At 39.3% G+C, this 144,179-nt stretch overlaps 3 protein-coding genes and 1 pseudogene across 5 annotated transcripts; 3 read left to right on the forward strand and 1 right to left on the reverse strand.

The window, feature by feature from the left end:
* Positions 1-1,037: 1,037 nt before the first annotated feature.
* LOC106483207 (uncharacterized) lies at positions 1,038-19,401 on the reverse strand (annotated as a pseudogene).
* A 256-nt stretch (positions 19,402-19,657) lies between these two features.
* CNEP1R1 (CTD nuclear envelope phosphatase 1 regulatory subunit 1) lies at positions 19,658-26,922 on the forward strand. The gene is made up of 6 exons (XM_067302565.1): positions 19,658-19,749; positions 21,575-21,646; positions 24,176-24,249; positions 25,025-25,134; positions 25,258-25,312; positions 25,600-26,922. Exons 1-6 carry the CDS (start codon positions 19,725-19,727, stop codon positions 25,639-25,641), a joined length of 378 nt encoding a protein of 125 aa, XP_067158666.1. The 5' UTR covers positions 19,658-19,724; the 3' UTR covers positions 25,642-26,922.
* Positions 26,923-27,573: 651 nt separating this feature from the next.
* HEATR3 (HEAT repeat containing 3) lies at positions 27,574-52,371 on the forward strand. Of its 2 annotated transcripts, none has more exons than XM_067302566.1 (15): positions 27,574-27,717; positions 28,886-29,058; positions 29,847-29,934; positions 31,026-31,138; positions 32,964-33,073; positions 33,846-33,986; positions 34,804-35,087; positions 35,769-35,859; positions 38,968-39,125; positions 40,173-40,255; positions 40,515-40,651; positions 43,156-43,244; positions 44,061-44,204; positions 44,305-44,481; positions 45,440-52,371. In XM_067302566.1, exons 1-15 carry the CDS (start codon positions 27,574-27,576, stop codon positions 45,557-45,559), a joined length of 2,052 nt encoding a protein of 683 aa, XP_067158667.1. In that variant the 3' UTR covers positions 45,560-52,371. The 2 variants fall into 2 exon arrangements, with proteins under 2 accessions (XP_067158667.1, XP_013796530.2); XM_013941076.2 differs by lacking the exon at positions 27,574-27,717 and adding an exon at positions 28,429-28,451 and having other exon boundaries at positions 45,440-46,656.
* Positions 52,372-53,373: 1,002 nt separating this feature from the next.
* On the forward strand, positions 53,374-98,935 carry TENT4B (terminal nucleotidyltransferase 4B). Of its 2 annotated transcripts, XM_067302568.1 has the most exons (12): positions 53,374-54,053; positions 76,178-76,301; positions 82,040-82,086; positions 85,041-85,161; positions 86,180-86,287; positions 89,583-89,711; positions 90,524-90,737; positions 91,567-91,693; positions 91,780-91,883; positions 93,773-93,960; positions 94,533-94,697; positions 96,044-98,935. In XM_067302568.1, the coding sequence occupies exons 1-12, from the start codon at positions 53,500-53,502 to the stop codon at positions 96,221-96,223; spliced, it is 2,061 nt and encodes a 686-aa protein (XP_067158669.1). In that variant the 5' UTR covers positions 53,374-53,499; the 3' UTR covers positions 96,224-98,935. The 2 variants fall into 2 exon arrangements, with proteins under 2 accessions (XP_067158669.1, XP_067158670.1); XM_067302569.1 differs by lacking the exon at positions 94,533-94,697.
* Positions 98,936-144,179: the final 45,244 nt, after the last annotated feature.

Raw genomic sequence — 144,179 nt, forward strand, 5'->3', positions numbered from 1 at the left:
AAAATCAAATCAATGTCAACATCACTTGCTTGTTCCTCTAAGCTCTGGCTTTCTACTGAGTACAGGCTCGAGTGCTGATTAATTTCCCAAAACCTCAAAGTTTTCCCCCAAATGTGTCCCTAACTACCTCAAAGTCCCTTCCCTCCTCTCCCTCCCTTTATGACCACTGCAGCTCACAAAACCTTTGTTCTAACAGCACAGCCAAACTGTTCTAATACCAAAAAGCTCACAAGTAGAGAAAACACCTCTGACAGGTGCTATAGCTAGATTACCAGCACCCATGATCTGCAAGAGAGTCACCATAGTTCCAATCCCTTTCTAAATTAGGGGAGAGAATTGTTTTCAGTGTTTCAATTTTCCTTTTTTTTCATGCATCTACACAAACAAATGCAAAGCACCACAGAAAGGATAGCTAGCCTTCCTACAGGCTGGAAGGTATTTCCCTCTGAAGACTTGTAACTCTGCAAATGGCGCACATGAATACTTATCCAGAGTCATTAAGTACTTCATTTATAGGGGTTGTGATCTACCTTTTTGAATCCGCTATCAGTGCATTATAGGGATCCAGAAAATGAAGTCTTTTTATCCTGAAGGGTTTACAATCAGAACAAATGTTGATGTAAGGAAAACAACAATTTATTTCCAGTTTTGCCTTCATTTAAGTTTGTCCAGCTGTCTTAAAAATCAGGCCTTCTCTTTCTGCTACAATAAAAAATACTTAAATCAGGATATATGCCTTATTTTTATTTTACTTCTATAGCAATATAGTCATCCCTTTTCTACTTATAAATTGTAAATGTTCCAATTAAAAATTACATAATTGTGTATTTCAGTGTAACATTTCATTCTGCTTGGATGACTACAGTATCAGCTGCATAGACATATGTGGTAAATATGCTAGTTATTCAGGAATAAAAGCTACAGAAACCCCCTGAACTTAGATATTTTATAAACTAGTACCTAATTATTTCAATATAGAGTAAAAGTACCACTGCTTTCACCTTTAATTGAAAATAAGTTTTCTAGCTAGAACAGATGTATGGTTATCAGAATGGTTTTAACTAGAAATTTACAGTTACTTATCCAAATAGCTACAAGAGCTTTGTCACACTCTCCCCATGTTGGCAAAAGGCCAGGGTTTCTCTCCAAGCAGTGGCTGTTTTACAGGTTGATGTGGGAAATATCCTAGAAGTCCAGGTCTTTTAGCAGGTGCTACTAGAAGAGGCAGAGGTTTACCCTTTGCACCTGAGTCCTGCTTGGAAAGAATTTGTTTTTAAAACTAACAGTAACATCTACTTTTACTTACACAGGACACTCCTAATCAGAACTAACTAAAAACACCAGACTTAAGAAATGGCAGTTACCCAGCTGAAGCATATAGAAACCAGCATTGCAGACAAAGCAATTTGTCTATGCACATGAACAGTTTCAAATGCCTTAGCCATCATCAGTCATAGTGTCCTATTTTAAAGATGTACCATCACTGAGCTACAAGTATAACCTTGCTGTAAGTATCTGACAACACACAGCACACTGGCATGCTGCGTTACTAATCTTAGCATGAGCATACTGCAAAGTATAATTCTCCCCGATATTAATGTTAACCTGTACAGATAAGTTAGAAAACAAAATGATGAATGAAGTACAATTGGTATAGAAAGTTAAAACCAGATTCTATTTCTGTGCAATAGTTCACAGCAAACGTACCTGATGACATCTGAAGTAGGTTCTAAGACAGAATTTAATCTACGACCATAATGTAGGTCACTAGTTTTGATTCACTTTATGCCTAATATTCATTCCATTGATTCAGACTCAGCATTAACATCAATGGTTGTCAAACTGTATATGGCTTTTTTACCCCATCATCTAATAAAATAATTCAATGAAGCCGATTTCTCAGTATTTTTTGCCGATTTACCTATTTATTTCAATCATGAAAGCAGTATTTAATTTACAACAAAGCACCATGCCTTAATCCTATGCATCTAATATTCATGTTTAAAACCTGAACCTCCCTCACTGTTTCTGCTGCCCTTTTGGTTTCCAATGAGCTTCAGTAACTCAAAAGAATTGTAACCAACTTGGTAACTAAAAAAGAAAGCTTTGGGAAATGGGAAAGTTCACAATGGGTGAGGAAAAAAAGCCTTTCTAAAATAGCCAGGTGTTCACCTCAACCCATATCAACTTCAAACAGACGCAAGGACAGTAAGTGAATCCAATTTCAGACTAAGGACATGAAAGATCCTATAAGCTTTATATCCTTACACTTTCATAATGTTAGAATGGATTCATTTTTAGATAAAGAATAGCATACTCCCCTACTCCTATCCTTTCACATAAAGTTTGCTCTGAGAAGAATATGGCTGAGTTCCAGTCTTAACTATTATTTGATCACCTCTAAGTATTTGCAAGTTCAGATTTTTCTATGTTCCACCTCTCTACTTGATTGTAATTCACGTAGTAGCTATCATGTTTTGTTCCATTTTGATCACTTGCCACAGTGCATTAAGTCAGTCAAAAACTGACATAATGAATTAGTTTGAAACACAAAGCTGATATGGGGAAGTTAATTCTCTGATGACCGGGGGTCAGAAGATCCCAACAGCCTGTCACCCAACAACACAGCTTTAACCTGAGGACAGTTGACTGGCCTAGAAGACCTTTCCTGCTTGGTGTTGGAAGTAGAGGTTTACTTGAGGTATGGATGGCTGTGCTTGAACTTGGCCTCACATTTGCTTGATACATTGTGTCATCAACTTCAGCTGAAGGATCAGTTTGTTCACCAAGGCCTAGGTTAAAAGAACAAAAGAGGGAAGCAATTCTTAAGAATTCATTGTTAAGACAGTGCACAAGCAGTAACTTAAAAGAATCTCATTATCCCCTTAACATGAGGAGATTCAAGAAGTTTCCACAGAGGTACTCCTATGACCAAAATGGCGCAGATCTTCCAAGTCTATAATTTATGAGAGCAACTGGGGTCATTTTTCTTTAAAAGATGTTCTGCTGAATTTTAAACTTTGTGAATAAAAAGCATATAAGCCATTCAATTACTGAACTCTTAAACCAAGAGTCCCGTTCTGCTTAAGGTTCTGCTGGATGTCACTAGAATATATTCACATGCATACAATGTTATTAAAACTTAAATACAGTCTTAGCAGACAATTAGCAAATATTAACTTGCAGCTGTGACTTGAGAGGGCAGTTGACCATTGGGGGCTTGGGTATGTGTCTTTACGATGTGTCCATTTCTGTGAAGAATATGTACATCCTACTTCAGGATAAAAGTACATGCTCATTAGTATATACATTGGCATTTTGATCTCTACTGCCCATCATTTATTTACAGACTATTTACTAGGAATGTACCCAAATTTGTTTATATCAGATTTAAAAGGCATTTAAAGCTGTTTCAGGGAAAAACATGGATACCTTCAATCACATCTTTCCTGGTCTTCATGTAGTCATTCGAGTTCAACTCTTTCCAATACAAGTATTTTCCCTAACTTAACAGAAAGGTGTCTAATGCTCAGAGGCACATCATAACTCCCAGAGCTCCTGTGCTAGGTAGTCATCCACCAGATCAGCTGCCTTGTGTGAAGTCTCAGTATGCTCCTGTTGCTCACACTCAGCAAATATTTTCCCAAATGCTTTAACTACCAGAGGCAGTGGATCCTCCCTGGGCACGCTATGATGTACTATAGAGAAGAGATAGCTGGCTTTATCAGGCTTGTGTTTTCATCTACTTCACACATTTACAAAAAGATAGAAAAATATAGCTGTTAAGTCTGTGTATAAAAATTGAATGAGATTTTTAAAGCCTTCAGTTCAGTGTTAATATAGTCCTCCTGTAATTTGCAGAGGTGAGTTTGATTTAGTTTAGCTATATGCAACTTCATGTGAAACACAAATTAAAAGTTACAATTTCTCCCTCCTCCTCAGTCAATACATTACAGGTCATTCATGATCTTAGGCTAATTTTGAGATAAAGATTCCCAGATCCACACAGACTTCCATAAATACCTAACTGAAATAAGAATAATATTTGGATAATTTTTTTCTAAAATTCAAAATATTTTTACCTGAGTGGAGAACAGGGCAGTTTTACATTCAAAAGAAAGTATCTTTTTACTATTGTGTTCCTGATATGTGAAAAGATGTGAAATCTAAATTTAAAATAAAAAGTTTTAAAAGAAATAAAGCCAAAAAGTCTAAGACATTTTATTTTGATCCATCCACACAAATGCAATGCAAGAAAGTGGATTTTTAAAATAAATTTTAATTTATATACAATTTCCTACCATTACTTTCTCCATCTGAGAGCTTTTGTTGGCTGTACTTCATGCCATTTAGGAAGAAGCAATCTAAGACAGTGTTTAATCACTCCACGTATTATGAATTAGAAATTCAGTGAACTATTTCAAAGCTGTCTCATCTTAACTCAGTCAAATTTTGTTACCAAGTGCAATGACTCAGTGCTTAATATTTTAATGGATTCAAAGATATTTAAAATGCAGTTTTGAATGGAGACCATCTTAAGTGACATTTCTAAATGAAGCTAAACTTACCTTTGATAGATTCATGAAACATGATTGCAGTGCAAGAGGAAAGTGCTACATTTGATGTTGCAACAAGAATAGAAGATGGATAGCCACCATTTTCAACTTCTTGGAGTGCATGTACAACCCAACTCCAACATAAGGTGTATCATTTCCATCACAAGGCCATGATCTTCCAAATGATGGCCTATGACTAGAGCATATTGCCTTAAAGAAAAAAAGAGGCTGTTATTTACAAGTAAAAATCTGTGTCACTGTTTGTTGTTGTTGTGCTGTCATCACTGCCTTGTATGCGCTGGAAGTCACAAGCATTAAGTCCAGTTATGTGAGGTATAAAGAACCCAAAAAGTAGCATGTTGCTTATATCAGCTACACTTTCTAGAATACAAGGAAATAACAGATCTGTTTTAAGCCACACTGAGAAAAATTTTTTTTAAGTATTTGTCAAAGTATAGTAGGAAACTGCCATTGATGTTTGATCATGTTTTAGGGGTAGATTTGTGAATAGAATATACTAGTTATTGAAATTTATGTTAACATTGGATTCTATTTCATCATCCTAGTATACTGGAAAACATCCAATGGAAAAGAATTTAGCCTTTGTATTATGAACTGTTACATTGGAATTAGTGTAATTTTGTTAGAGTAGATAGTTTTTGAAAAAAATGCAAAGACAGAAAGGGCAACAAAAATTAAGAGTAACAATCCATGTGGTCTGAGTATAGATGCTAAACAATTAAGAGTTTTACTGACACCTTGATTACAGTCATCTTTTAGAATTGGAAGATAGGGTTTCTTACTGACAGCAATATGGAGAGGCACAAACTCCACAAGCTTCACCAACAAAGCAGCTAATGGCAATGCTGAAACTATTAATACAGTAGAGTTGAGGCAAAAGTATTGCATATTTTTTCCACATTGTATTTAGCATGTTTTTTTTTAACAGTTCAAAGTGTTTAAATTGCACATAAAAGCAACATATTTGAGGTTAAAGCAAGTGAAATAGAAATTGATATGCCAACTTTATTCTTGTTTTAAAACATTAGAAGTCTATTTACAACCTGCTCTGATAAACGCACATTATCATTACACTTCAGGTGAATTAGCCAACCCAGCTGCAGCAACTGTAGTTTTTCCGTCAGGACTTCAACTCTCCTACTGAATAAACATTTCATAGAGCACTAGCTCATGATACTGGCAGAGAATTTCCAACTCATATTTGAAGAGACCACCTACCACTATGCTTCTGCACCACTCCACGAACAAGAGATGGACACCCTCTTGTGTTTTCCCAACTCTATTTGGGTATCAGACAGGGGTATGTCAGATGGAGGTCAGGGAGGAGGAGGGGCATCAAATACTTTATTTACAGATCCAGGATCCAACACACAAGAATGACTGCCTCAGCACAACTTTAGTAAACTGTTGATTCTGTTATCAGAAGATATGTGAATGCAAAATATATGGCCTGTGTTGCCTACATGTTTCAAATGGGTTAAATACACAGGAATGTAACATCAGTAACAAACTTGGTATGGAATACAAGGCAGAAAATACTTTCCTGGGGGGAAGAGAAATGAAAGTTAGAATATCAAAGAAACAGTGAATTTTAAGGAAATACCAAAGCTAGAGTAAGACTTCCAGTCCTCTAAATAGCCCTCTCAGGAAAACAAACAACTTTGTACATTGAAGTGGTTAAGATCTCCATAGTCAAGCTGACCCATCTCATCCCCAGCAGACAGACATCTATACAATGAAAACTAGCTCTTCCAAGACTTAAAAGAGGAGAAAAGAGAGCAATCTTGGCATTTTCCTCCACTTCCTTATCTTACTTTGTTAGGAATTTATTTCTTGAAGTTTCAGTCCTTTATTTTCCTAGAAAACTTTATTTCCTTAGAAAAGTCATAGTAATAGTTTGAAATAGGAATTAAAAAGTAGTATGATGCAGCCCTTCAAATATTTCAGTTGAGAAATAAGGAAAAATAAGTCACTCGTGATATAAATTTCTCTAGTTTAACAGAATGTTAAACTAAAAAAATCATTTTCCAAAGAATTCTGCTAGTTTTGCTTCAAGTACGAACTAAGAACTACAGACTAGAGAAAATACATAAAATTCTGTGCATTTGAGAGTCCTTTTTACATAGCAAACTTCTTTTTGCCTCTCTTGGCCACAGTGAAAGAAATCTTTTCAAATCGGAAAGGTATCTGATATACATCACAAATTGCAAAGATGACAGGCAAAAATAGTATCTGAAGTTGCATTTAATATGTCTAAATTAAGAGACCACAAAACCTAACCAAATGCTGCAAAGCAGCCTCTAAAACAAAAGAAATTACAATCAGGTTAGACCAAAATCTGAAATAATGATCAGACTTAATTCCTGAGTCACTAACATTTTAAAAAAAAACCCTAGAGGTGCCCTCATGGACCTCACACTCAAAAGACCTGGGAGATGCCTAAGTTTTATAACTAGCTAGAACAATATCGAGGAGAGTCAGAAACATTAAATAGGTGTAATTTTCAAACACTACACACATCTTCAAGATCAGACCTTTCTGAATTGGGTAACGCTTACCTGTATAATAAAATTAGCTGAAAGATCTTAATAGAAATGTACAGTTGCTCCTTGCTGATGGCAACAATGACAGAGTCTATATCATATTCTTTTCACATCTGTTGGTAAAACTGCAGGTATTGCTTCTCTCTGCGATCATCCCTGGTGTGGCCATCACCTGCAACCAAGTAAAAAATCAATTAAGCAGCAGCACTGATTGCAAAGCTATATTAGAACATCAGCATGTCTCCACTACTTTGTCATTCAAAAATACTGTCAAAAACATGATCAAAATAGCTCGCTGAAGCAAGGGGTTTTTCCTTTCTTTTTTTGAGTAAATGTTATAGACATGCAAGAAGGCATAAGAAAAAGGTTTAAACTCAGTTGCAGATCTCAGAGTTAATCCATTGAGAACGGCACCATTCATCTATTCCACCTCACACAGGATTATTTGTCCCATTTGTCCTCAACTTATTTCCAATATGATGCTGAGACCTGAATCTCATTCCAAGGGAAGGTAGTAAGGGACTTGGAGGGAAAAAAAACAGATTGCTTTTTTGCTATAACCAGAAAGTAGGGGCTGAACTGAAGCTCAGCTGTGTTACAGAATACCTTTCCTAAATATATTTTGAGAGCCTTGTTGAAAATAAACCCACACTGGACATGCAAAGTAGGAGTCACATAAAATAAACTCACTTGCCTTTTTCCAGCCTATAGCTGGCTACCAAATTTCTTACACCTGCAAAAGATGTCCTGTGAGGAAGAACTGCAGGTATGTTCTGTGTTCCCTACATAACTCAAGAGATTTTTGCAGGCATGCACTCATTCTTCTCTCTTAGGTGAGGAGCTGAATATCATACATTCACACCAGTAATCCTCAAACACAAACCACCTGCAAGCCCCTAGTTCCTGGTCACACACTGGATCTCAGGGCCCCACACTGAATACATGGAGGCTCCCAAGTCAGAGCCCTGAGAAGCAAGCCCTGTGGGCACAGCCAGCTGCACTGTCTCAGCACTGGATGAGCTACCAAGTTTCACATCAGGAAAGCCCTGCCTCCCGACATACTTTCAGGGTTAAGACTTTGCCCTATCCCTTACGCCCATCCTCCTCCACATTTTTTTTCCCTTTTTAAAAAAGTTACAACAACACTCACTTCCTCACTAAGTTCCTCAATTCCAACCCCAAATTTAACCAGTAACTCAGACTAAGTTTTCCAAAAAGGCCAACAGCAGCAGACAGGAAAACCTTCTAGTGAGCAACTCCACCAGATCTTGAAAAATACCACCACTGCACTATCAGAGATGTTCTACAGTATCTATGGATTTAGACCTTCTAAATGCCTTTCAAAGGCAAAGCCTATGAAGCCCCATCACATCCCGTACCTTGCAGCAAAATGCAATGAGTGATAACTGCAGTGGTTAGTCACAACTAAACTATGCTAACAGGTAGTATTGACATCATTTAATGTCATCTTCAAGGGCTAGTCAGAACTTTAGGCAGGCATACTTTTACTGAAGTTCAGATTAAATCCTTAAAACTCTGAACAGAAATTTAAAGTAAAAATCAAGGTAGTACAGTGTGCCAAGAGTATACACAATTCTCAGGTCCAGGCACTGGCAGACCCTGATCCATTTTCTTACAGCTACCTGCTGCTAAGTCTTTAAATTTATCTGTCAGCATTTGAGCACCCTTGACTATGCTCTTATTCATCCCAGGAATATGTTTAGCAATAATACAGATTTTATACCACAGTACAAAGGCCCTCACACCAACATCATAATTAAGTGATCTGTAGCAGCAGCAATTAATACAAACCACTGTCAGACTGACTTCAAAAGCTCATTATTTTGACTGATCTTTGTCACAAACAGTTACTTTCACAAGAAGGTATAAAACCATCACACTCCCCATCTGAATCAATGAACGACCTCTCAACAAACTGTCCATCTAGCTAAAGGTTCTACCAGAAGGTCTCTTCTACATATGTTAATACATGTACCTTTAGCTTCCTCTGAAATTGTTCAGGAACTCAAACCCTTACACTTCTTTTACAGAAATCACCTGAAGCCACAGCTTACAGCTGAGCATGAAGTGTCCATGCTGAAGCCATGACTTAGAATAAGCAGCCACAATGACCATCAGCAGGTTAGCACTGCTGCAGAGTACCCATCCTGGCTGCCTGATGCTCTTTTCCTGACAGAAACGATAATTTGTAGGATGTCAAGCAATAGCAACATTTGCGTAAAATTTGATCCTCAAGTCAGTATGGAAAAGGTGCCCTGTGTTTTTCATTCTGCTAGCAGTAATCCAAACATTGCCTGGTGCACTGGAAAAGATAAAATTAAGTAAATTTTTCAGAAATTTGCTTTGGTGCAAGGCGGTATTAATACAGAACATTTACTGCCTATTGCAAATCCATGTTTTCATCTTCTATTCATTTCAATATTTTGCCAAATTTTTCAAGTACTGAATATGGATATACAGCATTTCATTAACATGACCTTGTCAAAACTAAGTTGTCCTTCAAAATAAAATTTTAGGATGTTAAAACACCAGGAAAAACATATTGTCACATTTGATAAACATTTCTCAGAAACTGATACTGGTTCACCATCTTCCTAGGAGTATTAAAGGAAGAATAAAGCATAATTCCAGGTCTGACTTTCACTCACTTTCCCAAGCAAACAGGCAGTTAATAGAGCAATAGCCCTTTTGTACCTTCTTGGGAAAAACTCAGATTTAGTATGGGTAAATCCATAAATATCCTACAATTCAGTCAGCAATTATTCCTCACACGGATCTTCCCACATGCTACAACATTCTCACCATTCATTGACTTGTCCTAGATTTCATGGGGATTATGACTTCTTCTTTAGATGGTTACAGGAAACCCTTTCATAAATATTCACATCTACCTTGTAGGCAACTACCTATGCATTTTTGCCATTGAGTTCTGCTGGAGATTAACTTTTTCCCTTACATTCTGATAGTTTTTCCATCATCTGTCCCCTTCCACTGGACAGATTTTCCCCATACAGCTGGTGCAAATATGGGTTTCTCATTGGCACTGAAAACCCTTCTCCCACAGGAATCTATAGCAGCATGAATTCTTAAAGTATCTACCTTTCCTGAAGACCCAGCATAACCACCTGTGAGAAACATCTACCTCACCTTCTGAGCAATCAATAAACCCCTGGTGATATGCAGCAATGCTGCAGAAGAAATGCAGACCAGGTCATTTTCACCTGATCCCAATATAGCCTGTAATGCAAGTTCCTCAGTAATGGGTTCCTACCATACTCACATTTTGCAAGTTTGCTGGATTGCATCCACATATTTGGGCATAATTCAGATATTCCCAAGTGCATTACTACACCTGGATATACCTACCCATTTTCCCAGGTCCAGGGGACACTTGGGACATGGAACTCTTTGCCCTAGTGGCCATGACAGCCTTTACGGGGTTATTATTTTTCTGGCCTGATTTAAAGCTAACACCAGAAAAACTCTAGGCCCTGAAGGGATATTATGAATTTCTGCATCTGTCAACTAGAGACAAAATTGTATGCTAGCAGGAAGCAACAGGAACTAGCTATAATTCTTAAATTTTAGGGAATACTGACATCTCATAGTAATCTTCATTCCCTGTTGAATATTCATACTGCTGCCCAAATATCTCTTCAAAATTAAGGAAAAACAGGTTTTGAATGCACCAAATAAAGATAGCAGGCTAGTTCATACAAAATATTATTTCTTCCATGCTTATGTGGAGATTAAAATAAGTCACAATACCAATTTTCAAAACACTTAAGTGTAAGTCAGAGAATGCTGCTAATCTAGTATTTTCTATTACAAGGACTTTCTGCAACAGTTCAGTTTTGGTGGTGAAACTGATAGAGAACACTGTTTTCTGTATGTTCTGACTCTAGACTCAAGTTAAAAGAGCATAAACCTGAGAAAACTCAGAAGGAGGAGTCTGAAGAGTGCCTAACCTTGGGAGTGTATTAATAGGTACTTTCATCAGGAATGCAGGAAAGAGAGGTAACATCTATTATTAGGCTAAAGGTTGTGCATTACTACCCAAAATACAGTTGGGGCGAAAGCTGAGAGGAATTAGGCATTCTTCCAAGCACTCAAGTCCATATGACCAGAGGAAGGCTTAAGGGAGATTAAGAACCACAGCCATGTGTAGCTGTGACACACCACAGCCTGTCCAGCTGCACTTCGCACCCAGCACAGCAGGTATCAATGCTTTTGGGCTACAATACACAGGGGCAGCTGCCAACTGGGGAAGGAGATGGGCACAGACCAATCAGGAATGATTAGGCAAATTGGAACAGCCTCACTACTTCTCACAAGGTTGGCCTACCAAGAGTGAGAAGATGACACTTCTATATCCAATAGGTGAGAAAAATTTAGCTTTCAGTCTTATTCTCCACATTGTTAATACTGTTTGCTTTTCCTGCAAGTCTCTATTACATAATATCTTTGTCATAAATCTAAGAGATCATTCTAAATGAAGTAACATCCTTCTAAACTCATAGCTTTCAATCTGAAAGTCAAGAGAACATAGCTTTGTCACTAGTTCTTCAATATCATATGAGGAAAGTCAACTGAAGTACTAATGCACCTCTAAAAACAAAGAAAGAGTAGATTAAAACATCTTCCCTGTTAGTTTTCTGGAAACGGAATATGAAAGCATGGGAAAGCTTGAGGAATAAGAAGAGGCTGAAAAGGCTTTACTTGGGGACAAAATGGGAAGAACTAGAAATGGGGAAAGTCAAATACACATCATGATTCAAGACTGAACAAGAATTCTATCATAGGAGTACAAAAAACATGAACGAACAAGAACTTGCTGCTTTTTATAAACCCTTCCATACTCAACACCAATACTCCTGTCCTAAGTACCTCAGAGTACATGCAAACCTCACTCACATCTTTTCCGGAAAAAGACCAGAGGAAGATGAATTAGCTTAACAGATAACTGAAATTAAAAAAAGGTTTAATATCTCAAGCCAAAAGTTATCACCAAATTCTATGTGGCAGAACATCTCAAGCTACAATTCTACAAAGAGAAACTGAATATTCTGCTGCATTAAGACACACAAATTATATATTTCTACAATAACTATGTATTACACAGAGATGGTCCTGTGAATTTTGTTCAGATGTTCAACAAAAGATTTTCTTTTCTATTGAGGATGCTGCTATTTGATAAAGCTGGTCTTCCAGGACAAGCCTTAAAAGGTTTTCTATTGGGCTAATACAAAAAAGAAAAAAAATGTTTTGATCAGAATAACTTTAATGGCCAAAACAAGTCCTGAATATGGATATCCTTACCAAAAAATACTGTAGCTCTTTGGATAAATAACACTTCTCAGGGAAAAATGAGATGAAAGGAAGAAAAAAGGACAGTTTCTTGATAAGATTTTAGGTTTCCAAAATCTTTGTAGAAAGGAATATATAGTATATAATCATTACCCTCCTATCATTAAATGAAAGTTAGAATAATCTTCAAGCTTGGAATGAAGTTACTACAATAAACAAACTGATTTATAAAAATACAGGATTAATGAGTTTAAGATGACTAAATTTTTAATAGCTTTAAGTGTTAACCCAGAATCTCTGAAGTAACATGTTACCTCAAGAGGGAGGGATTGTGTAGAGGAAAATGAGCAGGAGAAGGCTGGAAATGCAAGGAAACCAAGAAACAAGTGACCCATCCAAATTATCTCTGATAGCAGATGCTGCTAACAGATGCTCTCACATTATGCTCAAAGTACAGCTGTGAGAACCAGAAATAGATACCAAAGATGCTAAGCCCCAAAAGATATGTCCCTTGTACCTCAAAAAGATATACCTGAGATATCATTCTACGATGACAAAGTATGTTTCTTCCAATAAATTCTGCATTACAAAGCAATCCAAATGTACTCTAAGCATTTTTGCTTAGGCAGTTAATTTTAAGGCTTCACAGGTGTTGTCAGAAAACAGTATCAGGATTACTAACAGATGGACTAGTCCCAAGAATTTATTCAAGTCATAATGATAGCATGATGATAGTTACTTTGTCTTGTCTCATTTACCTGAACTAGTTTCCAATTAATGGTATGGTACAGAGCAGAGTAAAAGCTACTTGGAAAAAAAAAAAGAAACTACAAGCACTTTGAATGGCACAAGAAGTGTTCATTATAATCAATAAAGGAATTACAATCAACTTAAATATCTCATAGGTCAATTCTCATTGCTCTTAGAATTCCTCTTTCCTGATGTAGGTTCAACATTTACATGCCACGAATTACCAAAGCTCGAAGAAAAACAGCTTCAAATATTTGTATCTGTTCAGAAATAAAACTAATAGTTAAAGCAAGATGAGAGCAGCAGGAGATCTGCACATTAACAAACTCTTGGAAGTATAAATAGCCTACTGGAAAGTACAACTTTCTGATGCACCGCACTCCATTTTTCAAAGTAGCATCTAACTTCTTGGGTCTCATGAATTTAAGGTTCTGCCATCTGCAAGAGTACAGTTATAGTAAGGAAGAGAGCATCCATGTCACTCTAACCTTCTCCCAGACTCCAGTCTTCTGATTTAATGATATATGTTAGTGCTGATACCTCTTATAGTCTTTACCAATAGTGAGAAAATCAGCATTGAGGTTCTCAGCCTTTCAATGCAGCTGACAAGCCTAAATACCAGTGGAAGTGATTCTGTTCGTTTTTGCATTGCTACTAGGCAAAACTGTAATGAACTGGGCTTATAAAGGCAAAGAGAATATCACGCAACCTTCAGTGGGGTCATCAAAGCAATAACTTCTAATAACTTTTTATTTTTAAGTTTTAATTCTGCAAAGTAACGATGGTTAGGACTCCATGCTGTAGAAGGCTTCCTGAATAAATCATTGCAAGCTCTTAAGCTGGAATAATTTGATCATGAATTTTGATCTTCCTTGTAGTCTTTATATAGAAAGACTTTTTTAAAGACATTCACTTTTTCATGATGAAACTTGAAAAAAATGAGAGCAAATGACTACAAATCGTATTTTCATAACTAACATCCATGGGAAAAACTAGAAACTAACTGTCTCGAAACATTTTAATGTAGTTTACATTACCTTTTGTTGACAACAGGTTTTTGAACTTGGCACCTGGTAACCTTGACCCATGACGACATTTTAATTTCTAGGAAAACAAAACAGCATTGATTTTTCTTCCCAAATTGGGAAAACATTCTTAAAACACCTCTAGAATGCTAAAACTCAAGAGAGCTAGGTGCTTGAAAATGGGGTTTTAAAATGGGATTCAGCACAACCTACACATTAACCAAGTTCCCTAAGCCAAGCAACTGAAACACTGAAGACATTTCTTAAGTCCTACATCTCTTGGATTCTTAACTCTTTGCAACAAGAGTTAAAATGGAATCCATAGCCCAGACCCTTTATCCTGGAGGTAAGCACTCAAGTTATTTTTTTCAAAAATAAAGCAATCACTCTTTCAGGACCCTGTATTTCTAGTGCTTGTTGCAAAGCCAGTATAAGTTTTCTAAATCTCAGGCTATTTCATCATTTTTCAAACTGCTTGGCAACACAACATTGTCAAAAGCTGCCACAGGAGAAAACTCTCAAGTTGAAATGGTCACATCTGTAGCAAGTAATGAACCTTGACCAGGAGAGGGCAGGGTACAAAGAGCATGTTTTAATACTTGAGAGCATCCTGACTCACTGGTTTAAAAAGTATCCCAAAACAAAGCCAGGATCTGCTGCATAAATTCACCAGGTCCAAAAGAATGAATGCACATCAGCTTGCACATACTAGCATGCAGGCTGCCAGAATAACTTCTGAATTTACTAAAGACTTAATAGCAGAGATAACACAGAGGATATCTTCCCCCATGCACACACACACGCATATTTTGTTATTACCACCTAAGACTTAATCCTGGTCTCAAAGAGCTTGTTTGGACTTCTTCTTTCAAGTGCTCTTTCAGAAGGTCTTAGCACATAGATTACACTCAGCCCATGCTCCACGAAAGGAGGGATCATACCCACAGCCAGTCCCAGACAGTACTGCAGCTTTCAGTGACTGCTTCTAGAAGCCAGCAGCACAGAACTCTCACTGGAGTTTCTTACTTGCACCTTAAAGGTAACAGGAGACTTTCAGTGAATTGAGGTGTCTGCTATTCAGACAGTTCTCAATCCACCTCACTGTCCACTCATCCAACCCACACTTCCTGAGCTTACCTCTGAGGATGTTTTGACACCATCTCCCATAACACCCTCAGGAAGTGTGGGTTGGATGAGTGAACAGTGTGGTGGATTGAGAACTGGCTGAAAGGCAGAGCTCAGAGGGTTGTGCTCTTGGAGCACAGTTGGAGGCCTGTAGCCAGCGGTGTCCCCCAGGGGTCAGTACTGGGTCCAGTCTTGTTCAACTTCTTCATCAGTGACCTGGATGAAGGGACAGAGTGCACCCTCATCAGTTTGTTGATGATACAAAACTGGGAGGAGTGGCCGATACACCAGAGGGCTGTGCTGCCATTCAGAGAGACCTGGACAGGCTGGAGAGGCGGGCAGAGAGGAACCTCATGAAGTTCAACAAAGGCAAGTGCAGGGTCCTGCACCTGGGGAGGAATAACCCCAGGCACCAGGACAGGTTGGGGGTTGACCTGCTGGAAAGCAGCTCTGCCGAGAAGGACCTGGGAGTGCTGGTGGACACCAAGTTAAGCATGAGGCAGCAATGTGCCCTTGTGGCCAAGAAGGCCAATGGTATCCTGGGCTGCATTAGGAAGAGTGTTGCCAGCAGGTCGAGGGAGGTGATTCTCCCCCTCTACTCAGCCCTGCTGAGGCCACATCTGGAGTACTGCGTCCAGTTCTGGGCTCCCCAGTACAAGAGGGATGTGGCACTACTGGAGCAAGTCCAGCGAAGGGCTACAAAGATGATTAGGGGCCTGGAGCATCTCTCACATGAGGAAAGGCTGAGAGAGCTGGGCCTGTTTAGCTTGGAGAAGAGAAGGCTGAGAGGAGATCTTATCAATGTGTACAAGTATCTGAAGGGAGGGTGTCGAGAGGATGGGACCAGACTCTTTTCAGTGGTGCCCAGCAACAGGACACAAGGCAATGGGCACAAACTGAAACACAGACAATTCCATCTGAACATGAGGAAAAACTTTTTCACTGTGAGGGTGACAGAGCACTGGAACAGGTTGCCCCGAGAGGTGGTGGAGTCTCCTTCTCTGGAGATATTCAAAAGCCGCCTGGATGCAATCCTGTGCAATGTGCTCTAGGTGACCCTGCTTGAGCAGGGGGGTTGGACTAGATGATCTCCTGAGGTCCCTTCCAACCTCAACCACTCTGTGATTCTGTGAACAAGCTCTCAGCCCAGTTACCAATTCCAATTCTTATTACCTCAGTAAGCTAAGTAAATTAACCCAGACTAAGACTCCCAAACCAAAACAACCTGCAAGCATGTAAATTGCATCTTGCTTCTAGTATCTCTTGCTTCTCTTGTCTCTTCTGTCAGGTGGTTTAGTAAAGCTGTCTAGATTTCTCTAGATACAACAATGAATCTTCATTTTCTGAACTAGCAGAAGTTATACAAAGCTAAGTAACTTCATATTACATTGCACATGTAACAGAAAACTAACATGATTGGAAAATGAAGCTGAGTCACAGTGACCAGGAATGACAAATTTGCCATGAGAACCAAACCTACATTTCTCTACTTGCAGCAATGTCATCTAGTCAGAGAGTGCTAGAAAAGGAACGCTCTTTACCTTTCTTTCTGACACTGTTCCATATTGCAGTAAAGACTTAAAGATTGATATGGGCAAAGGGACTAACTTGTTGAATTCCAGGATTTGGGCAATCTTCTCTGAGCACTGCTTTCGCTGCTCCAAGGACTGCTTATGTACCTTCCTAGAAACAACCACTGTATGAAATTCATAAGCAGTCTTCAAAGGGAACACAAGGGAACTCTTTCCTGTGTAAAATGCAGTGCTGCACCTGCTCCACATACATTACTTACAATAAGCAGAGTCAATTATAATCACAGACTGAGTGAAGGCAGTCTTGAGCTTTTACACGCTTACAGTAGACTGTTAGACTTTTCCTCTCGAATCTGTGGAAAACACCAACATGATTAATTCAATAGCAGATAATTCATTCTTTATAATAAAGTAATGATATTTCTCCAGTGGAATTCTTACCATATTCTGTCTGTCCTCTATTTCAGAATGCCCCCAATAACTTCAAAAGAACTGCGCTACAGATAAAGCAGCCAATCCTACTGCTCTGCCTATTCACATAAAAGTTATTATAGGCAGAACAGATGGGAGTTGCATAATGCCAGTTATCACTACAGAATGCACCACAGAGAAGCATTTGCATGCACAAGGATGGCATGCATTATTCCTTCTTCTCATGCACTCAATACCAGTTGCCATTAGGCATTCAGGAAGGAGATGAAAAGCAAGGCTGGAGATTTGGCACCTTCCATAGGGAACAAAAACTCAGTTTATCTGTAGCACAAACCCTGTGCAAACCAACCACAAAAACAGCCTACACACTACAGCCTGACCTCATCAGCCTTCAGCCACAATCAGCTCACTCCCCTGAACTAACCACTCAAAACCCTTAACCCATCAGCACCTCCCTGGCACTGAGGCCAGCTCAGCTGTCAAGGGTGGGGACATGAGTGCCAGCCTGTCATCCCATCCCCATCCCTCCCCCCAGCCAGGAATCCCAGCCTGTCATCCCCCCCCCACCCCAGCAAGGTACCAGGGCCACACCTGCAGCACCAGGGCTGCCCTCCTTCCCCTGTTGCACATCTTGTGAGGGCAAGCAGCACTACCTGGAAAAACACATTCCCTGCTTCAGGTTTCAATAAAGTGCAATGCTTTCAAATAAAGTTTAAAAAAAACCAAAAACCCCAGAACCCATGAAAGTAAACAGGTATTACATAAGCATAACAAGTTCACTAAACACAGCTTGTTTGTATGAAACTGACCTAGTTTTATTTGACAGCCTATTTTCCAGGCAAAAGAAATACTGTGCCTAGATCTCAGTAAAACATCCGGTATCTGTTGTTCGATGGAAGTCATCAGTTAACAATGACCAGGCCCAGTAGGACACAGTAAGTGTAAGCATAGTGAGTAGGGAGTGAAGGAGATGGCACAGGGACCCTGGAAGCAGTGGAAGGGGTGTCCAGAGGGCTCCCCCAGGGGAGGGAGCTGCCACCCCTCCACACACCACCTTCCACATGCTCTATACTCATCTAACAGCATACATCCTTCAAGAGTGTACAGAGCTCCCCTTTGATGGCCACAAAATATTAATCCAGCCTCCAATATTAGTGAGCTAAAGACAGTAAAACACAGATTTTTTTTCTGGTCCCAGGACCTCTCACAGATGAATTTACTTTGTAACAGAGAAAACTTTTGTTTAGAGAAAAGTAACACAGTTGTTACCTTTGTATCTTAGTTCCCATAGGAGGTGTCTAGGGTTCGTGACTGCTGACCTTTGTATTTTAAAAGGAACACTTATAAGGTACAAAAAATCCTTACTCGCCCCCAACATTTAAACATTGTTTTTGGTTACTTGCTCTTGTGGATGTAAACATCCTTCAGATATTAAACACTTCCAAAGACCAACTGAAATAAGTAAGATTTAGTTCAGGCACCCTACACAACATGGTAGAGGACACATCTAAATACTTCCTTTACTCTGTCACCAGCAAAAAAAAAATATTCCAAATTAGTAATATGACTTTCTGCCAGCAGATGGAGACAAAAATCATCCTTCTGGAGAGAAAACTTGCCAGCTTTTGGCAACACATTCTTAATAGTAACGAAAGACACCAATGAAGTTTTTGTTTTATTTTTTAAGTATCTGCAGGAGCCAATTTTTTTTACAGCATATAGCAAATACGCGTCAAGGTCCCTGCAATACACTGCACGCAAGTCCAAAACCTGGTTTTGCCATTTCTCAGAAGCCCTGTTCCAAGGTCGTTATTTTTAACCCTGAAAGCAGAGGGCTGAAACCAGCTCACAGTGCCCAGCACCGGGCCAAAGCTCCCCGCAGGAGCGGACCTGGGGGGGGGTAACGCTGCCTCAGGGGCTGCCTCGCTCTTCGCTTCAGCGCGGGGCCCAGAGCGGCGGCGCCCGCACGGCCCCGGGAGGGACCGGAGCCTCCAGGACGGTCGCCGCCGCCGCCGCTACCCGAGCTGCCCGTCTCGCTGCCCCGCCCGCAGCCTCCCCCCTCAGAGCGCCTTCGCCCGGAGCCGCCGCCCGCCGCACCACAAACCGCGGCGGAGCGCGCTGCCGGTCCGGCCCGGTGACGCGCCACAGCTTCGCTCCAGGAGCTCCTCTCTCCGCCGCGGCCGCCTTCTAATGGTGGCCCGCCCGCCCCGCTCCGCCCCTTTCCCCGCCTCAACCAATGAGAGCTGCGCTTGCTGGGGAGGGGCGTGGCGATGGGCGGGCTGCCCAGTGGGGCGCGGCGTTGTTGCGGGGGGGCGGCGCGCGCGCGGCCGCGGGGCGGGCCCGGCTCGGTGGAGGGCTGCTGTGCGGGCGGGCGGGCAGCGCTCGGTGCCTCCCCGTCTCCCCGTGCCCGCCATGAACTCGCTGGAGCAGGCCGAGGGTGAGTGGGGCCGCTGGGGGCACCGGGCCGCCGGGGGACGAGGCGGCCCGTGAGGCCTCGGCTCCGCCCCTCCCCTCCCCTCGCGCCGGGCCCCGGCGCCGCGCGGCCTGGCGCCCGCGGGGCTGCCCTGCGCCCCGGGAAGGCGCCCGGCAGCGCGGGGGCTCGGCTCGGGCTCGGCTCGGGCTTGGGCTCCGCGGCAGGGTGCGGGGCCCCACGGGGCTGCGGTGGCAGAGGAGCCCGCGGGGACTGAAGCGCCTCGGCGTCGCGGCGCTCTCGCAGCGGGCGCTGGGGCCGCCGGTCGCGGCTCCCGGCCGGGCGGTGCAGCAGCCCAGCGCCGCCCGGGCTGCCGCGGGCCGGGCCTCGGGGGGCTCTCGCAGCAGGGGCGTCCGCCGGGAGGTTACGGCGAGCGGGAAAGCTTCCTGGTTTCCGAAAGCTGGGGTTTCCTTGTTCTGCCTGCTTGAACGCTGTCCGAGCTGTGCTTACCCTTGCCGGGGGAGAGCGCTCTCAGCGCGGCGCGGGTGCCTGCGGGCCCTGCGTCCCCGCCTTCTGGCTCGTATCGCCCTCTGAGCGGTTCTTCGCGTGGCGCCTCGCGTCCCCCTCTCGCTTCAGGGGCCGGTCGTAGGGGGCTGTGCTGGTCGGGGAACAGCCGGTTGCCTGTAGTTGCTGGCAGCGGCTTAGTTTCCCCAGGACTGGCCCTAACTACTGCGCTGCTGACAGCAATTAAAGGTAGTTAGCTGTTTTGTGGCTAATGTCAAGATGCTGTAATTTCCCCCCGTGAATTCCCCTGCAAACCCGTTAGGAATAAAGTTACAATGTGAAAAACTGCCTCAGTAATCGTCGTAATGGGTATATTTCTTCTAATCCTCTTCTCTAATTGATTTGTGAAGGTAGTTTAAATAATTCAGCAATAGTTATGAGTTGAAAGAAAACATTTCCAAGACTGATGGTAACTGAAGGACTTTATTTGAAAGCCTATATGTTTATGCCAATAAAAGCTTAACTCCAGGTAGAATTTTAGCTTCCACCAGAATATTGTCAAATATTGACCTCATTAAGCAGAAGTTTAGATCTAATGAAGGCAAAGCAGCTCCTTGTAGACAAATGTGTGGTTGGCTATTATTTTAAATGAATTAGGACTATGAATTTGAAATGCCATTCAGCATTAACAGCAATTTAAATGGGAAGATCTTAAGAAACGATACCAATAGGAAAAAAAGCCCTATATAGAGATTTATTTGAAGGGGGGCAGGGGGAAAAGTGGAAGATCTTTGGCCTAATGTCTGCTGCGTGGTGATTTTTTAAATTTATTTTTAATAGCATATGGCATACCAGGTTTCTGGTAAATGGCAAAGTCATCAAGGCCACGCTGCTCAAAATAATCCCCTGAACAGCTAGCAAATGTGAAACTCATTCACCAATATGTAAATAATAGAACTTTAATAGCTTCCTGATATACATAATACTCAAAAGTATGACATGTTTCCCTTTGTGGAGGGATTATTTAAGCTATTCTAAATCTATGTCTAGGTATTATTAAAGAACAATTGATGTATACAATATTCTGATTCCGTCACTATATATTTTTTTTCTCCCATAAGTGGGAATGTTTCTTGTATTTAGTGCAACTTCATCATTACTCTCTAGCTAGATTTGTGTGAAGCTGCTCTGACTTTACTTAATGTCATTTGAATGATCAATGAGTTGGCTTTCTCTGCCTGGTTGGGATGGGTGTGCATAAGGGAGCAAATAAATTCCTTGCAACTTTTTCACTTAAGTTTGGCTAATATATGAAGATCTAATCATGCTTGATGTACATTCTCCTCAGATCTCAAAGCTTTTGAAAGAAGACTTACTGAATATATTGCATGTTTGCAACCAGCTACAGGACGTTGGAGAAGTAAGTTTAATGTTCTAAGGGATAAATAGGATTGTCTCTTTGATAAGCTCTTTACATTTATCAGTGTGTGTCTTTGATTTATGTTTGCCCCAACAAAAATCTGTGCTTAAAATCTTCTTACAATTTCTTTGGCATGTGCGCAGGCACATACATACTGCAAGAAGCTTCTAATGTGTTAAATTAGAGCTAAAATAAAATAGGCTAGTATACAATGCAAAGGCAGGACGACAAGAGTTTTTAATACTTGCCCAGTTATTGTTCAGAAGCAATGTAGTAGGTCCCAATGAGCATTCCCACCACTGGCTACATATAAATTTGACAGATCAAAAAGCTTGCAAAAAATTAAAGGAGTTAGTTTATGTCTCATGGTTTAAAAAATGCCTTGTATAATTGTCCTTGCAGATATGTTGTTTAAAATTAATATTCTAGCCAGAGTTTGAAAAGTGAGGTTGAAATTCAATGCATTTGAAGGCTGAAGTATTTTGGAAATGATTGAGACAATAATTTATTTTTTCTGAAAGGCTCAGGCTGCCCAGCCAGTCACAACAGTTGCTTAAATGAGGTAGAATGGGGTTAGGTAGACCTTGTAAAAGTGCAGGTGAAAAAAAAATTCTGCAGCGGGCCTTGAAGCAGGGAGAAGAAAGGGTAGAATATATCCTCATCTCAATTCTAATAGAAAAGTTTAAAAAGGAGGGGAATAAAACAACCAAAAAAGCCCCCAAGAAATAGTGCCAACAGTCTTTGGGATCTGTAGTCCATGGTGGACAGAGACAGCTTTTTTGTCCTAAGATTCTGCTGAAATTTCTATATTCAAAGAACTCAAAATTGTTTTAGCATACATAATATAGCATTTTTTTCCTGAGAGGCCAAGAGGTTCATTTTAAATTAAGCGAGACTCAAGGAATGACTATACTGTAAAAAAAAAAAAAAAATCTTGTTTCAGAGCAACTTTGAGGCAAGCAGATATTTGTAAAGGCACAACTTATGTGGTACCTGCTTTAGGGATGCATTTGGCTTCCAAAATTGCTAGCTCCTATGTCAGATAATCTATTAGAAGAAAAGTACTGGAAATGTACAAGTTAGAAATGTTCAAGTATACAGGTTGTATCTGCAAATTGTTATACAAGTATACAATATTACAAGTATTGAAATAACTAGTTTGCATAACTGGTATTAAGCCCACTAGTTTACATAACTAACTGCTTGCTTTGGTAGTTTTGTAATTCGCATACGAGAGGGGCTTTTTACTTTAATTATAATGAGAGTGTTTAACTTGATGCTAAATTTTCTTCCTGTTACCCTGGAAGTTATCCACTAGTTAGAGAGAAAAAGTCCTATTCTTTGGGCAGACCTTTTCCAACTTTCTCTTGAAAATATAACTTCTGTTAATTCCTTGTAGTTTACTTTGAATGATTCTTAGATTGTTCAGGTTTTGGGGGTTTTTTTTGTTTGTTTGTTTTTAACTTTGTAGCATCAATAAGGAATATACAACTAAAAATGCTAAATTATAGCAGTCTTACAAACCTGAATGTAATATTTCACAAGTATCAGATTTTCAGGCTCTTTCCTATGATCCTAAAGGCCAATAAATCTGGGATTTGGCTTTCCTTTCCCCCCCCCCCCCATTTTTCCCTAGTAAAACACTTTATTTGTATTCAAAACTTCAGGCTTTGTGGAAAACACTAAGAACTGCCAAACTTCCAATGGAAGATGCAAAGCTTTATAGGTATTTGAGCTTTCTCTACTTTTATATTTTTTTCTGAATTTTTTTTTTTTTCGTTTTCTTCTTTGCATTCTCCCCCACCTTAAATCTCTCAAGATCAGTCTGATATTTTATGTTACTCTACTTTATATCTATCATTTTTCATTTATAGTGAACTGATTATTCTTCCCAAGCCATTCTGGATGTGTAGAGGTTTTTGTTAGTCTTTATGTGCTAATAACAACATACCTTATAACTCCTGTTTAAATTTTGTTTCTTTCTCTCTGCTTTCCTTGCTAATAAGTGTGTTGATGGACAAAGCATAAAAGAATGTAGATGTTCAACTTAAATTGTTGATGTAATTCTTCAGGCTTTTCTTATATAGAACAGCTAGCAGGACAGGAGCTTTAGTTCCACTCTGAAATTTAATGGCTCTGCATTTTTGTAGCCCAGAATATATGATCTCAAAAGTCACACTGAACAAGAACATTTGGTGCAATTCTTATTCCAGTCTTCCAACTTGTATATTTTTTACTAGCTGTGTTATCTTAGAAACTTTCATTTCTTTGAAGCATCAGGATGTTTTTACTTGACATAACTTACTTTTTGGTACCTAATTGTCCTGTCCAGGAAACTTGTACAGAATTTTTAATATTTCGAACAGTAAAATTTTCTTTGCCTGTTTTCATTTCTACCTTCCAAGTAGAGGTTGTTCCTCCTTCAGAAGTGGGCAAAGAAGTAAACACTTAAAGTTTCTAATGAAGCATAAATGCTTTTTGCTGTGAGTGAGTTATGCTGCTTATGACTCTCATTCTTTTCTTTATCAGTGATTCTGATAGTGGTATCAGTCTGCACAGCAACTGGTGCTTGGAACTGGTTAATAGATCCTGAGACACAAAAGGTAAAGATCATGCTGATCCTGAATGTAATCTGTTTCATAAATTGATGTTGCAGTAGAATTATACTAATCTGTACAATAAGTCAGGTGCTGTAATCAAGTGTTACAGTATCTTGAAGATTGCAAGACTAAAGATGAGTTTTGTACCTGGGCACTTAACATGGCAGGAATAGAGCCATGTAGATACTACCGCAAGTGTAATCAAAACCATGAGGCAGCAGCAGTTGTCCTGATTTCTGGGGCAAATTCATAGGACAACAGCACTGTAGAACAACTCTTAGATAGCTTATAAAGGTCTCTCTCATATGAAATGATTGTGAATAATAAAGACTAAATTAAGAATGACACAGGCAAACTAATTGCATAGACCACTCTGCAGTCTTTTTTTTTTTTTCCCCTAGGAGCCTCAATTTTATCTACAAAGTCACCCAAAGCAGTCATTGTCAAATTGATAAACTTTAGGCAGAAAACCTTTAGGTTTTGGTAGTTAAACAATATTAGTTAAACAATATTTCATTTAATTGTCTGTTTTAATTAAAACATTCCCTGAAAGTGGGAGAATGTTTTCAGTTAAGTTCTCAAGCTCTCTGGAACTGTTATGGAATACGTATTGGGACACCGCCTGGCAAAATGCTACTACTAGACTGTGTCTCTAAGGAATTGTTCACAAGTACACAGAAATGGTTAAGAGCAATATGCTTTGAATTAAGTGACTAGACACCAACTTTCTATATGTTTTAGAAAGTACATCCTAGGACTAATCTGACTTCTTTCCTAGGTGTCATTTTTCACATCACTTTGGAACCATCCATTTTTCACAATTAGCTGTATTACCCTAATAGGCTTGTTCTTTGCTGGAATACATAAAAGAGTGGTGGCGCCATCAATGTATCCTTCGATCGTCTTTGTCAGGTTAAGTGTTGTAGTTACTGCTGATATTGAAGCCTATGTTAATGTTGCTTTTTCTGTTTTGACTTAAAGTAGCTGTTTTCCTTGACACAAGCCACACAGTATAGCAGCCCGATGTCGAACTGTTTTGGCAGAATATAATATGTCCTGTGATGATGTAAGTGTTAGCAGCTCATTGCCTAAACTTTTTTTTTTAAAAAAGATGCAAATAAATTAAAAAATGCACAAGTCTTTTTAGTGAACAGTGTGTGTGTATATATGTGTGTGTGTATGGATGCATGCACGCACGTCTTAAGAAAAAAAGTGTGTGTGTAACTGGAATATAGAATACTCCGTATTATTCCATGTGTCATTTTAAGCTTAGCTTATAGTGTTGAACTTGAAGCATTATTGTTAGACTAAATTTTCAGGGTCTAAACTTTATTTTCTTTTTCTGTTTTGCAGACTGGAAAACTAATTCTGAAACCTAGGCCTCATGTTCAATAAGGACCATCTTCCTTCAGTTTTTTCCACTGCCATGGAAACCAAAAATGACCTTTTTTTCAAGGTAGTATGACAGCAAAAACCAAACAGGACTGGTTGTCATTGCCTAGGAGCAGAAGTCTTATACAGTTGACAGTGAAAGTGTGCAATATTACTTTCTTGAATATTTCTCCAAATTCTTTGTTATCATATTATCAGTGCTCTTGCTACTTCTGATTACCTCTTTTTTCAGTATTAGTGTCACTTTTTTACTTCAGCTAGAACAAAACATACAGGTGAAGTATGTTAATTGGTTATGAACTTGAAGATCAAACCTCATTTGTGTTACGTGTCTTTGTAAACTATTGTAAATAGCAGATCGATGCCAATGTTCAGAGGAAAAAAAAAAGTAATATTTGCTGTATGGATTTTTGTTGTTGTTGTTCTCATGAACAGTATTGAAAGGAACACTTACCATTCCCATGACTTTTTGTTAGCACACTTACTCATTACAGCTGTCCTTGTTTCCTGGTCACTATTTTTGGCTAAAAGGCTTGCAGAAAGACTGCCTGTCTGCCCGTGCTGGAGAAAACTGGTCTTATTGTTTAAGAACTTTGCAAATTGATCGAGGATCACATTTGTCAAACTGTACATATAGTGCACTAGCCACTTTCCTTGTGGTCATACGTAGCTCATTGTTTGATCTGGTTCACGACACTGCTGTTTTAATCAGATTTTAATGTTTTAAAAATTGTCTTAAATATGCTTGCATCTTTCTGATTGTAAGATTGTACTGTATCTTAATTCCCCAGGATATTGAGTGGATTTTTATGCTGTGATAGTCTGAATATGAAACTAGTATTGGAAATGTTTAACTTCAGATACAAATTATTTGGTGAAGTAAATACAAAGTGCCACAAACTAACAAAATTTGTTATTTCAAGTGTTAAAAACAAGGTGTGCATGTTATATGCATAAAGTGTAACTTCTTGGTTAGCACTGTAAATAGTTTTAAGAGTTTAAGTGTTCAAGGTGCCTTTTTAATCGTTTTAAACTCCTTTAATTGACTAAGACTGCAAAGCTGTTGCAAGTTCAGTAACCCATAACTACAAGCAAGACTGCCTCTTAAAGGGAGCCTATTGACTTAACCAATATTCCTTTTTTGTTTTTTTTTAAAGTCAGTTGAGACATTAAAAACCGTCTTCTATAATCTTTCCAGTAATTCTTTCTCCTGCCCTTCCATTATTTTTAACTGCTGTATATTTTGTAGGTAAATGTGTATAAATAAATTCGTCATACAAACAATGTTATCTTCTTCCGAACTGTGCAAAGAGGGATCTGAAAGGAACAGGGAAGAGGGCCGAAGCGGCCCGGGGCCGCCGGCAGCGCGGCGCGCAGGCGGGCTGGTCTCTCCTTTGCAGCGGCGCTTGCAACGCAGGATCGCGCTACCGGAGAAGGCCCTCGAGCGCCCCGCCGTACAGGGCTGCCCGCCCCGGGGGCGCGGGACCCTCCCGGGCAGCAGCTACCGAGCTCCGGCTCGGGGAAACGTCCAGATGGAGCCTTCGCGCTGAAGCCGCTGCGGAGCGGGAGCCGGGGCGGAGGCTGGAGGCGGCGCGGCCGGGGCCGGGGTGGAGGCTCGGGCCGGGGCGGAGGCTGGAGGCGGCGCGGCCGGGGCCGGGGTGGAGGCTGGAAGCGGCGCGGCCGGGGCGGAGGCTGGAGGCGGCGCGGCCGGGGCCGGGGCGGAGGCTGGAAGCGGCGCGGCCGGGGCCGGGGCGGAGGCTGGAGGCGGCGCGGCCGGGGCCGGGGCGGAGGCTGGAGGCGGCGCGGCCGGGGCCGGGGCCGAGGCTCGGGCCGGGGCCGGGGCCGGGCGGAGGCTGGAGGCGGCGCGGCGCCTGCGCGGGCGGCCACGTGTGTGCGCCGGCGCCGAGGGGCGGCGGCGGCGGCGGCGGGGCGGCGATGGGGAAGAGCCGGGCGCGGCGGTTCCGCCGGGCGCCCTTCTGCCCCGGCGGCGGCGGCAGCGAGGCCCCCGCGGGCGGCGGGCGGCGGCGCGGCGCCGAGGGCGGCCCCGGGGACGAGCCGGCTGCGGAGCTGCTGGAGAAGGTGAGTGCGGGGCGGCGCGGCCTGGCGGCCCCGGGCTGCCCGGTGCGGGCGCGGGGGCAGGGGCAGGGGCAGGGGCAGGGGCAGGGGCAGGGGCAGAGGCAGAGGCAGAGCATCGCCGGGCCGGGCCGGGCCGGGGGCACCGCGGTTTCGGTGCGCCTCGTGTGGGCGCTTGCCGGCGGGGAGCAGGAGGGAAAAGGAGCGCGGAAGCCCCGCGAGAGAAGCTGCTGAGAGCAGATACCGCGCTGAAAGGCTGCGCTCGGCCGCCCGCTCGCCGTGCTCCGCTGGCCTGGCCTTGAGCGTCGCTGGCCAAAGAGGCGTGTGTTACATCGGTGTCAGAGGTAAAAATCTCTGTTTTCCTTAATTAAGCCCTGTTTGTTCACTTAACTGAACTGATTGAACGAGTCACTGCTTCGTTATTTTCGCAGACTAACTTTTCAAAGCCAAAAAGTAAGTATAGAAATACATGCATGCAGGAGTGGGGATGTACTGAGACTTCTCTGTCTGTTTTCAGTGGGGTGGGAGCTGATTTACCGCTCCTTCCCACTCCGTTCTGCAGATATGTGCCTTCTCCGTTACCTTTCCTCAATAAAGGAAATTCCATAACCTTCAGTTCTGCTATTTTATTATTTTTATGGTTAGCAATTCTAATATCAAACCTAAATTTCTTTGTTGCAGTGCAAGCCAGCGTTGTGTTGTGGACATAGAGACCATTTGCTCCTTGGCGTCTTATGCAGGTGTATTTGTGGTGAAGACTATTATGTCTTTGCCTTTTTTTGATTCTTCAGACTTTCTTTAACAGTATCGTTTCTTGTGTCCATCATGTTCGTTTGATAGTATTTTTCCCCACTCGTGTGCATTTTCTTCTTTTTAGCATGGTCATCAAAACTAGAAATGAGGTCTTGCTAGTGTCAAATCTGTGTCTAAACAATGGTTCTCTTGTTAAACAGCCAGAATAAGATTCATCCAGTCATGTAGTTAACACACATAACCCGGGTGAGAAATTAAAATATTTATGGAAGTTAGAATCTCTTGATTCTATTTAGAAGTGAAAAAACAGGAGCTACAATGCTGTGGTCTGCAAATCAAAAGGCAGATTTTTTTTTTTCCGCTCAGTAAAACCTTCCAGCTTCATTTTTCCCCCAAATCTACCGTGCTTGTGTCTCTGCAGCTACAGCATCCAAGTGCTGAAGTGAGAGAGTACGCCTGTGCCAGTATTTCCAAACTGTTGCAGCAGAAGCATGTAATCCCAGCCTTTTTGCAGAGAGATGTTGTCCGCTGTTTGGGGCCTATGCTGCTGGATCACAGTTTAGCTGTTCGTGAGACAGCTGCAGGGGCTCTCCGGTAAGCAGTTATTAATATTCAGAGTTAGAACGAGGTACTCTGGGCCTGGTAAATAAGAGCGTGGGTTTCTACTGTTCATGAACTGGAATGTCAATCTCTTGCTTCGTCTCTGTTATGATTAAGCATGCATGAATCCCCGTATTGAGATCCACAAAAGAGCGGCCTTTCTTGCTCCAGCAGGGTGCCGCGAGGCTTTCGTAGCAGGAACAGGCTTTGGGTTAGTTACTATCATTTTACCTGCTTGCAGTGGAATGAATTGTTTTCTGTCCTTAAGTTAGGAAAAACCCTGTTGTATGAAGCAATACAGACCATCTGAATGCTGTTGGTATAGTATTTTTTGTCCTGATAACATTGCAGGAGCAGTGGATTAGTTAGAAAATGCAAATAGCTAGCTTTTTGAGAAAACTTGTAAATATTTGACAGCATTGTTTTGAGTTGCCATTCTGAGTTCAGACCAACAACTTGCATTACATGTGCAAAAATATGTTACCATTTGCTTCAGAAATAGAGCTAGTTTGTGATGTATCTTATACTCGTTGAGTAATTAACTGACAGAAGTCATATTTTAGTTCAAATAAGTGGGTAAGTGAAATCTGTTTTGTTTTTTAACACCAAACTTATTTTTTGTTAGAAAGGTAGAAGACTAAAGTTACTGATTAAGCAGATACATTTCATTTTAAAATGGATCATAACCTTAAGAGAAAAAATATTAAATGCTTTTTTTTTTTTTTTTTGGAAACATTCCTAGAAGGTATTGTATCTGATCCAAAGTGTTTGATCTTTCCCAGAAATCTCAGTGCTTGTGGAGGATTTGAAGTCTGTGATGACATGGTGACAAAAGACATCATGACACCCCTTGTCGCACTTCTGAAAGAGGTGTGTTTGTTTTTATTCTGATTTTAAAATTGATCTAGTCATTGAATTATCCTTGTCTCAAAAATAGTTCCATTTTTGTAGCTATTTTCAAGATAAGATCTTTAAAAGAGCCTTGTGGTAGATTTAATAGTGTTTCTTTACCTTTAGGAATGTAAATACCATACATTTTGAATACCAGCCAGGTGGATTCATAGAATACATCTTATCATTATATCATTAGAATTTGCTAAGTAAACTTACACTGCTACAACTCTTACTGTGCAACTTCTTGAAAGATAGTACAGAAATAATTCTAGAGATTTCAAGCAAACACTTGTTTCTGCTTCCTGGCCCACTAATATGGGTCCATGATGATGTTTGCTGCCTAGAATGATTTTTGCATAGATGGTCTGGAGACTTTTAGTCTTGAATATTAGTCAAGACAAGCCTATTCTGTCAGTCAGTATTCAGAGCCAACATTTATGTTGCATCATTTTTCTGCTGAGTTTTTTTAGTAAACAGTGTTGTCTAAATCAGTGCTTTCATTTACAGCTGGGTAGTTACTGCTATTGTAATAATCTGTATTGAATTTTTTCTTTGGTCCAGGTGTTGCAGTGCAGTTTAGGGGTTGCACTGATTTTTGTCTCCTTGCTCTTCATATGAGCAGCCTTGAGCAATACCATCATTGTCTCTATGTTTCTTCCCCATTACAAAATACAGGTAGTAGCATTATTGTGAAGCGTAGCAAGATACATAGCTGAATTAGTTTATGTGGTTAGAACTATTGAAAATTACATAAAAACTGTACTAACAAGAAGCAGCATTTCAGGTTCTAAACTTGCTAAGTATTTGTTTAGCAAAAAAAATGCTTCGGAAGACTATCAAATGCAAAGCAAGTACTGTAAGAGAGTCTGTTTCTACCAGGGAGAGAAATCAATGATTCAATTCCATTATGGCCCAGTTTTCATAGAGAATAGGAAAATAGTCAGGTTTGCTGCTACTAAACACTTGATGAGAGATCTCTAAATTTTCTCTGCTTTGAAAGTTTTAGGTTTTTGTTCTTTCTTTTGGCTTGTTTGTTTCCCAACCCCAGTTTTCTTATTTGATTGTAGTGTAGCGCTGCACTAGACGCTAATCAGCTCTCTCCAAAGAAATGCAGAGAAATGAACAAAAATTACGTTGAAGACATAGCCAATGAGGCTATTAACTTGCTGTGGAATGTGTGGTAAGTTCCGTGTTAACATTGCCCTCTTAGAAGAGCTAAATCAGATTGCTCCTGAAAACGTTTTACATGATAATTGAGGCAGAAGGGAAATAGCTCTCCTTGCAGGGGAAGATTATTCAGTTGCTGATTCTCACTTCTGGTCATGTTGCTCCTACTTGTGCTTTGCATAATAAATGGCGAGTCCTCATCTGATCTGAAATATGTTTATCTTCTGTTATAGATTGCTTTGTAAGTGAAGGATTTTAGAAGTGCACAAAGTTGGTCATTTGTTTAAGGAGTGTGACAATTTTATTTCCATCGATTGTTCACCCTAAATTCTGATACTGTTTTCTGAAAGTGTTCTGTCAAAGTCTCTTTGAAGACACTTGTACAGTTTGGGTTCTGTGGTCTTGCATGCAGTTCCTGTAGATCCTTATTGTAATATGGGAGATGGAAAAAATTAATTTCCTATCAGTGGACTCCATTGCCCTGGGAATATGAGGAGTTCTTCACTTCTTCCTCCCTGTGCAGGTCTTCCCAAAGTTTAAATTAAGTGTTTGGACTAACTAACCTTTAGTGACTCAGGCACTGATACAAATCTACTCAATTATGTGACAAAGAATGCGAATGGTTCCATGAGTAATTTGCATTAGAAACATTGGGCAAACAAAGAGAAATAGCAACACTATTAATACAGATATAGCTATGAACATTGAAGCAATGCAAACTTGTGCTAAAAGTTCTCCTTGAACTTTGTTTTCTTGCTGTTGATTTTGATTCAGTATTTTAGCAGCTCCATGTTGTTACACACTTCAGTCCGCATAGAGTTTGTCTTGTACTATACAGTACTTCAGAGGAACTGCCTGTATGTCTGCCTATATGGAATGGCTGCTGGCTTGAGGCCTTATTTCTAAATCTGTTTTTTTCATGACTGAAATCTAGAACAGTACAGAAACTGCTTTCTCGGCACCTTATGCAGAATATATGACCCCTGGTTGTAACTCTGACTCGACTATCCATTTTAGTGTTCATTTCTTTATTGCTTTTGCAGACGTAAGTGCTTTGGAACAGGACCATGTTCTTTAAGTGTGCTATAAATCACTTCTGTATTTTGAACTCTGTGGCAATGATAGTGAACCACTGGCATCATTGCTAAGTTTGGCACTGATAAAACTTGGGCTGGCATTGATGCTGAGCCATAATATTTTAAAAAATAAATTCTTGAGGAGCCACGTAGCTAGTTAGGTCCCATGCTTTGAGTTTGTCTTGTATTAATGTTCTAGCATAAAAATGGAAATAGCTGTAAAAATTTGAAGAAATACAAGTCCAGCTAGTTAGCCGATTACATGGTGCATTTTTGTATTGCTTCAGCATGCATTTCTGAATGTCAGGTAGCAATCAGTTTTCTAGAGTAAATGAGTACTTAGATGTGAGAGGCAACAGCCCGTTCTCTGTTATCAGTGGGTTTGTGGATGAAGGCTTCAGCTGGTGCAGAAAGCCCCAGTCTGGCTTGCAGCTGGAAGCTGTACTGCCTTTTACGCTCGTGCTGGTCTGTCTGTTTGCATGAGACTGTGTTTAGGCTAATAAACTCCAGAACAAAGTGTGAAGAAGTAGCTAACAGAAGCCAGCTTTGCTCAAAGGTATCCAGGGTATTCCAACCGCTCCCCACTTTATGAAGAGTTCACCATAACCTCAGTAATGAAGGATAGCTCTGGGACTAATGTGTAATTCTTAGACGGGTTTTTAAAATACAAATGCTAGAAATGCTGAGTACATGTTACTTAAAATTTTATTACAGTAAGTTTTTCCCTGGAAATGTATTTTATTAATCTTTTTTATGTGATAGTGAATGCAACAATACAGCAGTATCCATATTCAATAAAGAAGGGTGTCTGGAGGCTGTATTACATTATATGAAGAAATTTTCCACAAATGTGGATCTGGCTATTTCAGTAGGTAAGTGGTAAAAAGAGAAGATAAGGATCTAAAGATTTTTTTTTTCTTTATTATATGAATGTAACATTGATGTCACATTCATTGAATGATGCACCTGCCTTAGTGTTATTTAAAGTTCACACTGAATATAAAATTTTAAATTGCTTTTCTGAACAGTAGATCATTCAGAAGTTGACATCTGTTTTGCTTGTTTTCAGCCCAAAGGGGAATGGCATGTTTGGTGGTTACATGGGAGGAAAAGTTTTGTGGAAAGAAAGTGTGTTGAGGGAGGCTGTTCTTCTGTTTTGTTTTCTGTTTTTTGTAATGAAGAGTTTCTCTTGTAGAGCAAAGGACATAATTAACTTGAAAAAAAAACCCAATGAAACATCTCCTTTCACTTTGAACATATTTTTATCAGTATTATCGCTACTATAGTCTTACAATGGTCTTACTGTTGTATGTACTTGCCACATTTTTTGCTGTTTTTCCTAGTCAGTATCCAGTGGAGAAACTGATTTTTGAGAAGCTGAAATGAATATGGCTAGTCCCATGTCTGGCATGATACTGTCCTCACCTGTTTTACATACAGTCCTGCCAGAGGACGTCTTTTAATGTACAACATGATTTGTGAAGGCCTGTGTCATATCATTACAATATGGTATTGTATCAAGCTGTTTTTTCCTGTGTTTGTGTTTCATTACCCCAGCTTTCAGGAAGATAATGCTTTCTCATTAGGAGAGTGAAAGCTACTGTTGGGTTTGTTAATTAATTATTCTTTTTTTATTTGCTACAGCAAACTGCTTACAGGCAGTGACAGAGGATAATCCCGAACTTCTTTCTTCATTCAATTCCTCTGCACAGCAAGTACTGGAAACTGTTATGTTGTGTCCAGAGAGCACAATGAAGCATATCCTGTTGAGAACACTGATAGCAGGTACAGCATCTGAAGAGATCTGTTTGTTTTGTGATGGATGGCACTGGTGGCAAGGGAGGGAGCAGAAGGCTTAACCTCTCTATCATCTTAACTCTGCTATCATCTCAACATCTAATCGTGATGATATCCTAACGCTGGCTATAAGCAAAGCCTGGACGGATTGTTCATAAGGTTATTTTTGCCTCTTGAGATTTTTGTTTTCCTCTGTTTCGGAGTGAAATATACCCCAAATATCTGAAACTAGTTTTAAAACTGTCTCAAATACTTGATTCTGAAGTCAATACCTGTTTAACGTGATTTTTTTTTTTTAATGTTCATTTGGTTTTCACCAGTAAAATGAGTCAGTAATAAATAGTGTAGGAATTGTCTTGATCTTACCAAGCGTAGGCTTATTACCTCAAGCTCTCTACCTAGCATTCCTCTTTCTACCTCAGATGATCGGCCAGGCTGATTTTTGGTTCTGGAGTATAAGAAATCTGTTTAATTTTGAGAATCCTTAAAAAGTGGTTATCTCATAGGGGTTTGTTATCTGAGGTAAAAAGCATCATCAAGATTGCCCCATATAAATATTCTGTGTATGCTTACATGCTGAAATTGAGCTTAAGGTCTGGCCACAACAGACAGATTAGCATGTGAAGTTCTGAACAGAAAAAAAAAAATGCAAGCCTATAAAGAAAAGACTTGATGATTTGTACTGAAATATAAGCACTGCGTATTTTAACTAGTGGAGGCTGTGTCCTTAGAAAATAAATGGCTATTACAGAGCTGTGAATTGAGTATTTTAATAATTTTCATATTTCAACTGTCTCATGTTTAGGCACTATGTGGAATATCAAGGACACCATTCCACCAGGCAGCCTGGCAAGCATGGTTAATGCAGTCTTGAAGGTTTTCTCAGAATCATTAGAAGTAGATGCTGGTGAAACAATTATTCGTATGAATGAAGCTGAAAAAAACAGGTTAAAACTTGCTGCAGAGGCAGAAACTGAGGAAAATATGAGTGATGTTATAGACAACTGTGTTTTGAGTGAAGACGATGAAATGGAAGAAATACCAAAAGGAAAAGTCAGAAGAGAAAATGACATTTCAGACCTACTTCCAGTAAGTATAGCTGACTGGCTCTCAGAGAGCTTGGTGCATCTGACTTGTTCTTAACTGAGTGTTAGCCAGAATAACTAACTAATAATGTTACTGATCTTATTCTCACAAGTGGCTTGACTGTTTTAGCTAAAACTTCAAAGCTGAACGTGGAGAATTTTGTTACAAATGGTTGAAATGTCAAGTGGCACAATACAGATGATAAGAAAATGTGCTTTTCTTGTATTCCTCTAGTGGAAAGTTTAGGCCTGACACTTACGTATAGCTAGCACAGGAAGTTCCTGATCGCTGCCTAAGGTAAATGAGACGTCTAATGGTTGTAAGTGTTAAGTCATGTGTAGAAACTGCAGAGAGCTTAACAAATGCATATTGCATGCATGGGGGGAAAAAAGAACCAGAAATAAGTGTAGGACTTTACATTTTGTTAATTCCTTTGCATTATGACCTGCGTTAGTGCAGGTAGGATTTTTAAATGTAAAATTTGTTCACTGGTACAGTTGAAGCATCAAATAGAAGTAAAGATGACAGGTTAATGCCTCTTGTGAAAAAATAAATTGGCTTGGGGTGGGATGGTGTTTCCTAGTGGCTGGGTTGTATTTTTCACTGACAGCCTAGCTACTTTAAAGTGCTCTGAAATGTTGTTTTCCAAAATTAAATTTGGTTCGTCTTTTTTTCTTTTTTTAGTCTGATAAGTGGGAGCTGAAAGAAGTGACAGCCTTACTGATGGCTCAGCAGACTGCTCTGGAAGTCATCGTTAACATGTGCTGCAGCGAAGGTCTGTAGGAATCTCTTATTGCTAGTGTTGTGCGGTCTTTTGTTTCTGGAATAGGTCATGTTTAGTTGGCTATTTGGTGATCTTAACCTTTGAGGGTGAATGCATGTAGATTTGTGGTCCCTAATGCCCTCATCTGATTGAGAATCACAATAATAATGACTATTACTAATTTAAGTATATATTTTTTCCTCATTTAAATAATTTATATTACTTAAGTATATTTTTCTGATACAACAAAACCTGTATGAATTAGAGTAAGGTTTTCCTCTAATGTGCCCGTGTTTAACAGACAAAAAAAAAAAAAAACTTGTGCAGAATAGAAATTTCGTAAAACATACTGTAACCATTTTTTTGTTAGGGAGTTAGAGCACAGTCTGACAGTTAATCTGATACAATATGACTGTGAATTCTGTTGCAGGACTGGGGCATCAGTTTTTTTGAAGCAGAGTTTGCTTTTCTTGTTTGGGATTTAGTTTTGATACTACAAGTGTTGCAAAAGGAGGAGGAGAGACAGCTTTACATGCAACTCTTGACAGCAGTACAGATTTGGGTTGTTCAGAGTTCCACCTTTATGAGCTCTCCTGGAGGAAAAAGAAAAGCTGTTGCTCTGGCAGGAGGTTAGGAAAAAGATATTCTGTATCTTCTATGAACTCTGATATTCAGTTTTCTTAGCTTTTCTCCAAATCATCAGGAAAATAAATAAATGATTTTCAAACTCTGCTTAAAAAAAAAAACAAAAAAAACTGGAAATTGTAATTACTAATACAGTTCCTAAGCCTGATAAAAAACGTAATTGTGTAGGAGATAACTTTGTAAGTAGATCTTTCAGTTTCTAATAAAAAACTCAGTAATACCCAGATATTCCCAATGGTGATTTTTTTTCTTTTACAGCGCAAGGAAATTCTGCACCTAGTATATGAAGCTCCTTTCATAACTGCATTTCTCATCTAATGAGCTGTAATTCATAAGCTCTCCCCTTTAATTGGAAAATCTCTTGTGGATAAGCTGCATATTCTGCCATTCACTCAATGTAATGTAAGGTTGATTGTGTTGTATTTCACTACAGTACTTTACCCATTCATGGGCAGACAGAAATCTAGTCTGTAGGAATTAAGAGGAATCCAGAGGCAGCTGTTCATTTAATTTTTGAGTCGTGTGAGGACTAAAATAGCTTTAGCCATTATGCTGAGTTCATGGAAACACTCAGCTTGCCACAGAACTAAGGGAAATAACTAGACTTGCAAGTGAGATGTTTTACTGAATCTTGGCTGGCATTTGGGAGGAGAAGCAGGGAGCTCGCCCCATTAACGGTGACACAGGAAGGAAGTCGGGAGACTCCAGCATTGCTGTCCAATTTGTAGGCCATGGGTGACCAGCACTAGTTAAGATGGGTTTACCACTGGAAAAGCTTCTGTATCTCCATCTGATATGGAATAAATCTGGTCTTAGGTATGGGCTAATGTTCTAGAGTCCGGTTTTTGCTCTGCCCCGTGTCTTCTCACTCACTGCAAACTGTGATTTAGCTGCTGTTTTCTTTGTTGTTGCTGAATTGCATGTTTAGCTAATGTCATTTTTATTTAATTTTCAAAGAAGAATTTTTTTCTTTGCTTTGTAAAGATGCAAATGGAATTTTTTTTAGAAGAGGCAAGAGATTGAATGAAGGGGAGGGGGGGAGGATCTGCTTTTTTCATTCTTATTGCCAGAATGGAGCAGGGCGTTGGGTGGCAGTGCATAAAACAGAATGGTTTTCTCTTGCAAAGGCTATTAACACCAATGTATTACAGTTGTAGAATTAACTGGATATTACCATAAGCAAAAAAAAGTTGCCCATGTGATCAAGCAACCACAGCTTAATGAATTAATGTGCATCAGATAAACAGCCTTTAAATATATTCTTCACCTTTAAATATATTCTTAAGCTACTGCACTGTGCATTCATTTATACCTCTGTTGTTATATTTTAAGTGAATGTATTTTACCTTGCTTTTGCCACAGAAAAAGTGTGTGGCTATTGCAGTACAGCTACTATAGTAACTGGATCACGTATGATTGTATGTTGGCAGACAAAATTACGTGGGGGTGGATCTAATTTTTTTTTCGTCACAGTAGTTAGATAGCCTGACCTATTTATGCAGGCAGAACTTTCATCTGTCAATGAAGAGAATCATTCCAACATGTAGACTTAGGACTTGTGTACACACCAATTTTGTACCAGTTAAAATGTAACCAGGTTTAAAACAACTTTAGATAAATCAGTGTAAACCCTGTGGACATAGATATATCAGCTTAAATATATATGACCAACTTAGCTTGTGCTTGTCAGGCCAAGTCAGCCTTAAGCCATGGGCAGATATTCACTCTGCAGTAGCTGTGCCAGTTGATAATATTACCTCAACCTTCCTCCAGATTTTAGAGTATTGCACTTACAGATCTGCTAGCAGAGTAAATTGTGTAAATGTTCCTTAACCTAGTTTAATTTGCATAGAGTGTGTTACCTGAAATGGTGAACAAAGATGATTTGGATGGCTCTGGCTACCTTTGCCTGTCGTACTGTCCTTCTCCCTGGCCTTGCTGCGTGGACAGTAACATCTCCATCCTCTCCAGTTAATGCCAGAAGATGACATCTGTCTGTGGCCTCAGTATTGCGAGAGAAAACAGTTGCCTTAAACTGTTTACAGTAGTTAGGAAAAACAAGTTAAGTTAAACTGGTATATTTGAATACCTGAATCCACCTGTGAAAAGTAAACTGGTACCATTCAAGTTTAAATCTTAGTAAATGTTTCACGAAGTGTTTCTGTTATACCTTTTGGATATCTTTAAGCAAAGCGTAGTTAATATCAGCAAGTGAAATGTCTGTGTGTGGAGAATATCCCTCATAAGAATACTTGTTCCCTGAGTGAATGTAAAATAAGTATTGTAATAAAAAAGTTTAAACAAAAATGATACGATATTTATAACTGTGGCTTGATGGCACTTGCTTTTGTGTGGACTTCATGGAGCAGTAGACCATAAAGACTTAAACCAAGAGTTGGTGCCTTGTATAAATCAGATGTGGGGTACCTATTGCATGAGTGCTCTTATATTTAATAGTCTATATTCTGTTCTCAGATCCCTCTGATGATGAATGGGAGGAACTCTCCAGCAGTGATGAAAGCGATTTGTTTATGGAAAATTCATACAATGAGGGCAGTGGGCTGCTAATGTCACCTCTATGCCTCTCTGATGAGGTTAACTCAGCGTTTCTGAACTACCTCATTCCAAAGAAGGTACTGTCTTTTATCATCTGTTGGAACTAAAATATAATCTTTCCTTTGTGCCTGATTTGTATCCTAGGCTAGGCAAACAAATTATCCCAATCCAGCTGGAAAGATCTTCTTAAAATCACTTTAGCTTGCTCTTTTTTTTCTTCTTTTTTTTGTCCTCGAGATGCAGTGCAATCACATGACTTGATTTGACCTAAATAACTTCTTCATATAAGTTGGAATAGAAGGTTTTTACGTTTCAGAAACCTGATGCATTTTTTTATTTATTTGGCTTTTTTAAAACTATAAAGGTTATTTCTTGATTTGGACATGAAAAGGGTTACATGCAAAAAGAAAGGGAGCATTGAGTAGAAGAATAGCTGCCAAATTTCTGTGCTAGCTAAGTGAGGTCGAGGTAATGTATGTGAGCGACACTAGTCAGTATTGGAAAGTGCGTGTTCCTCTTTTTCCCTGTTCTGTGCGTAATACGTGAAGTACAACATTTGACCCTGGCAAGAACTCAAATTCTTCTTGTTTCAGAATTGTTTTGTTCATTCTTACTTGGGGTTGTAAAGGTAAAATTCCTCATTTGAACTAGTTATTACACTGGTTCAGCAGTGTGACAGAATTCTGAACAAAAATGTCAAGATGTGAGATGAATAACATTCAGGGGTCTTTGTATTTACTAACAAGCGATGCAAGTTTTCTCGCAAGGTCTTTGGGCTGTGCAGCTATCTGAGCATTCTGTAGCAGAATATCTAAGAAGATCTAAAAAAAAAAAGAACAGGAGAGACTTAGAAAATTGCCTTCTGTACGGTTGGATACTTAAAATATACTATGCTAAACTCAGTCTATAATTGCATCATATATGAGTAATTGAGGAAGTTTCTGGCATTTTCAGCAGGTGAGACTTCTGCTACCTAGAGAACTTTGAAGAAAATCATATTTGAAATATGTAGTTTGAGGTACCTGTTTGACATTAAACTAAAATTTCTAACTTTTCCCCTGTGCACTTCAAAAACAACCAAAAAACCCAAACTTTGTTGCTAAACCTTTTTTTTTCCCCCCTAGATTCTTGAAAAAACTGCTTTTCCGAACAGTGTTGCTCTAGACATCTGTATGCACAATCCATCTTGGAAACCATTAATTAAAAAGTAGGCATTTTGTTGTCTCTCTTACTATTTTTCATGTATATTCAGTTGTTACAGAACTCTTAGAAGGATTGTCCATCTTTGGGTTGCTTTAAGATTTGGATAATGCAGATCTGATATGTGATTTGCAATAGGGAGATACAAATATTTGTGTAAACTGCACAGTGGATCACAGTCTTACTTAATTCAAGATCCTTGTCTGAATGTCAGCATTCATTTATGAAGAGATCTGCTAAGTGCGTTGCTTGTTTGTTTGTTTCAGGCTGAACACAGTGCAGTGTAGAGCTTTGACATGTCTTCACAGCATTTTATTAGTGTCAGATGTGGATTGTCTCGGAGGAGCTTCAGCACTTCAGTCACTTGCACAGCATCTCTCACAGCTAGTCTTTTCTAGAGCGGGTAAGCCGTTTAGTAAAGAGGGCTTGCTGGCCTATATCATATAGATATAAGATGGCCAAGCATATTATTAAGTGGTTTTAATGCCATTTTATTAATTTTATACCCTTGGTCTTCAAAACAAGGGTCCTGAATGCTGGAAACATGCTGACAAAACAGTGTATCCTGATGTAATCTGTTTATCCAGATTGCGTCCTGAGCAAGCATGCTCCTCATGAGAGGATATGCTTTACATCTATGTGTGCAAACGGAAAGCTAATGGATGAACCCTGCCTTGCTGTGAGACCAGAACTGTTTTGCTTGATATCATATTTGTGATAATAGCTGTTTTTCACCAATCAACGATTTTATCATGAAGAAGACGAGACATTTTCCTTTCAAATGTGCCGACTAACCTAAACAGCCACCTGAAATGAAGGGTATCCAGCAGTCTTTTATATCACTTTTTTCCCAGAATCTTAGGAAATTATCAAAAATGGTTGTTGTAAAAATCTCCAGAATGTGCATACTTATTACAGTGGGAAAGATAGCAGCCTTTGTGTCTCCAGAACATGCATTATACATGTGGTCGTATAGCTTTATTGAAAATATAATAAGAAAGTGTGCAAAATTCTTGAGACTAAATATCAAAGCTGCTTATCAGACTTCCTGCTGTGATGTTGATCTGACTTGAATGCAGAAGGCAATAAATTGGATAATTTCGTTTTTCTAAAAATGACAATGTTCTGGAATATCAAACATATCCTGGTGGATGCTGTAATGCATCCTCTGTAATTCCTCCAAGACACATTACGTCACAGAAATATCATGATGGCTTCCCCATAGATCTGCTAGTATCAATACTAATGAATGGTCCAGTACAGATAGGCAGTAGTTAGTTTTGCCAGCTACCTCCTGTCATCTCATACATCAGATTAGTGTCATTCCAATAATACCATTGGACCGTTTACCCTGTGATCTGTGTGTTACTGACATTAGAGAAGCTGATGTTGGTACTTAAAAAAAATGTAAGCAGCTGATTTTAGATTGATGATCTGGTTCCCTAATGGGCTGCTTCATCTAAAACTATTCTAATAATGTGTTTTGTTTTAAGATCAGTTATATGGCATGACTCTACAAAAAATCCACAGATATTCCTACAGGCTGGAAAAGTCTGCTGATTCTCAAAACTGACAAAAAAATCTTTTTCATAAGACAGATCTGTTGAAATCTAGTATATGCATTACTTTTTCATTTCCAGTCTCTTAGAAGCTTGAGAAGTGGGGATTTCTTCCATTCTTTTGAGTGTCTTCATTTGTAGCCACAAGTGTGGTGTGTATAGTTCTTACTCACTGTAGTATAGTTCAACATGGTATTAATAGATGCTCGAAAATGCATCTGCCTGCAAAACGCACTCTTTTCTCCGAAAGTCATATTAAAAGCATGTGATCTATCTATGGAAACGTTATGACTAAGAAAGCGTATTTCATGAGAGCATAGTGCTTGAAGAACTAAAATGCAGGAAATGAAAATAAATATGAAGACATATGTGAGAAAGTGTATGTAAAATATTTGCCTGTCTCATGCTTGAAGAACAGGACTACAAGGGCCTACATGTTATACTTAGCAATAGTCAGAAAGTTCTTAGATGAAACTTGAGAAGTGGCCAACTGAAGAGAGAGGGTAATAATAAATTAGTTTAATGGCTCATGTCCATTTTTGTTAATACTTTATATATATTTTTTAATAGTTAAATGCTATCTAACAGAAACTGCCAGATATAGCAGAGAAGATACCAACATGTGGTTAGAAGGAATTCTGTGGTTTATAGGGTCAAAAAGAGGCATAAAGACCTAGTTGCTTAAATGGGAAGGAAGGAGATGTGCATTAAATTGTCAAGAGCTTCTGCTTCTGGAATAGTCCAGAAAATAAGAACACACTAGAGGAAAAAGTTTTAAGAAATCTAGAGTATGTATCAAAGATGATAGCTGGTACTGATGAATAGTAATTTGTTGCTAAACGAGAATAATGCAGTGTTTGAACTGTACATTTCTGAAGGTTATTGAACCATAGGAAAATATGTTCTTTACGTGAACTGGAAACAGTCCAGTGCTCGGGGAGTCTCAAAAAGCCTGCTTGCAAGACATAGGAAGGGAGTTAAGTACCCAGTTAGCTACTGTAGTTTTCTTAGTTACAGTATTGTGGCCAACATGTGATACTCGGTTTTTAAGCTTCTCTTCTGTGATAGTTTGTACCATATGTTAGGTCACATAAGTGTCTTAACCAGGGATGTGTCTGAAATTGAGGACCATAAATAACTGCGATCTAAGCTCCAGGTGCAATAAATACTGAATTCAAAATAATCACTATGGTTACAACTTAAAGACCAGTGTCTGAAAATCTAGCTTTTCCTGTTTGTGGTAGTACCTGGAGGAACAATTAAGGGATTAAGGCATTCCTATTTTTTTGCTTCTTATATCGTTCATCTTCCTGTTTAACTTTTGGCTTTGGTTTCAATTTTTTGACAGAATTCCCTAAAGACACAGAATTCCTGGAAGCCATAACTAGTGCTTTGAGGGCTCTCTTACAAACAATGGCATCAAAGAGCATCTCCCAGGTAAAAGGTTTCAAACTCATGTTCTGGTAGATTCAAATTCATGTCAGATTATGCTGGAAAGCTTTTGAAACAAAACTGTTTAAATGAAGTGCTAAACTCCTGTAACTGTAAACACTGAAAGTACAGATTTAACAGCGTTCAACCTCCGTGTTTTTCATGGATCTGCTAGGAACAGTTTATTTTATATATAGCCTTCAGAATGTGTAAACAAGTGAAAGGTATTTTGAAAGCAAAATAGCAATCCGCACCATGTAGCATCTTTGAGATGGGTATAATGACAAGGTTTTTTGTTTGTTTGTTTTTTTACTAAATTAGCATCCAAAAATGTGGATTCTTTATCTGCTGATGACATGCAGTTGAAGCTGGTTGTCTTTCTAGAATCTTTGTCAGACATAAATTAGTGAGCTAAATATAAGAGTGAAGCGTAATAGTTCGTTATACAAGATGTAATAATAGATGGTTTGCTGGTCCTTTCTGGCTTTAAACTGTGAAAATGAATTTCTGTATTGTATGTTGTAATGAGCTGGAAATAGCTATTGAGCTAGGTAAATTTGTGAAAACACCTTTGGGCTTGAAACTTTTTCCCTTTGGCTTTGTGACAGCCTTGATTATGTTCTGGAGGAAATAGTTTAAGAAGTTGAAAGGGAGAGTTTAACTGTTCTCTTGCTCATTAGATTTTCAGGATTCATGGTTTTTGTATTGCTTCTCTGTTACAAGTTTGCCTGTTTTTTCTGTAGAAGCAAATGATCCAAATGTCTTACTTGGAAGCTTCCCTGGAAGTGTAAATATAGATGTGTTTTCTTCCTTACTAAACAGTGTATGACTCCTGAGCAGCTAATCGCTTTATGTGAAGCTGGAATTCACAGCAGCAATTCCAGTGTTAGAGTCAACGTAGTTAGCATCCTTGGAATTTCTGGCAGTGTCCTGGCAAAAGCAGAAGATACAGCTGAAACACTAAAGGTGAAAAAGCAAACTTTTCATTTCAAGCCTGAAGCTGCTTTGGTACTTTTTTCAATTTTTTTAAACACTGATGAAAATCAATTTTTCTTTTTTATTTCAGATGATTGGAAAATTTCTTCTTGAGGTTGCTATGAAAGAGTCTTCTCTTGTAGTAGCAGGGGAAGCCTTGGATGCACTTTTTGATGTGTTTGCAGATGGTAAAGAAGCAGAAAAGGCAGCAGTACAGATTAAGTTGCTCCCAGCACTGAAAGAATTTCAACCAGTATTCAAAATGAGGGTAGGCATCAAATGCAGCCAGCTCAGGGTCTCAATACACAATGTGGGTTAAGTTTTGAGATCTGGGCTGCTAAAAGAGATAATTAAGCAGGAATATATTCATCTATAAAATGGTGAAAGCATTGAAGTTCCTGCTATTCTGCTTTAGAGGAAAGCAAATACACTTACTTTGCAGTTTGTGTAACCATTAAGGTTACAGTGTAACATCTGCATTACACCATCAGCATTATTGATGTCCAAATCACAGTGTTTTTCTGAAACCATTGCAAAGTGAATCCTTTAGATGTCTCTGGAGGAGGACCAAGTACAGCTAATTTGGAGGGAAAGGGAAAGGAAGAAGTCCCTTCTGAAGTTACATCGACATCGTTTGGTTTTAGCTTGCTGTAGTTGTGGCTGGGCATTTTTGTTCTGTTGCTGGTTAATTAAAATAGATCACGTATTCTGTATTTTCAAGAGTTACACAACAAAACTTCTAAGCTGTAATTTTAAATGTCTTTGACTTAAAGAACAACCTTTATTGCACTGTTTCTTTAGTCAGATGAAGCCTGTAGACTGACTTTCATAGTCTTAAAGTCAAGCACTGTGCATTTCAAATACATAACGAACAGTGCTACAGTTGTTTAATTCATTAGATATGCAAGGTCTTTTATTAAAATAGATACAGAAAATAAGTGTATGTTTCAAATTTATGACTGAAGTAGGATGCCAGTGGTATTATGGCCAGATATAGGCAGTAATGATGTATTATAGTAAAATGCTGTATTATAGTAAAATGCCTTGTGGAATGTATTGCTAATCTTTGATCTGTATATATGCATATGAACATGTTATTTTGGAGTTCTCAAGAGGGATGAGTATCATGGCTTGCTAGAGGACATATACACAATTGTTATAAACTTAGATGACCTAACAGAAAAAAACTTCTATATTAGTAAAGTATATATGTTTTGGTTTTACAGATGCGAAAAGAAGGCAAAGGAGAATATAGTGCAGATCAGCTCTGTGTTCTTGACAATGTGAAGATGAATTTGAGAAGATTCATTGCATATCAGGAGACACTAGTGAAAAACCCAACTTGAAACATCAAGGAGCTTTAAATTAAGGTTTCCTTTACTGAATAATGTTTTCCAAAAATATAACCATTTTGGCTTCTAAAATTTGTTGAGCAAAGCAGTTTTGCTTTCATGTTAATATATATATATTTTTTTACATTCAGTATTTTTATACTTCTGGGTTGATGCAATATGAAAGTAGCGTCAGCATAAAAAAGAATAGCATTACTTTGAGATTAAATGTTAGCAGTGATAAGAATGTGCTCTTGCAGTCCTGAGATCTGTAAATAGCACTACTGTCAATGTTTAGAAATCCTCGTGTATCCTGGCAGAAAATTATCATTGCATGAAAAATTAATTTAAGGAATGTCCTCAGTTATGTGCCAGATTAAGAAAAAGCAAAAAAAAAACAAAACAAAAAAACCACCCCACCAACCCTCTGAGATATTTTCAGGGAATTCATCAGTGGCAGAATGCTTATATTTGCTATTTGTTCTTACCTATTTCTAGAATTGCACAGGCACTTATGGCAAGTTTCCCGAGAGAAGTGTATGACAAGTATGTAGATTACTGTCAGCACTTGGATCTATTGCTACTTGAGGTTTATCAAAGAGAAAACTGTCTCAGATTCATTTATGACAAATTCAGTAGGGTAGGCTTTTACTGTGGAAATCAGTTTAAGAGGATCCTACTCTTAAACATAGTTCTGTTTTTACTGTATTTTGATTGGTATTTCAGAAAATCAAGTCCGCTAATTTACCTTCTTCCTTGTAATTCTACATTAGGATAAGTATGAATTCAGGGAAGTAGTAAACCTAATAAAGAAAGATATTTTTTATGCTGAGTTATTATCTAAAATACTTTTATAATTGCTTAAAGTGTCTTTTCAATATTTATGATAGACACTTTTAAAGTGTAAAACTGTTTTTCAAAGAAATGTCACTGATTCATGAAGATTTTATGTGGACCTTCATATATCAAAAGTTTCGCTTTTGTTTCTATGAACAAAATATTGTATCAAGTACACTTTTTTTAGAAAAAATACAAGGTGGAAGAAATTGAAGCACAACAAAAAGTTGTAATTTGAACTTCAGTGCTGAGGAAAAAAATTAACTTGTTTACGATGATTTTGTTTGTGTTCTTTTCCTTTAAAATCCATACAGTGGGGTACACATCCAGAACTGTTTTCTTGTGACTTCTGAAATGGGACTTTTTTTTTCCCTTCCGCCATTAACCTGCTGCAGTAGCAAAGGCATCTAGTTTTGGGCAAAATTTTGCTCACAGTGTTAGGCATGGAACTACAAAGATCAAATTTGTTTGATTTGTTAGATTTCGGTCTCTTTTAGACTAGAAAGCAGGCTTTAGGACTGACTGGATAATTTGCAAATAACTAATTTTGTGAAATTCTGACATTTTTTGCCAGGTGAAAGAAGGTGAAAAATGAATTTAAACAACTGCACTGCCTGAAAAAAAGCCCTGTTCTTGCTGTTGCTTTTCAGAAGTTAGATTAAAAGTGTGATGTGATGCCTGCTAATAAAATGAGTGAGGGAGTGAGTGTCAGGGATCAGGAGGCTCTAAGACAGTTGAGTTTGGGCATTGAAAGTACCAGAGAAGTCCTAAGGAAAATGTAGCGATTTAAAGGATATCCTGGGATTCAGTGGGGGCAGCCAGAGAAGACGGTCGGTGTATAACTGCTGAGGAAAGAATAGCTAGGTGGATTATGGCATAAGACTGCACAGTGTGTGGATTTTAATCCCAATGTTAGTAATACTTGCCGTATACTGAGGATAGTATAATATTAGCCTGATTAAAAGGAGCTAAGAAGAGCAGGGCTTCCTTCAGAGTCAGATCAGGTTGTGCAGGCCTTGTTCAGTCCAAGTTTGAGCATCTCCAAGGATGGAAATTCCACAGCCTCTCTGGACAACCTTTCCAGTGCTTGACTGCCCTCACTGTGAATATCTTTTTCCTTAAACCTAGCTGGAATTCGCCTTGCTGTCAAATGTGCCTCTTGTCCTTTGCCTGCACACCATGAAGGAGAGTCCAGCCACATCTCCTTTTATTACCCCCATCAGGTAGTTGAAAACAGCAATTATATTCCCTTTTCCTCATGGCCAAACAAACCTAGCTCCCTCAGACGTTGACACATCATGTGCTCCAGCCCTCTGACTGTCTTGGTGGCCGTCCGCTTGATCTGCTCTGGTGTGTCAATGTCTGCCCTGTATTGGGGGCTCCAAAACTGGGCACAGTACTCCAGATACAGTCTCATGAGTGCTAAGTAGAGGGGAATAATCACTTCTCTTGACCTGGTGGCCATTCTCCTGCGAATGCAGGCCAGTATTTGTTAGCATTCATTGCGACAAGGATGCACTGCTGACTGCTGTTCCCCTTGTCCACTAGGACCCTTAGGTCCTTCTCTGCAAAGCTGCTCTTTGGTCATTCAGACAGCAGCCTGTCCTGTTTTCTTGGATTATTCTGTCCCAAGTGTAAAACGCAGGCATTTTACATCGGGTTTAGCAGTCAGAATCTGGTTCCTGGGGACTGTTAGAATGATTAAGTGTATGTTATTTTTTGTTTAGTTTCTATTTATGTCACTAATGGGAAGAAATGTTTCATCTTCAATACAAATCTTAAAGTTGCAGATAAATATATAGATGATAGGGCATCCACTAGAAAGCCTGTTTTTTTTTTAATATGATCTATCAGGCCCTCTTTTTTTCCTTCAAGTTAAAAGACAGACTGTCATTTAGAACCTAACTACTCCAGCAGTAGGAATTCATGTGTTTTTTGGGTTTTTTTGCTATGCAGTAATCAGTTGAATATCTTAAAAAATAAAAATCAAACAAACAAACTTCATTTTTGTCATAGAAGGATGGATGTGTAGTATTATAGACCATATCTCTTGCAGAAGTAAATGATTTAATGTTTAAATACTTGTTTCTATCTTCTGGTACACATGCCATTTCTAGCTAATAGCTAAAAGAGTAATGAGGACATATGAAGGCATTTTTGTTTCTTGTGAGCTTGTACTAAAACTCCAATATATAAAAATTAAAGTAGTCCCTTCACCCTTGGAGCACTTTGCTGGACCTATTCCACTGAGTGTAGGTAAAGACTGGCAAGCTGGCCGTTCCATCTCCAGGTCACCAAATGCTAAGGGAGTGCTGTTACTCTTGTTTTTTTTTTTGCTGCTTTGTGTTACTTCATCACTAATATTAATGAAATTTATATGTGATTTCTTAACATCCCATCACATGTAAGATTTTTAGCAGTCTGCCCTTGCCAGTGGTCCATAGCAAAAGGGAGCCCTGATCTTCCTTTGAGATTTCTGTGATATTGCAGTTATTAAATAATATTTAGCCAACTGCATACTTCAGAGTCCGTATTTTTGTTTTTCTGTTGAATGAAGAAAATCTTACTCTACTACCTGCCTAGCTACCAGCTTTGTGTAGCTTGCTCTTGGTGTCTAATGGAGGGCTTGTGACTGAATATGAGATAGTAATTCTGTATGTTAATTTAGAGAGTATGTTCTACTCATAAGAAACAAGATGTAAGATCGCAGGAAAAGTAGGCAAGACAGTGAAGAGGCTAGTTATCAGTGATTGAGAGAAGTGTCAGATCATGACCTAAAGAGAAAAGAGATGTGTATGTACAGAAAACTAAATTGTAAGATAGGGACTATAGAAATTGTTGTAACACAGTTGAGAAAATGATGCCAGCAGAAGAAAAGATGGTGTGTGGCAAAAATGAAATGTTTGAAAGACTCTTGGCACTGACTTATTTAAGTAGATTTAAGGTAAATGGGAGATGGATAATGTGAAGACAAGATTTTTGACAGCCTACAAAGACAAAGCCAGATCTTGGAGATCCTTTGAGGGTGGGAGAAGTTGGACTGATCTAGACAGTGTGGCATAAGTAAATAGATGCTGTATGTGCAAGTATACGTCATCAATTCATGTGATCACACAGATTAGACTGATATCAGAACAGGTAGCTGAAACAGTATTTGTTTGCTTCTCCTGGCTCCTAAAATATTGTCTGTCTGATGGGGTGGGGGGGGGAGAAAAGGAAAAAAAATGCAATCATTTTAAAATATGGATTGCTGCTTTATCAGTTTCCCTGTCTGACACCAAGCACAACAGAATCTTGCTCTGGATTGAGATTTTATGCCGTAATATATGTTTAGCTGAGTGGGTTTATGACATTAAAAAAAGAGTTTAAAGGAAGACAAGCTCTCTGCTTCCCCACCTTTTCAGAAGCAGTAGGACAGGTAGCATTTGCTGCTTTTGTCCTCTTTGCAGCCTGCAAAGTGTTGAATCATAGACTGTGTAGATAAGGAGTTATCATTGCTATGTGGTTTTGTCTTTACTCCCTATGAAAAGAAACAAGTGGCAACATTTAAACAAACATTTGTTATGAAGCACTATTTATATGTCATGCCTTGACATTCAAAACACATAGTTTAACTATTTGAGATTTGTGGTGTGTTAGGGTTTTTTTTAATACAGCCTTTTTAAGATTCTGCTCTCTTAGACGAACAAGAATATCTTAAACTACAAATTACCTTGTTTTTACTTTTGTATTTTGAGTGAAAATGTAAAAAAAAATTAGAGCACAATAGAATCACAAAATGAGAACTGTAATCTGAGAACAAATTAATTTAAAAACAGTTTGTAGTTTAAGTATTGTAAATGAAATGTATATCTTGTGGAATATTAACATATAACAACCAACCAAAAATACACATAAACTCAAGTTCTCTTTCCTTAATAAGTAATTTTCAGTGAAAACATTCTCAGAGGATTGGTTAGAGGTATCTAGCCTTACAATTTCTGTTGCATATTAAAATCCAGGAAATGGTAGTGGTAATTGAAAATCATATAATGGTTCCTTTCTGGCACACACGAAATGAGCTAATGCTCCAAATACAGTTTACACTGGACTTACTTTTAAGATACTTAACATTGTTAAGATAATTGGCAAAAACCGAAAACTGACGATCACAGCAGATCAGGGAATCTGAAGTTTTTCCACACAGGCTGAAACATGGTGTTTCTGTGTGAAGAAGCTTGTACTGAGTGTTTTTTTGTCTGCTCTCCTAAGAAATTCAAACTGTTAACTTTTGTACTTTTCAGGAAAAATAGCATACATTTAAATCAATTCAGAACAATTTCACTATAACTTCATTTTGTTTCTGTACTGTTTTCATAATTTCCTTATTTCTATGAGAAGCATTTTGTCAGACGTAATTCAGTGACCACATAAAAACATAATTTGAGACTTGTACACAAAGGATATGCCAAGACACCGGGTGTCAGGAACTCCTTGTGTTACTGTTATATTAAGGGCTTAAAATCAAACCTCTTGGGAACTGAAATAAGCTATCATTGTAATTATTCTGTATGCTGTTGGAACTAGTGTGGTTGTTACGTGGGACTTTTCAACACGGAGGAATGGCTCTGATACAGCCATGGGCGCTGTGGGGGACTCTGTCAGAGGGGATGGTGGTCACATAAATGCCTCTGTCACTGCTAAAGACTCGTCTTCTCCCAGTTTTGTGTTTCTGTTCTGAGAAAGAATCTCTGCTGGGCTTCTTTGTTTTCTTTCCCCTCTGACACATGAATTTTCTTGAACTTTTAAGGAAAAGTGCATTGGCCTCTTTGTCCCCCTTGTTGGAGAGTGAAGGGCACTTCCAGAATTTAACTGAAGAAAGGCTGACTCAGCTAGACAAATGCGTGTTTCTAAATAACCTGAGGACTTGTCTCTTTCTATTAAGTAAAACAGTTAAAGTTCAAGATTATGACTAAAAAAGTCACTTTGATTATATTCTTTTTTTTTTTTTGCTTTGTATACACTCTAGGTCCTAATATAATGCCTTTGTGATATTACATTGCACAGGGTAGTCCTGGCTTTATTTGCTAGGGACTAGCGTTGCCACTGAGAAATCCTGTAAATTAGTAAACCTCAGTCCTGCAATAAAACTTGTTTACCTTTATATGCTGAATGTAAAACAAGTCATGCTGGATTCAGATTTTGCAGAATTAACTTAATTTTTCAAGCCCAGATATTTTTTATGGTACTATTATCTCTCTAGGGGTAACCTTTAAATCTCTCTTTTTTTTTGAATTAGGCTTTTGCTCACCTTTTTCCCTTTTTTTTTTTTAAAAAAAAGCTTATGAAATGAAAGCTATTTCCTTGCATCTTTTATATAATAGGAATATCAGTCTTCATCTTTTTTCTGATATGCCTATAATTCTCAGAGTAATTGAAGAATGTGAGTATTGGAAAATACCCCCTCATTTGGGGTGTTTTTTCCCAATTTTGAGCTGTCAAGTCCCCCTACTTTCCATTCAGCTTTTGAGGGTAGTTCAAGGTACAGATCCTCATTTTCAAAGCAATTAGTGGGTCAAGTTGCATCAAATGCCAACTTTCACCCTAGCGTAGGTGGATTTCTCTTGGATGACCAGACCAGACGTCGTACCGCAAGAGGAGAGGCCGAGGACACAATGTCCTTGGTTGTCCTGCTCTTGGATGTTGGGGGATGGCTGGCTGGGACAACGCACGCAGCTTGAGACGTGGGCTGTCACCAGGAAATGCGGTCCAGACTTCTTTGCAAACGTTCCACCTCAGGGACTACTTGAGACACGTTTTCTCTCCAAACCCACGTTCCTAGCAGCAAATCCTGCCCCACACAATTCTGAAGCTGGGGAAAAGGAAGCACCAGCCCAGCCTTGCAGCGGGCTGGAAACTTCCCAGCTGCTCATCCATGAAGGGGGTTATAGGGCTGTAGGATGGAAATAGTAACAATAAAATTGAATCTGCCTAGAACTTGTTCCACTAAATTTTGATCTCTGCTGCGTTGTGTAGGTAGTATGTTTTTCTGTCAGCAGAAGCACGGGCTGTACGACTGTGGCACCTCAGCTCTCGTTTCACCTCCCTGCGAGCCGAGTGAAAGCGAGGAAGCCCCCAAGGTGTTCACGGCTATCGCAAAAACGGGTTTTCGGGGCGGTTTCGGTGGCTGTGGCCCGGGCGTGAGCGGGGGCACGAGGGCTGGCTGCACGGGGTGGTGGGGACCGGCCGCCGGGGCGGTGATCTGAGGTGGGCAGCCGAAGCCCGGCGGGCGGTGGGGCGCCCCCGCCGCGGGCCGGGCCGGGCCGGGCCGGGCCTCGCCAGCGCGCGGCGCCTTCCAGCACCTTCTTCCCGCGCGCCGCAGCAGCAGCCGCGCCGCGTGCGGCCCCGCCCCGCCGCCGCCTCAGCGCCGCTCGCGGCCGCCCCCCGCCGGCCGGGCGCCGCCCCGCCCCGCCGGGCGCTGCTGCCCCCTGCCGCCCGCGTCGCCCCCGCCGCCCTGCGCGGGGCCGGGGCCGCGCCGCCGCCGCGGGGGGAAGCGGCGGCGCTCAGAAGCCCCGATCTGGGGATAAGGGTCTGCAATGAGGTCGCTGTGGGCTTCCCCCGCTCGCTCGTCCCCCAGCGCCGCGCCGCCTCGCCCGCGGCCGGTGGCGCTGCCCGCGCTGCGGGAGCACCGCGCGGGGCGGGCCGGGGCCGGGGCCGGGGCCGCGAGCAGCAGCGCCCGGGGCCGCTCTCCGCGCGCGGGCCGTGACATCGCCGCTGCCGCAAGCGCTGCCGCGGGGCCGGCGGCGGCGGCGCGGGGTCGACGCCCGCGAGTGCCGGGCGGCAGCGGGGCGCGGGTGCCGGTGCCGCCGCCGCAGCGCTGCTCGCCGCCGCCGCCGCCCCCCGCCGGCCGCCGCCGCCCCTCTTTATTACGCGGCCCGTGTGGCGGCGGCCCAGCCGTGCCCCGCCTCGCCGCGCTCGCCAGGAGGGGCGGGGGCTGTGGAGCGACGGCAGCGAGCAGGCAGGCGCGGAGCTGCCCTTCCATAGGAGCCGCCATTAGCGCTGGGACCCGGTGACAGGGTCTCGGCGTCGGCGGCCGGCGCGGCGCGGGGAGCGGAGGCAGCGGGGTGGGTCCCCGTTTGATGGATCCCCGGATCGCCTGGTTCCAGCCAGAGCAGCTCGGCCCCTCGAACCGCCTGTGGATGCAGATCTGGGAGACCACGCAGGGGGTCCGCAACCTCTACTTCCAGCAGCAGCAGCAGCAGGAGCAGCAGCAGCAGCAGCAGAGCGCCCCCGCCGGGGCCGGCCCGGCCTCCCCGCCCGGCATGTACCGCGCCCCCCGCGCCGACCCCCAGCCCGACTTCCTGCCGCTCGAGAGCGCCAACAACCAGCACAACCGCAGCCACCACCAGGCCTCGCCGCCCCCGGGGGCCGCCGCCGCCTGGGCCCGGCCCGCGCGGGGGGCGCCGCCCGCCGCCGCCGCCGCCGCCGCCGCCTCGGCCGCCAGCAACAAGAGGAAGCGCGACAACAAGGCCAGCACCTTCGGGCTCAACTACAGCCTGCTGGGGCCCCCCGGGCAGGGCCGGGCCCCCGCCCTGGGCGACGGGCCGGCCGCGCGGGCCCAGGCCGGCCTGGCCGAGCCGCCCTACACCGGCACCCCTTGGAAGAAGCGCAACTACAGCCAGGGCGTCGTGGGGTGAGCGGCGGCCGGGGGGCGGGCGGGGGCCGCGGCGGCCGGGCCCGAGGCGCGGCCCAGGCCCCGCCGCGCCGCCAGTGGCGCAGGGCGGCCGGGCACGGCCCCTCCGCCGCGCCGAGCCGAGCCGCGCCGAGCCGCGCCGCGCCGAGCCGAGGCGCCCCGGGGCGCCGGCGCCGGCCGCGGGACAGGGCTCGCGGCGCGGGAGGCGGCGGAGGCAGGGCCGCGCGCGGGGGGCAGCGCGTGCCGCCGGTGCCCGAGGTGCCTGCGTGAATGCTAATGTGGCGGGCACGCCTATACGCAGGAGACGGCGGCTTTTGCGGGCGCCTTCGCTGTCACTGCGTGTGCACGTGGCGCGTGTTACACGCTTAGTCGGTGGGCGTTTGTCAAGTGCTTCAGAAATCAAATCCACGCACACACGCACAAAAAAGAGGTGTGCCAGTGTAATTGTGCTGGTTAGTTTGTGGATTTTTCTGTTTCTTTTTTTTAACTCAGCTGTCAATAACAATCGTGCTGCTCGTGCACATCCTCCTGGGATGGACGAGGCACTCTGCTTGCATGTCGCCCATCGTAGTGGCTTGCGGCGAACTGGGGGGGGGAGAAGAAGGACACTAGGGAGCAACCGGCAGCGGCTGAATTTGCGTGCGCCCTCAGCAGTGCCTGGGAAGCACGCTTCTGAAGCTGTGCTCTGCGTGGAGCAAACGCAGAGTAGGAGCTACAACTTAAAAAAAAAAAAAAAAAAAAAAAAAATTCTTCTGCTGTTACAAAAAAGCGCGTATACTAGGCAAATACATGGGGAGCATATTCTCTCAGGATCTGACAGAAAAGGTGTGTGCACGTGCTGATGCTTACCCTTTCTCAGAAACAAACCTGCAGGCATGCGTATAGCATTATGGATTTCAGTATGGGATTATTAACGTTTTTCATGGATCTCTGACTGTGGAATGTATGTGCTGATCTGAGTATTCTGTTCATATTGTTTTTTGTGTTTTATGCGTCTCATCAGTTGGCGTTGTACAAGCACACAGCAATCGAGGGCAGGCAAGCATGTATCTTCTGTCGTGTTTACCCGAGAACTATTTTGAGCCCCTTCTTCTATGGCTTCTATAACGTCTATGGCTTTTTCTAAGTTTATGCTTTTCAGAATATAACCTTTGGCTTTGACCTACTGCTTTCCACCCCCCCCCACCCTCGCCCTGAGGCAAGAGCTTGTTGACGAGCATTTGACTTGTTAAATATGGGTTTCTGGTGTGGTATATGCAGGTGTAGTACCCTTTCCAATCCTTCTCCTTTACAAAAAAGTCTGGCTTGGTTCCAGGGTTCGAATGGCTGAGGTATATGGTGACATTAGAAGGCCAAGAAGAACTCATTTTAGAAATCGGTAATGATTTGGGTGCGTCAATTTTTGTCTGTCCAACTGGAACCTAAAGGTCTTTCTGCCCCCTGCCACCAGAAGGTATTGACCTCTTGCCTTCCAAAGCTGCCACTCCGTGAGACCTCTCAAAATGAATATTCAAAGTTGCTGCTCATTTTGGAAAACAAATTCTTATAGCCTCTGGCTCCCTATTTTCTTGCCAGCTCCTATGTTGCCTTTGCTGCTGGGGTTATAATAATTCATAAAATGACACTGCAGAAGCGTACTATTTTAAGTTCTGTAGTCACTATACATTGGAAGCTTCGATAACTTTCTTTGCAAGACTTGAAAGTAATGTGTTCCAAATGTACTAAATATTGAATTTTTGTAAGTTAGTTTTTGGACTCTGTTTATCTAGCTTGTCATTTATTTACTTGGAGGTTGGGAACATTTCTAAAAAAAAAAATACTTTTTTTTTCCCTCTTTTGTAAATATGTAAATCTCTTCTCTGTATAGAAGATGCAGGGAGGGGAAAAAAGGGTGAGCTTCAGCAAACAACAAAATATGATTGTATTGAAGTATTCAAGGTGATGTCTGTCACAATTGGAGAATGTTAGTTGAAGAACCAGTTTCAAACCCCAAATGAAATATGTTATGGACTTTTTTTTTTAATATGACTTAGTAGAGATAAGCTTTAAACTAAAACTAGATTAATTTTCAAGGTGTCAGTGATTTTTCTGGATTTTACTATATCAGGAGTAAAAGCTCTGTAATGACTCTATCAAAAAGTACTCAAATATGTTGGCCTACACTTGGCTTGACTGTCAGGTTTGCTGCATGTGTTTACATGATGCCAAGCTTCTGTTTTAGGTATTTTCTTTGTTCTAGACGGGGTCAGGTCTCTGTTTTTAATCTCTGGTTTTAATACCATTTATTTTAAGATACTCTCCTGAATTGCTGTGTCAAAATTATGGAAGTAAGTTGTGTTTGCTTCTTAAAAGCTGCTTATTCCAAAGGCTTTTAGAGGTAGTTGGCTAACAAATCTTGACTGAAAAATTATGAAAAACAATTTCCAAAAGGAGATGAAGCCTCTTAGGAAAATGTAGAAAATGCATAGATCTTCTGAAGATTGTAGTTTGACTGACTAACTGGCTACTGGAAGGCCTTGTGAAGCCCTTTGTGTAACTGCTTTATGCAGCAACAAGCATTCAGTCATACAAGTTTATTTTTAATAACTGTCTGTTGTTAGGCATCTGTCTCAGGTCTTGAAACACTGGATGGTAATGATGGAGGTTTGTAACCTATCAAGTGAGTTTTTTTGCTAAAGTAAATATTTTAAATTAATTATTGCCAACATAAATTCCTGAATTTGTGTTGACTAGCTCTAACAGTCATTGGAAAAAAGATGCTATTAAAAGTCATGCTTTTAATAGAACTACAGTGGCATCTGTTTTTTCCCTACCTAATTGTTTCAATGTAAATTGTAAACAAAAATAGTAACAATTTGACACTTTTCCCTATATATTATCCTATATATTTTTTTTCAGTTAATCACTTTAAATTTTGAGTCTGTTCCACAGCATAGTAGTGTTCAAAAGTCCCATTTGCAGAAGGGTTAGGCCTGACTTATTAGCAAACTAACACAATTGAAAGTTGGCTTGTGGCATTTGTATTTCTAGTGCAAGGATGTTACTTGTATGCACAGCTGTGCAAAAACAGTTCTGAACATGCAATTATATTGATCAGCTGTCTGGAAAAACAAGCCAGTAATTCTTAGCTAGTCGAACAGTATATGCAAACATGTAGCAGTACATGAATATCTTGATACTAAGCTGTCTAAAGATTTAGGGAAGTTAAACATGCATGTTGAAATGTTAGAGATATTGGTTAAAAGCAAAGAATCTGTTCAGTCAAACTTTTGAGGTTTTTCACTCCTTTTTTTATTTTCATTATGAAATATTTTCTTCATTAATGATATTTGTGCATTCAATGATAACCAAATAATTAAAAAATAACCTGCAGTGACATTGTTTTAATTTCAAGGTAGACTTCTTATAAAACATGCACAATATTAGTTAATGTTTATCAATACTGAAATGCTAACATTCAACATGTGGCCAATATTTATTCCCGCAGAGTTTATAGTGCTATTGTATACATAGTATTTTAGAATATCTTTAATTTTTTTTCTTATGCTAAATGTTTTGATTTTCAGTTCTATTAATAATAATATAGATATTCAGATTGCACATATTCGATTCTGATTTTCTCTGTTCTGGCATTCTTAACTTTGTGACTTCTGAAATATCATTATAAATTAGCTGTCTAGTGATGCCTGCAAGTTGCTTTGCACCAGGCAGATTCAGCCTGCATATGTTATGTGTTCTGTGGACTTTGTCAACCCACTGCGGTGCTAAAAAGAACAAACAACACAGAAAATGAATGAAAATCTTTACAGAACATGTTATGACGTTGCTGTTGACACAACACATACCTTTAATGACTTTAGTTGAGTTTTACTGCAAAGAGTATTATGTCAAGACAAATTCAAAGACATAGAGGGATGTGTGGCTGTGGGGTTTTCTGGGTCCTGATGTTGTCACCACTCCCCCTGAAGACAACAGTAAATAGTGTTAGTACTGTGTCATATGTTTTAAAAAAGGTGGGGGGGGAGTCAGTGGCAGATTGCGTTTGGGGTACTAAAATGGATGTTTTGTAGCTTTCATTGACTGAATTTAGACTGAGTCTAGCTAAAAGGTGATTTGAGAAGAACTGCTTAAGCCAGAAGTGTTGGGTTTTTTTTAAAAAAAAAAAAAACCCAACCAACCAAACAAAACCCCTCAGACTTGAGTTTGGTCTGTCTGTTCATATGCCTCCATGACTCTTGGACCAAAGGAAAGAATCCAGTTCATAAGCAGTTCACAGGTAGAAGATGAGTATTTTTGAACTCTGTAGGGAGCTTATTAGTTTTTGCAGGAATCTGGAATCGGAGGGAAGAACCCCATTTATGTATGAGTTTAAGGAGGAAAACCTGCAGTGTGTACTCCTGAAGAAGAACTTGTGTCAAAGGGAAAGCAACATATTTTGAAATATTGAATGTACAGTGTTTTGAAGTAGTAACAGAAGATTTGTCAGGAAAGGGTGAGGATCCTGTGACACCCCCCCCCCCCCCCCCCGAGCAGCGTGTGCATGTGCACACACTCACAGGCTGCTGAATTGGTTGGTGTGGAATTCAGCAGGTGCCAGTTTATTTGATGTAAGGGTTCCCAGCATGTCATCCAGGATTTCAGAGGACACCCTGAAAAAAATCCTAACTACTTTGGGAAGAAGATAGCATAAAGCCATACATGTTTACTACAGAATTGTAGTGGTTTTTTTTTTTTATGTGTGAATAGTTTATCAGCTTCTCAGGTCATTTAATTTCTTTCTAAAAGATGCCAGGTATGTTAAGGTGATCTTTCAAGGCAGGGGCAAGTTCATTCTCTTTCAAGCTTTGAGCTGACTGGAAGACATGTAGCTGCACTAATGCAGTGTCCAGCCTGAGATAACTTACCGTGTGTCTCTGTAGGTCTTACTTGCCCAGGCCAGGCCATGCATGTTATCAACCACAGTAGCGTGATTTCTATGGGGTTTGGAGCGTGAGCAGAAAGAGCTGGACGTAATACCGAGCATGAGTGGAGCAAGTACGTCTACCTGTAGAGTAATGTCTAGCCCTGCTGTATGCTTAACTTAGGGAAATCTGATAAAATCAGAATCAACAATTATGCATTTTTTCATCATATACTGTTAAGTGTTTAAATCAAATGCATTGGTGACACTGGTTTGCTCTTGCACTAGCTTGATACTTGTTTTATTTACGTATGGCACTAGAACGTACTTTCATACACCAACTTCTGACTTGTGGTGAAACAGCTATGAAGTGTGTGCATGATTTTTCTTCTTTTTTAAATGCATCTTCAATTAGAGTAGTGACAGGGATTTTGGATCTAATGAAGAAGTGTTCTTTAGAACATATGGTTGCAGTTGAATTCACTATTAACATCATAAAAATGAATTATTCAGTAAAATTCATAGCCATGAAACTGCTTGCTTGCTGAAAAAGCCTCTTAAAAATATACCTAAACTGCTTAGAATATCTGTTCACTCTATAACTGTGTATGTAAATTTTAAGGTAGAAGTGCAAGAATTTGACTTGAATGCAAGTTATTTTCTTGTATACGTCTGATAAGGTCCAGCACTGCTCTTAGTCTTATCCTGAGTCATGCAATAACACAACTCTGGCAATACCATGTGACAGCTTATGCAGATCTCAAAGGTGGTCATCTGGATTTTATGGAAGTGAAATCAGGTATTGCCCCACAGCTTCAAGTAGCAAGAAATTCTTCTCCTTTTGTAGGATGGGATGAGATAAACATATTTCCTAGGGGATGCAAATATTAGACTAAAGGTAGTTTGAGAAACCTTTTAGAAATACACTGTAAATATTATATAACAGTATTGTTTGATCTTGCAAAATCTTGGAAGAGTGCCAAAATTTCAGCATGTTTCATTTAAACAATTTAAAGACTACTTCAGAGGCCTGCTGGTTTCTACTCATGCAAGGAGACAGCATTTCAATGCATTCTGTGAGCTGTTTTGTTTTCTCCTTTTCTTATATTCTGTGTTTGTGGCTTGGGCACCTATTTACCTTGGGATGGCTGCATAAGGAACAGGAGTTTGGTGAACTTTTTTGGTGGACAGGAACGTCTGTATGCAGAGTATGTCATTCCCTCTTGTGTGTTTGCTGATTCCTGAGAGCTGATATGTGCTTTCTGTTAGCAGTATGCATTTGAAAGAAGAGAATCTTCTCACCATGAATCTTAATTAGTATCATATTAAACTCTGTTGGGATTATAACTCTGTTTTATTTTTTTAATTGGCGACCTCTTAGTATAAGGTCAATTTTAGGAATCCTATTGGTTCTAGGGAATACAGATGGATGGAGACCCATATCATAGAAGTGTATTATTGCATTTTCCTTTATCTTTTTTTAACCATCTTAATGTTTTACTTTGGTCCTTGGTAGTTTATATTCACTTATTAAAGGTTGGAGTTTGAGGTCTGTTTTTTACTTCATAAATTTTTGAAACTTTGAAATACAGTTTTGAGAAGTTGTATACATAACCTTACTAACAAAACAGGCAGTTAAGTAATACTTAGTTTCTTTTTATTGACATCATGCTCTCATATTTTGATTCAGAATAAATCTTTGACTATGGAGTATGTGCTCCAAAATAATGCATATGCCAAAATTATAGAGATGGCTGGCTCTTGCTTTGTTTTCTGTCTGTGTTGCATGTGATCTGAAATGGTGGTTCCTATGCTCTTTTTGCTGGATGCCAGTACTGGCAACAGTGGCAGAAGGCAGCCTAGAGCCAGGTTATGTATTGTGTTGAGCTGTTTGTGTGCCGTGATATCACTGCATAGCTGGTGAAGCTCTGTTGTAGGGAAACGTTCCTGAAGAAAACAAAGAGAAAATCTTGCCTAATGCATATCACAAGCAAATAAACATTATTGCCATTCTTTTTCTTAGCAAGTACTTTGCATGCTAACTGGTTGTTTGAATATGCTGTGATTCTTAAATTGTGAAAGTTCATGCTTTTGGATGAACCACCAAAGAACCCTCAAGATGTTGGGTCATATTTAAAACTTACTTTCTGTCCCTTTACCTAGAAGTAGGGGCTAGAGAAAATACTCCCTAACGCAAGAAAAAGACAAAAACTAGTGAACTGGATGCTGACTTGGAATATTTTCCTGGACACAAGTAACTTCACAGAAGTAGCAATTTGAACTTTAATCGTTTTGGAACTTTAACCTCCAATAGATAACACAGCAGGATTTTTTTCCAGGAATACTATGAATTTACGATGTCAAAGCAACGTAGATAGACCTGGATCAAATCAGCAGGACTCTTGTTTATAAGATCATGCAAAAACGTCTCCAATAGAATTTAACCTTGACGCAGGATCTCTAGAGCCTGTTTAAATCTTTCTGATGATTTTTTAAATATATTTGTATCAGTGATATTAAATTGTTGTGCCCATGCAATTAATGTATTAGTATTGCTGCATTCAGTGCAGTTCTTCTGAAATTAGCCATCCTTGTTAGTTACCTTTCTGACCCTTAAAGCTGTGTCACAAAATTTGGGTGTGCCTGAGAACCACAAACCAGGTATCAGGGCAACCTCAGGGAAAGTGGGGCTCTGAGATAGTTCACAGGTAAGAGGCAGCAGCTCCGTAGCGGTTCTGGCACTCAGTGCAGTATGAGGATGAACTGGACATGTAACTGGAGCTGACAGTATCTTACACTGGTACCTCAGCAGCGTCTCTTAACTTACTTCCTCCCATGGTTACAGTTAAGATTATTTGGCAACCCTCATTCCAGAACAGCCTGACAGTCTCCTAATTCCCTCCATGGCATGGGAGCTACATTTGAATTATTCCCAAGCTCTGTGCAGCTGAAGAGGCACAGTCTTGCTACAGTGGCTTGGAGAAGGCTTTCCAGGATGCAATTGCTCCGTCACCGTACTGTGCTGCACTGCATGCATCTTGCAATTTTTTTTTTTGCATTGTATTTTACAGGATTTTTAGTGAAAAATAATGGCAGTAGAAGACTTAAGATCAAACCAATATTCGTGGATCCTCACTTTTTAGTCTTGTCAGCATGGTCTCGCTTAGTTATTGAGAGCCAACACCGTTTCAAAATTGTTGTTAGGCAGCATGGCAGAAACATTGAGTGCCATGAGCCTACAGTAGTGGAATATAACAGTGAGCAGCTGCAAGCATTAAAGTCCTTTAGAAACTTCCAAATTGGGAAAATAAGGGCAATATAAAAAGAGGTGCAGTTGCAGATGAATAGGAACCTCTGCTCATCATCATCACTCAGTGCAGGTTTACATCCAGTTAGATTTAAGTATACATGTTAATCACATGCTCTGTTACAAATACTTTGTTTATGGACACAGTAAATTGTGAAAGAACTTGCATTAGTTTGTCACAAACATTAAGCATAGATGAGCCCTTTATATAGCATGTCACTCTAATTAGAGTATCACTAGAATGTGGCATGCAGGAGTATCTTTCCATAAAAATACATTTTTCTGATGATTAAGGTGTCAATCTTACTGTTAAGTGTCAATGTGTAGTCTGAAGAGAACAAGTCTTTAATCAAAGTATACTGACCTTGCCTGGCCTCTTGATTGAGCTAGACTGAGGAACTGCGATAACAGAACTTTTTTCTTTTTTTTAAGTTTCTGTTTTTCACTATGTTGATTTTAAGCTGTCCACTACCTCTGTTGCTTCAGAAACAGCTTACATACTACAAAAGAGGGCTTTTTAAAATTTTCTGGTTACAAAAAGCATACATTTTGTATGCATCTCCATTCCTCTCCCATCTCCCTCACAGAGATTTTGGTTTTAATCTAAAATAAATATGCGTATTCTTTTAAAATTGTGTGAAGTTTTGCTATGGACTTGGACTTTGTGCAATGACTCTCCTTTATGTGTTCAAAGATACTTCTGGTCAGCAAGCTTTCAACAGCTGTCAGTTAAAGTATGGAGCTAAATGTAGCACAGTATAGGAACTATTTCGATCTGAATAATGATCATGATTGCAAACTCTTACACAGCCTTGGGTCAACATTGAGTCAGGCTGAAAAATCAGATCCTCATAGTTTTTAACTTTTGCTTTGTTATGTCACACCCTTCTTCAGTAAGGCTCTTCAGCTCATGTATTTGAGGCTCCTCTATTTGCTTAACTTTCTGGTTGTGTTTTGGATACTAGTGTCTTATTCTGACCCATCCATTGGGATTTTCCCTGTAGTAGTCATACTTGGCAGATGTTCATAGGGGAAGAACGTTTTCATGTTGATTCTGCCTTGAAGAGCTAGTTAATTATCTGAGGTAAACAGCTTCTTTACATGTGCCTTTGCTTCCAACATCAGATGGAAGAGAAGTTTGTCTCGCTGAGCTGCCGAATTTCTTCTTATGTGATAGCTTTTGAGATTAGGCAGAACAGTGTTGTCTTGCTTTTGTTGCTGTCTTGTCATTATGCTGTATGTCAGCTACAAACGTTTTTGGCAAAATTTATCTAAACTTGAATTAACTAGCAAACTTTGGAAGCTCCTCGTTACAAATTTTTTCATATGTGACACGGCATATATAGGTAGTAAAGATATTACTTCAGTGGCAGTAAGTAGCAGTATCAGTTCCCAGGTAACAGTATCTTTGAGCAAAGGAAGAGAATAATGGTGTGATAACAAACTTTCTCTCATTTCTTTTATAAGGCAGTATTTGCCTGTAGGCATTAAGTCACTAAACATTATATGTTTGAATAGTTCATTTCAGCATTTGCTCCTCTGAAGCATACCTGCTTCAGGCATGCTGAAACATGCCATTTTTGTTTCTACTGTTTCAGCAATTTGTAGAGCATTCAGTGACCCTCTTAGGTTTCTCTGATAGCTGGCCAGCTAGTCTTCATTGCTGCATCTTCTACTTGCTTTTCTGGTACACTAGACAAATTTGCTTAATCTTCAGGTTACTAATTATTTTGAGATAGCATTTTCAGTAGATTAGCTGGATGAATCCTGGGTGCATGTTCTAGGAGCTCTGAATATTCTTGCTTTCCATTTGCTACGTTTGTCAGAAGACTGCATACGAATTTGGTACTGTGCGATATGTGCAAAGTTTGAAGAGGTATGCCATACGAGGACTGCTATGTCCTGGAATGGGTTCCAGTGCTGAACTAGTTGATATTGTGCCTAGGCCCAATGTGAGGATGTAATTCTTAAACTATTAGAGGTCCCTATTTTATCGCTACATACAGATTCATTGGTGTAGTTACATTAAATCTTTTATAAGTCATCTTTGAGCATATAATGGTCTTTAAGAATTTTAAGATTTTGGTCTCATGGAAAGTGTTTTCAGTGAAGGATATTTTCTAGGTTCATATTGGTAGGTTTCTGACAGATGTGCTAGCTGAATCTTCTGGAAAAGAAGAAGATAAAAATCATGATATGGCCCATAGGGTTAGCAGGAGGACAGGCTTCTCCTGACACTTTGAAGGAGGGGGCTGGTAATCTACATCAGAGAAGGAAGCATTTCTTTCTGCTGAGGTTTTGTCCTTTTTTGACAGCTACTGTTTGAAGCCTTCTAGCCCAGAGTGATCAAGTGGATTGAAAGGAGGCTGGAGACTCTCCAAAGTGTTATGCAAGTCATATGCAAGTGTGGTGTGCTACTGCTCATATCATGTATCCTTTTGGTACCCATGCACCATGTCTCACAAATTGGAGCATCTGAGCATAAGAGAACAAACCAGAATATGAGCAGATGAAAATAGTTCATAATATGTACCTTTAAGGGAGTATATTATGGGGTAAATGAATCCCAAAATGAATACTGGGTTGTTTAACCTGAACAGAGTTCACTGTGCACGCCCTTATTGTAAAGATAACAAATCATCAAAGTAAAATGTTACCTGAAATGTGCCTTGCCGTAGTGAGTGAGGTTCCTCCCCCTCCTCCCCCAAAATGCACCCACTGGAGTGACTTGAGCATTTGGAAATTGAGAGGGAATTTACTTTTGAGATTCGAGTTTTGCCTGGGTATGACAACATCACGTCTGAACTTGTGTTAATGTTGTAGCAGAGTGTCACCAAAGTGCAGTAACAAGTAATAAGCGTGTGATAAGCTGGTTCTGAACACATGATAAAGATTGGATAAGTTGATATTGCTGTCCATTCTGTTCAAAGGCTATCTATTTAACCTACAATTGCAAAATAGTAAGCGATGACTTCCAATCTTTTCATAACAATCTTTGAATACTTCTAATGTAGGAAATGCAGCCAATTTGAGTTGGTGGCTCATTTCTGTATTCCTGGACTGTTCCAAAATGCTGTGCAGAGTTCCTCCCCCTCTCCCCCAACCTGGAAATGTTAGAAAGCTTTAGCAATTTGCATTGACTTTCCAGGTGTCATAACTGCATTTCAGATTTTATTTGAAAATGTTCATTTGCTAGAGCGGAAAAGGCATTGACAAACTGCAACTGCATCTTGTTATCGGACTAAATTAAATAATTTTTAAGTTTTTTTCTAACTTTGACACTGAAAGGATCAACTTTGACAGGTTTATTGTGAAGGCAATACAAGTTGAACTTCAGGCTGACACAATTGTACATAAACTTGTTTTAGTTTCAGGATCCAAACTATCCTTGGTATGTGTTAAAGAAACGGAGGCTTTTTGAATTTTAAATTTGTTCTTGGTTCTTTTGCCTACTTAGTGGCTAAAAAGCAGGTTGGTTTGCACAAATGGACATGAAGTGGTTTTCTAGAATTATCGCAGTGCCTTCTGAGGTGTGAGTTATTAATTTGTAGTGAAAAATGCGTGAGCAGTACCAGCTGTAAGTAGGAACTCAAACTTTAAACAGCTTTCTGATTTGACTTTGGTGTGAATAGCCTGAGCTGTAGATTGCAATTGTGCCTCTTTTTATCCTGTGAGACCGGTATGGGTTTGTTTGGAGTGAATGCTTGAAAGTTTAAATCAATTCTGATGGAAGTGAACTGAAGTTAATAATTACATTGCTCTCCATACTTCCATTTAACTAATCTCTCAAGCATAATCAGTTATTCTTGTTTATGACTTGATATTCGCCAGGCAGAACCCACTGTGTATGTGAAAGCAGAGGACTTCTGTCAGCTTTCTCTGGTTCAGACAGAACCCGGTGTTTGGGTTGCACGATAGGCTTGCTTGGCTTCATGTCGGGTTAAGTTATAGGCTGTACGTGCGCGGAGGTAGCCAGGCAGGCGCGCAGCCATTTACGTGTTGCGAAACGCCTGTGGTGCTGGTTTTCAGCTCTGATCCAAGTCTTCAGATGGAGGTTTTTTCTGAGCACACGTTATTCCTAGGAAGCATGCCTCAGCCTTCAGGGAGCATGCTGATCTCTCCTCTGCCCTGACAGCATGCGGTGTGATTTAGTGGCAGATCACAGATTGTTCATGTAATCAGATTTTCAACACTGACACAGTAGTAGCAATATACTATAGAGGTCTATAAAGAACCTTTGCGCTAAGGTAGCTTTATGAAAACAAACAGAAATGAGAATAAGCTTATCTGCCATATACCTCTGTTCTGGTTTAATTGTAAACACTACTGTTGATATTTGCAAAACTGATCTAATATACTTTTTTTTTTTTAACCGCCTTCTCCTACCTGTTATACTTGGTATAGAAGGTGTCAGACGTAAACACAAACATTACTGTGTTATTGGGAAGATTCAACTAGTACAAGTTAGTCTACTAATAATAATCATAGAAGTTACTTTTACCTCTGATTAACCTCTTGTTTAAAAAAATTATAAACTAGTTTATTTATTTAATGAAAGCTTTTTAAGCAAGAAAAATTGGTAGGCTGAGGAATTACTAATTCCTCACTATAGGAAATAGATGCCTTTAACTTCTCTGTGGTTTTAGCTATTTAGAATTATATCTCAAGTTGTAATTACAAAATGTATGAAGTACATAATAACAATAGCACTTCAAGGGTTTTGTTAATATAAATCTGTCTAATTTTAACTAAAACTAATTTTAGTTGACCTGTATATGTAGCTGTATTCCAACATTATAATACTTTTCTAGGAGTGATCTGAAGAAAAACTTTGTGGTAGTAATGCTTTATATATCCTCACTGGAGGACATGGGGGAATTACTGGTATATTTCAAGATAATAAGATATTTTTAGAAGTTGAAGCCTTTTTGTTGTTATAAAGTAATGATTCCCCTCTCTATCTACTCTTTTCCACTTTGTTTTTCCTGCAGGAAAAACTTGCTCTCCTGCTTCATCTTGCTCTTTCGTTAATACTTTTTCTTTCAGCTAGCTTGAGGTAGCAGTTTCTTCTAGTTTCTTCTCCCCCCCCCCCCCCTTTTAACAAAACGCTTTCTCTTCCCTTCCCTTTGCATCCCGTTGCCCGGGAGAACAGAAGAGGAAGCCTCTCGTAGCCCTCGCTAGCAGAGACGGGAAGGAGGGGTCACATGTGGCTGCTTTCCAGGAGAGAAATAGAAGGATATTCCCACACATGTGGAGATCTGGCTAGACTGCTGTATGTACAATATGATTAAAAAAAAAAAAAAAGGAATGGGAAGTGAAGATACTTCTTAAAATGGTCTTTCCAGATAGACTTTGATGTTTTTTGCTGGAAATGCTGTGAAAATGGAAAGAAAAACCCAGCATGCATATGGCCTGGGTTTAAAAAACAGTCTGAATTTAATATTGTCTATTCTAGTGAATGCTGTCAAATTGGTATTTTTTTCAAATTAGAGGTTTAGAAATCTGTGCTAGTTGGTGAACTAACTGCATGTCTTGAAATACTGGTTTGATTATTAACTACAGTAAAATGTCTTGCTGTTTTTTAATACCCCTCTAAATCACTTTAATGTACAGAAACAAAAAAACCCAAATATTCTTTGGATCACTTTGTGGAATTATACTTTGGATTGCTTATAGGGAAGATTAATTCAAGCACTTAATTTTTCTAGTTAAAGTTCAGTATAGACTCTTTCCTCTTAAAAGACAAATTTGTATAGGAAGAAATGTCTAGGTGTAGTAGAGAAGAGAAATGCATGCATTGCCACATACAAGCAAGCAAAAAAACATTCACTCTTACCTTGTCAGTGAGACACAGTCTCTTATATTTCTTCTTGACTAAAGAATATGCCTGGGCTTTTAATTACAAATACTCTGAGTCAGTTTAAAGAAGATAGCATTCGTCCTGATTGAGGCAAAGGATTTATAAAATAAAAACCTGAGAAGGTGGAGATACCTGTTAACATTTAGTATTTTTTAAGAAAAGGCTCATATTGCTTCTTTCTCCTATAAATAAAATCTGATCTCATGTTTTAATATCTCTCCACTTTGGCCATTTCCATAAGGCAATACGATTTTACTGCTTTTTATCATGTCGTTAAAGTAATAAGTTAATGTTAAATCCAGAACTAAATAGAAAGCTACATTAATTTGAGGAGTTTTGGACAATTGTGGGGTTTGGGAGGGAGGAAGAGGTGGTTATATTATATATTTTCAACTGTTTATGCATGATAGAAAACTTAGCTCTTGTAATGTAAATTTTTTGTGGCATCTTTTTTGCCCCACAGCATTTGGGGAAGTATACATAACCAGTTCCACCATGGCTTGTTGAAGTGAACAAACGAACTCTGTTCAGGAAAGTATTTTTGAATTTAATGTCAAAGTAATTAGATGAATCTTGAAAGACCCTGAGCCCTGGAAACAGGACCCAGGTTCCTGAATGACTGAGGGGGCTGTGGAAATCCAACACTCCGTCAGGCTTAAAAGGTAATTCTGTGAATTACTCGGCAAACAACAAATGCTAATCATAAAAGTCAACTGTTCTTGGATAAATACTAAAAACTACTCAAATATCAATTGTTTGCCAGAAGTGGTCTTCTGGATTTAGCTATGCCAGTTAAAGGTATTTCTTCCCCTGGCTGCTTTTTACCCCTTACCATTGGGAAACGACTGCTCCCGCAATTCACCTGCGGGCTCCCTGGTAAGCTTTAGGAAAAGTTGGCTTGCTTAGCTTAACTGATTTAACTTAGCTAACTTTGCCTCAGATGGATTAGGGAGGCTTGTGTAATCCTCTTATAACAGACCTTGTCGAAGGGAAGCTAGGGAGTGCTAATAAACACCTGGGGTGTAATGGGAAAGGCCAGAAATAAATCTAATTTGCCTAGCTTTTTGCAAAGTGAAACTCTGCTTGCACCTTAGGAAACTGCTTTATACATTGGATATCCTGATTTTTAGTGATGTGTAGTAATCATAAGGCAGCAGAATACCTGCTTTTTCTGCATGTCTGATTTGGGGTAAACTGTGAAAAGATGGCCTTGTGAAGCTGTATTTCAAATAGGTTAACTCAACCGAAGACAAATCTGAGTAATGAAAAAATCCCACCTGCTTAAGCTTTCTATTTCTGCCAGATTAATAATATGGAAATCTTGTTGGATGTTTCATTTTAAAGTTCCCGTAGGGCATATGTGGGCACAAAATACAGTTACTATGTGACCCACAATATGTTGGCTTGGTTCAGTGACTAGAGATATAAAAGGTGATGGTGAAAGTCTCTGAGGCTTTTGAAAATTGTTTGCTTTATTATGCACAGTTGTAGTTGCTTATGAGGACTGATATATCAGTCATCATGAAGCTTAATTGCTTATTAAATCACCTGCAGATGCAGTTAGATGTTTTTTCAGTAGCTTAAAGCCTAGTGCATGTTAAAAGAATTTGCCTGCTACAGAGGCCCGGGTGGGAGGGGGCAGACCTCAGCAGATGCTTTGTATTGACAGTTCCCTTCCCTACTCCAGTGTTTGGTTTTGCTTGAGATTGTAGGTGGGCAAAATAATTTGTGATCTCTATAGTGTCCACTGTTCCTGTTTTGTTACTCAGCACATGCAGATGGTAAGAACAGTAATCTAGAAATGATTTCATTAAGCTCTCAGGAGAGTAATATTGACATTGAAGGTGAATTTGGGAAGCTGCTGGATTCCATAATCTTGTAGAGTCACAGTGTAACTTTTAAAATTTAAAAAAGAAGGGGGGGGGTGGAATCAGGCTCCCAGTGTCTTTCCTTTTCATTAGTTGCAACTCTGTCTGAATCCCCTTCAGGACCAAAGAGCTCATGAACATGAGAGGGGCAAGCTTTGTTTAGTTCATAAAACTTCTTAGGGATCAGAAATTCCTGCCATAATTCTATTTTTATAGTTTCAAAAACAGTGCCATCTTTTTTTAGTAGAGCATCTCTGGAAGCTTCAAATCAAAGTTGTTTTCTCTTGTCCTGCTGCAATACTGGCCTTCCTGTCTGGAGGGGAGCGATAGGTGCTGTTAAAAGTGTTAAGTATTGATGCTTTTAAGAAGTTAAAATACCTGAGATTACTCCTTTGTTTCCCCCCCAAGACATATATAGAACTGATATGCTGAAATGTTTCTTTTTGTTGCATTTGATCCTTTTTTTTGTCCAGAGGGGACTCCAGTGTGGGGGAAGGGGGAGAAGGCAGCTAAACACTGATGTATAGGAATTATTCATCCAAAGAAAATTCAGGTACAGAAGGCTTATTCACTGCTAGAGGGGTACTTTGTAAATATTCCATCCAAGTGTGGATATAAAATCAATAAAGTTCTTGAAGTGATTTATCTTAAGGCATATCATTTGGGGAAGTAAAAGTCACCTGTGTGTTCATTGCTTACTTCCACCCACAGTCCTCAAAGGTTCTAAATAATTTATATTTTCATCATTTTGAAAATGAAGCTTCCTTCAGAAAATCTTGGTAAAGAATAAATTGTAGCAAATGAGCACTATACAAGTTTTTTTGCATATGGCTAGTACCCATTGTTTTAAATTATCTTCAGTAATTTTGTTACAAATAGCTTTTCCTGTGCAAAGGAATATACATGCCTGAAGCAGCGGGGCTTGTTGGGGTGGACCAGCAGAGTTTATAATCCAGTCATTCTTAGTAGTTGGAGCAGAAGCTGTGGATGACACCCTTATGAAAGAAATCAGAACATGCATGCCTGCATAATTTCTCCTGTGAAATGAAAAGTGAAGAGCCAGAAGAGAGTGGAAAAATAACACAATTCTAGAATGTTAAAGCAGGAAACTTTTTAATTAGGAGTTATTTCTTTGATTAGGAGAATACTTTGTGTTAGCATGCAGGGGCAAGAGTTCCTGCCACTCTGGAAACACCTGTGACGATAAGGAATCAGAATCATCTTTATCTCAGTCTGTTATGCTTGGCAAAGCTGTAATCCATGCTGCTCGGAACAAGAAAGGATGATCTTAAAATATGTTCAAACTTGTGGGCAGTCCCTGACGTGGCTAGGTGAACGCCGAATGTTGATTGCTGGCTGGCTGGCTTCTGCTGAGCTGCCTAACTCTTGTGTGCACAGTAGGCTGATGATTTAGTCTGCATCAGGATCCTAGTGCAGAGGCATACCGCTTTCCATATCTTCAGTGACTTTCCATGGAACAATATGGTTTCCAATGTCATTCTTTTGGTTCCAGTTCTGGGTTTACGGAAATAATGAGTTACACTGCTTTATATTTCAGGTAACAGAAGTGTGCTGTTGAGTGTATGTGATTGTCCATGTATCTATCTGCCTCTGCGTGTGTACATATAAAACAAGAATGAGATTTGGTTTGTACGTGGTTATTTTTAGTTTGATTGCCAGAGATGCAGTAAGGTTCATCTTCCAGAACAGCAGTTTCTTGGATATATGTAGACTAGTTTGAGAAACCTTAGTTGCACAGTTTAGAGCACGCAAGTTGTGTTACAAAATAAAGCAAGGCATGATCAAAATAAGTGAGAAATGTAATGCGTTGTGTTCCATAGTACTTGCATTGGCACAAAAGTTGAGGTGTTTGACCAGAATGGCTTGAATCTGGCAGATTGCCTCTGCTTCCTGGTCGTGCTCTTCAGTGATGTTAGGGTGGGAAGTCCCTCTTGCTACAATTACAACTTTTGCGACCATCATTATTTTTTAATGATACTTCGTTGTCTGTGTCAGGTAAATACAACGAACACAATGAAAATGTAGTGGTTTCTGTTTTCTATAAATTTATTTCTGTCCTGTATATAAAACTTTGGTTGTATTTTCTAGTGAACATGGAACTTCAGCTTGCAAGGCTTGAAAGCATGCTGTTCCTATCTCACAGCAGGAGATTAAGCAGCTACCACTCTGTGTAAAAACATACTCGGAGCAAGTGTAAGAGATTTTTCATGTGTTATGGTTCCCAGGAATACACAACGAAGACCCATTTGTTTACTTCTATTTACTGTAATAAATACAGTAAACTAATGCAGTTATGCATTGCAGAGAATTCTCATACGTTGTAAGTAGATTTTGGTTATATGTGAATTGCGTCAGTAGCTTCAATATGATTGTAAAGACAAATAGAATATCCCTCAATAGTGAAGTCAGGTTTATTACAGTGCAATTTCCTTCCAAAAACAAATTGTCTTTAAAAAGACTTTTTTCTAAAATAACTAATGAATGTAGTGGCATTAAATAATAAAATAGTGTTATGATGCCAAAAATAACTTCATTTCAGCTAAAGATGTAGAATTCTATGAGGGACTCTTGTAAACAGACTCTATTAATTTGAACAAATTGTTTTGAAAAACAGCTACTATAATAAATGTTGATTAAGACAGTGAATAACCTTGAGTTTTAATTTTCAATACAACTCAAGTTAACTCCGCATTAATTGGAGTCATGCTACTAAGTCATGTTGTGTTGCTGTGAAATCTGCATATAGCTACATACATTTGTCTTGGCTTTTTAATTAATCGTTCTTACTTCTTGCCAGCAGTCATTATTGGACAGGGAAATACAGTTACAGCTGTAGTTTTCAGCCTTTACAACATCTGTCTGCCTTTGAATACGGTGCTTATATGCAACACAGATGATCTTCACTGTATAGATTATTGAAGCAAATGAAATATAGCTATGTTTGCATATTTCCAAGTGGGTTTTCTCTAGTAGTCTTAAGAGAGTCTCCTATAAGTGAGAAAGTTTAATTTTGTTTATATCCACATAGTTTAGAGAAGTTCATTGCATCTGTAATGTAGGTTTCTGTGTTTGCATAACTTCTTGTATTTGCCATAAGACTTTATACTGCTGTCTAAGAATAAGAATGATCCTATTTAAAGAGATGTAGACAAACATAATGGATACTTAGGTTTAGAAAAATAATGACCTCTGGTTCAGACAGCACATCGTTATTGTCTGTGGTTCTAAGGAATACACCAATTGATATAATAAGTATCTCAACTATGACTGTCAGATAACTGAGTTAATAAAGAGAGAATCATGCATGGGGAACTGCATTGTCTATATCGCTTGGCCCTTTGTTCACTTTGGGGACCTGATTTCTGGTTGTCTTGTTTTTTCCAAGTTCCCTTCTGGGGAAAAAAAAACTATTACCTCCCTCAGGGAGGAAGCCCAGGAGCAGTTGACTGCTGGGTCCACTCCTGATGGCAGTATGGATTTGTACCCTGCCACAGATGAATTTCTCTCCGAGGATAGTCCCTCGATATTATCCCAGCAGGTCTTGTGCCATCCAGTATCCCCAGACATCTTTGTGCCACTTTGCATGGCACATGATGCAGGCACTCATTTTTACATTATGAAAAGTGCTGCTCTGGTCTCATCCTTCTTTGTTTTGGCCAGAATGAACCAGCTTCCTTGCCACCCCATGCAAAGTAAGTTAAAGCGTCCATTTGACTCTGAGACTTAGGCTGAAAGGAGATCTGGGCCACATCTTCTGCACTGTGAGTGTAACCAGCCTGTTCGAGGTAGCCCAGAGAAGCACAGGCATAATTTATGCTGTTATTTGGTAGCGCAGTCTGCAAAGGAAGTACAGAACTTACAAGACATTGTAGGAAGTCTGGGGCTGTCTCCCAGGTCTTCCAGTCTGTAGGCTGGTTGACTAAATTACTTTTTTAAGGTGTTTTCTAGGGTTTGATATATATATATATATATATATATTATATATATATTTAATGTCTGTTTTGCTCTTCTTGTTGCTGCTGTTTTTGAATGTTACCTTAATGGTCAAGCACACAGGGACTAAATTAGCAATTCAGTATGTGTGACTGTCAGTGGGGACAGGAGAGGGAACTTAGTTGTTGGAGTGCTCAACTTGGCCTTTATCGCGCTCTTCTCATCTGAATTAAATTTCTGCAAAAGGAGGATAGCAGTAAAGAAAGTTGTCTCAGTTTAAGTACCAACACGTTGAACTGCAGTGGGATTGCTAAGGAAAAGTACTGGTTGAAGAACAGGAGATCACAGAAAAGCCAAAAGTTCAGGAGTCGATGCCTGTATAAGGGATGGTGGTAGTATTTTGGAATGTGTATGTTAACCCCAAGCTGTAAACTTTAAAGAAGAACAAGAAAGCAGCAGTTGGAGGAGGTAAGAAATTTCCTAGCAACACCAAAATAAATGCTGCAAACAGCATTTATCGGTATGAATATTAGAGCTGCATTGTCGAAGGCATCCTTGCGGCACCCGAGAACACTGTGTGTGAACACAGTTTGTGTCAGTGTACGGCAGTGGTGGGAAGGGATGGGAGGAGAGGTGTCATTTTGCACTTTTGGGTGCGTGTAGGGAGGTTTTTTTAGCTTTTGAGAATCCCTCTCTAGACATCAGAGGAGGAAAACCTTCTCTAAAGGTTTAGCTTTAGCACAGCTAAATGGGCATCTGTTCGGCCCTCCCCTTGGACGGACCCTTCCGAGGAATGGCTCTCTCTGCAGCAGCTGCCCAGAGCCGGGTGGGGACCGTCACCTTCGGCTGGATGCCTTTTATGACTGTTCCCCCAAAGGGGGGGTGAAATTCCAATAAATGCTCAGTAATAAGTAATGTAAATATTTTATTCTTCAGTCCCTTAGAGAAGGAAGTTTGTGTTGTTCGTAACACTGCAGTATTGAGGAACATAATGCAGACGGCTTGAGTTCTGTCTACTCTTGACTCTGTTAAACATAACTTTCAGATATTTTAATGTATTTTGATACTGTTCACAACTTCCAGTTATTAACAGTTGATTTATTTAAGTGTATGTGCAATGGGAAACTATTAGATTCCACATATCATCTAAGGATTTACTCTTAATAAGTTGCTCTCTTTTGATCGTTCCTTGGAGCTTTAAGGCAAAATGCGTTTGTACTTGTTAACCGAAAACAGTGCATTTTTGTTGAAAATAACTACCTATTACTGTAATGGTCGCTGCAAGAAACAAATGAAATTAATTTAGCTGCTCTGTGCCAGAGTTCCACTTAATTTTGCAGGAATTAAAGGATTGCATCTGATTTTTTTTAATTTTATTTTTTAATTATTCAAGATGATGGTGTGTTTATGATGTTACAGAAGCATAGAGATTTGTGGCACGGTATGAAAACATTTTTACTTTAACTGTAATCATAGGCAATCCAAACATAGCTTACTGACTCTAAGAAGCACATGTAATATGGTAAACTCAGATCTCTCAAGTGTATTGGTCAACTATCTGTCAATCACATATTCTTTTGAGCCACTGCTGCGTATGTATTATATATTTTCTTGTTACGCAGAGAGAACACATATTTAGTGTTTGTGGTGTCTCTAAGACAATGAAGGAAGCAGTTCTTCCAGCTCTAGTACTGGCACAATTACTAACACCTTTTTAAAAAGCCTGATAACTGAATATAGACAGACGCCTGAAACTACCTAGCTTGTGCCAAAGGGCTGACCAGAAAGTGTTGGCCGAAAACCTTCTGTTTAAACTTTTGACTGTGTGTACTTTGAGCTTACAGCTACATTCTTAGTAGAAGATTGAAACACTTTTGTACAATGCTGACATTAAAATACATAGTGTGACTTATACTATGAATTGAAGGCACTTGGATTTGGTTTTGCTTCCATAATTTTTTAGCAAATGCAGTAGAATATTGAACTATGACACAATTTAGCATAGGGAAACTGATCTGAAATTAAACGTTAATAAGTGCAAATCTGTTGGGGGTTTTTTGTGTTTTTTTTTGTTTGTTTTTTTTTTTAATTGCATGCTACTCTTAAACTGTCCCTTAACTACATAATTAACTAGGAACCTAAAAGGAATGTTTGATACAATAGTTGCTATTTCATTGTCCTGTGTGTTTTTTTTTTTTTTCTCTCCTGACTCACCTTTCTTTTTTTCCTTCTTAGTCTCCATGAAGAAATCATTGACTTTTATAAGTATATGTCTCCCAGACGTGAAGAAGAGAGAATGCGGATGGAAGTGGTGAACAGGATAGAAAACGTTATAAAAGAGCTCTGGCCTAATGCAGATGTGAGTAGAATACTGTTCTAGCTGTTAAAACACAAAAACAACATTCTGTGCTGTTTTGTTTATGAACACTGAATAATGAAAATACTGCTTATACCACATTCCAAAAAAAAAGCATTTTGGTCAAATGAGTGAGGTGATCTTTATTTCTAGAATATTATAGCTCAATACTTCATATCACACCTGGGAACAAAGACAAGCTAGACCTATTGTAACCAAAGAAAGGGCATAAGATGTGGCAACGTTTAGTATTGTTAATATTTTTTTAATTAAAATTGATGGGAAGCCATCAGGCATGAGTGTGGAAGGAAACTCATAGGCTGACTGAAAAAGATTGTCTGTAGCAGGACTTCTAGTCCAGAGATCTGTGTTTTCGATACATCTATTAAGGTGGAATGCTATTGTTGCCATGCTATGTAGACCCTACTATTTTTAAGGGGCAAATATATGAAATATCTTAAAAATTTAAAGGAATCAGTTTCTGTACATGAAGAAAGAGGTCTGTAGATTCCTCTCTGCACGTTGAGCTTAATATCACTGGTGCTTCTTCTCCACAGAAGATAGGTTTTTGTTAGGACTTTGGTCAGTTGAAACAAAGTTTCTCCTGTGCAGGACTATCGTTTTTTTAAATAAAGCTTTGGGAGCTAGAGAAGTTACAGTTACAACTCAAGCTTTCATCTTTTAATTCTTCTCATTTGAATACATTAAGTTCTAGTTTAATTGCATCTGTCTACAAAAATGATGTTCATTTCCAGAATGCAGGTCTGTAGCTTTAATCATCTATGTATAGATAACTGAAAACAGTAGCTGAAAATAAGGACCTGTTAACCAAAACAGCAAACCAGATTCGAACAACAGACTTCATAGTATCAGAAATGATCTTTGACCCTGTCAGAGTAAAAGATAGTATTTTGACATGGGTAACTTTAACCCACTATTCATTTCAGATCTTCTTAATCTGTTTTTTGGAACGTGTTTTAAGAAATTGGCAGAATATGGCTACTGGAATTCTATATAAGCTATATGTATCAACTTGTTGTGGATGAAGTATTAATGATATATAAAATGAATAGGAAGGAGCACACTCCACTCAATCAGAGCCCTCTTTGTACAGTTATAAAGGATAGGTACAGTCAATACAACACTTACCTGGTCGTTTCCTCTTTGAGGAAAAGCAATAACCTTTCTAAGGGGACTGTGTCAGAGACTTTATGGTATCTCAGATGTATTATATAGCTCTCCCTCTAACCCAGGGAAGGTGTTGTAGACTGTGCTTAAGAGCAGGAATAGTGAGTTGCCAGTGTGATAGGAAATAATATAGGAAAGAGTGCAAGTATGAAATAGTCCTTAATGTGATATACCCTGCCAAAGTCTTGTAGTAGGTGATTTCATCAATATAACTGATTGCTGCAGCCTAAATAGGGTATCAGTATTTCCTGGACAAGTTTGTATGCTACGGGTTTAGTAGCATAATGGGGTGGATGGACTTACTACCATGAGATCTTTGTTACCACTAACACCCTGAATGGGACACAGGGACTTATGCTTTCCGAGATACGTATATCCTAACTATTTGTAGGATGCAACCTGTAAGTACTAGGCCTTAAATATTGGTCTTTTATTTAATAAATTCCCCTCCGCTCCCGTCAAAAGTCTTTGGGCTCTGAGAAAATACTCTTTATTTAATCTACTAAAATTGTTTTTCTGTAGCCATAATCTTTATAAGAAGAGGAAGCAAATTACAAGCCCTCATCTTTTAATTCTTCTTATTCAAATATATATTTTATTTCCTTGCCCGAGTGTCTACAAAAATGCATTACAAAATCCAGTCATCAACCTGCCAGGATAGCATCCCATAGCATCTGCATAACCACACTGGAGAGATACAGCCTGGATAGGTGGGCTACAAAGTGGGTTAAAACCTGGCTCATCTGCTGGGCTTAAAGCTAGTATTCAACAGTTGTAACCAGCTGGCAGCGAGACTTTCAAGTAGCATTCCTCAGGTGTCAGTGCTGGGGCTGACACTGGGTAGCATCTCCCTTAGCAACCTGGATGGTAAGGCAGAATGCTACCTTGTAAAGTTTGTGAATGATACCAGACCGGGGAGAGCTGTTGACATGGAGTGCTGGGCCACCACTCAGAGAGACTCAGCAAACTGGAAAAATGAGCTGATAGAAACCTTGTGAACTTCAGCAAATGTAAATGTGAAATCTTGCACTTGGGGGTTGCATAGTCCCAAGTGACGGTGCAGCCTGGAGGCTGAATGATCAAGAGCAGCTTTCCAGGAAAGGACGTAGGGGTCATGGCGAACAAGTCAAACACGATTCAGCAGTCACAGCAATGAGAGGGCTGACCACGTAGTGACAATTGACTGCTAGGCTTAGCTGCAACATCACTTAGAAGATGTACCAACAGTGCAGTTGAAAATTGAGGTTTCACTTTTCAATTAGTGCCAATTAAAATTGCCATCACCCTCTTTCTTCACGTTCTTGGAAATGTAGAGAGCAAGAGCATTCCAGTTTCTTTTTTTCAAGTCAGTAACCGCTCTTCCAAGTCTAACTGTTTTGTATGTTGTTATGCAGTGTAGAGGAAGAATTCTCTGCTTGTGTGTCCTTCTGCTTTCTGGAGACTAGAAGGCAGTTGAACAATGATGACAGCATGCCAGGTTATAACCTGGAAGTTAGTGTAATGTCATTTCTAATGCTTATTTTACAGACCTGTTTGGGAATCTGGTCCACTATGTTCAACTTTGACAGTCTTTTGTTGTAATCTTTTAGTCTTTTGAGTTAATCACTAACCTTTTGGAAATCTGTGTTGGTTTAGCTGCTTTTAAGATTTAAAATCTGAGTATGTGCTCTGAGAAGGTGGAGTGGTATTCAGTCCAATGTCCTTAGCTTTAGCTGTAGTGCACAGCAACCAGTTAATGTTTAAGCTGTTCATTTTGAGTCATAGATGCAGCAAATCGAGTTAAAATAAACTTTGAAATTAAACATACACATTTATTTCAGTTTCTCACAAAAGCACTCAAATTTGAGACATACTCATGCTATAAAAGTCAGATACTGAGAAAAGTAAATCAGGCTTGATGAGCCGAACTGAATTCTGTGGAATGTGTGTGTGTGCACACATACTTTTTTACTTTTTTTTTTCTACCTAGGAAAAGGCTGAAAGAGCAGATGGAGGGGATGAAACTAGGTACCCTAAACTGCTACTTTATTTATAGAAGTTAGCAATTGTGTAGTTGTGTCATTTGCTCTCTTACTCAAGGGAATGTGCTTAGAAGGAAACATTCCTAGTAAGTGAGAACTGTTCTTGGCATCAGCAAGACTCTGACCATAAGAAAGGCTTTAATTACACTCAAACTGAACAACCCAGAATGTTAAATGAAAGCACTTTAAATCAAAGATTTTTGAGCAGTTAAATATTAAAATTTATCTTGAACATGCAGGTAGTGGCACAGAGGAATGTAGGTTACATTTGTTGTAATGTCCTCAGCTTTGTGTCTGAATATTGCGTGGCCTCATAGGCCTGAAGAGAAGTAATGTCACATACCTTGTGCGCTTCAGTTACGGAAATACAATGGTTGGAAATAGTAAAAGAAATGGAAAGATTAACTCTAGGTTGACAAACGTCAGAAAATTCAGTGTTTCAACTTAATCACGTAAAGGAAAGAGGAATTTAAATTGGCTATGGGTAGGGTTTTGTTTAGACTGGGGGGATTTTGGTAACAAGGACTTTGTAAGCTTGAGTGGGTTTTCAAGATCTGTTGTGAGGACGTATTTGGACACATGCCACAATTAAAGCTCCTTCAGGAACTTTAGACTATATCATGAACAGATTTGCAAAAATGTAGGATAAGTACTAATTATAACAGCAATAGAAGTAGTCCACTACAGTATTGTGAAGTATGAAGTTTTCCTATGAATGCGAACATACATCTCTAGCTGCATAAACTAAAAATATTATCAGCAGCAGCATTTAGCACATCACAAAAACTAATGCTCACATTTCTCATGATGTAATAGTATCCTGTATTGTATGTGTTAAAGATGTAAATGGCTACAGAGCTACAACAGTTTAAGTCCTGATCAGATAATAAATAGAGTGGAAATTTTAAAAGATTTTTGATTTTCCCCACTCTTCCTCTTCCATCTCTCCAGAGTTGATGAGAGAGGGATTGAAGAGTGGGTGTGGATTTCTTTTATAATAATTCAGTATTTCTCATACTCCAATTTATTGTACAATAGCAGATGTTGTCTCATTCCTTTCAGAAAAGGTCATATATGTTGTATCAGTAAGTTTATGAATACTTTCAGGCCTGTTTATTCAATAAAGGCTCTTTTTGCTGTTCAGTTGAACACTATTTTTGATAATGTGAAAGCATATTTGGATTTCTCTGAATCCCTGAGCAGTGTTTGTTTTATTGTGCAAAAGCACTTTTAAGACATTTTTGGTGGTGGAATAAATCATAGTTTGGCTGAACCCAAATAGAGTTGACAGAGGTTGTCTTTATTATTATTATGGATTAAAATGGTCATTATTATTATTATGTTCTTAGTTTTGTGGTGCTTTTATACTTCTGTCAAAATCTAGTAAAATATTGATACTAGTTCTTTGGCATCTCTTGCAGTCTTTTTTAGTGTGAGAAGCTATGAACTTGTGAAATTAAATTTACTGCGAGTGTGTGCTTTTTGTTGGAGTGTGTGAAATGAGGTAAAGGAACCAAGAGGGAGCACTCATGTTGCTTCTTAGAGTCTGTGTTAAAGTATCTAGACACTTATTTGCAGAACAGCTTCATTTCCCACCTCCTCCTTTTCCTGTCCCCGAAGGGAAAAGTATAAGAAGTGGGTCACTTGACGCTTAAATCAGTGGAAATCAAGGTAGTGTATGAGACTGGTTAAAGCCGAATATGCATCTCTGTAAGGTGCCTCCAGGAAATGTGACAGAAGACTGTCTGGCTAAAAATTAGTCCAAATGGGTAGAGATTTTTACTTTGAAGTCTCCACGGTGTCCCTTCGAGAGTTAGTGCATGAGTCTGACCTCCCCGTGAGTCTTGACTAACTTAATGGGAACGTGAGTTTGGATAGCTGCAACAGGTACCCAATCCAGTGCTAGTAAAAATCCAGCACAATAAACTAAATCTGTGAGATATGAGAATTTCCGAAATTACTGGCTTTTAGTTGAAGCAGAAATAAATTGAATTGTGCTACCTGTTGTATAATTCAGAAAAAATTGTATCTTGATTTAAAAATCTTTTTGTAAGTATACAAACGTGCCAAAAAACATTAAACCTTAAATTTAGAAAAACATGTTTAAAAACTGAAGATTATGTTTTGAGACATGGAAGCAAAAAATAAATTGATATAATACTGTTTTTTATGTTCTATCATTCTTCAGTATTGTAAAACCTTTTGTTCTATGGTTTTATGCCAGATTTGGTCCTGGTGAAAATTCTTATATTAAAAAGAGGGATTTCTAATAGAAAAATCAATATAGTTGTTAATGTTGTTATCTGTACTTTCATGGGAAATAACAAGGAAGATTAATGTGGTATAAAGAAACAAAGATGTAAATACTTGAACAGAAGTACTCTTTTTCTGTTATGATGTGCATGTTAGCAATACCAAAATCTACCAATGGAGGGAAGCAATAATCAGCCTTTACAAGCTATTAATAGAGCGAGTTTGGTGACTTCTGAAGTATAAAAATTTGTTTTCTAATATCCTGTTGTTGTTTTTCAGGTGCAGATATTTGGAAGTTTTAAAACTGGTTTATATTTACCTACAAGGTTAGTAATTTTGCAATGTAAATTCTACACAAGAAAAAGAAACCCTGTGGAATTTGTACCCCTGTAGTGATTTATCTCCCAGTATTTGTGTTACTTGTGTGTATACTTGTTAAATTAAGAAAATGTTAAGCTGTTAATACTTTGCCAAATGTATGGAAATATAGTAATCAATACTATTTAATATAATATATAACCTGTAATATAATATAGGTTTTGTATGTGTTAGTTAAAGATTTGTATTACTGCATTATCACAAAAGGCTTATTTTGTGTTTTGGCTTCATTAAACGGCTGAACCAAAACAAGAGGTTGGCATTAGAGGAAAAGCTAAATTTCATCATCTCCACAGAGGATTAAATCAAAACATTTAATATCTTATTAATGCTAATGTTAGCAATGAAGATAAAAATAGTATACATAGATTACATATAAACCTCTGTTTTGTTCCCTCAATCTTCTTTTGTGAAACCTGTACTTTCAAAACCAACCTCTACTTTCCAAATCCATTACTAGTTTTCATAAAGAAAGGTCATACCTGAATGATACCGGAATCTTCTGTGTAGAAATTTCTAAGTACTTTTGACAATGAAATAGAATGACAGGGCTTAAGTGACTGCTGAGGATAAACACATTTAAATAGTAGAAGGCTGAGGTTAACACTTGAATTCAGTTTTATAGATGACCAAAATATTCTTTGGGAACATGAGGAATTAATACCTAGTATTGACTGCAAGTGAGAGATACTTGAGTCATTGTTTCATCTCCTTTTGAAAAGAAAACATCTGTAAGATGAACAGAGATTCTGTAGGGATAGGTTTTTATCTAAGGAGCTGCAAGAAAAGCTGAATAGCTCAGCATTTTTCTGGAAAGTCAGAAGTAAGGTCTGCAAATACACATTGGCTTTTCATATGTGGCCTTCTTTGCCTTTTTTCATTATTTTGAATATGTTTGATTAAACTTTGGTTGGATGCTGATAATGCAAGAGATGTATTCTTATCCACGTGACTGATAGCTACAGTTCTTTACTGTGTATGCTTCTTTTTTTTCTTTTTTTTTCTTTTTTAACATCAGTTTCAAAACACTTTATTGTTGTCCATTTGGCTCCATATACTTCCTTTCCTGGTTTCAGCTGAGTTTTTGGTGGAGAACAACTTCAGATAATTTAAAAACACACAGACATGCACAAACCCACAAAAAAACCTTTCCTGTGGCAGTACTTCTCAAATTTTAACAACCACGTGAATTTTGGCTGATTTTATTAATTCACTGTTATCTTCTAACAAAGCTTCCCTTTGCCCTAATTTTTCCCCACTCTTCAGTAAAACTGTACAGCTAATCTAGATTTCAGGATCTTGGATTCAGAAAGACCTGTGCTGTGTTTCTAATTCTGTTACTCTGCGTTAGAATTTGTCTAATATCCTTTTACTTAAGCTGATGTTGAAGACTTTGATACATGGTTGTTCAGCTGCTGGATCTCTGTGTTATCTTGCAGGTAATATGTATACTCAAGGTGATAACAGAACTACTTTCTCTGTTCTTGGTGCGCAAGAAAAATCGCTGCTGTTAACAGTCAGCATCAGCACTGGGTTTCGCGCTAACTTGGTTTAGGTAGATGAGGAGGGAAGTGTTCAGCACCATTTCCTGCTCTCCAAGCAGGTTTGAAGCACAGCGTTCTGCAACTTGCTGAATGCTGCCCGTCCTTGTCAGCGCAATGGCATGCAGTTGAACTAGTGCTGAACTTGCCTGTTGCTGACGCTAGTTGTCGGCAAAAAAGATTGTGTCTAGTGCAGCTGGAGTTTCTTTGAACGCTTTGAGGTTGTTAAAGCAGTGTTGTTTGTGAATTGGCAAACCTGGAAAATCTATGTGGAAAAATCCTAACTACTTTTTTTTCTGGTGTTTTTGTATCCTGCAGTTTTCCATGCTACTGAAGTAGCCTGCTAATATAACTATAGGGTTATGCTCTCTTGCTTTGCGCTCCCTAGCCAAGCAGGGGAAATTGAGGAGAAAAGTCAGAGGAGCAAAGAGAATGAGCTCAGGATCTCTAAGTGAAGACAGAGAAGACGAGGTTCGGTTTGGATGCCAGTCATGTTTTGAATTTGAGTTTAGGCAGTGAGAGATAAAGTCTCAGGTCCCTTATAATCAAATGAGGCATGGGAGCATGGTGGGGGGAATGTAGAGGGAGGAAGGCACTCCCTCGAGGAGCTGAGTTAGAGTGAAGTTAATTAGGTGGTTTGATCTCATTTAACAGCTTGTTGCTTCCTGAAGTCAAAGTTGCCACACTTGTCCTTTCTCCTTCCCTGCTCCCCGATCTTGGCACTTCACCCCAGCTGCTTGCCATGTGCTGCTTCTGGTGCTCTGATCACCCAGAAAACCAACTCTGAGCTACTATGTTGCAGGAAATTAGCCCCAGAAGGTGGCTTTTTTGGTTTTATTTTTTGACGTGGTGGTGGTGGGGGGGGGGGTGTTAGGCTAGTATGTTGAATTGATTTACTGTGGGTTAGACAAATACCAGACCTGGAGTAAAGAAGAAGACAGGATCTGGGAGTGGGGAGGGTGATCGGGACTTTCCCTTTCAGTGGCAAGTTGTTAAATCAGCCTTACTGATTAATACAGCCCAAAGGCGGTGATTCACAAGTTCATCTCTTGCTCTGAATCACTCTCTGGAGAAGCTGATCCCTCTCTGCTGACGGTGTGGCCTGAGGAGACTAACCTCTGACTTTGGCAACCCAGTTGATCTGTATGTACGTCTGTCCCTTCCCCTTGGTAGCCTGAAATATTCTGTATATCCCTAAGTGTAAGGGTTTCCCCACCACCACCCCTGGCCTAAGAGAAGTAAGAATAAATTGTCTGATTAAGCTGTATTCCATCAGCTTTCTTCTCATTATGTGTGGAGGTCAGTTGTCTTTAAGTGTGTTAGTCTTTTAATTTGAATATTCCATTTTCTTTCCGTTTCAGTGATATTGACTTAGTTGTGTTTGGAAAATGGGAGACGTTACCTCTTTGGACCCTGGAAGAAGCTCTTAGAAAGCACAATGTTGCAGATGAAAATTCAGTAAAGGTTTTAGATAAAGCAACTGTAAGTTTGGGGAAAGAGGGTTTTTTCTTGTTCTAAGTTAAATTTGTAGTCCAGGAAGGGTCTCAGTTAAACAGATGAATTTTCATAAGCAGAAACTACTTTGCATATACATTTAGACTAGAATGTTTTTTATTTAGTGATGTTTTTATTGCTGTCAAAATAATTGATACAACTCCAATGGAAGCATTTCTTCCATTAGAAAAATCTCAAGTGCACAACATACACTTGCTTTTAAGTGTGGTTATATTAGTCATTGATATGAATTAGATCTGAGTTGTTAATTCCTGAGCTGAGTTTGCACACAAGTAAATTTTACTTAACTGCAAGTAAGCAGACATAATACATTTTTATATTGAAGTAGTAAGTACAATCATGTATAAATATATAATGGTATTTCTTGCAGGATAGGATTAATTCCATAATAGCTTCCTACCTTTTGTGAAAAAGCTAATTGTTAGAGCAGATAAGAGTGCTGGGATTTAAACAAGTCTAACTGATGGCTATTATTAGTTGAGAGATTTAATGTAGAAACCACTGAGGTGGAGATGTATTGGAGTCATCTCAATACTTTGCAGTTCTTTTTATTTAAAGATGGTTTTGATAAGGAATCAGTGTATGTTTTGTTCTCTTAAGAGTATCTATAGTTTGTAACCAAGTATCTTTATTTCTTAAGTATTTGTCTCCCTCTGGTGTTTGTTTTTCCACTACAACTATACTTCTACACCAGAAACTGACTCTAAAAAACAATGTAAAATAAATCACTTTGAAGTTGAAGTGTTACATTTTGTTAAACGGTATAGTAAGTTGAAAATAGCTTTTCTGAGCTGAAAAAGCACAGTTTATATAAACAGACTGGCAAGGAGAGAGAGTTCTTAAATAGACAAGAACCCATTTTCTTTATCTACCTTCTCTCTATAAACCCATAAAACATTTCAGTTTTACTGGTGCATATCATTATTAATGAAACCAAGCATGTCTTGGAAATGTCTGTTGACTTAATATCTCTTTCTTTTGGCAGGTACCTATTATTAAACTGACAGATTCCTTCACTGAAGTAAAAGTTGATATCAGCTTTAATGTGCAGAATGGGGTTAAAGCAGCCCAGCTCATCAAAGATTTTATCAAGGTTAGGCAATACGTTAATAGAATTACAGAGATGAATATTTAACTTAATTAGATTTAGTCTTTTACTTTGACTGCATCCTCACTTACAGATACACATTCACTCTACTGTGTTATTTTTTGTCATACTGTTTTATGAAGTTCTTGGGTTTTAGATATATTGCTCTAAAGGGCATGAAGATAGTAAAATATATGCAGAAAGTACATGCAGAGAAAATTAATGATACAATGACAAAGGGAAAAAATGCGCTAACATCAGTCTTGAATGTTATACTCTTATAACTGAGGTTCCTTGAACCTAAAATTAGCAATACCATACATTGGTACAAAAAGTAGGAATAATCTTGTTCTAGTTTGAATACCGTTTCAGCGTACAAATGCCAATTAACTGAAACAAGTTAGATTTAATAATTTATTGTTCAGAGAGTCACCTATAGGTGTAGCATAGATACTATTGCAGTTATTTGTTTAATATATAGGCTCATTTTGTTAGGATTAATGTGTTTTTGCATTTAAAATTTTGAAGCATCTTTATACTCTTTTCCTTGCCTTCCCCCATTCAGTGCATTGGACATATGTGGTAAAAGGTTTTATAAAGCCAGAAGAAAACTTTACTTTAATTTGCATGTTCTGTGTGGATACATGAAGTGCAGTTCAGTCTCATTTAAGTGTTTGGGTATTACTTCTCTGCTGCTAATTACTTTATTTTGTTTTTTGAACCAAAATAGTAGCAGGCGAATCAAAGTATTTCTGCAGTTAGACAAGTAAAACTCCTTCAGCATACTCTGTAAATCTCCTGAGGAAAACAAGCACTTTCTTAAGGCTTAGAAGTAAGGTACATCTGCTTTGGTAATGTTAATGTGTTGCAAGCCATCTTCAAAATTACTTGGGAGTTTCAGTTGCTGATGAGCTGGATGTACAGCCTTCAACTTGTTAATCCTCAATTTCTTTATATATGCTTAATAGCAAGTGTGAAAGTAGCTCACTCTGCTTCTACAGTGTCTACTCCTTGAACCCTTAGAGAACATAAGAAAAAAAAAAAACTTTGTACTGAAATTGTTCCATTCCAGTAGGATATTCTGCATATTTGTTTTCAGTCTCTTCTGTGTGACTGTATAAGCCTTCTGCTTAGATCTGTGCTTGAGTAGCCTTCTCTAGCATCTGTGTTCCAGAGTAAAAGAGTGGAGGGGTCCAAAGACCTTTGTTCCTCTCAGCCTGTATCTGAAAAACAGAATTTGATTGTGTTGGCCAATGGTCCTCTGTTAAATCAAGACCAGCGTTAGCTCGGCACTAGTTAACTCGCTGTCGGGGAAAGAAGATGCCAAGGTTCTTTGTCACAAGACGCCTGCCTGGAATTTCACAGTTCACTTCAGCGCGTACATCCAGTGTGTTGGGCAGCACCCTGTGATGGATGGGCAGGCCGTGCTTGTGTTTCTGCTGCAGAGGGTCGTATTTCTGTTGTACTCTGTTTATAAATTTATTTTTAAGCATGTGAAGCCCATCGTGTGTGCCCAGAACTATCTATGTGCTTTTTAATTTCAAGGTAGGAGGTGGTCTTCTCTTTTTGAGAGAGTCTAAACCAAAGAAGCATCATGTGTGTTACTCAGAGTATTTTTAACCTTTTGGACAGGCTGTTTTGACTTTGGGTCAGGGAGCAGCGAGAGCGGGCTGCACTGCGCAGGGTGGTGAGCCGTGTGCGACAGCGGGGCAGGTGAGGGGCAGCGTCCTCGCCACCGAAGGGCGCCGTCCCACAGCGCCCAGACGAGAGGAGCAGAGCCGGTCCCCCGACGGCAGTCGGAACCAGCGGGCAGTTGGGCCAGCGGCTGGCAGCCGGGCGCAGAGAGAGGAAGGCAAGGCTCAGCGGGTCAGGGTCTGGCTCGGCAGGATACATGGCAGCGCGCGGGCACGGCCATGGCGTAGCATGGGTGAGGGGTGAGATGAAAAGTGGCTCCCACGCAATGTGGGGAAGGCCCCAGCGAGGCTCCTCGCGTGGTGGCTTTTTCATCTGGCTGTTTTCCCGACAGCCCAGGCCAAGGCTGCGCAGCTGCACAACGTCAGAGCTGGCCTTGGGCAGAGGCAGCTGAACTGGTGTGTGGCAGGGAAGAGGCCGTGCTCAGCACCGGCATGGGGTGGGCAATGGATCCTGAGTCTTAGAGGAAATTGGAGGTATGCTTGCTCAGTGACTTCCTTGGTATGCCTGGGGATGTCTCTGTATGAAACATATACAGGGCGTTCTCTTAGGCCTTGTTTTGTCTCACTTAACTTTAAAAACCAAACTGAGATGCCTTGTTCAGTGTTACCTGTAGAAAAGTTTATTTCTCTTCATCCGATTTATTCAGGAAGTCTGAGGCAGCTGAAGCCTTAATTAAGGGTTTACAGACACCTGAGGAGAATCCTGTCTCCAGATTTTGGTATATTCTTCTATTCAGCATTCCAAGCTGTGACTATAAGGCCTTAATAGTTTACAGAGGCAATCTTGGGATCTTCAGTTAAGGAGGGCTCCTGCCAGCTGCCCTCTGATACTTGCTGTGAGGCTTGGATAGCTAAGTGCTTGGAGAAATTCTGCTTTTCCCTTTGGTCTTTTGTAATCGTGGGTACCATGATCCACACCTCCTCTCTGATGCCCCGAACTTCTTTAGCTCTGTGTTGATAAAAGGAGTGATGTTGCTGGGCCTCTTCCCCCCCTCTGCTGCAATGAGGGGATACAGAGGCAGGCGTAGCCCCAGCACCCACTGCTGTCCAAACGTTTCCCGTTCTCTGCCTGTGCGGCCTACGCACACCTCTTGGGGAACCCGGGGGGACAAACCTATTGAAGGACCAGTTACCTTATGGTAAGTACTGGCTCTTCTTAAAGTATTTTCTGGGTGTAGTCATTAGGAAGGACAGTCTTGAACGGTAGGCACCTCAGGTGTAATTACTTGCAGGTAAAAGTCTCAGTTCATTTTGGAATATCACCTTTGTTGCAGCAGGAAGTTTTTTTTAAGACTCGGGTATCTCCATAGTTTTTCCTTCGTTTTTCCTGTATGAGAAAAGCAAACGTATTTATGCATTCAAATAAAATTGCCTTCATTTTAGGAACTGAATTAGTAACTTTTTCCATTGTTAATATCAGTCACCACAGTTGAAGAGTTCTTGATCACAGGCAAAGCACTTTCCTTCTCCTCTGTTATGAAAAATAGTGAGTTAGAATAACACTTAGTTTTGAGACTTACTAACAACTAACTTCAGTATGTTTTTTAGCATCAGTTGTATATATTCACCACAGTATCCTAACACCTCTGGTTTTTTTTCTTTTTCAGAAATATCCTGTATTACCATATCTAGTTTTAGTATTGAAACAGTTCCTGTTGCAGAGGGACCTTAATGAGGTGTTCACAGGTGGAATTGGTTCTTATAGTCTTTTTTTAATGGCTGTCAGTTTCCTTCAGGTAAGCTAAATGAAAATAAAATGCATGAGCTAAATCTGTGTTGTGTTGGGGAGGTTACAAAAATACAAAATAGTTAATCATTTTCTGGCTTTATCAACTACATTTTTTTCTTGTACTTAATTTTATTGCATAACTGTGTGTGTGTGTATGAATGTACATACTTTTCTAGTATATAGTATTTTTAAGTTTAAGCTCTGAATTGGAGCTCAGTGTGTGCTGAGTGTTATTTCTGTTGACTGCTGAGAACAAAACAAATGAATGCAGCAGGCATATCTTTTTGGAGGAATCTCCCAACTCAATTTTTTTTCTTGTTGTGACTAATGGCATTTTCACTTGCAAAAACTGATCTGATATCCAGGCAAATTTTATATCAATTACAAACCAGTTCATCATCCCTCAGGCTGCATACTTAACAGTAGAGGGATCATTTAGATAGTTGTATATGTTAAAATCCTGTTTTTATTCCAAATCCAGGTTTGTGAAGTTCAAATTGATTCTGGAATTCTCATCTTTGCTTTTTTACGCAAACCCTGGGATTAGTACTGGAAGTTCACTTACTCATCATAAAGTTCTAAATATGAAAACATTTATAGTTGTCTGCCATATTGTTAGGAGATAATTGATTTATAGAAGTTTTTATAGTGCCTTCTTTTAATGATGCAGAACTGCTTTATTGAGGAAAATTACTATTTTAGATACGTTTGCTGTGAAATAGCAAAGAATATAAAAATAAACAGAAAAGGATTTAAAGGCACTTGAAACCTGGAGTCTTAAGAAAATGATTTTTTTTTCCCCCCCTCTCCTCTTAATAGCTGCATCCCAGGGAAGATGCCTGCATGCCCAATGCCAACTTTGGTGTTCTTTTAATAGAGTTTTTTGAATTGTATGGACGTCACTTCAATTATTTGAAGACTGGAATCCGAATAAAGGATGGTGGCTCTTATGTTGCCAAGGATGAAGTACAAAAAAGCATGCTGGATGGCTATAGACCATCAATGCTGTATATTGAGGATCCACTACAGCCAGGTATCCCCATGAGTCAAGATTTAACATACTGACTAAGTAAAAAGTTATAGAAATGCTTAATCCAACGGAGTTAAACCAAAGAATAACTTGGAATGAAAAAACAAAACAAAAGCACCTCATTCATTTGTATGAACACAAGATGCTCTCCGAATAAAATGATTTCCTTTGAGATGTGTTCCTAGCAGCAGTTACAATGCCATCGGAGGGCATGCCTGTGCTGCGGGAGGAGGTGGGATATGGGAAGGCATACCAAACAGCGTTAGTGTCTACTCTGAAAACAGCAATAAGGACGCAGTAGTATGGGCTAGATGTGCGTTTCGCCTGCCTGTATCACTGTTGCACCTTGTGATACATGTATACTCTAATGCTCGCTGTCCTGTTTGATTTTTATAAGGTCACGTAAATTTGTAGTGATTTCATTCTGTATTACTGCATTTATGTTCTGTTAAGGTTGAACATTGATATAAATGGATGGCTTCTAAAATGGTGCATAAAGTGCTGTTTATGGCAAAGAGTTAACTGATAACGTATTTCTGATGTGAAAGTGTCATCCAGAATAGTATTTTTATTTGTAAGATACACAGTACATGCTTTTTTTCTTCATGTATTGCACTTTTACCTGGAGAATTACTGTTTTGGACTTTGGTGCATGTAAATATCTATATGTCTTCTCAGCTCTTTCATATATTTATGCTTTATTAATCTTTTTGTATCCTACAAGACATGACTGTAGTGAGTTGGGATTTAAGAGCAATTAAAAAAGACTATACCCTGTCTGAAAGTAACCGTGGTTTCAGTTTTATATGTCTAATTGTATTCTTATTTTAAGGTAATGATGTTGGGAGGAGTTCATATGGTGCCATGCAAGTGAAACAGGCTTTTGATTATGCCTATGTTGTTTTGAGCCATGCAGTTTCCCCAATAGCTAAACATTATCCTAACAACGAAACTGAAAGGTAATTTTTGTAAGTCTAAATTTCAGACATTCATTGCCTATATTTCTGTGTACTTAAAGCTAATTTTTGATTGTTTTGGCTTACAGTATATTAGGTAGAATAATTAGAGTGACGCAAGAAGTGGCCACGTACAGAGACTGGATATCAAAGCAATGGGGAATGCAAAGTAGGACTGAGTCTTCATGTAATGGTAAGATCTGACTAAGCATGGCTGCACAATGGGAAACTTTCTGCATATTTGGGCTATGTAGATTTTCTTGCTGTTGTTGCTTTTGACCCATATAAGTCAATGCATGCATTGCACTAATGTTAATATGGACTAGAACCTTGCACTATCCTGACAAAATGATACTCTCTCGCCTGCTTGTTATCTCCCTCTGGTTTCCTCTCTCTTAGAAATTTATGGTTGCAGGCTCTGTTGTCATAAATTATTTTGTTCAGCATAAAATGTGAAGGAACTCTGAAAGATGTATTGTGTTGTAAAAAGCTGTATTCTATCCCCAGTCTGTATTGGGGTTGCTTTTCCTAAAGCAGGGGGCATGCATGTCATGCAGTCATGCATGCATGACTTATGGATTAACTTTACCTTTTTTGCTACATGATGAAGTGATGTACTTTTTCTTATGTCTCTTCATCCAGAACAATTTAGAGTTGTACAAGAATGAAAAGACTATACCACAGCATCTTTATTTTACTGCGATAGATTTGGTCAGCATAGAGGTCTGTAAAGAGTGCTGGCTTACGATAGGAAGTTTTTAAAAAACTTCTGATTTAGATTGCACACATTATTACTGTAGTGGGGATGCTGGTTGAAAATGAGATCCTTACCCCTTCAGTGGTCTTTAAAATGAAGAATAAAAGTTTATCATGTTTTCTGTCTAGGGAAATGATATTTAAAACAGGATTCTTCTGACCCCACCAGCCAGTTGTCACCCTGTTTTTGTACAGGTGTATGTACTGTCTGGAAGTTATCAAAATTAATTTTATACTCTTGTCAGAGATTAATCAGAGAAGATGACACAGCTACCCACTCTTTATGCTAGGTTGCGTTTTGGTCTATTTGTTTTTAAGGTGTTTGTCAGTGAGTTGCTTCCCACACTCTCCCTGTAAATGGGATGTGCTTCTGGACTATTTTTGTTTTATTAACCCATAGACTTTTGTGGTGGCCACTTGGTAATGGCAGTCAGCCACAGTTCAGTCCTGCAAGCTCCACAGTAATACTTAGCTACCTGATACAATGTATATATTAAACTCTGTATATAAAAGTAGCTAACGTGGTACCTAATATATAAATTTATCAGAAAGCCAATTCAATACAAGTTAGTCATGTCGCCTGTTGCTGATCTTGCTTGATGTTTGCTTTCTAACATGTCCAAAAAAAAGTACTGTCTTTTATGTGGGTACCAGTTTCTGGGGGAAAAAAAGAAGAGTTAACTCCTAGTTGTCAGATGTCATGTGGGATAGAACAGGGTTATAAAAATAACCCTATTAGAAACATAATGGTGGTAGTTACAGCAGTCATCTTCCAGATTTAGTTTAGATTTAAGTTCTGATTCTTTTTATTACTTTTATATTCTTAAGGTAGCAGTCATTCAGTTTAGGGCATCATACAAAGTAATCAGACTTACCTGGAGTTCTTGTGATCCCAGCAGCTCCAGTAGACTGGGAGCTGCTGAATACTGAACACGTAAGAACAGTATTTAAACCTGTATAGTTGAGCGCTGTTGAAGTGTGTCATGAAACGGTCTTATGCAGCACCTCTGAGCTCTGTTACTGCCTTCCTCCGTGCCTTTGCTCTTTAATTTTCATCTTGAACTGTGGGTAATGCAGGGTAGTTTTCAGTGTACAACAAGGGACCCTGCCGTGAAACTACCATCCCCTCTGCAAAGTTCTTGCTTGCTGCGTGCGGTACAAACACATGCTTGCATGTGTGTGCATGTATTAGAGGTATATACACGCACAAATGCCTGTCCATGTGATGCTGGGTGTAACAGATGCATAATATCTGACTGGGTGTATATAAGAATGCACCGTTTTGGCAGTTAATGTGTGGTGATGTTTCTGTTTTGGTTTTGGTAGGTAATGGAGTAACCTTGATAGTAGATACTCAGCAGCTAGACAAATGCAACAATAATCTCTCTGAAGAGAATGAAGCACTGGGAAAACCTAGAAATAAAACTTCAGAAACACTTAGTAAACATTCTTCAAATTCTTCATCAGGTCCCTTATCATCATCATCATCTACGTTGTCCAGCTCTAGTGACGTAGTAAGTACTGGACTCTTTTTGTTCTGTTTTTTTCTTACGTGTATTGGCACAGAATACATTTGGAAAGCTCAGAATTCTAGTGTGTTTTTTTTTTATCCAGAATCCTAATTTGCATAAGTGTTACCTCTTATGCAATTTTGTATGTAAATTGCAGTGTGGTTTTTTGACACAACACATGTAGAAAGTGAGTACAGTAGATACAAACTTACTTAGCCCTTTCTTCTCTGGGAAAACTGTATTTCAAAAAAGACTGGTAGCCCTAAGCCATATATATTTAAAAAAACAACAACAAAAAAGACCTTGCAGTACAAAATTCCTGGTAAACATTTGTTTGAATGGAAATTCTATTTAAAAATGAACAAATAAAGGACAAATCCCAAAATCAGAACATGCATCAATACATTTTTTTAGTCTGTTTATTTGGAAAGAATTCTGGATTGAAAGAGTTTTGATATCTAATAAAATGAACACATTTTAACTTTTAAGTTTTTTCCATTGCTGGGTTTATTTTTAAGAAAAACTCACTTATTTTTAAGGAAAAAAGATCACTAATACTTTAAATTTTCCTGAAGGATTCTGATGGAACACCTTGCAAAACCTCTAAACAATTGAGTTGTCGTCAGTCTACCACAAACAGAGTGGGGTCACAAGAAGTATCACTGGAATCCTCCCAGTCAAGTGGGAAAACACAAAATAGCCAAACAGCCAATACATCCAGCAACACGAACAAATCTCAGGTTTGTGAACTGTAAAAAACAAACAAACAAACAAAACAAAAAAACAACAACTGTATAGATTATTTGAATATTACAGATGCCCTCCATGGAAGGGTAGCTTGTTCTGGGAGGAAAACACTGTATTTTTCTCCTCCCTCTTACCCTATTAGAAAACTTTGAGCACTAATTATATCTAAAATCACCTGGTTCTGTGTTTGGCTTACAGAGAATTTTGTAACAGTGGTTTTTACAGCCTTAAAACAGATAAAATTGGATTGACTTTTATTTGATATTCTAGGAAATCTAGGTTTGCCAACAGCATGCAGTTGTGTTGTATGAAATTCCTTCATGCAAAAACCAAGTCAATCTGGTCTTTACTGCAAAATATACCAGAGCTAGAGAGACTTAGATACGGTTAGTGAAAAACATTTAGCAAAAATGTATACTGAAACTAGACTGGCTGCTGTGTTAACTGTTGATCCTTGTTGAAGTGTATTTGATTAAGGGAGATGGAGAAGCATAAAATTCCCTCTCATTTTCCCCCAAGACAAATACCAGTGATGAGAATTACCAAAACCGTATGCATTTAAGGAGTTTCTCATGTCGAAGAATACTTCTATGACAGTAATCTGAAGAACTATTATTTCAAAGCACCTTTGGATATATGCAGTTTAGATTTATACTTTTTTCAAACTTAGGACAGCTTTAATGTATGAAAGATAGTCCGGAATCTTCTGGAGTATTATTCCTGCAAAATAGTCCCTGGAAAACTTGCTGCCTCCTACTTACTGACAATCTCTAGCTGGTATTGAGACAGTTTGCAAACCAGGCCTTACGTATACTATTAATCTGTGTTCATGTGTATTTAGCAGAGGTAGTTCTGTGCTAAAAGAGGTGCTGGAATGTGAATATGCACATTTGGAGATACTCTAAGTCTTTTAAAAGATGGGGTGTAAAATTAGTCCTGGTCTTAGAGGAATGTTGACTAAATTTTGCACAGATGTGATCTGGGCAGTCTTCAGCATTTCTCCTCTTGGATTATGGACTTCTGTTTCTGTAAAACATTGTACAGTTGTTGCACTTTTTTGATGCTTGCATCATGGATGATCTGTCCTTTCCAAAATTCAAAGTGCTGTAGTTCTCTCTCATTCGACCTGCATGGTTTTGGGGCTAGAGACGAGCATTTGTTTGCAGCCACAGAAGTGAAAGATTGCTGGTACTATGCTGCAGTCTAAGCAATGGCCTCGCTTCAAGCGTACCGCCTTCTTCAGGAGTTAGCATCCTCGTTCTCTAGTAACGCAGAGCTGTGTAATTGCATGCTTCCCTCTCGGCAGCACTGACTTACCATGGTTCTCTTCCTTTTACAGCATGGATCAGCACGGTTATTTCGCTCTTCTAACAAAGGCTTCCAAGGTCCCACAAACTCAAGCCATGGTACCTCAGTCACAAACAAACAACATCAAGGCAGCAAATCACACCACCAGTATTTCCATGGCAAAAAGAGGAAACACAAGAGGGATGCGGCCCTTTCAGACCTTTGTAGATAGTTGCCTATTTTATGACTGTTCTTCTGTGTGCAATGATCTCATGCTACAGGATAGTTTGATAGTGACTCCTTGGATCTCTTCCGGAGCTTCAGACTGTTCAGACATTGATTAGCAACTGCATTTTTTTTTTCCCAGCTCGCCACGGAACGGATCATGAAGATTGATCACTGCAAAATAAAAAAAAAATTAAAAAAAAGGAAAAAAAAAAAGAAAAAAAGAAAAAAAAAGAAAAAAGAAAAAAGAAAAAAGAGGAAAAAGGCTGCTCATTTGATAAGTCATATGCTACAACAGGGTCATTTAGGATATAAAAGCTTGAATGTAAAATAAATGTATCTCCCATCAGCTCATGCTGACCTGTAGGGGTAGTACTCAGTGTGTCTAGGGGGTGGTAACAAACAAATAAAAAAAATAGGAAAAAAAGCAAAAATTTGTATTTTGAGGGAAACCCAGCCTTTAAAGGTGAAAGTAATTTGTGCATGATTTTTTTTATTATTTTTGCATATACTTACCATTTTATTGTGTATATATAGATGACCATATAGGAAAACTGACATTTGTAATAGTGGATTTGTTAATACTTTTTACATAACATTACTGTTTAAATTGTAAACATAAATTTTTCTCAGGATTAGTTTGGAAAATAATCTGAATTGTCATCTTAACATCCATATAAAGAGACATTACTAGTTATATTGCTCAGAATTTCTTTTCTTGGCATTTAAAAGATTTAATAGAACATTTGATCTGCAAAAATTGTTCCTCTGAAAGAAAGGTTTATGGTGGCAAATGAAGCTTTTCATTTGTATAAAGTGTACATGTACTTTGTGTAGACACTGAGCTTGTCATCTCTGAGAAGTAACCTTCACCTTGTTTTCTAGAGTGCCATCATTTCAGGCAATGGGGTTTTATAGTTGCACCCCTCTCTTTCTCCTCTTAGTGGTGTCCTCCCCGCCCTCCCCCCCTTTTTTTTTTTTTTTTTAATATAAGCCACTTGGGGGGTTTTCGTTTGGGTGGTGGTGATTTTTGTTTTGTTTTGTTTCTCAGTTTAAAAACAGACAGAAGGACTCGGTTTGTTACAAACGTTTGCATTCCTGGGCTGCTTTAATCCCATGCCTCTTTGTTTGTGCCTTCCCTCCCCTTCCAGGTCTGGGGTTTTTTTTGTCTTTTATATTTTTGCTAACTCCTGTAGGAGATGATAACTGTTGAAGCTTTAAGTAAATTTTACTATTAAAGTATTTTTTTTCTCACTCCCCTCTTAGGCATTTTTATATTTACACTTAATTATTTAAGAAAAAAAAAGTTCAAATAATGAAATATATTTTGTATTGCCTTAAAGACCCAAACCTTTCATATCTCATAGTATTTCTTCATTGAACTAGTTCTCATTAATTTAAACTTGGTATTTGTCTGGTTCAGTCACATGATAAGTCTAGGTTGCAGTAAATTTGATGCCATGAATGCAGATTAAACATGTAATTACACTCACAGGTATAGTTTGGAAAAGGAGTTGGGACACTTCAGTGGTAGAAGTTAAGTGGCATTTACTTTTCACATTTCTTTAAAGAGGAAAGAGTCTGTATTCAGCATACAGGGCTGTATTTAATGCAGCTGCTCTGGAGATGATGCTTTTATAAAAAGTACTGTTAGCTTTTAGAAACTTCTTTTATATACATTTACAGAATACTACAGACCAACCTGACCTTTAACAGGCACTCATGAGTGCAATGATTTTTAAAGTTAAATAATGCTAAAATAAGACCAGAACTGATGTCATCACTTAAATTAATAAACATTTTCAACGTGTTAGTGTTTTACTTCAAAAAGGAAAATACATATATTCCAAAAATATGGAAAGTCGTAACATTTACTCAAACACTAAGCTTAAAAGTGATGTTAATTTGACAATGTTTTTTTAAAATTTTTAGATTCATGTTTTAATTTGATCAGATAATTTTATCAACAAGATGTTGAGCTTTTGTTCATAGAAACTAGTAAAAGTTGTACCACATTATGCATAATCACAGTATTTATTTTGTTTTAGATTATTGTGAATGTGTAGACTTATGTTCACCGCTTAGGGAACAATTATTTATAAATTATATTAATCCAGTATTGTTAGCTGCTATTAGCAAAACTGTTCCAAAACTTAATACTTGCAAAGATCTGTATCGCATTTACCACACTGAAGTGTTTTTAAAAGAATCACCCTCATCGTTGAAAGCAAATGTACTCTTAGGGTGCAGATATTAGTGTTCCAATAAGCATGTGATAATTTTAAGGTGGTGGTAGCGGGAAGATAATCTTGATTCCATTGGGAATCTTAGGTTTGCCTCAATTTATGGTTTTCATAAATTTAATGGAAAATAGCTTTTCCTGGACTGCTCAAGTTTCTTTTTGGTAAACAGTATCTTTCTAAAAGAAAAAAAAAAAAAAAAAAAAGCATGAAGGAAAAATTGAGGTATTTTACATTGCCTCAAATGACCAGCATTGTATTCATAAAATACTGTATATCTTGCAAATCTTTATTTAAACAGAACAGTTGAACTGTTCGTTTTTCAATCTGAAGTAAAATACTTTCAAGACCTTTTAGTTTGCCTGCTCATTTGTCTTGTACATTTCATCTCTGTATTTGACTCGAGTCTAATTCCTTTTTGAGTTTCAATACTTTTGTGAAGATTTTGTGAATATATGAAAAATAAATGTTTAATCTAACTCCTGCAGTTTATCACCATTCTTGACACTTAACCCTGTTTTTCTCTTCACAGTAGTGTGGCAAGAGCAGCCTGTCCAGACTGCTGCGTAACGTTCTTGTATCTGGATGCTTCTCTAGGTGATTGCCAGGCCCGGCTACGTAGGATTTGGAAGCTTATCGTGTTCAAGCAGGCCTGGACTGGTGTGGGGGCTTTTTTCTTCTTTTTGTTTTAAAGCAAACAGCAGAATCTGTATTTCTGGGAGTAAGTGGAAGAATATACACATGTAAAGATTTATAATGTATTATTTTTCTTTAACTTTCTTATGCACTATACATACAAAACTCTTGCAAGAATCTGCTTATTCTGTTCTCTGTTCCAAACTTCCCTTTTGCTTAGCATTTCAGTTACAGTATGGCTGTTGTTTGAAATTGGGGCTCTGAGGAGGGCGTTGTGGAAATGCCCTAAAAAGAGTCCCTTCTGCCAAAGTTAATTTTGGCTGTCTTTAGCTGGAATCTTTGTTTACCATAGTTCCTGAAGCGTAGTTCATTTTACTAAAGTATATTCTTAACTCAGGGTATCTTCCTTCCCTACATAAATCGGTAGGGAGATGTATACATACCGAAAATTCCTATAGTCTTTCTTGTGGTAGTTTAACAAAGATTGTCAAAAATATTCAGATAAACTGAAATTTTATAAATCTCCCTGTTGGACATTAGATTATGATACATTGTTTTGCCTTTTTTAAAAACAGTTCAAATTTATAGTTAAAAGATGGGGGGGGGGGGTTGGTTTTCTTTTTGTTTGTTTGTTTGAAATTGCCAATCTTCCACCTCGTGGCAGAAAAGAAGCCGAAATGTAAGTAAATCTTCACATTTGAAATGTGACGTGATTCTGTTTACTGACCTCCATGTTCTATGCAGCTGCCTCAGAATTTACAACTCTGTTTTTTTAATTTTTATAATAAACTTGTTTTCCTATAACATAGTCTTTTAAAAACAATTAGTATTCCAATAGCTGGTGGCAGCTTTTTCTTTTTTCTCTTTTTTTTGTATACTTTCAAAATGGACCTTTTCCATGTATGCTAAATACAATGCATGATCAGGTGATTAGAAACCAGTTTAATCTTGAAAATTTATTGTAAATAAAAGCAGCTAGCTATTTGACATCTTGATGGATGTTAAAAATCATGATAGATGTTAAAACTCAATGTGTGACTTCTGCTATAATTTCTGAAGAGAAAGAGCTATGGGCAATTGCAAAGCGTGCAATCATTCAAGAAGGGAGGGTGTTTATCCATTTAGAGGCTGTAACAACAACAACAAAAAAAATGCATTTGACTATTCCAGGGACTTAATCTGCAAAAAATAGCAATTATTTATTCTGCTGATTCCTATAACTTGATTTCTTTTGCTTAACAATGCAAAATAAGTTCTAAAAAATAATGTTTCATCATGTCTTGAAACAGTGCTTCTGGGTCCTGAAAGTGCAGAATTTGATAGTTTTATTTTCTAGTTAATTTGTAGTGTTTCCACAAGATTGCAAATAGTTTCTCAAAAGTGTTTTCCAGTTGTAGTGACCTAAATGTTAGTGTCTTGACTATATTTCCATGAGTCATTTACCAGCAGTTCTGACACTTATTCATGGTTTTGTCTGTAAGTTGAAACCAGCTTTGCAGTTCTTATGGCGCTTAAATACGTCACAACTGTAGATTTTTCTGTGGTTTCTCTATTTTCTAATTTGCTTTGAGCCTAATTAACTAATCTTCAGAGGCTTGTTGTAAGGATGTTGGCTAGTTTCTCTGAGATTATCTCAAACATTGAGAATCCTCTGCAAGTTGTTTAATGAACAATGTTCTGAGTTGCATAGGAATTAAAATTCAAGTGGCCTTACTGGGTCTATAAAAGCTCAGTTTGTGTCAAGCACATAAGAAAAGGAACAAAAGAGCTAGAAAGTGGCTGTTACCTATATATTTTAGCACTGTAGTGCTAGATCAAATTAAACTAAATTTTAGATTACTCTTCAGGTCACTTCAATTTGAACAGCTTTGATTTTTAACTCTTGGTATATGTAGCGGTTTCCCACCACCACCATTTTGTTGATTTTCGGGCCCCACAAAAACTTGTAACTGAAGTAACTGAAGTGTGGTGCCTTTGTTAGACCTGTTGACCACAGACTTGCTTGGAGTGCAGTTTCTTTCCCTTGGCAGTAGCTGACTTGAAAAATGTCATGTTCCCACTTCCTCATCCCTGTCCAACTTCACTATCGGTTGTGCTGGTATAATTATGAAGCTGGGGGGGAAAAAATGGAACTTGACTCTTTAGTTTGCTGTAAATGAATCAATAGAAGTTCATGGGATCCTGACCACTAAGTACACAAATAAGAAGATAAACAGAAGAAATCTTGGAGATCCTCAGTGTAAAAGCCATTTGGAGGAATGACATCTTTTTGCCTTTCAAGATACGCGAACAACGAGATGCAGCAAGTCTTCTGGCAAGTCAGTTTGTTTGGACTTTATTTCACATCAGGTACTGAACGACTTGAGTCCTGACTCTGCTCATCGTCTCAATTGAAGGTTTCTACATTCTGCAGAAGACTTAAATATCTGTGAGGGTGTTTATCAGCTATTAGCCTGAAATTGGTATGTCTTGGTTGTACTGTCCTCTGCTAGGAGTTCTTCAGAAGATGTCTTAATCCTCTCCTGAGTTGAGTCTCATAATCCTTTTTCTAACTCTGAGATCAGCCTCTGTTTTTGTGGCCTGCAGACTTAGTAGTGAATGTGGCATTTATCAAATCTTGTCCAAGAGGCTATAGTGAAGCAGGAGAGGGGTGTAGATTGATAGCGCTTTAAAGAGAAATTTTCCTGCTGCTGTAACTCCTTTAAAAACAAGAAAAACACCATTAAATGTGCAGGGTGAGGTATGAATGCATCTCCCTAGCACCTATACATCCCTCTTCAAAGCTAGTTTCTGCATGAATCATTCAGCTATCTCTACTCTTCAGATGCTAGGCTGATTTTAAAATCTTCTTTATAATGAAGCCTTAATTTCCAGTAAGGCAAAACAGCTGAGGAAGACACAGCTTGGCTACATGCAAGAACCAGCTTGTAAAGAATGCATGTTTATGTGGTGGTGGAAGAAGTCTTGGTGCAGATTTAGTGAATGTTTGCCTGTTTAAAACAAACTAACTCATGTACTTGTATATAAAACTTCTTTTGCTTATGTATGAAACAGTGTTTGACTTGAGCTGAAAGATCATTAAGCAATCAAATGCTTCTGATTAGCTATTGGAGAAAGTAATCAGTGCTCAGTTGCATTTTTCCAGGTCTAAAGTTCATTTACTGTAGCAGATTTGGTGATAGTGAACATTCTGCTTAAACTGTTTGTTTATGCAGCGTAGCAATTTAGCACCAGAAGATCTTCTCTGGGCTTAAAGCTCCCATCTTAGAAAGCAAAGTAAGTCCACATTGCTGGTCTGTATACAACAGAATGTTGCACCAAAATTAAGAAGTACTTTTCTTACAAGAAAACACATTAGGTAGTTTAGGTGAAATGTGAGGTAATGGTTGCTGTTAGCATTTCTCTCCTATGTATAATGTAAGTCTTTGCATTATCCCTCAATTGCCTATTTCCAAACAAGATTGTTCATTCTTAGTTTATTAGTGTCGTTCCCCCCCCCCCCACACACACACACATATGCTCTACAGTGGATCTTGAATCAAGCTCATTTGTGGTTGCCTGGTAATCAGTAGCTGTGAAAAGACCATTCTCAGCCAGAAAAATCAATGGCTAATCCAATGGCAGGTAGAAATCTTTCATATTTTCTTCCTTCAATGCTAGCTTGTCTGCTTTTCAAAATCTTTAACAGTGCATGGGGAAAACTTACAAATTTTGTTATAAAGTAATGAAATCTTTTCTATAAATTTTCATTTATCCTAAACTGTGTCTCATTAAACCTATGTCATGAATTCAACTTCTATCTATCAAGGTAACAAAACCCAACTAATTCCTGAAAACCTCAGGTATCCTGAGCCGGGGGTGTGTGCTACCCCGTGAATCACTTTGGTGCAGTGTCTAAACATATCCCAAATACTAAAGGATGTTTGAAGGCTTCTGTTTTATAATGTTGCTTCTACAGAGATCACAGTTAGCATCTTAAGACAGTAGTAGCTTATCTGGTACCGTTGAGCTGCTACCTACACTTATACATTCAAAATCCTGCAGAATCCCACTACTGTAGTAGAGTACAAGTAGAGTATTGTATAGTAGAAAATTTTGAATTTTGGTCATTTTGGAATTTAACTTCATTTTACAAAATGAAGTTTAAACAAAATTAGTTAAAACAACAACAACAAAAAAAACCCAAGGTGGTAAGAGCAGCACCTGTTCCTAGAAGGAGGGGCGGTTGTGGGGTTGTGGTAACCGGCTGTCCCAGCACCTCCTCCGTGATGATCTATCAAAAACAGAACAAACATCCCAGGCAAATAAAGATGTTGGGAACCTGGAAGCTGAAGCACTAACATAAAAGGGAAGGAACACAATTTTTGCAGTTACAGAAAGTGTTAGTCTGGTAACTTTATTGTGCACGGATAGTCTGATTTAAAAAGAACTAAATCTTCAAATGGTATTACTGTACTTTGAAGAAAATATTTTATATTACAATGGTGATTTAAGAGGAGTATTTTTGAAGTACAAAACAAGAGAAAATTCTTGAAATAATGCTAGTTCTATAGTTTCTCTATTATGTACTTTCTTCTAGTTATCAACACTTGGGCATAAAAATCTGTCCATGAAAAATATAACATTTGCATACTAGTTACTATATATGTATCTTTGGGAGAGTCTGAGTGTTCTAGTGCTGCTTATTAAAGAAAAACTACAATTACCAGTCTTGATGAGCTGGTGCAATACTAAAAAAGGGCATAAATTTGAATTTGTTTATTTTTCTGACCTCATTATTAGGAAGTTAGCTTTCATTTCTTGTTTCATGTTCTCATATCTCTATTTTTATCCACTTTCTCTACTTTCCACCTCTACATCTGGTCTGTATAGGAAATCACAATTGTCCCCTATCCTAGCCAACTTAAAGAACAGCAAATATCCATCTTTGATACTATCTCATTGCAGGCTTGCTAAGTTTCTCTTCTGTTTGATAGTCTATCCACATGGAAAAGTTTCATCGTAACAATACCAGCACCACCATTCTGTGGACATGTTAAAGCACTAAAGACAATCCTTATCCTGAAATTAATCTCTTTCCAGCTGATTTCAGTTTATAATGCATTGTATGGGAATAGTGAAGATGTAGTATGAACACAATTCCAACATTATTATATCAGTATAAATTAAATCCTTAGATCTTTATTGCAAAGGAGGGAAACCTTTCCTGTTTGCCTGTTTGTAAATTGATCTTCTTCAAGACTGTTTCAGAGCAGGGATATGGTGTAGATTCAGTTTTCTGGTTCCGAGTTCAGTGCTCATCACTGTAATTTGAGATAGGTCATTTTTCTTACCCTAAGAATTACCATTAAAAGCCTAGTTCTGTGGAAGTTAAGGGGGAGTTTTCCCACTGATTTCAGTGAGTCCTATTTCATTCTGTTTTTTCTCTGATTTTCAATCTCTTGATTTTAGAACTTCAAACACTTGTAACTTTATTTTGGGGGGCAAAAGCAAGTGCATATACATCAGTAGAAAGATTAGAACTATGCAGACATCTTGATTAAGTTCTAAGTTGCCCATTAACACTGTGTCTTCAATCAAAATTTGTTTTAGAAGGCAACAATCAAATATGCAGCCAAAATGTCCATAACCATGCCAGTCAATGAAATAACTATGCATAGAAAGATTCTGTATGAAGTTGCAATGAATGTATCATGCTAGAACTAGTGATCCTAATAACAAACTTCTACAAGGTAATTCTTTATTTTGTGAACTATTTTTTTGTTTTGATACTCTTCAGCATTATTTTGTGATCATCACTTTGACGTTCAGACTCATTTGGACATCCAGCATCTTCTAAAGGCAGGACTTTATAGCCTATATCCCCCAAAGCTTCTTGGTTAACCCCTGATGGTCTGTATCTGCAAGGCATACTGCAACACAGCTACAGGTGATACCCCAATACCAGAGTGGCAGAACTTCATGCTAAACGTGTGCAGTACAAGCTGATACCAAAGTTTTAGTGCTTACAAGTACCATTCTCTGACAACACTACTTCTGTGCTCCACTCTGCAACGTCCAGTCCTGTAATCCCTCTGCCACTTCAGCCCTCCTCCCCAGAGGAGGTACCCTGCATTGCCTTCCCCATCAGCAGCAAGGGATTCAAGGTGGTCTCTCCCGTCCCCTGCCATCCCGCACGGGGAAGTGCTCACCTCTCCATTCCTCCTACGCGAGCAGCACTACGGTGGCTTCCCGGATGAAGGGCAGGAGGTGCTGGAAGCCCTTGCTCCAGCTCCTTGTGAACAAGGAAGGAGTTCTAGTGCTGCAGACTCCACCAAGGAGCAGGTCCCAGGGCCCAGACCAGGTGTGCCTTCACAAGCCAGACTAGATCAAATGGCAAGTGGAAGGTTATTGAGGGGAAAGAGACTCTTAAAACCTCCTTGCCCTCAGATTTAATAGGATTGTGGTATCTGGTGATACCATTATGCTTTTTGATATTGGACTGTGAACAATTAAATGACACCATCCATCATTGCTGCAGTATAACTCCAAGACTCCAGCATAGATGTACCTAAATGGGTAAGAAAACTAAAGTATTTTTCATTTTAGTCCCTCTCAGCTTTGGGATAATTATTAGTAGTATGTTTGGAAATGCCTGTTACTTGGATGAAAACACAGTCCATTTCTCAGCCCTCCTCTATTTTCCTCTGTGCTATGTTCTTGCCCTATGTATTTTTTTAACCACTATTGCCATCTAAATAATCTAATATTCAAGAAGCCAGCCGCTTGCTTAAATGCAATAAATTAATACAAAAGGTTTGACCCTCAGGTAAGACAAATCATTTTTGCTCCTTTGGCTTGAATTTAATGGGCCTTTGTTGATTTACTCAGGTGTGGTCTGTCCACAATTTTTTTTTTAATTATAACAGAAGGAAAAAAATTCATGTTTCCTAGTGGATTCTCTAGAAACTTTCTGTTTTAATATTATAGCATTCTGATTTATGTAAAAGCATTTTTTTCCTAATAATATACATGGACCATTTGTTTCTTACTAATTCTTCTAAAGTATTCTGTTTGGTTTCCAATAGGTCCTTCTGACTACTCATGCAAAGATATTGGAAGTGCAAACTGAACACAGTCAGCTAAACAGCTTCATCATTCACTCTGAAATAAAACAGTCTGTTCTTTTTTGTTCCTTAAATCAGTAACATCTTCCATTTCATTACAAACTCCACCTGCAGTTAGAGAACCAAAAAAAACCCCAAACCTTTCCCTCTTTTCATTTCTTTTCTTTTCTTTCCTTGTGTAACTTATCAATTCCCTAAAAGAGAGAGTAACCTCTCAGTAAGACCATCAAAATACTCCTTAAAGAAGTGTCAGACCACGTTTTCTCTGTCACTTAACATTGTTGCGAATGATTTGGTTTCTAGAAGAAAATCTTGTAATACAAGCAAGTCAACTTTAGCATATGGTAATACTCTGAAACGGGTTTGATCTAGCAACTCTATAAAGAACATAATGAACAGTAGCGACCTTTGGACCAAATCTATAGCCCTTAGTGCAGTCCACATCAAACCCATACGTACATGTAAAAGGCTTAAGCAACTAGCCAGGCACTGTTTTTTTTAAGGCACAGGGCATGTTCTTGCTCTGCCTTTGAGTCTCCCGAGAAAGAATATTAAGCAGAAACAGGAGAGAAGGCGGAGAGATTTTCTGGCTCTTAATTTGAGAAGCCAAGCAAACATCCTAACCAAAGCTCCAGAGCTGAAGAACGTCAGTCAGTGGAACTTCAGTTACTTTGGAAAATGGCATATTAGCTCCTCACTCACATAAGCACTTTTTGGGAATGTTAGTACTTCTCCTATTTTTTTTTTCTATTGTTTCACAGTGCTGGGAGCTTGCATGGGGTTTAAAGTTTTCTTTGTAGAAAAAACTCTTGCAGAAATTATAATTATAGGAAGTCCCACTGACTTTCATGAAATCCGCATTCCTAGAAAACACGATATTGGTTCCAAGTCAGTCAAACACTTAGAGAACTTTAAAACAAATAGCAATTATGGCAAGAGACCTGAATAACTCTTCATTTCCCTAAGGATGCATAAATTCATATGGCATTTATTGCTTTATTTAGAAGAAAGCAGCAAATTATTCCCCAAAGTTCCTTCAATTGCTCCAAAAGCCCAGAAATGTGGACTATGTAATGGCAGTGAAACTCTACCCTCCTTTTATCCTGCATAAGATTTCTGCATTTAATAACAAACTTAATGGTCTTTAGCAATTAATTCTAATACAGTCCTGTAAGACATGACGATGATATCAATGTAACAGCTTAAAATGATTTCTCATTACTTCCTTCCTAAGCGCATAGTGCCTAGCACTTTGGGATTGTTCTATTATTAGGTATCTTTGAACTCATACAAATTTACAGGAAACAGCAAATAATATACTCAAGATATTTATTTGTCTTGTTCTCTAAATTATCAGAGGCATGTGTGCACAAGCACAGTAGTAAATACATATTAAATTTCATTAAAAACGAGAAACTGTTTAATTGTTCTAATAAATACTTATTACTTCTTACTGTAGCATTCATTAAAGACAACATTTTACTGCCTGCTTTCTGAATCAGATTAATGACACTAGTAAAGAAAAGCAGAAGTTAAGGTCATCTTGGTCACTCATTCTGGATATTTGGTGAACTGCAAACACACAGCATGATAAAGCACATTTTCCTAACATGTTCTCCGTTGTGGTATTGCAGGACTTAAAGGAATATTAAAAAGGAGTGAATATATTAAAAATTCTACCTGATAATTTTAAAAGTGCATCTTAAGAGTATGTTGTGCTACTTAAGACTGTATTACGTCTAACCTACAAAATATTCTACTGCATAATGAATTTTCAAAGTATTCCTAAGGATTTAAAAGAATATTTTCTGAAATTATAGCTATGTTTCTGATTTGCCTTGTTCACATATTTGTTTCCTCAGCAACCCTCTTCTGAGTCTTAGTTATAATCTTTCTAGAGAGTCTATAGGGAACTACTTAAAATAAAATCTGAATGTTGAAACTATTTGCAAATAAAGTAATTTAGAAGTAACTTACTGGGGCCAAATTCTCTCATTCCCTTTACTTACTGTGAACGGTGTAAGCATGCACTATCGCATGCACACTACAGGCAGATGCAACCCACAATGACTTAATAAAAGGAAAATCTAACTCCCTACAAGTCCATCAAAATTTATGCTTGAAGATCACTATATTTTGCTATTTCAGCTTCTTTTAAAAATAGTGATTTTTCTCTCTTTCATAATTGTTCATAGCACTGGGTACTATTTACATTTAAACATATCTGAATTGTACAAAACGCTTTTGTAATACTCTAAATTGTAACTTAATTTGTAAACTGCAAATTTACAGCAGTGCAAATATACTTGCTATTAACAACATATCTAGAAATAATTTAAATAGAAATTTAGAAAATTTTGTTCTATTGATTTTATGAGCAAATGTATTGCATTTTGTTTTAATTAAAAATATAAATTATGTTATAGTTATCCAATTCAATCTTTGGAAAGATTACATTTGTGTGGTTAATAATCTAATTTTATATGTTCAATATTTGCACTTTTGTTATTGTGGAGTTGCTGGACTTATTTCTAAGTGAGTGTTTAAAAATAATGTTTGTCTATGAAAAACTTTGTTCATAGATGCAAATAAAAACCTATACATTGCTGTATTCTAATTTGGACAAAATAATTTCAGATGAATCTTTGATTAAGGGCTACACTTTCACAGTATCAAACATATGTGCTTATCACATACATATAGGAAATTTATATCAGATGATTGATAAGTGTACAATGATAAACTACTGGCTAGGAGCTATCACTCTTCCTCATCCAGGACAGAAGCCTACGCTTCAGGCAGTCCTACGGAACTGGGCAACCAACAACGTTAGGTGCTTCCAGTAAAGGCGGGGGGGGAATCTGCCTTGCAAAAATCAGCCCTAACTGTACTTTGAATGTAATGCACTTGAGAGAAAAGTTAGCAACAGAAAAAGAAAAGGGGAAGTCTGTATGTAGCATATGCAGGAGCCATTTAACTGTATATTAATTTCCATATTCCACACTTCTCCTTTTACATGCATTTTGCTAGAAATGTGCAGATTACACTTTACAGTTACCATAACACAGCAGGGTACCTACAGCATTTACTTAGAGTGTTTTAGAACTAATAATAGAACTGCTGCCACTAAAAACTTACAATGTCAATTGCATTGAATCATGTGGGGAATTTTAGATCTTACTCTAGGATAGCACAAATATTTGTGGGCATACGGAAACAATGTTAAGCATTCTCTGTATACTCAGAAGGTCCACAAATTTTGCTCAAGTGGTAAATGGAGTCCATCTGTTTTGAAATGAGGCCATTTATGATCTCAGCAGAACAATGTATTTTCCATTTCCTGCATTTTTTAAATCTTGTTATCTAATCCAAGTTTCAGTGAAGAAAAGGAATTCTTTTAACAGTCTTCTTACTGTGTGAACTTTCTCCTCTCCCCTAAGAAATGGCCCGAATATACTATGCACTGCTTCCATCTGAAGGCTCCAATAATTTTCCAGTGCTTTTCAAAGGCATGATGTACAAAACAGGAACAGAAAGACCTAGGTAAGATTAAGTAACTTGCCCAAGAGCACTCATAAAAATGTTATAGGGCAAGGAACAAAGGAACAGAGTCCACCTCGCTGCTCAGTTCTGTACCTTAGACCTATAATCATTTCTTCTCCAGCTGTATCTTATCTCCAGCTGTACATACTTGTCTCAAATTGCTAAACTGGATCTAAATTCCTTTCAAAGATTGCTAGTCCTAATAGCCCAAACCATCCCAGTCAGTGGGCAGTCTCAGAAAATATAAAATTTTCTATGTGCCCACGACATTCAGCCAGGAACCTGGAGGATCAAATGAGGTTGTCATGCTTGTGGTATATGTGCTAAACTGATTCTCCCTTTGAGAGGATGAATTCAAGTATGCAATTCAGGCCTACAGTACAGCTAAAATATCCTAGCAAAACCTGCTAACAAAAACTGTAGTATTTAGTAACTCAAATTTTTGCAAATTGGTTGCATAAATAGAAAAGCAACTTTATTACCAGACTAACAGTATGACTGTGGATCACTAAGACATGGTTTTAACATGCTTCACTGTCCCTTGCAGTTTCCTTTACAGTCAGGACAGGCAATGGATTTTCTGCAGCTGTAGGCAAACTGGCATATGCCTACCTCTCACAGACTAAGTGCAATCACCTGTGACTAATATGTTTTAAGATAAATTCAGTCCAAAAATCCACGGAAATCAAAGTCTTTCTATTGCCTCCAATGAGCTTTGAATTAAATTGATGTGTGTAGAGCCAGACTTGGTCTGAATTAGTGGCCAGATGTTCAAGGCTTGTTTAATTATGGTTGACACACTAAAGAACCATTGCCAGCCCAGTGAAATTCAGTCCAAAACATACTGAAAAGACGGTAAAGTAGCAAGTAAATGGAGGACACAGGAAATAGTAATCACCTTTCCTATAAAGAATGTTCATGGTTGGTTGACTTAACTTGCCTTTTTAGGTATCTAAGTTACCTACAAGCAGTTAGGAGTCTTTTGTGCAACAGAACTGTTATTTTCTTCATTTAGATACTGCACTGTGAACTGCCTGTTGGAGGTTGACCTCACTATGGTTATTCATGTTTTGTCAACTCAGGATGACGCTACTTCAATACGCTACATGTAGGGCTATTTCTTAGAGCCACCCAAAGCTGGGGAACAGGTAAAAGCTGTCACTAGTAGCATTGGTGAAGACATTGCAAACCCAGGTGAACAAACGCTGGTGGCCCAGGCCTGGCTCAGTAAAATCTTGCAAGAGACGGGTCGTTCCCAGTTTTCTGAAGTGCACTGTGGCTACCAAAAGTTAGGATTCTCATCTAAAGCCCTTAATATCTATGCAGAAATCATTTGCCCTGGCTGCCTCCTGTTTTCCGAAATACTCTGACTTCAAAATACTTTTGAAAGGCCCTGTAGCATAGATTTATAACTTATCTGTTACTAGCAAGGACAGAGAGTATGGTTAATTCTGTTTAAGACACAAATAGATTCCTTGTAGACAGGTGGATTTAAAGTGAAAAGAAATGCAGATGAGAAGTAACATACCTAACTAAAAGGTTTATCTCTATGCCTCTCCTAAAATGGGGGAACACGGCACCGAAAAAGCACCCTAAAGACAAGTATGACAGTAGTTGTTTTGCCACTTCCCAAACGTCCTGCTCCAAACAACTCAGGTCAGGGGATATACGTGCTGTTACAGTTCTAGCTTTGCAACTATACGGCATCCACAATGCCCACATTTCTATTTCCCATCATGAAATAAACTTTTTTTCCTTTTCCTTGGATTTCTACATGATCCACCCACTGGGAACTTAGGTTAACCTAACCACAGTTAAAAGGCGTGTCTGGCACCTCAAAGCACACTGAACTCACAAGGGAGCAAAGAGAAGACCTGAAAATCCCTTTTCGGGTCACGTCCCCAGCTCTGCCGTGGACTGGTTATTGTGAGACTTCCACAGATTTCGGGAGCTGCACCATCTCTAAAGAATAACCACGACAGAGCGCTGATTTGCGCCTTTTTTTTCCAGAGAGGACGTGCACCTTGTCACGGCCGGGACCTTCCCAGCCGGAGTCACCTGGCACAACGAGACAAACTGTCAGGGGCCGAGGGCCGGTTCGGAGGAGGCTGGCTACACAGCCCTCGCGCCTTTCGTCAGCGCCCGCCCGCAGCGCGCGGCACGGCGCGGACGCCGCCGCCTCCGCCTCAGGGTAACGGCCGCTCGGGGGGGGGCGGCGACCGTTGGCCCCGCGGGGCGGGAGCGGCCGCGCACCTGCCGCCCCCCTGCCGCCCCTGCCCCCGCGCGGAGGGAGGCGGCGCCGCGCCCGACGGCGGGCGGGTGGCCGAGGGGCCGGTGCGCCCCGCGGGCGTGGGCGCCGCTAGGGGGCGGGCGGGGCGCGGGCAGCCCGGCCGGGCCCGGCCCGGCGCGTCGAGGCGCGGCGGCGTCCCGCCTCCCCCCGCCCTCCCGGCGCGGCGCGGCGGGGCGGGCAGGCTCCGCGGCCCCGCAGACACCTCGGGCGGCGCAGCGCGGCGGGAGGCGGCGGCGGCGGCGCGGCCGAGCCCTGACCCGCTGCCCCGGCCGGCGGCGCAGGTGAGAGCCGGGGCCGCCCGCGGTGGCGGGCGGGGGGGAGCAGCGCGGGCTGCGCGGAGCGGCGGCGGGGTGCGCGTGCCCTGCCCTGCCCCCGCCGGCGCCTGCTGGGCCCCCCGGGCGCGCGTGGGAGCTGGCGAGGGGCGCTGCGCACCCGCGGCGTTGCCCCCGGCGGCAGCGGCAGCAGCAAGGAGCTGCGGCGCGCGGGTGGAAAGCAGCGGTGCCCTGGTCGCGCCCGCTCGCGGAGCTGGGACGGCGGGCGAGTTTCCCGGGCGGTAAAGCTTCCTCCAAGTTCGTCTGCTTGCAGGAGGCAGATTTGGTGGGCTCCGGGGCCTGATAATTTATGCCTGGTTTCTACACTCCAGATGAATGGAGAAATTATTCGCTGGATTTGTCTTTTGCATAGTAATACGGTGTAAAGCCAAAAGCTAGCTGCCCTGGAGTGGAATGTTTTGGATTTTTTTTTCCTTGTATTTTTTAACATAATGGGGCTTTACATTACTGAAAGAGATACTTAAACGTCCAAAGAAAAAATTGAAACACGTGAAGATTGGTTCATGGTTCTTTTTAACTTCAGAATAGGTGAGTAATTCAGTCCTAACATAGGTAGGAAGTGCAATGGCATTTCTACAACAAGTGAGCAGTCCGTGTTAATAGAGAGATTACAACATTGTAGTGCATATAATAATACAGCGTTTGACTATCATCATTAGGAACCTACGTGTGTTGGAAATAGGTGAAGTATGTCATTTTGCAGGGGCACGTTGTCCTGTCAGCATCACTGCCGACCCAGCACCCTTCTGAGGTCTGTTGAACCTGCAGCTTCTGTAGTAACCTGTAAGGAGGTGGTCAGCAGAAGTGCTGAAGACTGGCAAAGGCACCTGAAAGCGTTTTCAGACAGCTGAAAGTAAATACACAGTGCTATGTCTGAACTTGGTTCAGCAAAAGTCTGCTTTCTCCAGTCAGATGCATTATTATCTTATTATTTGTATTATTGTGGTGTCTAACATGCTGTGCAAGTGCTGTGCAAATATAAGGGCGGGAGGGGGGAGTCCGTGCAAATGCATCTAAAAACTGTGTTTTCAACTCTGAGGAGGTTGTGATTAATTATAGGAAGTAGTGTCCTGTGCTGGACACTGGAACATTAACGTTTCCTTAAGGTGAGAAATAAGATGTATCTGCACCTGTGTTAGTGACCTTACTGCTTTGGGCTACAATTTGCAATGCTGGGATCTTTAAAAAATGGGAATATGAACTTGATTACTTGATCTCTAAAGGTAAAAAGTACCAAATAGAAATTCTGTAACCATTATATATTTTAAGGAGAAATAAGAACAATGTAGTGGGTTTTTTTTGATTGTTTTTTGTTTTTTAACAAGCAGGATTCCAGGAAGGGAAGTTTCTAGGAGGATTGATTATGATTAGGTCAGAAATAAATAGATGATGATGATGATTATTATTATTTAAGATACCCTAATCTTTCAAATGTTGAAGTTCTGATCTGGGAATTTTAAAGTGATCTTTCCATTCCCTGTAGATGGAAGAATAGAGTGTTGCAGATCTATGTTAAAATCCCTGATAAAGTGTACTTACGGTATGTTTGTGTGTATAGTGAACCAAATACTTAAAAAAAAAAAAAAAAAATTGCATTGTAGTATTTGCCAAAGTCACCTCACAATGACAGTTTTCCACTATCTAGGAATTTAGAATGAAAAATGAGAAGTATGTGGAATACCATGCTGAAAACAGTAGGCCAATACTGATTTCTAATGGTCACTGTGTAGCATGTTATTTATGCTTCCAGAAGCTATTACTAACAGCAATTAGGATCATTGGGGATTCTTGTAAAGCAGCCATTAAACTTCTTACATTTTTTCTTAATGAAGCTAATGTCAACACCATTAGGAGTAAACAAGGAAGATACTTCATTCCCTAATGTATGTGGATATTTATGTTCTCATGGTTTGCCTAAGTGAAAGAGCAGGTGCTGGTTTAGTGCTAATTAGTTTAGGTGTTAGCCTAGAGACAGTTGATCATTGTCTTCTGTTAATGTGAGTGTTTGTGTAATTGCCGGTTGCTCTTAATTTAAAAAGAAGGGGGAAAAAAAGACAATATCCCATGTGGAATTACAAAAAAAGTCTCTAAATTGAATAGTTACAGATGTATTTCTTGGGATATATGTTTGACTTGGGTTTATTATTAGAGAATTTATCAAAATGACTCTTTCTGATTTTAATCTATTATGAATGCTTCAAAGCATGGGCTGACATATTTCACCCAGTAGTTCCTTCATCAGTCTCATGATTTCCGTTTCAGCTACGTTTTATCTTTCTAGGCAAGCGTCCAGTTTGTCTGATGATTGGGAATGATTTGTTTGTTTGGTGTTTGTGATTGATAAATTCAGCAGTCAAACTGCACTTAGCATCTGCAAGGCTTTTATATCGAAAGTGTCTTTGGGGACTTCTATATAGAAATTTTTTTGTGTAAATCAAAGATTGTTTTATTGATCACAGGAAAGCAACCCGGAAATGGAGGTGTGCATGAACAGCTAATAAATGGCATAGGTGTTGTTCTCTAGATCATGAGGACTTGTCTCTGCTTCAGTGCTTGCTTTGACCTGCCGAGGTGCGACAGTGGTGTAATTCTCAGTACGTCCTGTGCCTCTTCGTTCAGTCGTATTGAGCGAGTGCTAACTATTATCTAGACAGTAATATCTAGAGCTTCTCTTATCATTGATGTAGGATGAGTGTTGCCAACTGTAAGTTCTACTCTTCACACTGTGACATGAATCTAAGGAGAAGGATATAAATATAGATGTTGTGTCTGGAAGTTGAAATTTCAGTTATCAAGTCAAATTCAGCAAATCCATCTTCTGAGTATGCTCCTTGCTTATTTCTGCTGTTATTTTGGGCTAGAGTCAGTGCTCTTGTATGAGAAGCATCTGTTTTTGTAATAGTTCCACTGACTTAGGCATACTGTTAAAATGGAGTTACAGCCTTTATTTAAGACAGAAGGGTTCTTCAGATGAAAACTGGGTCCTGGCTGACTCAAAAGATCATTCTTTTCTTCTCTAATTGGAGCCCAATCGGTATTCAAATTCTTAAATACAGTCCCTGGAAAGTGACATTAAAGCGCTAATTAGTTCAAAGACTATGTGGTGACGGTAAATGCTACATAAATAAAGAGATAATCTGTTAAGTTAATATCTGCAAAGTTTCACGATTATTTGCTAAGCTAACAGGATATTACACTGAAATTGTTTGTAACCACTGTGCAGTTAGATAATCTTGTATTTAAAATAAGGAAGTGCAACTTCTTCCTTGGATTATTATGGTACACTTAATGAATAGTCTGTCTTGTGTTTGCTGAAACACGTATTTTATGTTTTACATTTTAAGAACAGAAAATATTTATTGGTCTGAGGTTTTGTCATATATGTACTTAAAGAGCTGTTTTCATCTGACAAAGTGCTGAAGTCCTTAAAAAGTTTGGAGTTTTATATTGTTTATATTTTGGATTTGATCCTAGAGAGACTTGCAAATCACTTCAAATAACTATTGCTGTTGCTTGCCTTTCACCTTTTCTAGCATCCTACCTTCCTGAGTCCCCTCAAGATGGATCTGTGCTATCTCATGCTCTGTCTTGTGGTGTGTCAGCTTCTGCTGGAGCGGCTGTGCTGTAGGGAAGCCAACGAATGCAGGCAGAGGAGCAAGCCATAAATCTGACCTTACCTTTCACATGTGGTTTTCTTTGCTTAATAAGCATAACATACAATAGTGTAAATATTTTATGCAGTATTACTTCCTGTGCATCGTGTGTAGGCTGCTGCTGTAGGTTGAGTACCCTCTCTTCAGTGTTAGTAAAAGTTAAGATATAAAAGGTGAAATAATTTCTTCTGGTTTTTGCAAAGATACATGGCAAAATTGAAGTAGGACCTGGGACTGCAGGTTCTTTTCTGAGCATGCTTTGCTGTATCTCAGTAGCTTGGAGTTATTGCAGATGAGTTTATGTTAAAACGTATTCTTCAAACAGAAACCTTATTTGTTTTATATAGCCTTATTTCAGTAACACTTCTATACAAATCAAGCTAATGTTCCCCTTTGCGGCAGTCAGGCTGCCGCCTTGCTGTTTATAGCACAGGCCATACAGCTCAGCAGCTCTAAGTCTGTCGGTGATGGTTAAGACAAAACAAAGTCAAAGCTGGCTCTAATGGGACACAGGGTAGCACATACCACTTTTCATAAGAGCTTCTTTTCTTGCTAATGGCTAAAATGTACTTCTCTTTACTACAGTGTATTAACAGCTGTTCTGCAAGCCTCATTTCAGTATTAAAAGTAGCTTCTAGTCTTTAATTAGAAAGAAGGAACAAATAGGGTGTGTTTAACTTATGTTTCTTGATGTAAAGCTAAATGAATAAACAACACGTTCTATTTAAATACAGAAATAACAAAGACTACCAAAGCTGTAATTAACGGTGAAATTAGGGAAAGGTGTCAAGTTTGTTTCTTTGAATGTGTTTCTGGCAATTTGTTACCAAAGTGTCTGAGTGCTTTATGCAGGTCTATATATGCTATACTGCAAGCTCTGCCAGAAAGTTCTGCAACCTACTCGAGCAAAAGTAATGAATCTGAAAATGATCTTACTTAGTTGTGTATGTCCTGTACTGCAGTTTGCTTAAGAGTAATACAGAGCTTTGTATCATCTTACATTGTGTGTGATGTATAAACAAGCATTATTTGATGTGTGAACGGTCATTCAATCCACAATAAAAGGCATGCATCTCTCTGAGATTTGCAGTGAGTATAGTAATAAATTCCTTTTTAGAACACTGCCTTGTAGATGGCTGGTTATAAAGCCAAGAGACTCCTGTAGTAATAGAATCAATATAAAAGGTGTTTTAAAAGGACTTTGATTAAGTTGTAAGGTCTTAAGAGTGTGTGTTTTATTTCAGGGAAAGAGTCTGTATCATAAATGTTTTATAGGTAGATAAATGTAGAAGTAGTTTACATGTGACTATTTTTATAACTTTGTTCTTAATTTGTTACTTTTCTCTGTATAAAGTTTTGTTATGTCAAGTAACAGTATTTCAATGAGTTGAATAGAATATTTCAATAAGATGATCTTAATTTGCAATATAAAGTAGGTGTTGGTCGTTACTTAATGTCCTGTCTGTGACGTTAGTTTTGTGCTGTATTTATATATATAAACATATTTATGCTGGGAGCTTGTTATAAAGAACTAGTTGATCAAACTGCCTCGCAATGGTTAATTTTTACTCAGATACAGTTTTCTATCCACATAACCAAAATGGTGAGAAAACAAGCATGCCTATAGAATGATGAAAATACATGAAAGGGCTAGGTAATGAATGCAACCAGGAGGTAGCCATCAAAGATTCAAAGCAGACCGAGGTTGCTGAGGTTTATTCAAAGTCAGCTGAAATTGGTGGAAACAGGCAATAAAATTCTGATAATTTTAAATGCCGGATATTCTTGGCACCAGGCTCATGTCAACCTGAGTCCATCTGTTGTGATATTCCAAGCAGGACTTGCTTGCTGAAATAAGCTTGAATTTAGGCAGGTTGAGGTAAAAACAGATTGGGGCAAGTTGAGAAAGATTCAACTTCATACTGGGGCTTTTGTGCACGTTTATATCTTTTTCTCTGTTACCACTACTGAACTTATGTTGGACTAAATTAAAAAAAAAAAAAAAAAAAAAAGCAAATTCTAATAGCAAATAGAGTTCCAGTTTCAATTTCCTCATTTGAAAGGAAGCTTGGGTATGGCTATCAAAACTTTCTAACTTCCTGAGACTGTTTCTGCCTGATCTTCTGTTAGTCCTTTGCTGATGATTCTTGGCTGCTGCCATAAAGGTGACTATAATTTCAAAACAGAGTCAAATGGGGGGAAACAATCTCTTAGGAACAAACATTTATATATTTGCAAGATCACGCTTACTGGAATAAACTAAAATAAATTACGAAAGACGTGAGAAACACATGTAGTCATATTACTAATATATTGCAGTCGGGAACTTGGTTTTAAGGTGAAAACTCTTTTAAAGTTCATATCACAGACACAGCCAATGGATTAATTCTGATACTCTGCATAAATTTTTACTGTCCTGCTTACTATATATAGTATATGTATGCCCTGTGTAGTTTATTACAAGACACTTGGCTAGAGAATAAAATTGCAGATAATGAATACTTCTGTGGAATTACTGCTGATAAGTGATTGGCCTGATGTGCTTCAATAAGATGCCTGGCTCGAAGGGAGCGTAGGCGTGCGGGGTGTGTGAGCGTTTGGTCGCTGGTAGGGTGAGGAGAGCTGCTCTGCCGGCTGGGAGAAAATGAGCAGGTGCCTCTCCCGCGCCGAACCCTGCCGCAGAGGTGGGTGCTGTTTCCTCGCCCTGTCTGTGCCGGCAGCCGCAGAGAAGTGGGTGCAGGTCTGGCAGAGCAAAAGCTCTGCAGCCACCCTGCTTTCCCTGGGGCCCGCAGCCTGCTTTGGTTCGCACTGAGTTAGAGACCACTGTCAGAGGAGTGTGCCCACTTGGTTTGGTCATGTAGATAAGCCAAAATCCATGGTGCAAGGTGGTCAGTCCTGCTATGGCTGCACTGGAGGCCTAGGTGCACTTGAGAAGAGCCCAAAAGGTCTCTTCTCCCATGTGAACTCTCTGTCCATGGGCCCTTAATCTGAAAAACGTTCGTTCTTTTTCTAAAATTGACGTGATTTGGTGGTTGTTTTGCAGTCTTATGAGCTGATTTGAGTTTGGCTTTTTGGAACCCCATTTTTGCTCTGTTACAAACCTTTATACATAGTGCCTGAATTTAGCAGGTTTTTCAGCAAGGGGCTTCGTATTACAGGAGAGCTCAACGTTTTGTAACGTCCTTCAAAACTTTAATTTGCCTTCTGTACTGTATTTATATACAAATTACTAGTGATGGCTATGTAAAGCATAATTTTTCTTGGATGAGTTTACTCCCGCTTTTATATTCAGCGTCATATCTGAATATTTTAAGGGTGTGATTTTTATGGGCTAGCTAAGCTGACTGAATGGGTGGCTGTCATTAAAAGAGGTGCACCCTTTCCATCCTGGTGTTCCCACCCCTTCTGCAAGTCAGCACTGGTGCTCATCTCATCTCATCTCCTGGTGAACTGCTTCGTGCAACTAAGTGGGCAAAAAGCTATTTTTTCTAGGGTTAGTCTTCTGTAAGTCTGTGAATTGTTTCCCTGTAGGAGAAGAGAGCATCCAGCAAGGGGGAGAGGAGTGAGTGTTTTGCTGAACTTCTGAAGAGCCAGGAGGAGAAGAAGGTCCCACCCTTTTAGGCTGTACTGCTGTATTGTAAAACTGTGCTCTGTGTCAACCAAGTAGTAAGTTTACTTCTGCAGACGTGCTGGAAAAGTAACATGGGTTGTATTTTTCAACTGAAGTATTGCTAACTGCTTTGTTAGCCCAACTTCAGTCGTTCTTTTTGAAGAAAGAACTCCACTGTTTCACTTTTCACATTTGTTTCCTGCTGTACAATGTTTCACTGTAGTACTTTTAAAATCATCTATATTTTTTTGCAAGTTCCTGAGGAGTATCCTGTTTGGGATTTAGTAGTTTTTATTTTTTTATTTTTAGTCTGCTAATTATAATACAATAACAGTTGGAAGCCCCCACTCCCTCTTCCCTCAGGTTGCTGTGCTTTTAGAATAAGCCAGAAGATGCGTCATAATGCTGTAGTGACAATTATGTTGGCATATGCTGTGAATCAGTTAAGAAAGTGCAGTGTTGTTGAATGTAACCTAATAATATGAGATTCACAGATATGGGAAGGTAGTTAAATGAAGGAGTTGCTCTGAGAGTAAGAATTTTTATTTAATTTGATAACAGTAGAAACAACACGTTTAGCTTTCAGTGAAATGAAAAAAAAAAAAGAAGTGTACTTCTTGTAAATTATTTTGTAAATGCTATTAGTTGGAGTTTTTATAGTGCCACAGTATGCAAGATGCCACACAGACAAACTTATTTTCTCCTGAGAGCTTACATGTTGATTATTTGCATATTTGGAGCTCGCTCACAGAATTTTAGAACATAATTTAGTGACATACGTTGTCAGTGCGAACAGAGCTGAATGTGGGAGTTAACATTGCTTCTGGTCAGGTGCAGATTAATAACATAATAAAAAATGTTGCTAGGAAAGAGGTACTAAATTGGAATTCATGAATAATATATTGGAAGAATTAGGGGGGAAATTCTTTTTTCAAGATTCTGGGCAGATTTAGGCTAGAATTGAGAGGGTTTTTTTTTGACTGTGCCTGTGTTCTATGGCTGTTTATGAAGCATGCTTAGACAGGGATGTAGTTGTGGCTAAACTGGTTTACCAGAGTAGCCTTAAACATTAGTTTTAAATGTTGAATTAATTTTTGTCCTAAGTTTATACAAATTGTCATATTTAGAAATGAGTTCTGCTGTACTTATTTTGAAGTGCGTTTAAATATGGATCTTTAAGCACTGATGGTAAGACTGCTGCCTAAAAAAATATGTATATGTATATATAAAAAAAATTAACTAAAATGACATCTCTGGAGACTACAGAGTCTAAAAGCTACCATGCTTTTTTCCTTTTATCTTTCCAGATGGCCTCTTGTCATGTTCTTATGTATAGGTATTCTAGGCATCATTCTCTAGACCTGTGCATTCACAAATAGATAACCAATATTTTAAGAAGTGCTAGCCAGAAGAAAAAAATCCTATTATTTGGTGGTAAGTGTATGAGGAGTATTGGCTACAGAAGGTATGGATGCATGAGCTGGGAATCGTTTGATTTACGTTCTCATTTGAACCAAGCAAGGAGCGAGGCAGCGCTTCTCTAGCACAGTTGCTGAAAGCTGTGCTGAGTAGCATAGGGCTTAATTGGAGTAATTGGGAAGAGGGTGAGGTGTTGGAGTGCTTACATGCTATTAAACTATTTCTTGCTAGAAGTAGAGGCACTTTCAAGAGGAAAAACAAAGGGGGAGTGAAAGGATTTCTTTAACTGAGGCACTACACTCTCAGAAATGGAGTAACCAGAGGTCGCAGACAGAGGAGACCAAATTGCGTTGCATAATACTTCAGTGGACTTGGGAAGACCTTGGCCAGATCTATAATCGGATTAGGTTACTGACAGCATTGCAGTCGGAAGTGTGGAGTTCCCAAAGCTGTGCAGAGGGAAGGCCACGTGTGCCTTTGGAAGCCTGCTCTGTTTCCTAAGCACTTGGGGGCGGCTCCTTATAGCAAGGGAGAGAAACTGTCCAGAAATATGTTCATGAGTTGCAGAGGCGTGCACTCCACTCTTAGAGCGGGGATCTAACATTAGGCAGAGGAACCATGCAAACTGAGTAGGAAGTAACTTCATCTTTCTTTTCGGTGTCATGGTTGAATTTTAACAAGTTTTCTTATTGTATGCTAGTGGTGTTATCACCCTGATTTGAGCCCTGTCTGCGAGGCACCAGCTTGCTGTATCTGTGCCCGCTTGCTGATTGTGAGTGCTTTCAGCTCCTTGGAGTCTGAAGGAGGTTGTGGGTGGTGCCCCTGTGGCCTTCAGGCTCACCTGCTGAGCCTGCACCTTGGGGACAGCTGCCCTGGACCTTAAAACCTGTGCTGACCCTCTGTGTCCATTCAGTTTAACTAATCTCCTCTGGAGCTCCATACATCAGGAGCATTTTTGTCATAACTCTTGGAGGCACGTGCAGTCATAAAGATGCATAATTAGTTTTGGGAGGAATTTTAAAGCAGTTTTTCAGATGACACCAAAGGTGCTAGTCAGTGCAAAATAAACTATGCTGCATGCTGTTCCCTTCTTCTGAGGGTGGTTTGGGAATTTGTTGGTGCTCTCTGGGGTTCCAGTGTCTCCTTTTCATGCCCCCAGCACAGGCTGCTCTTTGCTTTCCTCCGTAAGAAGGATCCAAGAAGGCTTTGATTCTTTTACAGTTCCCTCTCCTTCTGCCCTGTGACCCTCTGGTCGGTCACAAACCCTTGGGTGGTCTGTTGCGTGGTTACTACACAATTTGAATTCAGACTTGAAAAACTGGTTTTATGCAGGCGGTAACCACCCGTTCTGTTCAGGAGTGGCCCCTGTGATTGTGGATGGTCTGTGGTGATGACTCGTTCAGCAGTGGAAGCTGAACGCCTCTCCTCTGGCAGCACACTGCAAGGCAACCAGTCCTTCCTGCTTCTAGTGCAGGTCTCAAACAGCACGCCTGAAGTATAAAGCGAGGTTGTAATGTCCAGCTGAAATTCAGAATGTGTATGTAGATTTCCCAAGTGATCCCAAGGAGTTTATGTGGTTGCAGGGCAGAGCTGTGTTATGTCACCGTTTCCTCGCTTACTCCAGAAGTGTGTGCAGTCACGCTGTGCAGGTATCTTCTGACCCTACGCATGTCTTTGTAGGTCAGTAGACCAACTATAGGTAATTTTGGTGGTGGACAGTGATTTGGACAAGTTCTGGACAGTGACTGGGCAAGTATCTACGTTCTCACCTCAGGGGATGACTACGTGAAGAAGCTGCCATGGAACAAGCTATAATGCCTTAGTTAGGAGTGTGTGTTGTTATCCTACATGCCGTAAACGTGAGATCATTTCTACCGCCATTTACATGGCGGCATGAGTTTGTGTGTTGACAGTTACTGGGGGGAATTTATGTGCTATTAATCCTCATGTTTTAGTCTATCTACCAATAATTTATTCATGTAACTATGCAGTTTCTTTTACCAAAAGAAAAACCAAAAAGCTTTAAAATCTGGATAACTTGGACAGACCTTTTGCAGAATGTACAAAGTGTGCTGTACGCCTTTTGACTTGAAATAACACCTTGATGACAGAATGATGCCAAAATGTAATTTTATGTAATTCCAAGTTGCTTGGGATGTTTCTCTGTCCTTGCATGCCTAACATGAACTATTAATTACTGTTAATTCTTTTCTGTCTTGAAATATAACCTGTTAGTTCTGCTTGGTGGGACAGAAAATTAGGTAACTGTGATTTTGCCCACCTGCCCTTTCTCTATAAAAAAGAAACTTTATTTATTTATTTTAAACAAGGCAGTAACCTGGGGAAGCAGGGGATCACACCCTGCTTGTAATATTGCCAAACATAGGTTTTGGGTGTTTTTCAAGGCATCTCAAAACTCTAAGACTCATCTTTCACTTGCCTTCTGAATTTTGAGCTGTTTTTGGCCCCAGTTGAGCTTTTCTCCACAGTCAAGTGCTAAAAGCTTTGATTAAAACACAGTTTTGTGATTTGATGTCTTACTAAAAATGTCAGCTGTCATAAAAATTCTGATAAAACTAATTGTTAGCAAAGCTAAATTATTTTTATAACTTCTTTCCAGTCTTAACAGACTAGTCAGCAAACTTTTAAGCACTTTTCTTGGGACTCTGATTTATGTTTTTGCATATATTTCCCTATAATGAAATACACATTTTACATTTCAAATATATTAATTGAAGATTATGAAGAAGTGAAGATTCATGAAGATCACGGCTGGGATTGTGCTCCGCTTCTGTAATGCGCACAATGTTTTTGTACTGATGCTGTTACTTTGTTTTTGTACCTCAGTGTCGCTTGTGGTAAAACTTGTTTCTGCAAGTGTCCGAGTCCTGAACAGGAACTAGTTATAAGGCCTTCAAAGACTGGTGGTACTGAAACAAACATCCATTTTTATGATGAGCTTTCTGGCTCTTTTTTTGGTGTGTGTGTGTGTATGACTTCTGCCCAGAATGAGAATCTACCTTTCCTTTTTGGTGGAGTTTATTGACCTGGATTTACCATGCAATCTGTGCTCCTTGATGCGTCACTCGCTGGATCTTCCCCATTCCTTAGCCTGACCTCCTGCTGCTAGTTTCTGTAGACTCATAAAAAGAAGGGCAAACTGGGAAAGTCATTTAGCTGATTGTAGCAGGACATGGAGCAAAGTGTCGATCCCTGTGTGCGGTGGGAGGGTCAGACCTCTGGTCCGGTTGTGTGCGGGATGTTGCCTGGAGCAGAGTCCTTTTGGCGTCAACAGGGCTCCACCCAGGTGCTGCGATCTGCCTTTACTGTATGAATTGCAGGAAGAAAGATTAGAGTTACAGGTACACGTAGTGGTACTTAACTGAGAGCAAAACGCTGAATTATAGTATCACCTTTTATACATTACTTTCTATTTAAAGGATAGGTTAGTTCATGTGTTATTTTTGTGCTAGTGCTTCCAGGCTTCAGCTTAGCCAAGAAAGGAAACTTCTGGGGAAAATTGTAAGCAAGCAACATTTAAAAGAATTGTCACGTTAGTTGTTATATGTGCTACAGTGAATATTATATCTGTAAACTTTAATATTTATTTGTTCTGGGTCGCTTTACTCTGAACATAAAGCAAGAATTTAAGATTTATTTTTAACCATGATGGTGTTAATACAGATATCCAGTATTCCCAGTACATGTGAAATCTCTTTTGTACTTGGGATGCAGCTTTGCTTTTACTTTTTTGCTTCTATTGTGTGTCATCCTATCTAAGAATTCAGGATTTCATAAATCAGTGTTTTGGGTGGAGAGTTCAATGAATGTCAGTTTATATGTTCAATGTTCCCAACTGTTGTCTAAAAATAAAAATTTAAATTAATTAACAATTTGCTTAATTCATGCTTAGTATATTATTGATACTGTATGGTTTGTTTCCCAATGGGACATTTTTTATTTTACCCTTCTCATTTTTAGAACATCGCTTCTACTGTTAGCACTTTTCCCTTAGATCTGCTATGTCTTTATTTATTTTTTAACCTCCATCTAAAGCTGACAATTTTGGATGAAAGACAGACATTTTCTATACTTGTCGCTGAACATATTGAAGCAGTTGTGTTTTTCCTGCAAGAACACTGTGGAGCAACTACAGTGTTTTGAAATTTAAGTTTTGACAGTTTGCTTGTGTTTAGTTTCAGCTTTTATCATCTGTTTTTTGTGCTTGAATATGCTTATATGAATACCTAACAGAGACAGTGATGAAATTATTGGTATAGTCATGTGCTTCAATACATATATCATCAGCTGGTAACTACTTAGTCATTTTAAGGAGTTGATCAGAATTTTAACAAAAATACATACTAGACACTTTCATTTACATTTTGTTCTTTCCCTTCCTCATTTCTGACTTCTTGTATTCTCTGTATGCATAGGCTTAAAATGGTGACAAAGTAGTAAAAGTCTGGGAACAGACCAGTATTTTATGGTTTAAATAAATGTTACAGCATTTTTATGTCTGTGTGTAACACGTAGAGTAGCTAAAAATGTAGACATGCCTGTTCTGTGCATGGTGTAGGTCACTGAAGGGCTGCACATGGTTTGCACTTTTCTTAACCAGAACCACTGGCTGTTAGTTCCTGGATGCAGTGAGGTGACTCAGTGATACACACATGAGCACGGGATTTGTCATATCGTGTATCGTATTGCATTCAGTAGTTCCTGCTTCCTTTGTTTAAATTTTTGCCTTTGAAACACAGTTTCTTGTTTCAAGTATCACTGTATTTTATAATGAAGGTTTCCTGACGGTAGTTAAATGACTTAAAACTGACAGAAATGTTTGAGGGGAGTTGTTAGTGTAAAAGTGGCTTTTGGATTTGAAGATGTTTGAGGAGTGTGTTACTTTAGGAATGTAATAAATGTTTGTGGATTTTTTTTTTTCCTCCTTGGGAGCTTGTATGTCCTTCTAGACTGGAAATCAAATGCAAAAATATTTGGATTTGAGATTTGCCTAGGGGAGGTGTTTAAGGTATATAAAATATGTGCTATAAACTTCCTGTTGGTGGCAAAATGTTGATATTTTCTCAGGCTGTATGTATGCAAATCTCCATTTTGTCTAAAAACATTAGCTATACCTTTTAAATGGTTCCTTTGTCTTGAAATTTCTTCAATTAAAAAAGCAACCCCCACTCCCTGTCTTCACCTGCACTTGAATACAGATGCTTTTGGCATACATCTTGCCATGCAGCAGTTTTAGAAGTAAAGAATGGTTGGAAGAAAAAATTTTTTTTCCCCACATAGTTAGTATTTTGTTAGGCAGCAAACTTGAGGAAGTGTGATGTGGTGGTGGAAGCTTAAACCTGGCACTTGAAAGATGTGAACAGTGTTCACAGTGTGACTAGCAAGTCAGATTTTTTTCTGTTTTTTTTCTTTTTGCAGAATGTTGACAGCAAAAAGAGTATTTGAGGCTTTATTTACTCATCTTGGAGGCCCCTAGACAGAAGTGGAAAGTGTTCTGGACATTAGCAGTAATTTGGCTGCTGGAATTTGTCCAAAGTCGTAGCAATATGGTCTTGCTCTTTCTGAAAAATAAAGTAGCAGTTCTTTTTTTAATAAGCATAAGTCAGCTTGGATCTTGCTGTACAGTCTGTGCGAAAGTCATCACTTCTAATAGCCCGGAGCCTCGGGGAGCAGGGCAGGGCATCGATTGGCTCGGCACTGACTCAGGGGAAGGGATCTCCTGCCAAAATCATTGACACTGCTAATCTAGAAAAATGATGCAATTATGGTTCTCCTTCCTCGTCTGGGAAAGCATCTTGGACCTCCTTATTCACAGTTCCAGTTATGCCCGGAGGTGGGGTAAGCTGTCTGGCCAGGGTGAGTCTTCCCTTCTTGCATGTATTTATCTGTTACTGCTTTTTAAATTCTTGAACGTTTCCCTGAGGTTATGGACCAGGTATAACTCAACTGTTAAAGACTTTTGTCAGGAGTTAAGATGGAGATTTGCAGACTGTCCTGACTACTTGCTTAGCAAAGACGACCTGTTGAGGCTTTTTTTCCCCCCGCTGCCCTCCAGCAGTTGTTCGTTGCCGCTGCTGGCTGGTGCGCAGCACCTTTGCGAGTTGCCTCCAGCCTCGGGGTGCCGGGGGGGGCTCCCCGCTCCGAGGGCTGCGGCCTGGGGATCCCTCCGGCCGGCTGCCGCCTCTGTGGGGCCGCTGGCACTGGCTGCGGGCTGTGCTGCGAATGGGACGAGATCGCTGAACCTGGGTCTGCCTTAGGAGGAAAAACGAAAACCAAGAAACACAGAGAGGTTATTTTTAAACTGATCTGGTTATTTTTAAACTGATATGGTTTAGCGTGGGCCCAGGAGCAGACACGTACAGGCAGACGGTGCAGCGTGGTGACAAGATAGGAACAGTCGCAGGGAGGAAGAGGGGGGAGAGGAGGAAGAAACTCTCTGAACAGCTATTACTGGAGCAGCCCCCTGTTGCAGAACTGCAGCCGAGGCCTGCGGGCACAGTTGTTAAAATGAGCAGCACAAACTTCCTCTCTACAAATCTGTTCACTAAACTAATTTAACCTGCAGGTTTTATTTTTTGATGTATGAGCAAATATACATTTGCCATAGTAGGCATTTCTATTTGAATGCATCCCAAGTGGTGATACCTCTCACTTCACTAGCAGGTCATTTTCCCATTTTACTAGGAATCATTTGCTTGAGCAGCTAGTTGTATTTTAGAAATAAGGAAGTAATGATTCAGGTGTCAGCTTGAAGCATGCTTAAAGAAGTAGTGGTCATGTTACAGAAGGGCAAAAGGAACTTCATGATTTCATCTACTGTTCTGTTTTGCCATTTATTCATTGTTAAGATATACCGATTTTATTTACTACTGAAAAGACAAGCTTTATTTTTCAAGGTGTCAGGAAACCTAAAGGAAAGTGTGTTTTTTATTTCTTTATTTTTTTCCCCCTCTCCTGTAACTGAACTTACAGCTTTGATTCCCTGTGTTCTTTTTGCAACCACCATGCCTATCAGTGGGAGGTGAATGACTGACATTCTGCTGTCCTTAATGCATTTTTATTGAATTATATGTTTAATTTTGAGCATAATCTTATACAATAATTTAAGCATTATTCGATATTGCAAGCCTGGTGTTGTGTTTCCTGCCACAGTTGAACAGGCATTCTCCTCCAGGAATTATTTCAATTTTTAGAAGTATTAGACTTTAAAGTCCAACAAAAAATTTAAGTGTCAACAGAGATGTTTGCTGTAATGTATTGTAGTCCAAAATGACTTGTGCATAATAGTGATGGCTTTGGACTTCTGTATTTCTGAAAATGCCTAGTGAATACTCTTTATTTTCTTAGCATCGTCTGTGGGTGGATGATGGTATTAGTTCAGCTCCTTTGGGAGAGAAAAAGGGATACCACACACTCAAAGCTAGCCAGAAAATCTGTGGGAGAGCTGAAAGTTAGAAAACAAATTCTGATTTCTTTGCTTTTTAGCCACAGTGATCTTCCTTCTCATACATAAGCTAAGAGTTTTGCAAGCTTTTGAGAACTTGTATGTGCACAGATTGGAAAAACTGGAGTACGGGGGAGAAATACCTCTGGAATTTATTATGCTTAACCACAGGATGTGGTTGTTAAAATTATGTCTTGGGTTTTTGGCAATATATGGGTTTCAGGCCTGCTCTTAAATTGTACTGAGCAACTTCAGTGAAAGCTAAAAGTATTGAGAGTTTGAGGAGCAGGGAAGTCCCTGCGACACCGGCTAAGGAGGTGGCCGACGGGTCCGCAGGAGCTCTCTGACCTGCCAGATGGGACTTGGCCAGCAGGCCGCGAAGCCTTGTCCTGTCCCAGACCGGCTCCTGAGGGGCTTGGGGCCATTTGGCGGAGCGCCTTTCCTATATACAACTGCTTGCTTTCTGTGTGTCATCTGCTTAGAATGTGAAGTCTTTGAATCATGGTTTATCTTAGGAAACTACCAGTTGGTCAGACCCTAGGGCTACTGCTTATCTCCATTATCGGTCAGAGTTTTGTTCATGTATAGTGTTCATAAGAACTTATTATCTCTCCCTGCAGCATCCCCTTCCCCCCCCCCCCAAACATAAAAAGATAAACTTATGGGTTTTATGGAAATTAGTTCTATTGCTTAATTACCTTTTCAGGCAAAGGTATTGCCCTTTTCAGTTTTTAATTAACTATTTTGTAGACTGTCATTTCTGAGTTTGTCACTTTTTTATCTCATTATGCCATTTGATCTGTTCATAAGTGAATAGTTCGAGTCCACTGTTGCATTATTTTGGCGTATCTTCTCTTTCCTTTGCTTGATCCTGTATGCTTTCAACTGTATAGTGCTTCTCATTCTACCTATTTTTGGTGTACATCTATACAGTATCTAGACTAGTGAACCTGTCACTGTCAACCCTGTCAAGATGCAACTGTAAAACAAACACTAGTATGAATATGAGGAGGAAAAAAAAGAGCTTTAGTTAGACCCACGCTAAGTTTAGGCAAGTAGCTTCTGTTGAATTTGGAGCAGCAGCTGCAAGGGTGAAACACGTGTATTCTTTGAAACAGCCTGTAGCGAGGATGTTTCTGTTGTTGCATTTACTTATTTTAAAGTGTCCAATTTTAAATGTAAAATAGTTTATATTTAAACTGTTTGCTGAGTTTTTAATTAAATTCTTGTATCAGATAGAAAAATACTACTCACTGAAACTTAAAACCATTCCAGCAGGGCTACATAAACCTGTCAGCACAAGAAAATCTTGGAGAACTTCTTAGCAGTGCTTTGGAGATTGACTCTGGATGTGTGTGTTTTATTTCAAATTTCCTACATTCAGGAAGTAGATTAATTAAATATTACTCCTGAGAGACCAGAAATCAATCTTTGTCTAAAAGTCCAGTTTTCAAGGTGTATATAGGGGAGGATTTCATGTCATGTGACTTTATAAATAGACACTGGTAGCTCAAGGAGAGAAAATGCAACAGAAGGTAAAACGAAACAAGGAATTGAAGGCTGCCCAAGGAGTTGTAGCGAGTACAGTCAGGTTGTGAGGTTGCTCTTTCATGCTGTAGTTCAGGAATTTAAAAATACCTTTTATGGGAGAACTCGATAGACTTTTGACTCCTGTGATTTTCAGTGTAATTTTGAAGATGAAATAGGAGAGGAAGTTGTTTAATTCTGACTTAGTTTCTTGTTCCTGAGCACTTATATTGTTTTTCCAATAAACTGTTAGACATTTCTGAATAAAATAAGCTTTAAGCTAAGCATCAATTCAATTTATTTGTTCATACTATCATTTAGGATAACATGGAAGTGATTTAGGGGATTTGTAAATTTATGTTGGCCAGGCAATAACGTAGAAAGAAGCATCTTATTCTTTGTGATAGTTTAGTTTGAATTTATGAATGATTGTTTATTGGAAAAATTGATAATAGGAAATATATTTTCAGACTATCTGGAAAACATTGAGGGTCCCTGAATATGGGTTATATGTACTTTGATGGGGAAAAATAACTTTATCAGTGTTATAAAATAGTGTTTGAAGACCTGCTTTTTAAGATATAGTTGAAACATAACATGATATTTTAATAATCAAAAATATTCATTTAATAAAAATATTTTTGTTCAGTTAAAATTATTGTAATGAAATGCATTTCTGTAAAGTTGCAATAGATATTTCCAAAGCTGTTTCCGGTGAACATTATGCCACTGTTTTGCCCAAAAGGTCATGAAATGAATGTCAGTATTTCAGTTCAGAATGTTTCTTAGTGGAATAGTTCAAAAATGGTACAAGAGATTTGCTTTAAAATTTTCTCCTTTTCAGTGTAAATGTGACTAATTTGAACAAAATTAAGGTATGTCTATAATTATGTAGGTACAGGATGAGCATTCAAATTAGGGCTCCAGCAGTACTGGTGTTGCCGTTATGATGCTGTTATGATACTACCAGAGCAAACTCTTGAGACTCGTGGCAACTTTGTACTTCCAAGTTAATAAATAAACTAAGTAGATAACCAGAAACCTGTGCTGCACTGAAATGAAACTGAGTTTGCGGAGCTATCCACTAAATTAGTCAGAATGCCTTATATTTGTGAACACTTTAAAAAAAAAAAAAACCCAAACCTGTTATCATTAATGAATTCTACTGATACTTAAAATTAACCAATTGATCAGAATACACAATGTACCTCATAAATGGATGAAAATAAAAAAAGAGAAGGGAGCTGTTTTTTTGAAAGAGAAAAAAAGTCCAACAAAACTGATGTATTGTTAACTTCTGTATAATTTCCATAAACACAATGAAATCTGAATTTCCAGTTCAGTTAATGAATGCTAATGAATGATCAGGAACCAGATATCTTGATTAAAACTAGGAAGAAACAAATAATTTTGGAAGTCTGTTTTGCCTTAAACAAGTATTACAGGTGTTAAATTATGATAGATCTGGAATTTCATAACAAAAGTAATCTATCCTTCAGTTTAGAGTTTCTCTTTTAGGTCAAATTTATTATTTTTGAGGCTAAAGAAGTATCCATAAAATTAACTGAGCTATTCTCTCTTGTCTCATTTTTCCTCCCTTTATCTCCAAGTCTAAAGCAAAGGAAAATCTTGAAAAAATAAAGTAGTAGGCTAAGGTGTTACTAAAGAGCAAAGAAAAGACCAATTTTTATATTGCAGCTTGGCCATTGTCTCCCCCCTGTCCCTTTTTTACATTTTAGCTTGATTAAAAATTGGATACTAACCCCCCCTCCCCCCCCCCCAGAATAAAATAGATCAGTGCTGCGGGTGCAGCATTGATCTACTAGCTCAATATTACATGAATAGCAACTTGGTAAGTGTGAAAAGCATCTGCTGTTAGAGCAGCAAGGTGCAGTGCTCATAATGTAACTGGTTAAATATTCTTCAGTCAAAATGAAAATGGCCTGCAAAACTGTTGCTAGGGAAATAGGCGCCTGTGGTTAGTGTTGAATGCAGAGAGATTTGTCTGTCTTGCAGATCAAAAATTGGCTTAAAGTACTTAGTCTGCGTATCACTTTACTTCCTGAAACTTGCTGCTTATCAGGAGATACAAGAGGCTGGTCTCAGTTTCTCTTAAAAAAAATTTAGTTACAAATATATAGGAAATCTTTATTTTTTTTTCTTTTTACATTTTGATGACATGAAGTACTTGCTCTCTTGGTTTTTAATGTGTGTATGCTATAAAGTATACTATCCTTAGCATCTGATCCTCTAAACACTTTTGGGTGAGCAGCTTGATCCATCTGCCAGTAATCTTGAATATAAATGTTTTTAAGAGACCCTGGTAAAAATTATGTTTTCAAGCATATCTTAAAAATTCAATTATAAAAATGAAATAAGATGAAATTTTGAAAATTTGGCATAGTCTCCAATGTAATCCTCCTAAGGCTAACCTGTTGTGTTACAAGTATGAATTACCAAAATTAAGCCCCTTCAGAAACTTTGAAAGCTACAACACGAGGTCCCGTAGACCCTCTGTAAAGTCTCTGGAGCGTTGTGTTGTTTCTGGTATGATTTTAAAAAGCTTGCTTAGTATATTTTTCTACAATGCATTATGAATTCTCTGGGACACCCTAAATGTTTAGGTATTCTTCTCACTTTCCCAGCTGAATACTGGGGAAACAGCTGCCCAGTATTGGTCTCTAGACAGCACTAACCCATTTCAAAGGAACAGGAGGCATCTCTGTTTGCCAGTTACCAGGGAGTCATCCTTAATACTGGATAAGTAATAAGGTAAAACTAAGAATTTATTTAGGCATTCCAGATTGAATGTGCACCTGAAATAAGGCATACAGAGATAAAAACAAAGTAATATGTATATCTGTTACATATATATGTGCGTGTGTGTATGTATTCAGATCACCTCTGTGAGGTGAGTTGGTTTTTTTCCCCATCTCTCTCATCTGTCGCTCAAGCTGCCATAAGGCTTTGACTTTCCTTAAGAATCACCTCCAGTTTCCACCTAACTTTTGTAAATACTGACGCCCACTGGACTTGCCTAAGTGGAGCCAGCTTCTGTCCAAAAAGTAGTATGATTTGATCACATCTGTCCCAGCGCTCAAGTGTGAACTGGGCATTTAACCCGCTGCGACAGAAGCGTCTCTGTAGGCTTGATGCTGAGTGGGATTGGATCTGTGTGTGTAGAGTGTATACTTGTGTGTATACATGTTTTCATGACAAAGATATTTTATATAAGCATATAAATACAGCAACACATGCACTTCATTATTGTCTCTTCTTTGAGACTAGTAAAGAAGATAAACATGTGCTTTTTGATAACAGTTACTGGAGGAGTGTGCTGCCTAACCAAGGCTTTGAGATGCAATAACAAAATGCTGTTAACTAAAAAAAGAGTTCAAGGATTCTGTCATTTTCCACCGAAGGGAAGAAGATTGGTGCTTTATAACCTAATTTTGAGAAGTGTCTTAAACAAAATGTGCAAATTTCCTGTAGATACATTGCTGCCACAGAAGTTACAGTTTTAGTCTCTGGGTTCTCATATTCAACTGCCATTGCTGTGAAGTGATATACCCATGAAAAAGGGAAATGTGCACCCTGTATATATTTCTACCAGAAATAGGAAGTATCACTGTTAGTCTACAGGCTCTGCAATACTGTGTACAGTTCCAGCTGTCCAATTTCAAGAAACATTTAGAATAAATTAGCAAGATGTTTGGAGAAAAGAGGTGCCTATTTTATGAGCGATGATTAAAGCAGTTTGTTTATCTTAGCAGAAGTTTACCAGAAAATCACAATAGGTTTATATGAACTTTTTTGCAATAAAATTCTACTCTGCCAAATTATTTGGCAATTTCATTTGCCTTTCAGCTTCCAAAGTGGATATCTACTTAATGAGCTTTGGGGTGAACAGCAAAGAAGATGCTGATGTGTTTTTCATCTCCACACAACTATTTAACTTGTGACACGTTTCCTGCAAGCATCTTCTGATTTCCTGCTCTGGGCCTCTCCTGTCCGGGGTCAGTATTTCAACGCTGCTGTATGACCATTTACTCCTCCTCTTGGTTCCTGTCTGCGCTGAGAGCATACTGGATCCCAGCGATGAGTAGTGAGCAATCATGCCTCCTACTGGTGCCTCATACTCTGCTGAAGTTTTGAACAACTTTGGCATCCTGTCACCTCTAAAGAGTAGTCTCTGTAACACATGTGGACATGGTAAAATAGGGAGGGAGGAAGACAAAAGCCAAGTGCTGTTGTGTACCATATGGATTCCTCTGCTAGAGAGCTGGTGTGCTGTGTTCAAGGACGATAATCTGTCCATGTCTTCTGATTGCTTACCTACTGGGAGATACAGTTTTCAGTCACTGCATTGTGAGAATGTGCCTTTCTGCCCTTCTTGTGCCCCAAGACATCAAAAAAACCTAGCAGGCACTGGTAACTCCTCTTCATTCTCTCACCTGTGGTAGATAGGCCTTTACCCAAAGCTGCAAGGTGCAGGAAACACTTATTTTTAACTGGTTTTCCTGCCATATTGTCACATTTGCTGATCTGTGTTCTGAAATCCCAAGCAATACATTCTTTTAATTTTACACTGTTTTGAATCATGTATTGTTTATGCAAGTTTTTTCTTTTTTTTTAACATTGCTGATGTTTGATCTGGTGTCTAGTAAAATTTATTGAAAAACTTATGGCTTTCATTATCAAGAATGCTGTGAAAGTTAATAAAAATATTATTCTCCTGTTTTTATCAAGACTATTATTTGCTGTCACACACGCCCAGAAAAACATTGAGATCAGCACACAAAGAAGATGCCTCTCATCAGGTTTCAGCCTTCATCTCAGACATTTCCATCTATCTTTCAGTCTTTCAATCAAGCTACGTTCATTCTACAGATTGCCACAGTATAGTTAAATAGTTTTTTTTAATTCTATTGATTGTCTGGGCAAAAGGTTCATAATGTATGAAGACAGACAGTAAGTAGGTTTTTTTTTTTCTTGAACTACCAGGGGAAGAAATAGAAGCACCATTAATGCCTAGAGCAGTCCCCGGAGTAAAGATGCCCTGTCTTGTTGCAGGTTGGTGTGCGTGATATCTCAGAGATTTGGCATCTCAAAGATTTGGCATCTAGGATCATTCCTGACTGGGCTACACTCTCTCTGCTGCATAAATTTCAAAATGATCAACAGACCACAGTGGAGAAATACTACTTTTGCCGATGAATTCTGTGGCCTGTAACGGTAAGCAAACAACGAGCATGTGGATATTTTTGATTTTTTTTGTTTGTTTTTATCAGTAGTCTCAATAACATACAGGATCATAAAACTCCAGAGTAATCTGTTCTGCACAGCTCAGCCTTATAATCTAGGTGAAAAGTATTTTCTCAATAGCTGCATGCAGTTCCAGGGTTGGTTTGATCCTGATCAGCAGGATAACCTTCTGTGTGGCAACGGCTGAACGCCTTGCTATTTTGGAAGGTGCTTTTATGGATGTTATGATGCTCCAATGCGGTAGCTGTGTAGTTTTCTAGAAAAGTGACTTTTGCCATATCCTGAAATTTTGTTGGTACTGCCAAATTATTTCAGGTTTTCAGTATTAACTAGTTCTGTGTCTTAATACCAGTTAGCTGAACTCAGTATCAGCAAATCCAAAGGATAAAGCTGCTCAAGGAGAGCTTAATTTAAAGGCTTCTGCTTCATTTCAGCTGTAGCTACCTGAGACACCCATGCTTTCCATGATGACTCAGAGCTTTACATGATACAGGTTCCCAGCAGCCTGTTAGTGTTGAGAACAGTAGGGTTTGCTGCCAACCAAAATTTTGAAAATGGTATTAGTAAGATGGAACACAAGCTGAAATGAGAAAATGATAGTGATTACGGATTTGTGTTCAGCAGTTCCATTATCTTGGTAGATAACTGAAATTTGTAGTGGAATAAATTCCCACGCAGTACGCAGGTTGTCTGTGGAGCAGTACACTGTGCTGCTGTCCAGCTCTGTTCTTCCAGTGATCCAGGAGAGCGTATCCGGGCACATGTAGATACTTGCTCATGTGGCAGGCAGTCTAGATCAGTGAAAAACGATGTATACAACTCCCAACCATTTTGAAGTGTATGTTACTATTAAATATGACTGAAAATACAAAATTACAGATGTTTGTATCTCATTGCCACTAATTTTATTTTTGAATATGTATGAGATCTTTCCTAAACCCACTGTTATATTTTAGAAAACTTTTTTAAAATAACATGCTCATTTGATTGCTGTGCTGTCCTGAAATAGGGTCTAACTGCAGAAACAGTGCTTCCCATTAGAAGCATAGGTATGTCTCTTTAGCGGTGTTTTAATACTTAACCCCCGAGGGAGGGGAACTTCCTTCTTAGGACTGTGTAGTTTTAGTTTTGTTTTTGGCTGTGAAGTGTGGATGTTGTGGTGTAACAAATATTGCATGGTTGTTATTTTGAAGGTTGGGGAACACTAAAATTCCCCTTTAATAAATAGTATGTAGCAATAAGATTTTAAAAACATGTACTTGATCTGATGACTAGTGCTTCAAGAGTAAATTAAATCATGGGTGATTGGATTTGATCTCTCTGTCTCCTTCCTGCTTGTTTCATAAACGGTAAGAAGACTTTGCTTTCTGAAACTTAGAGGGCATTTTATACCTTCACAGAACTATTTGTGCTGTAGTAGCACCCCAAATTTCCATTGCTCCAGGTACTGATGCACGGTTATGTTTCCATTGCCCATCTGTTGGCCTTGGGCTGAGGTTTATTTCCAAAATGAAATTGCCTGCGAGTTCGACTGCTTCAGGAGGAATACGAAACCAAAGAATGGTGCAGATGTTATGATACTATTGAATATGCAGAAATTCAAATGGAAAGAACAATTTTTGCCTTTGGCAGCAGACACAAGAAACATTGTTCTTGCATTACAGTTTACCATTCCATTTTGGTTATGATGTTTGGTAAGATAACTTTAAAAAATGGTTGGATCTGTAAGAGCAGTTGATATCGGAGCACGGCAGGGATATGGTGCTGATTTATGCTTTGAGCAGCCTTACAGGTCAGTTGCCTGCTATTCAGTGAAGGATTTTCAGTGTACATGTCTATGTTGTTGGTTCATCTGAAAAATTAGAGACTGAAAAGCCCTAAGCAGCTGAAATTGTTGTCAAGGTCAGTGCATTGGTTGTTTCACCTGTTCAGATGTCTCTCTAGAATATTTCTCCACTGTTGAAGCAAGCAGGTCTCTGAGCCTGCTATCTGTTTACTGTTTTTAGTTGGTCTGAACCTAAATAGCAATTGAGTCCTAATCTCTCTCAGGACAAGTTTTATCTCCTTCCCGCCCATAGCGCGCCCCGCAGTGTGATTGCACCTGTTCTGTGCACGTACTCTGTTTACCCTGGAGGAGGGAAACACACATTTCCATATGAAACCGCAACACTCCCCCTAAATAAGTAAAGAGAAATGGGGGCGAGAGAGTAATGGGTGATGCCCATTACACTCCTGTTCATAGCGATTTCTAACATCTTTTGGCATATCTAGCTGTATCTGGGAGAGTCAAGTTACTTCCTTGGACTCTGGCTCCGTCACATCAGCAGCCTGTGCTTCCTGATTGCTGCAGCGAGAGAGAAAAGGTGAGGTGCATTAAAATACTGCTAAGCAGAGAGATTTAATTCTAGATGTAATTAGGTGATTATATTGTGCTTGAGAAGTTTGTTGTCAGCCTTAGCACTTTTTTATTTGCCAGATCTTATAATTCTGTATCCTGAATAATATATGAAAAAACCTTTGTGAGTTTGAATATTCCTTAAAGTGATTTTTCTTATTACGAATTCCAATACAGACTTAATATTAGGTAGTATAATAAATTCTTTTCTTAAAAATAAATCCATCCTCTGAAAATATCAGGGAGTTTACTTTTTCTGAAAGTCAGAGGAGTATTTTAATAGAAATTGTTCAGGCTTTCTCTCCCTCCCTCTCTTCATCCCTATTCCTATCTCATTTGGAAACACTATATTTTCTCTCCATGTTGTTCAAGTTAAATATATTGTGTTTCTTTTTTTTTTTTTCTCAGTATATATAGCTTAATAGTGTTCTCTTTATTACTAGGAATAACTTCAGAAGCATTCTGTTTTTTATATAATTAAGCTGAAGTTATACAATGACAAGTTATCCTGACTTGTGAGGACACTGTGTTCAGAGATGTGAATTTTAAATAGGTCACCGAAAACTTAAAGAATAAGTGGAATATTGATTTGTGTAGTGGTAAGTTCAATTTTAAACCAGCTAAAGTCAGAAAATCTATCTGCAAGATGCAACAGGGTGTCTGGGAATCATGAAATAATCACACATCTTGGGCTTGGAAAGTTACAGAGCACAGCTGAATTGCCTACTGGTGTGCTGTGTCTTTTACACCCTGGAGTTTGCTTCTTATGAAAACCAGTATTATAAAAGGACTGTTTTTTTCCTGCTGAGATAGAAACAGAAGTTAATTATAAGGCTTGGTAGATTTCTTGGTTGAACTTTGAAGTGTTTGTGCGATAAACTACTTTAGAATCATGGTAAACCCTCCTGTCTAATTCAGCTGCGCCAATCCGGTTATGTGGCTTCTCCTTTCTCCTTCACCAACTTAGCTTATGAGCTGCTCTTAAGTTACAAATCTTCATGGTTTGCTGAGCTGTTTCTGTAGTGATTAGTGTCCCACCTGGGTCAGTAATCTATAGGTTTCTTACTGTGACTGGTTAATCGGTGTTCTCACAGCACATCTCCTAATAATGCTGATATTTAAAACAAACAAAAAAATCCAACCCTAGAAGTGATATTAATAATACTGATTTTCTTAGGCCTTGGGCCTTTGAGAAGTGATGAGTCAATTTAACAGCTCACTGATCCCCTACTTGCAGTGAACGCTTCCTTCCCATGTGTTGGGCCAGCTCTGGAGCTAATCCTACGCCTCCATCAGCTGACACGCTCCACTGCCCCCGCGGAAAGTGACCCACCAAAAAAGTGCGCTCTTTTTTTCATTAATTAGTAGGCTCAGAAGAGAGTCCAGTGGGTGCCAGGGCTGGGTGTTGGGGTAGCAGGGCTGTGTGACCGCCCCTGGAGAGGGGTTGGAGTGGGCAAACCCGCCTGCTGGTGGTGGTCCCAGCTGGTCCGCTGGCTCTGGCGTGTGTGAAACCACATCTTCCATTTCACATCTCCCATTGCTACTAGTGACTGAAGAAACTATTCTCAAATTACCCACTATGCAACTTGAATTCTTCCTCTTTTAGAGGATCTTTTGGAACAAGTGTCATCAGAAGAAGCAATCTATTGAAATAAGAATGTGAACAGAAAAAGTTAAGTGTGAGTGCTTGCTTTGCAGAGTATTTAGCACTGTCACTGCTGTGGTTCGCAAAGACTAAGTGCATAATCTAGGTTATGTGGTATTTAACCCCATGCCTTATTTCATTAATGATGATTGTTCTAACAGTGCATTTCTTCTGCCTCCTGATGTTTTTCAAATGACATATTACTTTTTTGCTATTGATTTGGCTTTTGTAAATAAATGCAGTTTTGAGAGATGATGAGGTGAAGTGAGTTTGCTCACTTTTTACTTTTTGAGGGAGAAAAAAAATATAAGATTTTTCTGTATTCCAGAAGGAGCTCTCCATAAATTAGACATAATTAAGGAAGGTGAAACGTCACATGAAAAACTTCAAAATGTAAAGAAGTTTTAGCTTTGTGAAGAAGCTTACCAGCACAAGTAATGTTTACTGCTGATACCAGATAGCTTTTTTTACTCCTACAAAAATATTAAATGCAGAACAGATGTGTTTTTAATGACCTAAGATGACTGCAGGCTAGCATTTAAAACTAATTCTAAAAAGAAGCATTGTCTTTAACACTAGTGGTATTTCCTGTGGTGACTACTACGAAGTACACTTTGGATTGCTGTCATTCATTTCCTAGACTAAATTAGCTGTGGAGTCCACTAGACTGGAGATTATTTTTTTGCCTGAGATTCATAATTCATGTACTAATACTCCTTGTTCAGTTATTCTATTTGATGTTTATAGATTGCTGCTTCTCTTAATACTTGCTAATGGATAATTATGGTCAGTAATAAGTCTTGTCATGGAAATTGCTAAAGTAATTTCAGATACACTGGTGTCATCTGTGTGAAACAAGATGGAATGGAAATCAAAACTGTACCCTGCTCTTTGCTACTGTAGTATTTAAAGATAGAAAAACTGGTTCTGCTTGCTTTTGTGCTGTGGCTGTTGAGAGGAATAGGGTAATATATCTGTTTTGCTTGGGTTTTGTTATTGGGTTTGTTTTAATATTTCATCGCTGAGGCTGCTTTTTAGTAAACAGACAGCTTTAGGTGAACAAGGCTAAGTGCTTGGCAAATAAGCGGCTAGTTGGAAAAATACGTTCTTTTGGAGTTATCCGGGCAGTAACTGTGAGTGCGTTGGTGAATAGGCCAGTGGTCTCCAAAGGAAGAGCAGAGGCGCAGCATACTCAGATCCCATTCTGGAAGGCGTTAGGTTAGTCGGGAGCTGAGGGAAGGGGAGAAAGGCCGTGATTACGGGCCGTCTGGGTATCGCCGCGTTCATGGGAAAGGCAGACTGAGCGGAGGGTGTGCGGCTTACCCGATCCACTCCACAGTTTCAGGCTGAGCTAGCACCTGAATTGTTTATGCTTTGTAAATACAGAGAATAAAGACGGGCCATGTCCCAAGAGCTGTTTTCTTACTATCAGTCTGATTTTCCTCACAGATAGACCATCATTCTTTCTGTTGCTCCACCTTGCATTGTCGAGAGGGGAGAATGCAATTTGGTGCCACGGTTCAAGAGAAGAGTCCCTGTCATAAGTAGTGTGGGACTGTGCTCCATCGAGGCTTTAAATATTCTCCCTGTTCTCCACCCCTTTCCCATTGCATTGTTCCTTTTAAATGCTGAGGTACTGAAGTGTCCCCAAAGAGCAATGCAGGCCAAGGGTGCTGGTCTTAAAAAAAGGGGGGGAGGTTTCTGCAGGGGCTGAGGTGGGGCAGGCTGGGGGCAGCAGGGCCTTTCTGCAGAAAGAAGAAACTTTTATCTCAATATAGTTTGAGAGGCATCTTGAAGCCTGGAGCTTCGCCGCATTAAGCGCGATAAAGAGTTTGGGGCTAGAAAAATGTTGTACAGCTTATGAAATTCAGGCATTTAATATAATCTCATTTCAAGTTAGTAGAAAAAATAATGAGCAGATTTTTACTCGCTGTTCAGTGCTTGCTTCATCTGTGCTGGTTGAATTATACACGTGTAGGGCAGCAAAAATCACCTCAATGTCACAAACATTTGCATTATTTTAAAGGTGGTCACCCGATCAGAGAATGAAATATGAAGTACCAACAAAACTAGTTGCATGGTTGCTAGCTATTAGAATGGAAAATACAGTGCTGATGCACCCTGGAAAGTAGTAATAGCTTGTTTTAGAAAATCTCCCATTTTTTAGCAAACGTGAGAAATATGCTTTGTTCAGTAACTAGCTATATGAAAAGTGATAGCTACCTGCAATGCAATATGAGTGCCTATTGCAGTATGCAATTGTGTATTGTTTATCATGCAGCTGGAGCAGAAACGGAGGAACGGCCTTGCAGCTCTGGAGGCACGTGAATCGCGTTATCGCACCATCGGCTGACTTGCCTCTCATCTGCACCAGACTTTCTGCCTTGCCATAGTGAAGGAGGAGATCTGCGCGATGCAAGTTCCCAGAGCAGTTTTCCCTGTGAAGGGACTTGCTTTTTCTGTGCTTACTCATCTTGAGCAAACTGCAAAAGAAAGAGGCTTCTCTGACTTTTGTGACATGACTTGTTAGCGTAGCCCGTGATATCATGTTTCAGTTAGTTTTTTGTAAAACACTCGGGCCTCTGTAGGCTCTGTAGTACGGTCAAGTCTATTCTGCAACTGTTGAGTCCAGGCCAACTCTTAAGAAAGCGTTGTGTATTGACACAAAGCGCTGTGGACAGTTTTAACGAGTCCAGGAGAACAAAAGAGCTTCAGTCCAAGCCTAATAGCCCAATCAAATGTTTGCTTTTATATTTTTTTCATAACAAAACCCTATGGCTTTTCAATAGGAGACCTGGGAGCTTAGCGGTGCTTGACAGTTCTTATTTAATGGGAAGGAAAGCTTAGAACAGTCAGAAATATCCGGCTTTGTGGAGGTTAGAAATGTTGTATTTTTTGCATGTGAGCGAAGGGTGGGCTGGGCATGTTTGTCCAGTACTTACCGGTGTAAGTTTCTATTGCTGATTCCCAAACACAGCCTTGTTCCCGGTGGCTTGAAACAGAGCTGTCTTCATTCATGTTCTGAAAGGCATCTTACTGGCCTTTAGGGACAGTCCCCTTTTTGCCTGTCACGTGTTCAGTGTTCTTTATTACATAGCCATTGGGTAAACTTCTTTATTTGATGTTAACCGGTACGCGGCCGACTGTGGAGCTTACCTAGTTCTGACAAGACTTTGTTCGTTTGCTTGGCAGACGTCCCTGTAGGCTCTTGGCGCTGTTTCTAGTTCATACTCCTAGGGTTATTTCTTCTATGTACTAAAGCAACCTTGTTGACAAATCACTTCTTCACCACTCTAACTCTTCTGGACACAGTGGAGGCTCCTAAAGAAATGAGGCTTTTTCTTGAGGAAACCATTATCAGAACTCGGTGGTTTTCTGGCAGCAGCCCGGATCCACTCCTGCATCAGAGAGAGCTTCTGGCTTGCTGCGTCCGCCGCCGCTGCTTCGCGGCGTGCTGCTGGGCTTCTGTCGTCTGTGGCTGTTCCGAAGGTGCACGGCTCTGGGTGCCAGCATGCCAAATCTCCAAGCAGCAAGGGCCAGAAAACCAGAAAGTGGGATGCTGTGGCAAAAAAGTGCTTGTGCGATCTGTGCATGCATAAACAGGAGGGTGTTAACTTGGATGATTTTACTAGTGGCTCATGACATCTGTGCGACAATATTTTGGTCTCTGTCTGCGCTCTACATTTTAAGAAGGCTATTGGAAAAATTATGGAGAGGGAGGAAGGACACAAAACTGGAAACTTCTGACTAAGTCTATTAAAGTTTCTTAAAAACAAAAGGTTGACTTGTAAGTCTGTTAATGGAAAGAATGAATGCCAGTAATGTAACAAAATTTGAAAAACAGAGGCTGTTGAAGTGCTTGTAGTGGTTTGGGAACTGGAGTACAATTCCTATACTATTTTTTCCCCCCTGTTTTGGATTGTAAAAAGATCATTCACAGGTCATGATGACGTTTCCCACATGTAACAACATGTTGATTGAACTAATGCATAATAATGGCATGATTATCAAATAGCTTATCTGGTGTGTTGCCAGTAATTTGCTGTTTAAAACTTATTTAACTTGTATGTACAGAGAGAGTACAAGTTGCTGTGTAGTTCTTTTTAAAAAAAGGTGGTAGTGGCAGTGGGACATAGGATGCAAATTGAAACTGGTTCAAAATTGAATTATTCACCTAAAAGAAAGTGATGTTTGTGTAGTGTATTACAGTTGCTTGTTAAACCTATCAAGTACTGTCCTGGGGTTTCTTTACCCAGTGGAGGTTTTGTTAAGAAAAGGCTGTGACCCAGGAGTCATTGATAATTACTTGTAATGTGCATCAGTGAAGATCAGCAAAGGAATAAACAAATCTGTAAACTCACACTCTCTATTCTATTAAGATGGATTAAATCATTTAAGAGACATGTCTTGCTGACTTTGTGCCCTGTAAAACTCTTTAATAATACTCAGAGATAGCTCAAAGCTGATACATTTAACATCTCTTTCATCTTTTGAATATTAGATAACTGAAGCAAAACCGTTTGTAGTTCTGTAGAAGTGAGATTGTCCTTGGTATTGTTTATTTATTGATACAGCAGAATGAAATTGCAGGAAAAAAGCTGTAGAGTCATTTCTCTTGGATTTTGAGATTAAGTAGCTCAAGACAGGATTACTTTTCCCTCATAATGGTGAACATACTACTGCTTAGCAATTAAATCATTTTCTAAAAATAACTATTTGGTTCTGCAAACTGGAAAATAAATTTTGCCTCTCAGAATATCTGTCATCATGGAAATCACCCCATGACTACCTCATTTTGGCAAGCACAGTAAAGAACTTGTTGTTTGTTTGTATTCTG

This window comes from Apteryx mantelli, chromosome 10 (assembly GCF_036417845.1).
Source record: "Apteryx mantelli isolate bAptMan1 chromosome 10, bAptMan1.hap1, whole genome shotgun sequence".
Classification (NCBI taxonomy): domain Eukaryota; kingdom Metazoa; phylum Chordata; class Aves; order Apterygiformes; family Apterygidae; genus Apteryx; species Apteryx mantelli.

What these genes read in the sequence shown, in the direction of transcription:
- CNEP1R1 (XM_067302565.1), top strand. Translation starts at nt 19,725, where the DNA reads ATGAACTCGCTGGAGCAGGCCGAGG. An exon ending in AGCTACAGGACGTTGGAGAA is followed by an intron (nt 21,647 to 24,175) that starts GTAAGTTTAATG and finishes TTTCTTTATCAG; the next exon opens with TGATTCTGATAGTGGTATCA. An exon ending in ATAATATGTCCTGTGATGAT is followed by an intron (nt 25,313 to 25,599) that starts GTAAGTGTTAGC and finishes TCTGTTTTGCAG; the next exon opens with ACTGGAAAACTAATTCTGAA.
- HEATR3 (XM_067302566.1), top strand. Translation starts at nt 27,574, where the DNA reads ATGGGGAAGAGCCGGGCGCGGCGGTTCCGCCGGGCGCCCTTCTGCCCC. An exon ending in TTGTCGCACTTCTGAAAGAG is followed by an intron (nt 29,935 to 31,025) that starts GTGTGTTTGTTT and finishes ATTTGATTGTAG; the next exon opens with TGTAGCGCTGCACTAGACGC. An exon ending in TAACATGTGCTGCAGCGAAG is followed by an intron (nt 35,860 to 38,967) that starts GTCTGTAGGAAT and finishes TTCTGTTCTCAG; the next exon opens with ATCCCTCTGATGATGAATGG.
- TENT4B (XM_067302568.1), top strand. Translation starts at nt 53,500, where the DNA reads ATGGATCCCCGGATCGCCTGGTTCCAGCCAGAGCAGCTCGGCCCCTCG. An exon ending in TACAGCCAGGGCGTCGTGGG is followed by an intron (nt 54,054 to 76,177) that starts GTGAGCGGCGGC and finishes TTTCCTTCTTAG; the next exon opens with TCTCCATGAAGAAATCATTG. An exon ending in GCAACACGAACAAATCTCAG is followed by an intron (nt 94,698 to 96,043) that starts GTTTGTGAACTG and finishes TTCCTTTTACAG; the next exon opens with CATGGATCAGCACGGTTATT.